The sequence below is a fragment of the Melozone crissalis genome, unplaced genomic scaffold, assembly GCF_028551555.1.
Source record: "Melozone crissalis strain CALT ecotype California unplaced genomic scaffold, PUWL_Pcris_2 ptg000063l_1, whole genome shotgun sequence".
Lineage (NCBI taxonomy): Eukaryota > Metazoa > Chordata > Aves > Passeriformes > Passerellidae > Melozone > Melozone crissalis.
This window is the reverse complement of record NW_026535841.1, coordinates 10,784,038-10,898,951: the sequence shown is the minus strand read 5'-3', so window position 1 is coordinate 10,898,951 and position 114,914 is coordinate 10,784,038. Positions and strand designations below refer to the sequence as shown.

Genomic DNA, 114,914 nt, shown 5'->3' with positions numbered 1-114,914 from the left:
GGGGACACGGAACCCCCACCTCTCCTGGGCTGTGTTCAGCTCCTGCCCACGCTGACAGGATTCAATTTCACGGCGCTTGGATGCAGGGAGTTAATTCCTGATTGCTGCCATGCACGGAGCCTCTCTGCCATTAAATGTGTCCCTTCCAAAAGGGAGATAGAATTGAAATTATTCTTCCTTGGGGTGGCTCAGCAGGGGTGGCAGCCTCTCCCTTGCCCTGCTCACTGTTTGCTGCTGTGGCTGGGCTTGTTCTCCAGCAGTGGCCAAGGCCACCCCCAGCACTGGGACTTCCAAATGGGTTTGGAGTGGGGAAATGAGTCTGTGGAGAGATGAGCCAAGAGTTTGGCATGGCGTGGCACTGCAGGGATGGGTGGAAAACGAAAATGGACTGGATTTGCCAAAGCAGGGCTGCCTTGGCCACCCTCCTCGTCCCTGTTTGGATGGAGAGCAGGAATTGTGTCCCTGTGCTGTGCAGGACCACTGAGGGTGACTCTAAATCCCCTGTCCCCATCAAAATCAGGATCTTACCCCTGCCCAGGATGCACTCCCAGTGCCCATCCCAGCACGAGGCCTGTCAGGAGGAAGGGAGGATGGCCTCCCTGCCTTTCCCCCTCGCTCAGGGCCATCTGTCAGGCTGGGGCTCGTTTTCATCAGGCTGAGCTTTATCCTTATTGAAGTCCCGCTGGCACTCCTGCCTCAGCGCCAGCCAGCCCACACCCTCCCGCCGTGCCGGTGACAAGAGGGTGACAAGAGCGTGCTGAGCTCCCGCCGGGCTCCCGGCAATCCCGGCACAGCCCGGAGCATCCCGAGCATCTGGGGAACATCAACCACCCCACACTCACATCTCTCCTAGGGGGAAAAAACCCTGAATTCAAGACAAGGAGTCAGAGGGGGCTCTGAGCTGAGGCTCTGCTGAGCTCGGTTTAGGCTGACTCTGATCCTGCTGCTCCAAGGGCTTGGAAAAGCTGAGATGCAGATGGCAAAGGGGGATGTGGTGGGGCTGTTCAGTGACCTTGCCAGGCTGGGATCTGCCCAGGAGCAGAAGGGACAGGGCAGGCCCTGCTATGGATCACCATGTGCCCCTGGGTAGCTCCTGGTCTCTGTCAATTCAAAATAATGCAGAATTTATAATGCATATAATGCATAATATGCATTATAAATATATATAACATATACATTATAAATACATAATATATATAATACATTATATGAATTAAAATAAATATATTATGTATATTATTTATCATTTATCTAATGTGATAATTTTTGCATATAATTTACAAAGAAACGATTATATATAAATATTTGGTGAATACATATTATACATTGATACATCTTAAAACTACACTGCACAATAGATTATATAATATATAATGTATTATATATTATATAATACATTATATATTATATATCCTGTGTGATGTATTTTATATGGTAGATACATATTATACATTGATACATCTTAAAATTACATTGTATATTATATAATACAATATATATTATAGATTGTGTATAGATTTATATAGTTTATATCTATAATATGCATTATATATATAATATGTATAATGCATTATATGCATTAGAACTATATTAAATATATTATTTATCATATCTCTAATATATTTTTGCATATATATTATAAAGAAACTTAATATATGGTGAATACATATATATTGATGCATCTTAAAATTACACTATATTATATAGCACGTTATATATTCTGTGTGATGTATTTTTATATGGTAGATACATGTTATACATTGATACATCTTATAATTACATTGTATATTATATAATACAATACATTATATATTATGGATTCTGTGTGATGTGTTTTATTGATGTATTCTATATTTATATAGAAGGCATTATAGATTCTGTGTGATGTATTTTATATGGTAGATACATATTATATATTGACACATCTTAAAATTGCACTTTATATTATATAATGCATTATATATTGTAGATTCTATAATATATAATGCATTATATATTATAGATTATAGTGTGCTGTGTTTTATTGATGTATTCTATATTTATAGAGGAGCTTGCTATGTCATCAAATGACTGATACAGTAGGGGAAAACCACTATAATTATTCTCATTCCATTTTCCACTTTCACTAAGTGTACCTCTGAGCTGTTATAATGGCTATAATTAATTTTTGGTTGTTATTTTGGAGTGCAGACCCACGCAGGCCTTTCCCACCTATATCCAAGAGACCACTTTTACCACACACCCACAGAAGGCCACCCTGGCCATTAAGGAAAATTGCTGCCAAATGAACTTAATACAAATTAGATTTAGCTGGACAGCCAGTGAACATTCCCAGTAATTTGGATTGTGCTAAATAATTTATGAGAGGACTGAGGGCAGGAGATGGGTCCTCATTTGCTCACCCAGATGATGGAGAGGGCTGGGCATCAACCTCCACACGTTGGCCATGGCTTTGGGGGAAAAGTGTTGTTTTTCCCTCAACTCCCAGCCAAGCTGCTCTTTCTGAGTGATGAATTTCTCTGAACCAAAGTCCTGAAAGAACAGCAAGAGCTTAATTACAGTGCAAGGTCTTTGTGCTTGTGTGGCACATTGCAAACCAGCTGGGGAGAGAGCTGCTGCAGCAGGAACCCTCTGCTGGCACCGGGGTACCTGGAGCAGAGGGAGGCCTTTAAAGGGAATAAAACCCACCCAGCAGAAGCAAATCCCGGATCTGAGGCTCATTTGCATTCCAATTGCAGAGCTCTGGGCTGGCACTGACTCCACAACCCACCCAGGCATCACCCACAGCAAAAATCCAAAACTGGGGCAAAGCGGTGCCGCGGAAAATGCTTCTCCTAAGGAATATTCATGGAGCAGCCAGGGCACCGTGGCTGCAGTGCCTTGGGAGAAGGGTCCCTCAGAGCCAGCCCTGACCCCTGAGCTCGTCACGCTGCTGCCACTTCCCGCTGACGTGTCAGAAATAGCTCAAGGTCTCGGGGGCTTCGAGACAAAGGTTTGGTACCTGTCCATTTTAATTACTCTCCAGCAGCACAGCCTTTGTCAGCTGCCATCCTGAAGGATAAAGCCATCCTGCCTTGCCAGAGCTCCCCAGCATCAGTGGGTGGGATTTCACAGGGATTTGGTCTGCTTGGCGCTGTACCAACACTGCCAGGAGAGGTGCCAGGGAGGGCAGAGCAGGGCTTGGTGCTGGGGTGCCCCGGGCAGGCACCGGGAGCAGCACCAGGACGTGGAAGCTCAGCCGAGCACGAGGAGCGTGGGCAGGGATCCAGGGAAACAGGACTCCGTGCTGGAAACCTGAACATGTGCTTTCTGGGAAGTGCCAAGAAAGCAACATTTGGAGGTTAAAGAAATGGCAGAAAACAGACAGATTTTTCCATGCGAAATTCGGAGAAACGCCGACTGCGAGTTTGGCGGAGCCCAAGCTGTGCAGTTTGGGTGATTAATTCATTAATATTTATCATATATACAGGGGGATTCGGGCTCCTCAGATGAAAGGTGTCAGTGACATCGCTAGGATGAGGGGCAGAAAGGGGAGCCATGAGCCCCATTTGCCCCTGTTGGTTATGGGATGGGCTGGAGGTGCAAACCAAGTGTGTGATGGGGGCACACCTGGAGGTCTCCATGTCCTGATCCCTGCTGGAACACACTGAGATGGCAGTGCCCCCTCCCCTGCCCCAGCTCTGCACCCCCCCAATATCTTGGCATTGTGGTTTTGAGCCCAAAACACCCTTCAGATTCAATTATTTATTCCTGTGAAATGTGCTTACAGCTGCAGAAGGATTTCGCTTAATTGAGAGTGCAGCCAGCATTTTAATAAAACTATAAAAGGGTGAAACGTGCATAAACAGAAGAAAAGTGTTTAATCTCGGCACAATCACTTGATGTTCATGAGAGCATTTAGCTTCCAATATAGCAAAGCAAATAATACTGAGATCCCACGAGCAAAGAGATATTTTTATCCTTTTGCACAAGCCCTGGGTTTAAATCTGACATTATAATTGTGAATTATGGTAGTCCATTACCATAGCTACAGGAGGTTCTGACCAGCCAGGGGATCACATTGCTAATGGCTGTCACAGGTTGGCTGTGGTGACAGCGATCCCTTGGGACTGCCATGCCCTGGGTGACACCACAGAGGTGGCATTGCAGCGTGGGCACAGCACGGGTGTGGGGTCAGCGTGGCAAACTTGTGATGAAGCCACTCCTGGCTGTGCTCTAGAGCTGGGACCAGCACCCTGCTGTCACTGGGTATGGGATCAGCACCCTTCTATGCATTGAATATGGGACCAGCACCTTCCTGTCACTGGATATGGGACCAGCACCCTCCTGTGCATTGAATTTGAGATCAGCACCTCCCTGTGCCTTGGATATGGGACCAGCATCTTTCTGTGCATTAAATATGGGATCAGCAGCCTCCTGTGCACTGAATATGGGGTCAGCACTTTCCTGTGCACTGAATATGAGATCAGCATCCTCTCTTCACTGGACATAGGACCAGCATCTTCCTGTGCCTTGGATATGGGACCAGCACCCTCCTGTGCATTCAGTCTGGGACCAGCACCTTCCTGTACATTAAATATGGGACCAGCACCCTGCTGTGCATTAAATATGGGACCAGCACCCTCCTGTACATTAAATATGGGACCAGCACCCTCCTTGGCTTCCTCGAAGGTGCTGGGTGAAGGGCTGAGGCTCTCTGAGCCCCACACTAGCCCCCATATCCTCACACCAGTTACAGCAGGCAGCACATCCTCCATTCAGTCCTGTTAATAGCAGGGAGAAGCTTGTCAGGGCTCTGGGCTTTGGGATTGCACGGAGCCCATTGGATCTGCTCCCACTGCACCACTCAGACACCTCTGCAGAAGCAGCAGGAGCCCCTTCCCACCCCCCTGTGCTGCGCATCCTCCCAGCAGCACCAGGCAGAGGCAGGGAAAAGGAGAGGGAGAACCCCTCCAGTCTGGGATTCAAACTCTGCTCACAGCCTGCTCGCTGAGAAAAGCATTTGTGTGTTGTACCGTAACCAAGGAGACTGGGAACTCGGGGAATGGCCAGTCCCACTTATCAGGAGCTTTTCTTCATCTCTGCTGGCGCACAGGATTGTGCTCGGTTTAATAAAGAGCTCAAAACAGCGTCGCCCTTTGCAGGCAGAGACAATTCCTCACCAAGGCACTGACATCCCAGCTGGCATCTGCCCACAGGGAGAGATGGATGGACAGCTCAGGATTCCAGCAGCTGGAATTCCCTGCACTCCTCCAGGAACCAAACCTCCCTCCCAGCTGCAGGAATTACCAGGAAATTTCCAGGCCAGCTCAGAAATCCATGCAGCCAGCAGCTGGAATTCCCTGCACTCCTCCAGGCACCAAACTTCCATCCCAGCTGCAGGAATTACCAGGAAATTTCCAGGCAGCTGCCAGGAAATTGGCCACTGGATTCCCCTGGGATCTCTCCAGTTTTTGGAGGATGCAGTCTCCCTTTTTATCCCAATTTCCCAGCCACATTTCCCTTCTTTCTTTCCCCATTGGCTGAGGTGCTTGAGAGGTTCAGGGAGAGATGGACAGCTCAGAAATCCATGCAGCCAGCAGCTGGAATTCCCTGCACTCCTCCAGGCACCAAACTTCCATCCCAGCTGCAGGAATTACCAGGAAATTTCCAGGCAGCTGCTGATAGGGAGAGATGGACAGCTCAGAATTCCAGCAGCTGGGATTCCCTGCACTCCTCCAGGCCCCAAACTTCCAGCCCAGCTGCAGGAATTACCAGGAATTTTCCAGGCCCTGCCAAGGAAGGCTCCTCATGCCAGCTGGGGTGATTAATCATTAATATTTATAATAAATACAGGGGGATTTGGGCTCCTCAGATGAAAGGATTTGGGGTGTTTTACCCCACAAAGGGACTCTGCACTCTACCCCAGGGACCTCTGGGCTGTGCCCAGAGATGTGGAGAGGGATCACTGGAAAATCCCAGTGGATGCTGCGCTGTCACCTCTGTGGCCCCCAGCAAGGTGCTGCTCCTTCCATCCATGGGACAGAGCGTTAATTTATTCCTGCCTCTCTCAGAGCCTGCTCCTGGGGAGGAAAGCCATTATTTAAACATTAATTCCTTGTGTGGGCTCTCCTGCAATAAAGCAGGAGTGCGGAGGTGTTGAAGGAATTACGTTTTTATTTAATCACGGAGTAATTACAGGACCAGAGCTCTGTGGAGCAGCTGTGATTGACTTCCCAGCTCAGCCCCAGCTCACAGGAAGGGCCAAATTGTCTGACAGCAAACACACAGGGACCACCTCACCCCTGGCACAGCCACTGCGGTGGTGCCACTGCTCAGTGGGCCACAGAAATGTAAATAGACAAATATAAATATAAACATAAAATTATAAATATAAAGCAATAATATAGAAATAATCACACACAAATATATAAATAAATATAAATGTAAATGTAAACATAAATACAAATATATAGAAATAAATATATAAGTAAATGTATAAATAAAAATAAAATAAAATAAAATAAAATATAAAATAAAAATAAAGCAATAATTATAGCAATAATTATAGAATTAAATACAAATATAAATATAGAATTAAATCTAATTCCAAATTTAAATATAAATATAAATTATAAATGATATTATATTATTGTTATTTATATATTATTTAATATATTATATATATTATATTATATATAAATTTACATTATAAAGTTATAATTTATAAATATTAAATCTAAATCTAAATCTAAATATAAATATAAATATCTGTGCATTTATTTATGGTGTCCTGCAAGAAGAGCCCCAGCTCAGATAGGCTCTCGTTCCAGGGTGCTTTTACACCAGGTAGCTGCAGCCCCATGACCAGAGCAGGTCCCTGGGGATGCTTCCAGACCATTCTCCAAATTCCAGATTTTTCATTTAGCAGAAGGAAAGGAATTGCCCCAAGGGTGACAAGTGTAAGAGCATGGCTTGTGGCAGGACCAGCTTCACTGGGAACAAGAATATGCTGGAAAATGTCTCTTCTTCCCATACCATGGCAATTACTTGAATCTGTCTTAAAAATTTGCCTTAAAAATTCCACCAGTTTTATAAAAAAAGCTGATTTTAAGGCCAGAGTGTTCTGCAGGGTCTGGGAGCACAGGCAGTAAATTCCTCCAGTTGTTTTTTGCTCATGTGAAGCTTTTTCCTTCAGAAAAAACACCCTGACTTAATTTGAAAACTTCAAGAGGCTGAGAAAGCATCACTTCCCCTTGATAATTCGTTCCAGTGGTTAATTACCTCGCTATTAGAAATGTGTCTTTTGTTCTAATTTAAATGCGTCTGGCTCCAGCTTCCAGTTGTTGGCTCTCTTGTGCTTTCCCTGCTGGATTAAAAGGCCCTTTCAGAGCTTGCTGTATCCCAGGAACATTTTTGCAGAGCGGATTCCAGGCACCTCTGGATCCTCCTTGGCCAAACCCCAGGGACCTCACTCCCTCCCTGCCTTTCAGTGCTGTTTTTTTCAGTTCCTCAGAGAATTCTCCCTCTTTTATTCACCATCTCCTGTTTGCCAAACCCCTCTTTAATGAAGCACGTTTCCCAGCCCTGCATGGAATATTCCCCTTGGTCCCACAGGTGCATCAGGACCACGGCAAGGCCCCAAACCTCACCAGGGCTGTGCTGGACCCTCCTCCAGCCTTGGAGGGTGTCAGAGCCCTGGGAATGCCTGTGGAGCTGCCTTTGCTCCTCCAGCCTCTAAATTATTTCCACATTTGATCTTTTCTGGGACGCAGCCTCCCAGTTTGTGAGCGTGGCCTACATTTCCTGTGTCTAGATTGCAGCATTGCCTTGGATTCGATTAAAATGTGTTTTTTTCTTGGATGGCAGCAGATTTACCCAGGAATCCAGATTCCCCTGCTCCCACAGGACACCGTCTCGCCAGCAGTCCCAGAAATCAGGGCTTTTTACCCCAAATTTGTGGCATGGGAAGTGTTTCTTCATCCCAGAGAACCACCCTGGGCATGGAGCCACCAGCTCCTGGGTGCTGCTGCCAGCACTAACAGGTTTAGCATCAGCCCTATGGCTGATTTAAGGATTAAGCTCCTTAGAGGGAGCAGCGCTGGCTTTGTGGGAAGATCAGGGCTCAGGGATCCCCCTTCCCATCCCAGCAGCCTGGGAAGCACTGAGGGAATTCCCTGTGTCACAGACATCTTTTATGAAAAATCCTTTCCTTAGGGTTTTTCCTCCTGAGAAGCTGAGAGGCCTCAGGAACAAAATGTAAACAATGGTTATCTGCTGCTGTGGCATGCAACAGGTGGATCTGTGATTGGTCTCATGTGGTTGTTTCTAATTAATGTCCAATCACAGTCAGCTGGTTCAAACCTTTGTTATCATTCTTTCTTATTCTATTCTTAGCCAGCCTTCTGATGAAATCCTTTCTTCTATTCTTTTAGTACAGTTTTAATGTAATATATATAATTATTCTGAAACATGGAGTCAGATCCTCGTCTCTTCCCTCATCCTAAGACCTCTGTGAACACGGTCACAGCCATGCCACCAGCACATCCTGCCATGTGAGGGACAGGAGGGTGACAGTGCACCCTGCAGGGCTCTGGCTTGGCCACCAGAGCATGGGCAAGGTGGTGCTGCACCACACAGTGCTGCTCCTGGGTTATCCAGCAGCAAATGAGGCTCCTGGGAAGTGCAGGTGGGCGAGCAGAGGTTGCTGGAGGTGCCCTGAAGGTGGATGTCCCAGCACGGGCACAGGAGCAGCCCCATCCCGAGCCGGGCATGCGCCCACGGTGCTGCAGAGCCCAGAGCTGGCACTGGCCCAGCCCTGGCACGGGCCCAGCCCTGCTGGCAGTCACGGGCTGGCTGAGGTGTTCTCAGCAATCAGATGTCACCTCTAACCGTGTCTCCAGCTGGCAGCAGTGGCGTCACAGCTCCGCAGGACAGCTCTCAGTGTCCCAGGGCGGTGACAGCAGCAGTGTCCAGCCCTGGGGACACCTGAGTGCATGGACTAATCAATGGTGGTGGCATCACTCAGCCCTAAGGACCTCATTGTCGCAGACATCTTATTATGAAAAATCCTTTCCTTAGGATTTTTCCTCCTGAGAAGCTGAGAGGCCTCGGGAACAAAATGTAAACAATGGTTGTCTGCTGCTGTGGAATGCAACAGGTGGATCTTTGGATTAGCCCATCTTGGAGGCTTCTAATTAATGGCCAGTCATAGTCAGCTGGCTTGGACAGAGGGTCCAAGCCATAAGCCTTTGTTATCATTCTTTCTGATTCTAAGCTTAGCTAGCCTTCTGATGAAACGTTTTCTTCTATTCTTTTAGTATAGTTTTAATATAATATATATCATAAAATAATAAATCAAACCTTCTGAAACATGGAGTCAGATCCTCATCTCTTCCCTCATTATAAGACCCCTGTGAACACGGTCACACCCCATCCCAGGGGCATTCCTCTCTCCCAGCACAGCTCTGGAGCCACTTCCTTCACCCCCACATTTCTCAGGACTTTGTGTCACCACCTGATGAGCGTCACAGCGCCAGGTCCCTGTCTGGTGGTGGCTTTTTGATCTCTCCACCCGCCTGGGGACCCTGCAGAGAGCTCCCTGGGAGCACTCATGGATCCCCCCTTGCCCCTTCTGCCTGGCCAGGTGACAAGCAGGAAGGGACACCCACGGCAGCAGGAGATGCGGGGGCGTTTCCCAGGCAATGAAAATCCCTGGCAGCTCCTCCGAGCAAAGCTTCAGCTCCCTCCTTCACCAGGCCCAGTGCCTCTGTGCCAGGCACAAAGGGACCTGTGCCCTGCACGGGAGAGTTCATCAATCATCAGTGACTGGCTCAGCTCTCCTCTCACGGATGCTCCGAGGTCTTCCACAGAACCAGCACGAACACATTGAGTAAATAAAGATGTAAATAAAGATAAGGCTCTTACTCACTGCTGCCCACATGAATCATCACCTGTGTTAGGAAAATTAATCTACAAACATCAGAGGTTTATGTCCCAAAAGGAGACAGAGGAGTCCTTTCACTTTATTCCAATAAAGGGAGAGGCCATGGGGCATTCCCCTGGCATCTCTACAATTTTTGGAGCCTCCCTTTTTATCCCAATTTCCCAGCCACATTTCCCTTCTCTCTTTCCCTGTTGGCTGAGGTACTTGAGAGGTTCAGACTCCCCAATACACCTGATACCAAAGACTCCCCTCTAATATATAACCCTCCCTTTTAATTGTTAATTCTTACTGAATTTAGGAGTTTTTCCCTATTGGCTGAGGTACTTGAGAGGTTCAGACTTCCCAATACACCTGATACCAATGATTCCCCTCTAATGTATAACCCTCCTTTTCAATTTTTAATTCTTACAGAATTTAGGAGTTTTTCTTCCCCACTGTTTCTTTCACCTTTCAATGCCTCATTTCATTTCTCAGCAAACCTAAAGTTTAGTTGTAGAAGCAAATGTCTTTTTCCATTCATCAATCAGTGGAATCCTTTCCATTGCTTCTTTTACCTCTCAGTGCTAGTTTTATCTACCAGCAGACCCACAGCTTGTTTGTGTTATAAGTGAATACTCCAATTTAATAATTAAGGGAATTTATTAAATAATCAAAGTATAAATTCAGAAAAAGCCACAAGCAATTCGACTCTGAGCGAGGCGATCAGAGTCAGGGAAACCCAGAATTTGGCCTCTGTGCACCAAAATCCCTGTGGGTCTCCAAATGTCATTTCTAAGGGGTTGTTTTTATACAGTCTTTTGGGTTTCTTTAGCATATCGTAGATTTTTTTCTTTCTTGCTGCCTCATTTCTCAGAACTGGTGAATAATTGCTGTAATCCTGTCAGGTGAAAATTGTCTGGGATGAACTTCTGGCATGGAATATTATCTTATTGATGATGCCTATCAAATGCCTCCTGCTGGAGTCTTGTCAGACAAAAAAATCCCTTGAAATATCCATCTCTGGAGACAGTGTTTGAATCCCCATCCTTATCACTTAGCCTATCACTGCTTGTTGCCTGACCCTGGCTTTAGTACACAAAATGCTGTGGTTTTTAATTTCCTTCAGCAGCAATTATTTTACAACATTTGTAAAGACAAATCCGCCATTCCTCTCAGCTGGATGGGCAGCCAAGGAAAACGCTCCGTTTTCCCAGACCTCTGCAAACTAAAATAAAGCAGTGCTGGCTGTCCCCTTGCCCTTGCTGTGGGCTGTGCTGGCAGCACTGAGCCCAGAGCCCAGCACTGGAGCCTTTGCCAAGCAGCTGCAGCAGAGCAGAGCCTGGGCTGTGCTCTCACAGCCTCCGTTGCTTTCCTGCACCTTCCTCCTCTGCCAAAGCACCCGTGTCACTGTTGTCAGGAAAATTAATCCACAAACAGCAGAGGTTTATGTCCAAAAAGGAGACAGAGGAGTCCTTTGACTTTATTCAAATAATGGGAGAGGCCATGGGGCATTCCCCTGGGATCTCTCCCATTTTTGGAGCCTCCTTTTTATCCCAATTTCCCAGCCGCATTTCCCTTCTCTCTTTCCCCATTTCTGAAGTGCTTGAGAGGTACAGACCTCCCAAAACACCTGATACCAAAGATGCCCCTCTAATGTATAACCTTCCCTTTTAATTTTTATTTTATTCCCTTTTTATTATGGAATTTAGGGGAACAGCGTGTGAGGCAGGGATGGGACAAGAACAGCACCAGCTTGGGACCTGCTGGGTGCACAGAGGATCAGGGGGATCCATATCCCATCGATGCAGCAGCTGCAGCCTACAGAGAGCATGGCAGGGGGCTGGAAGGATGCTCCAGTGTCACAGACATCTTTTATGAAAAATCCTTTCCTTAGGATTTTTTCCCCCTGAGAAGCTGAGAAGCCTCAGGAACAAAATGTAAACATTGGTTATCTGCTGCTGTGGAATGCAACGGGTGGATCTTTGCTCTCATAGAATTGTTTCTAATTAATGGCCAATCACAGTCAGCTGGCTTGGACTCTCTGTCCAAGACAGCTGCCTTTGTTATCATTCTTTCCTATTCTATTCTTAGCCAGCCTTCTGATGAAACCCTTTCTTCTAGTCTTTTAGTATAGTTTTAATGTAGCATATATAATAAAATAATAAATCAAGCCTTCTGAAACATGGAGTCAGATCCTCATCTCTTCCCCAATCCAAGAACCCCTGCGAACACCACCACACTCCAGGACCTGTGGATTGTTACATGGATTCAGGGATCTGCTCCTGGGGTAAAGCACCCACTCCCTGCTGGGGGAACAGAGCCACTGTGCTCAACTTTGGGCTCTGGTGGGACAGCCAGGCAGGTTTTGTAGCTGAAAAATGGATGATTCCCCATCCCAATCATCAAACGGATGATTCCCTATCCCAACCATCAAATGGATGATTCCTCATTCCAACCATCAAACGGATGATTCCCTATCCCAACCATCAAATGGATGATTCCCCATCCCGACCATCAAATGGATGATTCCTCATCCCAACCATCAAATGGATGATTCCCCATCCCGACCATCAAATGGATGATTCCTCATCCCGACCATCAAATGGATGATTCCCCATCCCGACCATCAAAGGGATGATTCCCCATCCTGACCATCAAATGGATGATTCCCCATCACGACCGTCAAATGGATGATTCCCCATCCTGACCATCAAATGGATGATTCTCCATCCCAGGTTGGACAGTCCTGGAGACACCTGCTCCAGTGGAACTGCCCCTCTCCATGGCAGGGACAAGATGGGCTTTGAAGTCCCTTCCAACCCCAACCTTCCAGGATTCCACGACAATGGGAAATCATTCCGTGACAATGGGAACTCATTCCACGACAAAATAGGAACTCCTGTCAGGAGCAGGAGGAGAGGCAGAGCCGGCATCCCCCAGCCTGCTCCCCTGGCAGGGCACACGTGCTGCTGCAGTGATGGATGTTTGCTCTGTACCGACCCAGGAGCCGAAATAAATTGCAGCTATACAATGAAGAGGCACTTTATTGCTCAGGCATTAGGCAAAGCTAATGTAATCCGAACCGATATTGAATACAAATCCTTGGCTGTGACTCACCCTGCTATTACATTGTGTTCTGCAGAGCAGCCTCGTGCCATCAGAGTCAGGCTTTAGGGAAAAATAAGAAAGGAACAGGCTTTTCTCTCTCCCCATGAAAGACAGCTGCAATGACGGCCAAATCACCCAATCATTGCCTTAATTAATAATTATTCGGAGCCTCCTGGGATTGATTGGATCATTATGACACCAAGTGAAGCCTGAAGAAGAACTCCAGGGAGAAGATGGTGCTGATTCCGTGCTCCCTTTGCCTCTCTCACTTGCACAAGGAGCATATCAAAGCTTCAGGAGCTCACAGCGGGGGGAGAAAACCTGCATTTTTCCTGGGATAACTCATTCCTGCAAGCAACACCTGACTTCACAACCATCACCTGCTCTTTCTGCCTGGAGCCCAGCATGAGGCCTTTGTGCTGTGCCAGAGCTGCAGCTGAAGGATGAGGGGAGAGGGGATTTTCATTCCCCCAGCCTTCCTCAATCATCTTCCTCCCTCCCTGAGACCTGCTCAGCACAACCTTTGGTTTCAGGTGCCACGTTGGTGCCTGATGCACAACCAGCAGCCAGGGCTGAGGGTTGCACTGCCAGGGTATCCAGGAATGGCAGATTTGTCTTTACAAACAAGCTGGGGGTCTGCTGGTAGATAAAACCAGCACTGGGAGATAAAAGAAACAATGGGAAGGATTCCACTGATGGATGAATGGAAAAAGATATTTGCTTTTACAAATAAATTTTAGGTTTGCTGAGAAATGAAATGAGGCATTGAAAGGTGAAAGAAACAATGGGGAAGAAAAACCCCTAAATTCTGTAAGAATTAAAATCAAAAGGGAGAGTTGTACATTTGAGGGAAATCTTTGGTATCAGGTATTTTGGGAAATCGGTACTTCTCAAGTTCCTCAGCCAATGGGGAAAGAGAGAAGGGAAAAGTGGTTGGGAAATTGGGATAAAAAGGGAGGCTGCATCCTCCAAAAATCTTAGAGATGCCGGGGAATGCCCATGGCCTCTCCCTTTATTGGAATAAAGTAGAAGGACTCCTCTGTCTCCTTTTTTGACATAAACCTCTGGTGTTTGTGGATTAATTTTCCTAACATTCCCCCCTGGGAATGGGGGTGTTGAGGAGACACTGATGAATCAAGACCCCAAACACTCCTGCAAGGGCTGTGTCTGCCCAGTGCTCTGTGAGCTTCAGAGCCCAGCACAGCCTTGTGCTGAGTTGGGAAATCTCACCACACCTGAGGTCAATACTAATGCAGTCCTTGATCCCACTGCCAGCACTGCAAATCTTCCCTCTGATAGAGCCAGCAGCTTCTCAAACCCTCCTTCTCCCTCTAACTGTTCCCTTCAGGAGCAGACAAACTTGGGTAAACCAAATTTTGTCCCCCTGGGCTGTGTGCCCCAGAGCATCTCAGCATCTTCAGCAGTGCTGAAGGGCAGAGTCCATCCCCACTCAGTGCCTGCATCCCTGATCCCCTGCCAAAACTGCACCCAGGCACCCCTGGGGAGAGCCTGTTCACCTCCACACTGCTGCACAGGGCTCCTTGGAGCGTGCCAAGAAAACAGACACGATCCCTGAAAGAAAAATCAACATCCCTCCCACTCCTGTGCTGGATCATCCCCCTGTTGGATCTCCACGCTGTGGGCACACAGGGATGAACTAACCATGAGTGCTGAGCATGGAAATGGCTCCTCAGGACACTGAGGTGACTTCCCTGGCTGCATTTCTAGCCCTGTGATTTCCTTGGCTGCTTTGGGTCACCCTCACTGGCATGAGAGCAGGATAGGGACCAGCAAGGACCACCCCAACCTCTCCCAGTGCCTCAGGGACCTGCCAGGCTGTGTTTAAGTGGTGAACACACCTTCCCTGGCTTTGGGGAAGAGGGAATGAGCCGTCCCCACGCTGCCAGCAAAGCCCTCAGTGAAGGCAATAAGTCATTGACTCCTCTCTCTCTCTCGCAGAGCATCCCTGGTTAATGAGATCATCCATCAACAGGATTTTTGGAAGCTGTCAGCTTGGTTCAGGCTGAAAGGCTCAGCCATCAGCCACAGCGATCCATCAGGGTCTGAGGCATTGGCAGAGGCACTCAGGGCTTCCTGGAGCAGCCCTGCCCTGTCCCACCAGCAGCCCTGCAGACCCCACAAAGGCCCCTGCTGCCCATGCCATGATGCTCGAGGCTCTCTGGGCACAGAGCACACCCAGGCAGTGGGACGGGCCCTTTCCTGGCTCTGCTGCTGCTGCTGCTGCGGCACAGGGAATGCCATGTGCAGCAGGGCTGGGCTGCTCCCTGCAAAGGTCAGGCTGGCACAGCGCAGTCGCCAGGAAAAGGCTCCCAGCCCTGGGCCAGCCCCCAGCTGGTTGATCTGCCCTCTGACAAACACAGGAAATAAGAGCAGAACCAGGGAGGCACAGGGATGAAAGCAGATGGCAAGACTGGGAGGGAGCAGAAATACCTGGAAGGTTTGAACTTCAGAGAATCGGTCTAATACGCGAATAAGTGAATTTTCCACGGTGCTGTGTGTGGCAGGAGGACAGGCAGGGGCTGCTGCTGAGCGGTTTGTGCACCATGAAATCAATCCCACCCAGCACACACAGGCTGGCTCTGCCAGGAATCCTGCCCAGGTCCCGCTGGCCCACCTCTGCTTGACACCCACAGCTCGCAAATGGAATCGGAGCAGTGATGAGTAAATGGAGATCTTTTTCCTCAGAGTGGTAAAAAAGCTTATGAGAGCGAGGAAAATGCCAGGAATTACAGGGATTTAGGGAGGTGTGGGACAGAGCAGTGTTGAAGCAGGGTGCTCAGAGCTGGAGTCCCCAAATGAGAGGCTGAGCATGCCCTGGACAGAGCAGCCACGTGTTTATTCCCAGTTTGAGCCCCTTGACTCATCCTTTCTGCCCTTCCATCTCCTCTGGGCTCCCCACCAGGATATCCCAGAGATGTGGCTCACCAGGGACTGCCACCCTCCCTCCCCATGTACCAACACAGTGCCACACTCCCATCTTCACTTACCTGCTGCCAGGCTGACCAGCTCTGGCTGTAATTTCATGCTGTTATAAGCAATCACACTTGTAAAGCACAAATCACGGCTGTGTTTCGTGGCACAGAATGTGAAGGAGGCTTTTAAGCACTGGAGAAATCCCAGCTGATGGCTCATCCCTCTATCCCTGTGCTGGCACAGCTTCATCCCAATGCCCGGACATCCTCCTCACCCACAGGTTTCAGAGCAGTCACAGATAATCATTTCTTCCTAATATTTAATCTAAATATACCCTCCTTCAGCTAAAAGCCATTCTCACTTACCCCAGCACTGCAAAAAGCCCTCCTCATCCTCACCCCCCTGCAAGGGCAGCCCTGCTTTTTTAGCAGCTCTCAGTAACAAGCCCCAGGTGGAAGCAAAAACCTGTGTGACCCTGTGATATTTTATGAAAAATACCTTTGCCAGGATTTCTTCTCCTGGGAGGCTGGGAGGCTTCAGCTTCTCCATGTTTTACTCCTGTAGAAAGTGATTTGGAGAATTATTTAGCCAGCATGTGAATTGTGTTTAATTAATGGCCAATCACACCCAGCTGTGTCAGACTCTGAGTCTGTCACGCGTTTTTATTATTCATTATTTTCTAACCTTCTGATGTCTTCTTTCTCTTTCTTTGGTATAGTTTTAGTACATAATTTTTCTTTTAATATAATATATATAACAAAATAATAAATCAGCCTTCTGAGAACTTGGAGCCAATTCTCATCTCTCACCTGAAGACCCTCACAACACCATAACAATTAACGACCACACCTGTGTCCCACACCTGCCCTCAGCTCCCAAACCTCCTCCCTGTGCTCTGTGACAAGGATTTGGTGGCCCAGTGGTGGGGACAGAGCTCCACTGTGAGAGGAATGGCAGATTTATCTTTCCAAACAAGCTGTGGGTCTGCTGGTGGATAAAACCAGCGCTGGGAGATAAAAGAAGCAATGGGAAGGATGCCACTGATTGATGAATGGAAAAAGATATTTGCTTTTACAAATAAACTTTAGGTTTGCTGAGAAATGAAATGAGGCATTGAAAGGTGAAAGAAACAATGGGGAAGAAAAACCCCTAAATTCTGTAAGAATTAAAAATTAAAAAGGAGGGTTATACATTAGAGGGAAATCTCTGGTATCAGGCATACTGGGGAGTCTGTGCCTCTCAAGTACCTCAGCCAATGGGGAAGAAAAATCCCTAAATTGAGTAAGAATTAAGAATTAAAAGGGAGGGTTATACATTAGAGGGGAATCTCTGGTGTCAGGTGTATTGGGGAGTCTGTGCCTCTCAAGTACCTCAGCCAATGGGGAAAGGGAGAAGGGAAATGTGGCCGGGAAATTGGGATAAAAAGGAGGCTGCATCCTCCAAAAATTGGACAGATCCCAGGGGAATGCCCATGGCCTCTCCCTTTATTCAAATAAAGCCAAAAAAAGAACTCCTCTGTCTCCTTTTTGCATATAAACCTCTGGTGTTTGTGGATTATTTTTCCTCACACCTGTGTCCCCGTCCCTGCCTGGGTGCTGGGGGAGGTGGCTGATCCCTGTCGGTGCCTGTCACCGTGTCACACAGCCTGGCACGGACAGCCTGTCAGACAGGCAGGGAACGTGCCGCGTGTGTTTTGGGAGGGAAACCAAACTCCGTATGGCGCTCTCCATCTGGGCTCTGAGGCTGCCTGCAAGGGAGGAAGGACAGCCAAGAGTGCACACCACCGTCCCAGGGGGGCAAAACCTGCCCTTGCTTACCTGTTCCCATGTGCCACCACCCTCACCAGTACCGGGAGGAGGGACTGGGAGCCCTGGAGGTGGCACCGGGTGACACGGGGAGGAAAGGAGGGAGGGTGTGACTGTGATATTTTCTGAAAAATCCCTTTGCCAGGATTTCTTCTGCTGGGAAGCTGAGAAGCTTCAGCTTCTCCATGTTTTGCTCCTCTAGAATGTGATTTGGAGAATTGTTTAGCCAGCATGAGACTTGTTTTTAATTAAAAAATGGCCAATCGCAGCCAGCTGTGTCAGACTCTCTGAGTCATGTTATGAGTTTTTATTATTCCTTCTTGTATAACCTTCTGATGTCTCCTTTCTCTTTGTTTAGAATAGTTTTAGTATTAATATAATATAATATAGCAGTCCTAGTATAATTTATATTTATATATAAATATAAACAAATATAAATATAAAAATAGATTTATTATAATATAATATAATATAATATGATATAATATAATATAATATAATATAATATAATATAATATAATATAATATAGTAGTCCTAGTATAATTTATATTTACATATAAATATAAACAAATATAAATCTAAAATACATTTATAATAACATAGTAATTTATATTATGTTATGTTATGGTATGTTATGTTATATTTTATATTATATTATATTAATTATATTAATTATATTGTATTGTATTATATTATATTATATTATATGATGTTATATTATATTATATTATATTATATTATATTATATTTATTATATTATATACTCTCCCCATTTGTGTCATTTATATCAGCACAGGACAGATCTAAGAGGAAAAGCTTGTTGTAATGAGAGGTGAGAAGCCCTGTGGGCTGTCAGCATGGCTGGCCCTTGGCTGGCTCCTGACACCCCAGAACCCCCCAGATCCAGCTGGGCTTAATCCTCGGCCCTGCCTGAGGGCCTCAGGTCCTCACCTGACCCCGTCCCTCCCCTGCTGCCAGGAGGGATGGGGCTGCCATGAACCCGCAGCTTTTGGCAGCTTTCTGCCCTCCCATTCTCCCACCAAATCCTCCTGCAGGTCCTTCCCTCCTCCAGCACCTCCCCAGCCCTGTGAGTTTTCTCCTCCTGCAGTAACCACTGAAAACCCTGAAGAATTTTCAGCAGGAGACTGTGTATTTTCCACCCCTGCATGCCCTGAGGGCAATTCCTGCTTTCCATCTTATTTACATTTATAAATCCAGACCTGGGTGCAGCCAGGCTCCCCTCTGGCAGGAGATTTATGCCCTGTGCTCAGGTGGCTCCTGCCAGGACTCCTCCCAGCGCTGTTGTGTCCAACAAGCCAACAGCTTGTCCTGGGGCTGTGAGGACCAGGAGGAGCTGCTGGCACTTCCCCTCTCCCATCTGTCTCCAACAGCAGGGGAACAAAGCCTGTGGAGGGTGGGGAAGAGCTGGCAGTGCTCAGGACCCTCTTGAGCTTGGTTAAGTGGTTAAGTCTCGGGTTTTTGGTTCATAATTGCTGCCTGAAATGTGCAGGATGTCTCTGCTTTAGTCTGCACAACTGAAGAACGAGTCTGGACTCTTCACTTTCTGGTCTTGAGGTTGTTTATTAATTCTTATCTATAAAATTTTCTTTCTGCCCAGCTGAGATCTGCTCAGCAGGGCAGCCACAGGCACTTTTTGTGTTGTCCTTTTATACTACAAACTACGTACAACATATTTACACTTAATTCCCAATACCTATCACCCATGTTAGACAGTGCAATTCTACTGTAAACCAATCTCAAAGTGCCAACATCACTGCAGAAAATGGAGAACAAGAAGAAGAAAGGAGGACTAGAGACACCCTGATTCCTCCATCTTGTCCCCATAACCCCAAACCAAAAATCCTAAAATCTACATTTTCACCCTGTGATCATTTTATTATTACACCATTCAAACCTGTGTGGCTTTCACGTCCTCATACAAAGCTGGTAACTTGCTCCAAGGGCCAAAATCAAATTCCCAGGTGTTCTGGGCAGCATGCCAAGGTCTCTGAGCCCCTTGACGAGGTTCTCAGCAACTCTGGACATCCAAAGGGATGTGCTGAGTTCCCACAGTTAAAGTTTGGATTTGAAGATCTCAGTGGTTTCATGTGACTGAAATGCTGTGATTCTCCCCCATGAGCTTTCCGTGCCCTCATCCTCCACCTTCCCTGGGCACCATCCTGCGCTGGCAGGGCTGTGTCACTCAGAGCCAGCCTCTCCCAGGAGAGGGATTATTGATCTGCATCTGGCACCGGGGCCAGAGCCTGCTGAAAGTGTAATTAATTGATCACTAAGTGCTCTGAGATCCCAGATGAAAGAGCCACGTAATTACCAAGTATCATCCAGCGGGCCCTGGGAGGGATTGTGATAAGGGCTCAGGGTTAGCACTGCAGGCAGAATTACCTCGGTGCTTGATGTCACCCTCCAGGGACAGCCCTGTGCCACGTGGAGGGGAATGGAGAGTTGGGCCTGAGAAATAAAACCTCTCAGTGCATTCCCTGGGCCCTGCAGAGAGGCTGGGACAGCTGGAGGGGGGTCAGGAGGGTGAAAAACGCCAGTCGCTCGTTTTTAAAATTTTAAAAGTAAAATAGTAATAAAATGGTTATAAAAATCATAATATAATTAGAGTAATTAGGACAATTCGGATTTAGGACAATATGAGACAATAGAAACAAAGAGTTACAGATGTCTAGGTACCTCTTTCTGGGCAAAATAAGCCTGAAAAAGGACCCACATTAACAGAGGATTAACCCTTAAAAACAATGACCTGTTGCATATTCATACACCTCATACATGATGCATAAATTCCATTCAAAAACAGGATTCTGTCTGGTCAGTGTCAACTTCTTCCTCTGAATCCTCACAGCATCTTCCTGAGCAAGGCAGGAAGAAGTTCATTTCTTCTGATAATGGAGCAATAAATTCTCTTTCTCTGAAAGATTTAGGTGTCCTGTGGCTGCTATCTCACTGCAAGTACCTCATTCCTTTCTTTAAAAAAATATCCCACATACACAGCTTCTTTTTTAACATTCTATAACCTAAAACTATATTTACCACACTACTTAAGAAAATCAATACAGCATAACTTTCTAACATAACACACATAATATTCATTTTAATATTTGTGAAAAGCCAATCATAAAATACACATTTTTCACAGGAGGGTGCAGGGTGGGGTGCTGCTCACCAGAATCAGAGCAAAGAAGAGATCTCTGGCTCCCAAAATCACTGAGGCTGGACAGGAGCACTGGAGCTCTTCATCAGAGAAGATCACCCCATCACCAGGACTGTGAGAGCCTGGGGAACACCTCAGATTCCTGAGGAAGCCACTGGAGCCTAAAAACTGTGCCTCCAGAATTTCTGATTGCTCAAAAATTCAGCTCCGTGTGGGATTCTCTGACAATTCCCAGCCTTATTTCAGATTTTTACGCTCTGCCATAAAAGCGGTTATAGTAAATTATTAGACCTAGACGTGGGCTGCCAGGAGGCTTCTCCCCTATTAAATCCCTCATGATGTTGTGTCCTCCCTGCACTCAGCTGGGCTGTGTGCCCCATGTCCCTCATGGGCACATGGTGGCCTCAGGGACACCAAGAGTCTGGGGACCTGGGGCTGGTGCAGCACCTTTCCCAAGGAGCTTTTATGTGTTAAGTTAGAAAGTTTTGCTGCATTAATTATCTTAAGTAGTGTGTTAAATATAGTTTTGGGTTATAACAGAATGTTAAAATAGAAACTGTGTATGTGGGGCATTTGATCCTCTCCTGGGAATTAAACCCAGTCCTCACTCTGTCATCCCAATGGCCAGCTCAGGGAGAGCGGAGCAGGATCTGCTTCCACTGCCAAACGCAAAACAAAAACCGATCTCCTGAGTGCTGGGGAGAGCTCTACAAATTTCCCTGGTTTATTCCATTAACCCTGTGGCTGCTCAGGGATCCCAGCAGTGCTGACTGCAATAAAGTGACCTCCTTTAACCTGCAGCCTCCTTGCCAGCCCCTCCTGAGCCGCAGCCTGAGCAGCTCTGAGCTCTGGTGCCACCTCCGGGTGACAGGACGGGGACAGGGCCACCTCCCCGGGGCTCACAGAGAGTTCAGCTGCCCTGGGACACGCCCATGTCACTCAGCTGGCACACACACAGCAACTCGGTGCCTCACACACTCATTGTCTGTAGCTGGAAATGTCTCACATGGGGCTGGAATTGGGATGGGATGCGATGGGATGGGAAGGGAACAGTGCTCAGAACCATCCCGGGGTGGTTCCTCTGCCCATGCCAGGTGGGATAGGTGGGCAGAGGACATGTGGCAGCTCTGTGTCCTGTGCCATGGAGAGGCAGCACCTTCCTGAGAGCCACAGGCACTCTTCCCAACATGGAGGAATCCATGGGTTTTCCCACCAAAGGAGTGCTGCACACTCACCAAAACCCCTGCACGGGGACAGGCAGCAGCAGCCACAGCCCTGGGCAGTGAGGTTGGTGATTCCTGCAGTGCATTCCCTAAATCCCATGGCAGTTCGTGCTGCATTTCTCACTGCACATGCTGCAACTCTGCCAGAGCTCCACACTTGTTGTTTGCTGCTCCTCCTCCTCCCCGGCATCAAAAATAAGGTAAAAACTGTTGTAAAATCGTTGATAGATCATTAAGCATGCACTGTTACCAGTGTTATTATTGTAAAAGGGGTTAAAAGGGTAGTTGTAAGAAATAGAGAACTCAACAGACCGTAACACACCTCAGTAAAGTGCGCCACGAGCCAGCCTGGACAGAACTGTAATGGCCAATCAAGGCCTAAAACCTTCATGCAAATGAAGGATTCAAAAAGAAACCAAACCAAAGGGACAAAAAGCAGGATAAAAAGGGGCTTCTGACCTACTGAATTTGTGCTGCTCCATTGGGGCCATTGCTGTTGAGCAGCCCCAACGCTGCTCCATCCTCGAGGGAACGCTCCTGCTCAGGCCCCCTTGCTTTGGGCCTTTATTTTTCTTATAATAAATGCTGAGATCACTTTAGCACCGGGATCCTGCTCTGGTTTTTATCACCAGCCTCCCTCCTGCTGCTCCAATCCTGCCCAGATCCCTGCAGATCCCTTGGCACCGTGTTGGGGTCTCTGCCCACCCTTCCAAAACACTCAGAGGAACACCCTGGGTACAGCCATGGCCTGGAGCCCAGGGATGAGCCCCTCCAGGAAATCCAGGATCCCATGGAGCATCAGGAGCCACGTTAGCCCTGCCCTCCCCACAAATCCCAGAGCACAGCAGCGCTGAGGGAGTGCCCGGGGTTATTGCCGGCCTCTCATCACCCTGACACCGACAGCAGGAAGTTCCAGCAAGCTCCATAACAGCTCTGCACGAGTGAAATGTTGTGCTTTTGTTCGGATCCCTGGGAGTTATTATCCCAGAGCTGCAGGATGGGCAGTGGGGTGATGCTCTGCGTGGGGACCCCACCACGTCCCCATCCCAGGGTAAGGTGTGAGGACCCCAGCCACGCTGTGGGGGCTGTGTTTTAGGGCTTTTCCTCTTTAAACAAGCCCAGAGCCTCCTCCAGAGTCTCCCGGGAGGCGGAGGGACAGGCTGGGGGCGGTTAATGGCTCTCCACCTGCGGGAGCTGCGGAAACGCTCCCAGCAAAGCACGGGCTCTGCTCCAAGCTCTTACAAGCTAATCAATGAAACATCACAGCTTGGGAGCCGGGGCAGAGCAAAGCAGCACAGTATGGATTTTATTTTTTCATGCAAAGAGCTTTAGTACAAATCCCTTTTTTCCCCCCCCACAAAGAGCGCGAGCAGGCTCTGCAGAGAAAGCCAAGCCTGGGGCAGCGGGGAGGACACAGGGGTGGGCTGGGAGGGGGCTGTCACCTCCTCTGTGAGGCACAACTGCAGTTAGTGACATTGTCCTGCTCCTTGTGCCACCCAGTGCATGGATTCTGGTCCCTGAGGGTGCCCAAAGCAGGAGAGGTGCAGGTGTGGCCCTGCTGGCCCAAGGCTTTGCTGGCCAGGCCATCAGGAGGGGCTCTGTGAGGCTGACACTGCCTCTGCAGAGATGTAGGGGAGCAAAGCACCATCCCTGCTCCATCTGCAGGGGCTTTCTGGGATCTGAGCAATGCCATCTGCTTTAGCCACTGCAGAGGGACCGTCCAGTCCCTGGGACCCTCCAACCCCTGTTTCGTGGCACAGAAATGGGTGATTCTGCTTTGGCAGAGTAATTGGCTGTGTGCTGTGATCAGGGCTGTGCTGTGTGGCTGCAGGTCCTTGCTCTGGTAACCAGCCACTGATCCTGGCCTGTGCAGCCTCTCCAGGGATTTGGGGTTTGCCTGCAGGCCCAGGTCTGAGCGGGCTCATTACTAATTCCTCCTTGTGGGGGTGATTCTCCTCGTCTGTCTGTTCCCTGGATCTGTCCATGAGCCAGTGCGTTCCCGCTGAGGAAGCGCTGTGCTGATACTGCATCACAGCGATTCCAGGAGAATGTGCCTGCTGCCACATCCAATCCATCACAGCAACCCACGGCAGCCATGGGATACCTCCCTCCCTCCCTCCCTCAAATGCATCATCCCCTCTCAGATCACAATCAGCTGTTGGACAAAGCCTGCCTTTCACAGTGCCATGGTTACTGGTAACAGACTGGAATCTGTGATTTCCTTCTTTTCCCTTGTTTCCTGTTCCTTTCCCTCCCACCCACTGGTGCTCACCCCCTCTCTCTCCAGTGGCTCCAACAACTCAGGGATTATTCCCAATCAGCATCACCGAGGAATGCTGATTGCATCAGTTCCTCACAGAATGCTTTTATGGTTCCCATGGGGAAATTATTTGAGCCAGACAAATGAAAAATATTTACCTGTGTCTGGTGCTGAGGGCTGCATCCAGCTCAACATGTCCTGCAGACACCCCCAGCCTTCCTGGGCATTCCTGCCTGGCTCAGGGTGCTGAGCACTGGTGCTGAGCCCTCCTGCCTGGATCAGGACACTCTGAAATGCACAGGTGTGAGGGAGAAAGCCAGAGCATCCTCCTGAAGACAATTAATGGATTACAGTGAGAGTGGAGTAATGCAGAGGAAAAGAAATCCCTCTCTCCAGAGGCAGTGGGATAGCAGTAAAATCATGCTGCACTCTGCCTCACTTCATAAAAACTTCTTGTTATTCCTCAAGGAGGAATTGCAAGAGAGGACAGCATCTCTGTGCACTCCTGGATTTACAAATGCTGTTTTATGTATCAGTGTAATCTCTCTTGCAATTTATATGGGATGCAATGAGTAAACACCAGCAGTCCTGGCAGGAATACTGACTCTGGAATGGATGCAGAGAAGGGAGGACAAGGTAGGAAAGCCTCCCCAGAGCAGGTATTTTCCAGCTGAAAGGCAGATTTGTAGAAGGCAGATTTGCAGATCTCTACAGGATTTGTGGGGATGGTCAGGATGGGGGGGACCATGGAGCCACTGGCTGCTCCGTGACTGATGCAAATCCTGCTGGAGCTACAAAAAACTGAAAATCACAGCAGAAAAGTCTTGAAAACTTTTGGGACATCACAGCACAGCAGTGAAACATGGATACAGCAAGCAGAAGAGCACCATTGCCTTGGGAAGGAGCCTGGCAGCCTTGGGCTGGAGTGGCTGCAAGTGCCTGGAGCTGGTGGGAGCCTCTCCAGGCATTGCCACGAGGAGCTTCAGTTAATTAAGCCCTGAATGATGAATTATGCATGGAGCATAAAACAATGTCCTGATTTCTGGCTGGGGAATTAAGGAGCTGTGGGCTCAGGTAGGTGCTCCCAGGCTCCAGTCCTGGTGCACAGGGGGAGATTTTGCTCCATGGGGGGATAAAGGACTGTGCTGGGGTGACCCACACAGGGACATTGAGGGGTGCAGAGGTGACTCTGGGGACACAGCAGCACCCTGGGCAGGCTGTGCCATCCCTCCAGCCCCACAGGGATGCTGCTGTGCATCCCTGCCTTCCCCTCAGAGGGTTTGGGTCCCTCAGCCCCCTCCAAACCCCAGTGGGCAACAGGGAGCCTATTTTCAAGCTGTGCAAAGTCTTCTTCTGTTGACAAGGAACAAGGGCTTCCCTCCTGAGCGGGCGCCCAGCTGTGCCCGCTGGCACTGGCTCAGAGGGGCAGCGTGCCAGCCTGGCCTCAAACCCCCCATTCAGCGCCGTGCTTGGGAGGCAAAGCAGGCAATCAGCCCCATTCCCAAAGCCAAAGGCTGGAGTGGCTCTGCCATCTCAGAGGCACAAAGGCCTTTTCTGCCCTGGGACAATATTGCCACTCAGCAGCAGTGCCCCCAGCCCGGGCACGGCTCCTCAGAGCCGCCTTTCAGCTGCACTACGGGGCACCTCTGCTTCCAAGTCCAAAGCTGAGGTTATTTTTCCACTTCCTGGTGCCATTGAAGCCCCTCTGGGCACAGTGGAGGAGGGGTGAATGCTTCCCAAGGGAGCTGCAGGGAGGAGGCTGCTCCCCTGTGTGGGCAGGGGGCAGGAGGGGCAGCAGCCTGGCACACCCTGTGTCACAGACATCTTCTATGAAAAATCCTTTCCTTAGCATTTTTCCTCCTGAGAAGCTGAGAGGCCTCAGGAACAAAATGTAAACAATGGTTATCTGCTGCTGTGGAATGCAACAGGTGGATCTGTGGTTGGTCTCATGTTGATTGTTTCTAATTAATGGCCAATCACAGTGAGATGGCTGGGACAGAGAGTCCAAGACAGCTGTCTTTGTTATCATTCTTTCTGATTCTATTCTTAGCTAACCTTCTGAAGAAATCAAGCCTCTCTTCTATTCTTTTAGTATAGTTTTAATGTAATATATATCATAAAATAATAAACCAAGCCTTCTGAAACACGGAGTCAGATCCTCATCTCTTCCCTCATCCTAAGACCCCTGTGAACACTGTCACACCCCTGCATGCCCTCTGTGCCCTCATGGGAACCCCAGGAGCAGCTGCACCCTCAAAATAACCCTCAGCGTATTTGGGATGGCTCACACAGAGTCAGGGCTCTGTCCTGGTGGGCTCTGTCCCCAAAGCATCTCTGTCCCCAAAGCATCTCTGTCCCCATCTCCACCCTGGGGCTGCAGGATCTGCCTGTGGGGTCTGTCCCACCCTGCTGCAGGATCCCAAAGCTGGATGTGTGCAGGGTTCCACAGGCTGGTTGGAGCCCCTGGCAGCGCTGTCCCTGCCCTGGGGGCACAGGGGAGCTGTGAGAGGGCAGCAATCGATCGATGGATGGGGCACAACTGCAGAGCAAATGCAGCAGCGCCCGCGGCTGCGGCACCGCAGGCGCGGGAATAAACGAGGGATTGATTTTCTGGGCAGCTCGGATCTCATGGATCTCAGCTGCTGTGACAAGGGGAGTGCAGGCATGGCTGGCACCGTGGGGCTGTCACCTCCCTGTGCTGCCCAGTGCTGGGGCTGGGGGCACCCAAAATGAAAGCAACTCTTTGCCAAAGGGCAAAGCAACTCTGGCTCCAGGGGACAAACCCCAGGCTGGGGACATTGGGAAGGACGGGAAAGGGGGTGGCCTGTGCTCCCTGTGGGACCCCCCCGGTCCCTTTCATCCCTGTGGGACCCCCCTGGTCCCTGTCATCAGCCCCTTCCCAAACCCCAGTGAGCAGCACCAGAAAGGCACCGTCTGCCTTGAACATCTTATCTCCAAGCTGCTCCTGCTAAGTCACATCTGACTTAATTATGGTAATTAAGATTGACATTAATACAAGATTAAAATGTGAAATTAAAATTAGCTGTGAAACTTATCTGAGTTTTTTAGAGCAGTTATTGATTCTCTCCACTGTTAATCAAAGGTCTGAGGTAATGGCCGATGAACACGGTGCTAATTAGAGCAATGCCCATAAAAGTGGCCTCGGGAGATGTTTGTCTTGTTTCTTGGAATGCCTCAGGTTTCTGACCACATCTCTGGCCCTGAGTGGCGCTGGAGGAGCTCAAGAGGCCACGTTTTGCCCACTCCTGTCTGTTCTTTTCCTGCTGTGGAGCTGGGATGTGCATGCAGCCGTGCCCAGCCGTGCCCAGCCATGCCAAGCCATGCCAGGGCTGCAGGAGCTGCTCCAGCTGCAGGGGTTTCAGGGTGGCAGCAGGTCCCTGGTGTTTCAGGGGAGCAGCAGGAGCACAGAGATCCCGGGAGCTCCACACACACCCCGCTGTTCCTCCGGGTGAGATTTCACAGCCCATTAGGCCCCGGCGCCGCTGCGGGAGGGAAATGACTCCAATCACAGCAGCTCTGGGGTGCGCATCCCACCGTGCATCCTGTGCTTCATCCCAGCTTCCCAGCTCCCCTGAGCCCCCAGCAAAGCTGTTGGAGGGACAGGAGGAGCCTGGGCAGCACAATTCCCAGCAGCAGGTCCCTCCTTCCCCAGGTGTGATGCCCTGGATGCCCATGGGGTGCAGCCTCATGGGAGCTGGGCCCACCTGCACCCCCTAAGCCCGGCTGAGCAGCTGAGGCTTGAGCTTCACCGTTCCCTCTCCATCACTAACAACTTTTGCCACTTCGTGGGCATTTCTGCATCACAAATACGGTGTTTGGTCTCTTTTTCCTGCCTGTTTCCATGGCACTGCTGTTATTATCTGGCTATCTTAGGAGTTTACTACAATGCAGATGAGCACAATAAAAATCACTCAAGGAGAACTGCTAAATGAGAGACAACTCTTATCTTTAGCACCGGCAGGTCGGGAGGGAAGCAGAGGGGGAGCAGTGCAGGCTGGGCTCGCTGTGCCACAAGCTTTGTTCGACCAAATTAAACCTCTGAGCAGGCGAGTCCCAGTTGGGCATGAGAGTAGCAGTGTTAAATAACACGCTGCACCTCTCTCTGCTTTCTCTCTCTTTCTTATTTTTGTTCTTCTCGAGCCTGCTGCCCAACTGCTCCCAGCTGGCAGCGGCTGGGAGCGACACCGGGAATGCAAATGACCTGCAGCATCCCCGGGCTGCTGCCTCCGCTTCCAGCGGCAGGAGGGAGCTCAGCAGGACCGGTCCCCGTGTTTGGACAGCTCCTTGCCTCCTCGGTGCGTGCTGCGGCGGCACCGGTGGTGACACCGGAGCGCGATGGTTGTTGCTGAGGTAACGGGATCAGTGTAATTGTTCCCGCGAAGGTAGCAGGGGGACTTCTCAGATGGCAGCATCAACAAAAGCTCTTTAGGGAAGGGGCTGGGCTGCGTCTGTTTGACACTGGTGTTGTGCACTCGTGGCATCGCTCTGGCTCTTTGAGCTGACAGGTCCAGGGAGGACCAGGCGCTCTGCCCGGGAGGTGATTCACAGCAAACATTTCAGGGCAGCACCTGGGATTTCAGAAGAGCCAAGGCTCTGTTTCTGTTCTTCTCAAAGTCGGTGTGATCACACCGTGTGCTCTGCGGGCTCAGCAGGGGCCTGCTGGGAGCCCTGGGCTCACTGCTCCTGCTGGTGGGATGGGCAGGGGGTTCCTGGTGGGATGGGCAGGGGATGCCTGGGAGCCATCCAGACCACGTTTCCCCTCCAGGCAAGGAAGCTGAGGATCTCTAGTGCCAGGTCCCGAGGAGGGACTGCCTGTGTGCTGCTTCCTTTGCCCCAGGACTGAGGGTACCCCAGTGCTCACCCATGGCCAGCCCAGCATTACGGGGAGCCCTAAGCAGCACCCACAAACAGTGGGTTCTCTATGCCCCAGTGAGGTCAGGCAGGTCACAGCTGCAGCTCCCTCCAGCAGCAGGGCCAAAACCCCAGACCATCCCTGATCCCAAGGGAGCCATCAGCACCTCTGCCCTGTTCACAGCCTGCTTTGGGGGAGCTGGAGGAGAGGGAAGGAGGGTGCATCTGGGCTTGAGGAGAGAGTGAGAAGGGCTTGAAGCTCTGAGGGGGGTTTGGATGCTATAGGGGGCTTGGGGACAAGGGGCAGTGAGATGGGACAAGAGCCAGGCTGATGGGGGGCCTGCAGTGGGAGCACTGCCCGGACTGGGGGGACTCCCAGAGGGGGAAGAAGCCGAGGACGACGGAGGACATCGCGGGGCTGCTGCGGGAGCCGTACCGGGGCTGCTCGCTGGGGCCGGGGCGAGCGGGGGGAGCCGCGGGCGGGGCCGGAGCTCTGGGCGCTGCGCGGGGGCCGGAGCGGCCGCCGGCGCCCTCCCCCGCCGCTCGCTCCGCGCTCCCCGCGCTCCCCGCTCCGGTCCGCCCTCCGCCGCGCCCCCGCTCCCTCCGCTCCGCTCGGCTCCGCTCCGCTCCGCCGGCAGCGCCCGCCCCCGCCCGGCCCGGCCCCGCTCGGCTCGGCGCGGCTCGGATCAGATCGCATCGGCTCGGCTCGGAGGCTCCGCCGCGCCCGCCGCAGGATGCCGGGGCCCCGCGGGCTCTGCCTGCTCGCCCTGCTGCTGCTGGGCACCCCCGCTGCCCCGCGGCCAGGTAAGCGGGGCGGAGCGGGGCGGAGCGGGGCTGCGGGGCTCCCCGGGGCCCAACGCCGCCCGGCCCGGGGAGGGGGCACCGCCCGGCGCGGGGGATGCAGCCGGGACCTGGGAGGGGGCGGTGGGAGCGGGGAGGGATGCTGGAAGCCATCCCCGATGGGAGACCCCCCAGCTCCTGCTGCTCCCCGGGCCGGGATGAAACTTCTGGCATTGCGGAGAAGCGCAGCGGCACCGGGAGGGGGCCCGGCGGAGCGCGGGGCTCAGCACCGCGGGGCGGACAGCTCCCGCCGCCGGGAGCGCTCCGGGAGCCGCGTCCGCATCGGGAACCGAGCGCGATCAGGGGGCCGCGGCCTCCCGGGAGCCGCGCCGGACCCTTCCCCTCCCTCCTGCAGGGAGAGCAGCCCCGTGTGTCCCCAGCCCTCCGTGTGTCCCCAGCCCCCCGTGTGTCCCCAGCCCTCTGTGTGTCCCCAACCCCCTGTGTGTCCCCAGCCCTCTGTGTGTCCCCAGCCCTCTGGGTGTCCCCAACCCCCCGTGTCCCTCTAGTCTCCACTCCTATGTCCCCGCTGTGTTCCCGCCCCACCGTCTCGGTCAGGGGGTGTCCGTGGGGGCTGAGTGTTTGCCCAGGGGCTCTCTGTTCGTCCCACGTGTCCCCCGTCCCCATGCAGACCCGCTCCCTCTCCCAGTGCCACGATGCCAGACCTAAGAATGGGCTCCGGGATGCGCTCGCGGGTGACTTGGCAAAGTCACCGCAAACTCGCCTGGGGCTTGGGGACGACTGAAGCGGAGTCTGTGCCCAGCCCCTCGGCACCGCCAGGGTGCCAGGACGAGGCAGCCGCGTCTGGGTGGGGTTCCCAGTGTGGATTGTTCGTGGGAGAAGGGAGAGGTCGGTGTGTGCCGGCGCTGCAGTGAGCTGGGGCCTGAGGCTGCCCTCCGGGGCTGGCAGGGTGTTTGTAGCAAACACGAGCAGCTCCTGGTGTCAGGAGTGCTGTGCGGTGCTGTCTGCCCTCTCCAGTCCCTGCTCTCGTGGTCAGATTGCGTTAAATGACTTTGACTTTTCCGTCTGAAACCCGGCTCTCCAGACAGGGGCTGTGTTACAGAATCCTCCCTTTCTGGGCAGCAGAACAGCGATGGATGTAGAGGGTGGCATTTCTCGCTCACCTGCATGGGTTTGTGCTCTGTGTACGTGCACAAACGTGTGGAGCAATCAGATGTGAAGTCCCTGCTGGTTCTGGCATCCTGTTCCAGCCTGGGGACACACAGGGAGGCACGTTCCTCTGGGGTGTTACACAAACCCAGCTCTGCTCTGGGCTGCTCTGTGTGAGACCAGCAACCATCCTGTGCTCCCTGGGAAGCAAAGCCAGCAAGCACAGGCCCAGCGAGGGCTCTCAGCTCCCTCATGCCTGGTGTGCTGAGCCAGGAGGGCTGCCCCAGTCCCACTGGGAGCACCAGCAGGCAGCCCAGCTCCCGGGAACAGGATTTGGCACAATCTGCCATAAATCTCATGGTGGAAGAACACAGCGTGCTGAACTCCTCTTTCCTTGGCAGAGAGAGGGAGCTGATAAATTGTTGACCCTTTACAAGGTTTGGTGAATTATTGCAGTGAAATCCCAACTCCTGCCTACGCAGCCTGGAGCCCGTGGCGACGTGGTAGCTCTGCCCGTGCCTGGGGGGAGCCTTGTCCATCTGTGTGGAGGGGGACAGACAGCCAAGGGCCCAGAGCAGAGAATCCTGCTGTTCTCCAGCTGGGGAGAAGCAGGATCAGACCCTGCTGAGACAGATTTCTGTGCTCCATCTGCTGCTCTTTCTGTTCGTGCATCCAAGAGAAAAAACCACCTTCACATGACTTGCACCCATCGGGCGCTTGGCTGGTGGCTTTGGGTGCTCTGCACTGGTGAAGCCATTTAGATCACCAGAGAGGAGGTGTGAAAGCCTCTCCTCTGCTCTCAGCATCCGCTCACACCCGCCCACGGGCGCAGAGCAGGCAGCAGAGGCACGTCCCTGCACAGGGACTGGTGCCAGGAGGCTCCGGGCAGCCTGTGCTGGAGCAGCAGCACCCTGAGAACGTGGGCACCAACAGGGGCATCTATTTGTACCCTGGAATGATGCAGGGGGCAAACTGTTTGTACCCTGGAATGATGGAGGGGGCAAACTGTTTGTACCCTGGAATGATGCAGGGGGTTTGTGGGCAGCTGAGTGTACACAGGGCAGCGCTGCCCATGCAGGGCACTGGGGATGGCAGGGGCACGGCTGAACCCCTGGGAGATCCAAGATATAAATATTTTGGTTTCTAAATATATTTGGGGTGTCCAATACAGACTGTGATGAGACCAGCCTGAGGCTGCAGTGCTGGGAGCAGAAATGCAGCTGAGGGTGCTGAACTTGGGCTCCTCCACACCCCCAAAATCTGCACCCTCCCTTCTCAAAGTCTTTGATGCATGGGGACACTCCTGGGGTGGCTGTCACAGCCCAGGAGCAAGGACAGAGATGCCCCTGGCTCTGTGGTGAGCACAGCACCACGGGGGATGTTTCCAGGGGATCAGGTGTGTCCAGCAGGAAGGAAAACCGAACGTGAACTCGGCGAGGGCTGCAACAAGTGCGTGGTGAGCTCTCGCAGCAGCACCCCGGGCAACGAGATAACAGCACAGAGTCAGGCTGCCAGCACAGATAACAGCGATGGGGATTGTCTGATGGAGAGCTATCAAAGGCCATGGCAAATGGCTCCTCTTCCTTCTCTCCTCCTTGGCAGAAAGGACGAGGAGAGCCTGGATCAGGAGTAAATGGAATTAGTCTCTCTCAGCCCTCTGTTTCTCCGGTATTTTTGCCGTTATGAATATACAAAGATGCCATTTCAAGCGCAGCTTTGTGGATGTCACAGTGTCACACACATTTCCTTCTGTACATTTTTAACTTCTCCTTCACTGAGGAATCTGGGAGCAGGATTTAGGGCTGAGGAGCCAGGCTGCGCCGAGTCAGCTGAATGTGCTCCCTTGGCATCCAGAGCGGCAGCAGAGATCTTGGAATAGCAAAGCATGGAAAAAGGGAAGTGTGTGATCCATCCCTGGAAGTCAGGTGGTGCTGGGTTCGGAAGTTAATGGGTAATAAGTGATGGATGAGGCAGAGGAGTGCCAGGGCATCTCTGGAAAGGCAATGTGGGCATCAAAACGGGCTGGTGTGAGTGTGGCCCATCCTGCCAGCAGGCAGAGATGTTCCCTGGGTATTCCAGGTCAGTGCCGAGTGCTGGGGTGCTTTGTTATCCTATTTTGTACAGACAGTTGTTTTTTTTAATGAAATAGGCTTTGTCTGATTAAATAACACACAGCTTTTGATGTAGACTACAAGCAGCCTCAGAAATCTGTGTATTTTCCATCCTCTGTCACTGCGATGAGCGCAGCTGCTTCCAGTGGGCTTTGGGAACAAAAAAAACCCAAACCAGAGTAACCTTCTGTGAGCAATCCAAAAGTTATTTACTTGATGCGATTTTATTTCCTCAAATATTTGAAAGTGGTTACTGAGCAGTAAAATAGGCTCCAAGGAAATCCTGTTACAAAACACAGGCTCTGTTTTAATTAGCATGACGTGAGCGACACGGCTGGAACCGGGGCTGCCACCGAGTGCATCTTTCAGGAGCTTGGAGATGTCTGTAGGAAACACGGCGTGAGCACCGGCTTTCCAATTTTCCAGTCCATCAGGATGGATTTACACTCTTGTCAGGGCTATGAAATTGCTGGATGTGGTGCTGAGAGTTGTGTGTGTCTTTAACCACTTGGCTTGCCAGGGTGCTCTGCGAGGTGGAGATGTGCTTGCCCCTGTCAGGGGAGGAATAAAGGGACAGTGGCACCCCAACAGCATCCAGCCCTTTGGCCTTGTCAGGGATTCAGCAAGATGAGCACAGGATGAGCCATGTTGGGGACTAAAGGCAGCACCTGCCAGGCCCCTTATGGAGGGCACAATGTGGGGCCAAAGCCAACGCTGCCAGCACAAACCAGGGGGCAGAGGCAGAGTGAGGAAGGCTGGTGGGGTGAGAGAAGGTTTGGCATCACTCTGGCTCAGCCTGCTGCCCTTCAGCTGCTGCTCAGAGCTTTTCCATGGCTTTCCAGAGCTCTTCCCAAAAGGAGCTGCTCCACGAGATGGCTTTTCCTGCTGCTGCACGAGTGAGTGCTGCCGGATTGATGGGATGCAGGGAGCAGATCTGGCTGGTGCAGGTGCCTCAGCTGCTGTCCCTGCAGTGGCAGGGAGCTCAGGAGAAGGGCTCTGCAGCAGGAGGTGCTCAGAGGGGGAAGGTGTCCTTCATTCCTGCCAGCTCCTGGCTGTCTGTCTCCTTTCGCAGCTTGTTAACCGACAAGTTGTTAAGGATGTTCTCGCTCTGTCCCACGGGGCCGGCCCCGCTCTATCCACATCCTGCTCCATGCACATCCTGCTCTAGCCACGGATAAAAATACCTGCACAATGCAAAAGGCAGCAGAGAGAGGAGGGAGAGCCTTCCAGAGGAGCAGCCCTGCAGACACCAAGGTCAGTGAAGGAGGAGGAGGAGGAGATGCTGCAGGTGCCCGTGGTGCAGCCCAGGGTGAGGCAGCTGTGCCCCTGCAGCCCACGGGGATCCACAGGGGAGCAGAAATCCACATGCAGTCCATGGAGGAGCCCGTGCTGGAGCAGGATCCTGGCAAGATTTTTGTGTCCATGCAGAGAGGAACCCACACTGGAGCAGGATCCTGGCAGCATTTGTGTGTCCATGAAGAGGAACCCACACTGGAGCAGGATCCTGGCAGGATTTGTGTGTCCATGCACAGAGGAGCCCACACTGGAGCAGGATCCTGGCAGGATTTGTGTGTCCATGCACAGAGGAGCCCAGCTGAAGCAGGATCCTGGCAGGATTTGTGTGTCCATGCAGAGGAACCCACACTGGAGCAGGATCCTGGCAGGATTTGTGTGTCCATGCACAGAGGAACCCACACTGGAGCATGTTTTCTGGCAAAGCTTATGATCCTGTGGAAGAGATTCAGGCTGGAGCATCCTATTCCTGAAGGACTGACCCTATGGAAAGGATCCACACTGGAGAAGCCCTTGGAGGACTGCAGTCTGTGGGAAGGACTCAGGGTGGGAAGTTCATGGACGAATGTCTCTGGTGGGCACTCAGGATCCATCCAGTGCCAACCCAGCCCATCCACAGGGTCAACTGTGCTGCTGGGAAGACAAAAAGGGGAAACAAATGAATCTCTGCTGCTCAGCTCTGTTACATCTTGGATTTCATCTGTAAGGATTTCATCTGTAAGGATTTCATCCGTAAGGATTTCCAGAATCAGAGGAGAGCCATGAGCTGGGTTGCTGGAGGAGCCAACAGGAGTCTGGGACTGAAGGGCAAAGCTGGGAGCAGGGGGTGCTCATCTTCCATCCTAGAGAGGGACGTGCTGTGGGTGCCCAGAACCAAGTGCAAGTGTTGGTTATCTCTGCCTTGATCTACACCCCTGGTCCCTGAGTTTGGGGTGTTCTTGAGCAGTGCATATGACCTGGGTCAGCCCCAGGACCCCCCAGAAACCAGGGGATGTCAGGGAGGATCTGCCAGGAGCTGTACAAGCGGAGGCTGTGGCTGGTGGGGAGCGTTCTCCTGGCATTGTGAAGAAGTCACCACTCCTGTCCTGGTGTCATTGTTGGGTGTCACTGCTGTGAGATAAGGAGGAGCCCTTTGAAGGGTGCTGCAGGGAGGGAGTGTCACACTGCCACAGCTGCACTGAGCTCCAAATTCTGGGCTGGATCCCTGATTCTGCTCCTGGGGAGCGAGCAGGGGCACCTGGATCCAGCTTTCCTGGGTTGGGGACCCTGTGCTGCAGTGCTCTGTCCCATGGTGGCTCAGGGCTGTCCCCACTCAGGGCAGGATGGTGTTCCCAGGGTGCTGAGGAGCTGATTTCCCCTCTCTTCCATCTTTTTGCTTGCTGGAGCTCCCACCAGTGGTGCAGCTGCAGCTGGCCCCGCTCCCAGGGCACGGCCCCGACTCAGACATCTCTTTTATTCCTTTTTCTTCCTTTTCCTTTCTCTGGGAGGAGGCCAAAGCAGCAGCTGACCAGCCCTGAGCACTGCCTGAGCCTGGAGCTCTCCTGATGCACAGAGAGGAGGCTCTGCCTGCATCCTCAGCTCTGCCTCCAGCAGGGACAAGCAAGGATTTGTCCAGAACTTTCTCCCTTTTCCTGGCCCCAGAAACCCATGGACTGCAGTAAATTTCCAACCCCCAGAGGGCCTAGGAGGCTGGGCAGGAGCCTGGCTCTGTGCCTGCTCCATGGGGGTGAGGAGAAGGCACTGGCACCCCAGGACAGATGGCTGCAGCAGGAAGGTGCAAGGAGACTCGATGGAAGCTCAGTGCAAGCTGCTGGCGGTGCAGAAAGGGATGGGATGAGCAGCCTGGCCACTCAGCCCCGGCTCCCAAGGCACCATTCCAAGTGCAAAGCTTCAGTCTAGGAAGGAGATTTGGTGCCAAACGCAAAGGCATCCAAAAAGCTCGAGCACGACAGAAGGGATAGCTGTGGGATGGATCCCAGAGCGGCGTCATCTGCTCGGCAAGGAGGATCCTCGCTCTCGGCCCCGTCTCTGTCTTGCACACCGGGCTGGGATGTGCCAAAATCAACAGCTGAGGGGGCCAGGAGCACCCCAGGGAGGGTGGCAATGCAAGGGGACCACACCAAACGGGGTCACTCAGGGATGTGCTGCATCCCAAGGGTGATGGAAGAGCTGGCACTGCCACAGGGGATGGGGACAGCAGGGAGGAGGCTCAGGAACAACACGGGAGAGTGAGGGAATGTTCTGGAAAGCGGTCATTTTGGGGCAGCCTCAGAGCCAGTCGGAACGGCTGGAAATATTTAAAATTCAAGGGAGAATCTCCATCTGACGTTTTTGGGTGGACTAATGGAGCATGGCAACATTTTGTGGATGAGATGCTTCATCTCGGGCAGAGTGGTGGCTGGGGGACAGTGCTGAGGACATGGCTGCTGATGTCCCCTCTGCCACCCTGCATCTCTTCCATGATGATGGGGCTGCACAGGAACGGGGCTTGCGTCTCCTGATGCTGATTTAAATGCAATTTCATTAAAAAACCAGGCTTTTCCTGACAGTCCTGAACTTCCATTTGCAAAGATACCAAGTTCCCTAAACTGACAGACCACTCTGGCATGAGCCCTGAGAGCTCCCAGTGCTCCCAGTACATCCCTGCCCACTGCAGAAGAAACAGCAAACTCCTTTTTACTTGGCAAAGTCCTCTTGGACACATCCAATGTCATCCTTGGAGAGCTCAGACTATTCCCAGCATTGTCAGGGTTAATCTGTTCTGGTGTAGATTCTGGAGCAAGGCTGCCCAAAGCAGCCACCCAGAGCAAATCCATCCCAAAATCTGGGGCCCCAAGGCAAGGAAAGGCTCCTTTCCAGGGCACACAGCCCCCACCAGACAATGTGTCTCCCTTCACTCCTTATCCATCCCCATTATCCACGCAGCAGTTTTTAAATTGCTGCTGGACACTGTATTTACATAAATATGTGAGCCAATGAGGTCTAAAACCCTGGTGAGCCCTAAATGGAGAATTAGGTTTTTTTCGGAAAGAGGATTTTATCAATTTACTGCGAGTGGAAATCAACGGGAGCAGAATTTACAAACCCATCAGAAAAAGCGAGGTGACAGTTTGGAATTAATCCTCTGCCCCAGGCACAGGATGTACCTCCACAAACATCTCCCAGCATAAATATATTTGAGAAATAGTGGAGGAAAACGTAACTCCCGATGCCTGAGCACGCTGGCGGCGGCGGGAGATGAATGGAGTTAATGTCATCGGGAAGGTGCTGCCGCCTCCTGCTTTATTTTTATCCAAGACTCAGCGCCCAGCCCAGCCTGCGCTGAGATATTGCAGTTTGTCTTTGTGCCAGAATTTCCCCAGAAGAAAACCTCCCCGATAATCGCTCTTCCTCATCTAGTCCTTTTTAGAGACAAAATAAAAAAGAAAAATAATAATTTCATTCAGTTCCTCCGCACCCCTCGCTGCTGGAGAAGTGCTGGGGGAGATGAGTGTCCCCTCCAGGATGGATGTGGCTGGGGGATGGATTTGGGATAAGAACTGCCGCTTTTGGGGCCATTTGGTTGCAGGGATCAGGCACAGAGCAATGCTGCTGGTGCTGTGCTCCTTTCTTGGGGAAACCAAACTCTGGCACCTGCTGGTGCTGCTCCTTCCTTAGGGACCGAGCACAAAGCATGTCCAAACCCAGCACAGCACCCCAAAGGCACAGAAACCCCCAATTCCTGCATCTCCCAGGGGGACGGGGATGCTCTGCTGTCCCCCGAGGGGCTCCGAGCTGCCACGGAGATGAAATCAGCGAGGCAACAACCAGTAAAAGCCAAACTTCTCAAGCTTTCTAATCACAAGTAGAAAGGCTCCTTTTCAGCTTTTGTTTCCAGCTCCCGTGGCTGCCAGCGGCAGAGATGGCTTTGTTGTGGAGATGGCTGTGAAGGACACAGGCTGTGTTCCCGTTTAGGAATGCATTGAGGCTTTCTTGGAATTCATTAGAAAAGGTAGGGAGGGAAGGGTGCAGCAAAGCAAGAGTCCTTGCTGCTCCCCAGGGGAAGAGATTTTTCAGTTTTTCTGCTGCAAAACGTCTTTGGCAAGATCTGAATTTGAAGGTGGTTCTGTTCCTACAGCGGGGCTCATCTGCAGCCAGTGGGGAAAGGAAAGGAGAAGGGTCCCCCTTGCAGTTGTTCTCCAGCATCACCAGGTTCTGGTCCCCCTTGGACCCATCCCTGTATTCTGGGCAGCTCTGCTGTGGCTCAGCATGGAATCACGGAATGGTTTGCGTTGGAAAGGGTCTTAAAACTCATCCAGTCCACCCCCTGCCATGGACTCATCTCATTCCACACCTTCCACTGTCCCATGTTGCTCCAAGCCCTGTCCAACCTGACCTTGGACAGTTCCAGGGATGAGACAGTCACAACTTCTTTTGCCAACCTCTGCCAGGGCTTCACCACCCTCCCAGGGAACAATTCCTTCCCAAAATCCCATCCATCCCTGCCCCCTGGCAGTGGGACACCATTCCCTGTGTCCTGTCACTCCATCCCTTGACCACAGTCCCTCTCCAGCTCTCCTGGAGCCCCTTTGGGCGCTGGAAGGGGCTCTGAGCTCTCCCTGGAGCCTTCTCCTGTCCAGATGAGCACCCCCAGCTCCCCCAGCCTGGCTCCTTGGCAGAGGGGCTCCAGCCCTGCATCCACAGGGTGATTGTGACTCATTGTCCCCCCAAGGGCACAACCTGAATTGAGTCACACATTCACCATCTCCTTCAGTGGCTCAGGTATCCACTCCAGCTTCCATAGGGGAGGGCTGGATTTCTCCACATTTCCACTTCACATGCACCAAGCCAGCCTCAGGAGGAGAATCTTCGTTAAATTATGCAGTGTTACATCTCTGCTCCAAACCAGAAACCCGAGTGAGCAGCAGGGGCAGGAGCTTGCTCAGAGCCACTCACCTCAAACAGGGGGTCGGCTCTGAAAATTCCTTCCTCAGTCCCCCAGCTACAGCCCAGAGCTTTCTCTCGTGGAAAATTCAGGTTTATGTTGGCATCCTGCTGCTCATAGAAAATCAGGTGTTGTGTTTATCCTGAGCCAACAGCCCCAGCCTGGGGCCTCCTGCCTCCATCCAGCTGCTGCTCCAAGCAGGCTCTGCTGCCCCTCAGGGCTCCTGCCCAGCACCCAGAGCAGGATGTGACCATGGTTTGGTTGGTGGCACAGCCCAGGAACCCTCCAGCCCCATCCCTGAGCGCTCAACACTGTGTGTCAAAAAGGCAGTGCTTAAACCCAGATTTATGTCTCAGATGTGCCTGTTTTAATCACACTACACTGCTATCAAAAGGACATTAAAAATTATGATTACCCTCCAGGAGCATAAACAACGGCAGCAGTGACAATCCCCTCGTCCCAGGCGGGTGGCACAGGCGTTTCTGTAATTGGCCAATTCATTACCTGCTGGGGAGAAGAGCCAGGTCCTTCCTCTCACCACATCTCCCCATCACCAGGGTGGGTCAGAAATAAAACCAGGAGGAAATCTGCCCAGCCAGGAGCCACAGGAGAGCAAAGAGCTGCCCACGAGTGCTCTGCAGCAGGTTCAGCCTCTCCCCTGAGGCAGAGCTGGGGGTACCAACCACCCTCCAGGGGTGAGATTTAAGGGCTTTCTCTTAACTCAGCCCAGCTGTGCTTCAGGAACAGCCAGCCCATCCCTGCCATGGCTTTCTGGTGTTGATGTTTAGGGAGTTTTTGGGGGTAGAGGAAGGTGACATTGCCTTGCAAGGGAGATGCCTTTCCATCAGCATCCCTGGAGCTGTTCCCAAGGTGAAGGTGGTGGCAGCAACGCCCCATGGGCACAGGGGAAGGTGACACAGGAGGGACATTCATTACAGAGCAGCTCACCAAGTCCTCTTTGCTTGTTGATGATACCCTTTTAGCCTTCTATTCCTCATTTTTGGGGAATGCAGGGATTTTGGATGCTGCAGTGGGCACAGAGAGGGGTCTGGGTGTCCCAATCATCAGCTGGGCACAGCAGCCCTCAGCAAAGCATTGTCCTCTCTGTCCCCAGCGTTCCTGCACCCCCAGCACAGCCTGTCATTATCCTTTCTGATGGAATTCAGATCAATCAAACAGAATAATGGAGCAGAGGTCAAGGAAGGCTGTTCCTTCCCCAGGGAACAAGGAGCTGCTTTCGTCAGGGAGCCAGCTTAATTGTTCTGAATCTGAGAAATTATGAACGTGCCTGGTAATTGTGTGTCCTCCTGTGCTGGGGAGGGAGGAGAGCTTTGGATGGGAGCATGGAGCAGCAGGGCTAAATCAGCTTTGAATCCCCCCCAGAAAAACCCTGGTTTTAAGGGGTTGATGGTGCCACCCATACTGGACTGGGAGGAAACTCTGCCCTGTGACTGCCCAGCTGGTGCTGAGTGGGAGCACATGGATGGGGAGGGATGAAGGAAGATGAGGAGGGATGGGGAGCAATGAGGAGGGATGCAGGAGGATCAGGAGGAATGCAGGAGGATGAGGAGAGATGGAGGAAGATCAGGAGGGGTGCAAGAGGATGAGGAAGGATGCAGATAGATGTGGAGGGATGGAGGAGGATGAGGAGGGATGGAGGAGGATGTAGAGAGATGCAGATGGATGAGGAGGGATGAAAATGAATGAGGAGGGATGAAGATGGTTGAGAAGGGATGCAGGAGGATGAGGAGGGATGCAGTTGGATGTGGAGGGATGCAGATGGATGAAGAGGGATAAAGGAGGATGAGGAAGGATGCAGGAGGATGAGGAGGGATGGAGGAGGATGAGGAGGGGTGCAGGAGGATGAGGAAGGATGCAGGAGGATGCAGGAGGATGAGGAGGGATGCAGATAGATGTAGAAGATGCAGATGGATGTGGAGGGATGCAGATGGATCTGGAAGGATGCAGGAGGATGTGGAATGATGCAGGAGGATGAGGAGGGACGCAGGAGGATGTAAAGGTGTCTGGAGCAGCAGCCCCAGCACCCAGGACCAAAGCTGCTCCTCACCATGCAGCAGGACCCTGCCTCTCTCCTGACATTCTGGTGGCTAATGAAAACACATTTGCTATCTGTATTAATTAAAATAAAGTGCAGCAGCTCGTCATGAGGCTCTGTGGGAGAAGCTGTACATGGGTTATCATCATCCAGCACAGCATCGTGCAGTGATGGAATTAGTTCTGCCAGGCCATCTTTAAAACACAAATCACTGATGGCTGATACAGCTGACAATTAATTCTATAAAAACCAGAGTCACTGGGAATGAGGGGAGGGCTGGGCAGCACCAGCAGCAGCCCAGGGATGGGCTCAGGGTCTGGGACAGGGAGGGGGCGAAGCCTGTGCCAGCCCCAAAGTGCTGCTCTGCCCCCAGAACAGCTCTGGTTTTAATGACAAATATTTTAAACAGTTAAAAAAATTGAATTTCAGCCATGTTTTGTCTGAAAAAGGGTTTGTTTCTAAAGGAGTGAGCCAGTGCAGGGCACAGCTGAGGGCTGGATGTGCTGGGGGTTGCAGTTCCCACTTGCAGGATGTGCCAGAGGAGCTGCTCTGCTGCCACCCCCTAAAACTGGCCTGACTTGAAAAGGATCCAGCAATGAAACGCAGGATATTGCTAATGAAATGCAGGATATTGCTTTTTTAGAAGGAAAGCCCAAGGAAAGGAGGGGGTGACAGCCTGGATGGGGCTGGGAGCAGCCTGGCCTGTGCAAGGTGCAAGGGGAGGAGCTGGATGGATTTAGGATCCATCCAACCCAAACCATTCTGGATTCTCTCTGATCACCCCTGGCACCACTCCAGGCTGTGGAGGAGCATTTGGGAGCCCGGTGTGCCCCATCCCGGGCAGTTCTGAGCTGTGCCAGGGCCCAGGGATGGGAATGGGGGATGCTGGGCTGTGCCCCAGCTCCTGGCAGCCTCGGTGATCGATGGAGCCCAATAACCGTGATAAGCAGAGCCATCAGTAACCCTGCCTGGCCCTGCCTTCCCCATTGCCGGCAGCAGGGCCCCTCCCCAGCTGTCAGGAGTCATTAGGCACCGGGGCTGCAGCGTTTCAGAGCAGGCAGCAGGGTCCTTTCAAGGGCACCAGGCAGCAGCAGGTCCTGCATGGTTCCTACGTGGCCAAAAAGGGAAAATTGGGAAATGGCTTTGCTGATAAAGGAGCAGAAGGGATTGCAGAAAAAGGGATTCTTGCAGTAATTCCGCAAGAAGAGGTTGATTTGTCAGAGTTCAGCCCAAATTATGACCGAGCAGACCACAAACTAATTAAGATCCTCAATGCTGGGATCACAGAACGTGGATGGCGTGTCATACCAGCAAACCAGGTTGTAGCCTCACCCCTGATCCTTTGGGATCTAGCCCAGAGGGAACATGAAAACGCTGAAAATCTTCTAAAACACCTAAAAAATGTAGTAATAGGAAAGAGAGTGACTGACATCACACAATCAGCAATGAGCAAAGGGGAAATCTGAAGGGAGAAAATGCAAAGAAAATCAAGAAAGAAGATTCCCCCTGCAAGCTGGGACACACCGATCCCAATGCCTGTCCTGACCCCTCTTGGTGCCCAGGAGGGATAAATGGGCCCAGCACAGGGGCTGGGAGGTGCAGGGGGTGAGGCACAGCCTGGGCAATCCCCAGATTGCTCCATTCCCTCATCATGAGCAGCTCCAGCTCTGCTGCCTCTGTGTGACCACAGCAGCTGCATCCCATGGTGGGAACAGCCCAGAAAACTCCGTGTGTGCCCTGTGCCCAATGTCACCTGTGCCACCCTCACCATTCTGAGGCACATCTCCACCTTGGCAAAGTGGCCAGGACCTGATGGGCTTCAAATATTACCTTGAGATGCCCCAGGGCATCTTTTGGGGCACTCAAAAAAAAAAATTAAAATCTTTTTGGGTATCTCTGGACAAGCCCACAGAGGAGAGCAGCCACGGGCAGCAGAGCTGAGGCCACTGGGGACAAGTGACAGCCCCGAGGTGCTGCCAGCCCCTGCTCCTGTCTCAGAGTCTGGACTGGAGCCACGCTGTGATTCCTGTTACATCCTGTGAAAGAAATATAAAGAGCTGCCAAACAGATTTAGCAGAGGCAGCTCAGCTCTCCCTCAGCTGCTGCAGGGGGAATGTGGTGGTGTTCACAGGGGTTTGAGGATGAGGGAAGAGACGAGGATCTGACTCCATGTTTCAGAAGGCTTGATTTATTATTTTATGGTATATATTATATTAAAACTATACTGAAAGAATAGAAGAAAGGATTTCGTCAGAAGGCTGGCTGAGAATAGAAAAGAATGATAACAAAGGTTTGCGGCTCGGTCGCTGTGTGCAAGCCAGCTCACTGTGATTGGCCATTAATTAGAAACAACCACATGAGACCAATCACAGATTCACCTGTTGCATTCCACAGCAGCAGATAACCATTGTTCGCATTTTGCTCCTGAGGCGTCCCAGCTTCTCAGGAGGAAAAATCCTAAGGAAGGGATTTTTCATAAAAGATGTCTGTGACGGGGGGCTCAAGCAGGAGTTGAATCCTGCAGCTGCCCCAGGCAGGGAGAGCTGGGCTGTGATGCTGCTCTGCTCACCTTCACCTCAAATGTCACATTGTCACCTGGAACATCACATTGTCACCTCGTGTTTCCAGTGGAGTGCAAATCCAATCACACCCAGACAGCTGGGACAGCAGGGGAGGTTGGGAATGGTCACATATTCCGTGGATGTGACTGCCTGGGAGTGGGAATGTGTTGTGGCCAGACAGGAACAGTCAGTGATTGGAACAGTGTAACCAGGAACAGTGTAACCAGGCTAAACTTTGTCTCTGCAGATGTTTCAGGGCTGTGTGTCCAGAAAGTGCTTCCCAGTGCCCCCAGGAGCAGGGATTTTGGATGAGCCCACTGCTGCATCCCTGCCAGGGCTCCTGCATCCCTCCTGGGTCCCCTCCATCACCCAGAGGCAGTGCCAGGGCACAGCACCTCTGCCAAGCCCTTGGCATTCACATTCTCTGGAAAATCCCTTTGCTCAGGATTTTTCTCCTGGCAAGCTGAGAAACCTCAGAGAAAAGGGAAACAATTCTTATCTCATTTGCTTCTCCTGTGTTGTGCTGGTGTGAAATGTGTTTGGAGATTGTTTACCCACAGGTTCCATTGGATTCTGGTTTGAGTTGGTTTCACTCTTTGGCCAATTGGGGCCAAGCTGTGTTGGGACTCTGGAGAGAGTCAGGAGTTTTCATTATTATCTTTTTAGCATTCAGTATGTATCCTTTCTGTATTCTTTAGTATATATATTCTTTAGTGTATATATATAGATATATTCTTTATATATATTCTTTAGTATATATAATATATATAATATAATTAATATAATATAATTAATATAATATAATATAATATAATATAATACAATATAATACAATATAATAGTTCTGAGAAGATGGAGTCAGATTCATCATTCCTTCCTCCCTGCCATTGTGATCCCTGCAAATACAACGGCAGAGGACACAGCAGAGCAGAGCCAGCCAGGCAGGACCCCCAGGATTTCCCAGGATTTCCCCTGGCATGGCAGCAGGAGCTGCTCTCCCAGGGCTGACCTGCTCCCAAAGGGTTAATCCCAGCACTCACTTCTCCAGATCTGCTCCGCTGCATCTTAACAGTGATGGGAGATTAATTATTTGAGCTGCAGAGAGCTGACTAGAACGGGGTTTTGTAGCTAAATATACTCTCTCTTTAGGAACCCATTTAATTTTATGCCCTGATGTAGACGGCTGGGCTGGATGATTGGTGAAGAAAGAAGGAGCTTCTCTTCCCCCTCTTCAATTTTGAGCCTGAAAAGCTGCCAAAACACTCGATTTCCTCTCCCCAGGTGGGCCCTGAGCAGTGAACATTCCAGCTGGGGAGCCCAGGAGAGGCACAGGAGGGATTTTCTTCTGCTCCTTCATTCCCCTGGCTGCCCCTGGATCCCTGGAAATGTCCCAGGCCAGGTTGGAAGGAGCTTGGAGCAACCTGGGACAGTGGAAGGTGTCCCTGCCCATGGCAGAGGTGGGACTGGATGATCTTTAAAGTTCTTTCCTAATGAACTTCCAAAAAAATGAATTCCCCCTTGAAGGCAATCTGCTAATTCCTTTCAGCTGGGTCTGTCTGCAGATGTGCCTTTCTTACACTTGGTGTCATAAAAACCTGTGATAAATTCAAATTATCACCTGCATCACAGTTCCTCTCTTCCTAATGGCTTTGCTGCCCTGCTCCCTGCTGGTCAGGAATATCAGGATAATTCCTGCTCCCATGAGCTGGGGACAGAGTGGGACAGAGATGCTGCAAATCTCCTGATTCCTCCATAACTGGAGATCCTATTAAATTCCTCTTCCTCTGCCGCTGCTCCTCCCACATTCCTTCGGGAAGGAGCTGGGCAATTCCCAGCTGAGCTGGGCTCATCCCTGGGGGTTTGGGCCATGCTGGGGGTGATGCTGCAGTGAAATGTCACACAGGGTCTGTGGAGCCAGGGCACCATGGGCAGGTGCCCCTGTCGCAGACATCTTTTATGAAAAATCCTTTCCTTAGGAGTTTTCCTCCTGAGAAGCTGAAAGGCCTCAGGAACAAAATGTAAACAATGGTTATCTGCTGCTGTGGAATGCAACAGGTGCATCTGTGATTGGTCTCATGTTAGTTGTTTCTAATTAATGGCCAATCACAGTCAGTTGGCTTGGACTCTCTGTCTGAGCCACAACCCTTTGTTATTCATTCTTTCTTTTTCTATTCTCAGCCAGCCTTCTGATGAAATCCTTTCTTCTATTCTTTCAGTATAGTTTTAATATAATATATATCATAAAATAATAAATCAAGACTTGTGAAACATGGAGTCAGATCCTCCTCTCTTCCCTCATCCTGTGACCACCGTCACATGCCCCAAAGCCACAGGTGAGGAGGTGGCATGGCCAGAACAGACACCTGGGAGCCAAAGTCTCATTGATTCCAGCTCCATGGAGCAGCAGCGGGGAGGAAAATCCATTTTCCTCCTAGCTCGGAGGGGTGTGTAATTTCCCAGCATTGTCAGGGCTGTGAGGATCGCTGGAGCATTCACAGCTCCTCGGGAGCACCGGCAGAGGGGGGAGAGCTCTGTGAGTTCAATTCCTGAATTCCTTGTGCTGCCCTTGCTCCCCAGCCCAGCCAGCCAGGCACGGGCAGCGTGGGTTCTCCAGTCAGGCACAAACAGGATGGATTTGCCACTGAAGCAGCTTTCCAGGAGGGTTTTGCTGTTGGAATATTGCCCGCAGCTGCAGCCCAAACCCCCTGCTCCCACCTGGACCAGGAGCCTTTTCCCATCTCATCCCAGGGCTGGGACCAAGTGTGGGTGTGGGTGTGTGGTGTCCCCCAGACCCTGTCCCAGCTCTGTGTCCCCTGCCAGCACAGCAGGTCCCTGAGCCCCTCAGGGCAGCTGGAGCTGGTGAAAATCCTCCCTCCCATCCCTGGAAGTGCCCAGGGCCAGGCTGGACAGGGCTTGGAGCAACGCAGTTTATTTCTTGGTGACCCTGCCATGGCACAGGGGGTGGATGAAGTGATGTTTGAGGTAATTTCCAGCTCAAACCACTCCAGAATTTGGTGATTCCATGATTCTCTCCTCTCTGCCCTTCCCAGCAGAGATGGATTTGCTGCTGGGAGCAGGAGCTGGGAGGGCAGCGGGAGCAGAGCCTGGTCCTTCCTGGCCATGGTTCCTCAAGCTGGGCACCACTGCCAGCATCCTCACTCACCCAGTAATGAGGGGTTTCCATGGCAACCTTATTTGAGCATCTCGAGTGACACAGATGTAAATTTTAAAATGAAATATTCAGACCACAGTCCTGTGAGCATAAATAAACCCCTGCACATGGGCAATTTAACAGCATTTTAAAGCAGATCCACAACTCCCCAGGGCCACAGGAGTCTCTGTGGCATTGGGAAATTCATGGGAATAAGAAAGAAAAGCATCCTGACCTCTTTCTGCCCCAGGAATCCCAGCTGCATCCCAGCCTGAGTCCAGAGCAGCAGCAATTCAACGAGGTGCTGGTCACACCTGTCCTGGGCACAAAGGGACAGCCCAGGAGGGACAGCCAGGTGTCCCCTGGGATGGGAGGAAAGCAGCTCCAAACTTTCTTGGCCTCTGCTGCACTGTTTGCCTGAGCAAAATGTGGGCATCTTTTTCCTTCTATTAATTACTCCATGGAACAGTCCAGGTTTTCCAGTTGGAGTCTGGAGGCTCCCAGCATTTCCAGGCTGTCACCTGCACTGGGACAGGCACCTCTCCCTCATCTTCGTGCCAGAGAGGGGAGCAGCTCTCTTTTCTCCCACAACAAGGGGAACATTCAGCAGCAATCCATCCACAGCCCTCCTGTTGAAAACCAGAGCAGGCTCCGGGTACTGAAGTGATTTCAGCATTTATTGTAAGTAAAAGAAAGGCCTAAAGCAAGGGGGCAAAGAAGGAGCATTCCCATTGAGGATGCAGCAGCGTGAGGATTCTTGATTCACAGATTCAGTGGGTCAGAAACCCTTTTTATCCTGTTTTTTGTCCCTTTGGATTGGTTTCTTTTTGGTTCCTTCATTTGCATGAAGGTTTAAAGGTGCTTGATTGGCCCATGACAGTTCTGTCCAGGCTGGCTCGTGGTGCAATTTCCTCAGGTGTGTTATGGTATGTTGAGTTCCCTATTTCTTTTAACTACCTGTTGTGATGTTGATGCTGAGAGGAATAGTGGATTTGTCTTTACAAACAAGCTGGGGGTCTGCTGGTGGATAAAACCAGCACTGGGAGATGAAAGAAACAATGGGAAGGGTTCCACTGACTGATGAATGAAAAAAGATATTTGCTTCTGCAAATAAAGTTTAGGTTTGCTGAGAAATGAAATGAGGCATTGAAAGGTGAAAGAAACAATGGGGAAGAAAAACTCCTAAATTCCATAAGAATTGAAAATTAAAAGGGAGGGTTATACATTAGAGGGAAATCTTTGGTATCAGGTATATGGGAAGTCTGAACCTCTCAAGTACCTCAGAAATGGGGAAAGAGAGAAGGGAAATGTGGCTGGGAAATTGGGATAAAAAGGAGGCTACATCCTCCAAAAACCAAAGAGACCCCAGGGGAATGCCCCATGGCCTCTCCCTTTATTGGAATAAAGCCAAAGGACTCCTCTGTCTCCTTTTTGTACATAAACCTCTGATGTTTGTGGATTAATTTTCCTAACAATGGGTCCCCAGGATGAGTTGAGAGATGAGAATTTGAGTCCAAATTCTCAGAAGGCTGATTTATTATTTTATTATATGATATTATATCTTATTATATTTATTATATCATATCATTGTTAAAACTATACTAAAGAAAGAGAAAGGATAAATCAGAAGGTTGAAGGACAAGAATGATCATAAAAACCCGTGACTGACCAGAGAGTCCAACACAGCTGGACTGGGATTGGCCATTAATTAAAAACAATTCACATGCTGGGTAAACAATTCTCCAAACCACATTCCAAAGCAGCAAAACAGGGAGAAGCTGAAGCTTCCCATCTTCCTAGGAGGAAAAAATCCTGGTGACGGATTATAAATAAATTAAAATACCACAGTGACAGCCACTCTTTTAAGCCCCCTTTTACAATATAGTAACCCAACCAACCGCACATGCCTAACGATCTATCAGCTGTTTCCCAACAGTTTCTAACCTGTTTTTAACGCTCCCGTCCCCGTCTCACCTTTGCTGGGAGAGCAGCCCCGGTCCGGCTGCGCTCGCCGGAGCTCCCACGGGCATGACTCACCCACATCGCATTGCCACGCTTGTATTTGCTTAGAGGGGGAGCTGGCAGGATGCTCTTGAGGAAAATGTGTAGGTTTTTTTTTTCCTTTCCTGTTGGAAAAAGTCGATGCGCTGGAGCTGTAACTGCAGGAAAAGCTGGGATTCGCTGCTTGGAGGGAGAGGCTGCATCCGCCTGCGGGGATGTTTGGGGAATGAAAGATTGTTTCAATTAAGGGTTTTCTGCTCTTCAAGATTCAAGGGCAAAAGCTTTTAAAATCTGAAAGCAAACTGATCACAGCCAGGTGTTTTGATGGACACAGCCTGCTTTGTCTCAGTAGACCCTTCCCACCCAAACCCTGTTTTCCTCTCTAAGGATGAAATGTGTGTTGTACACACTGGGGGTTGGCATAGGAAGAGGTGGGAGAGCAGGAAGTGCCCAGGGTGCCCCTTCTCACCCCCCAGCCCCCCAGTGATGTAAGATTAAACCAGTGTGACCGTGTTCACCGGGGTCTGAGGATGAGGGAAGAGATGAGGATCTGACTCCATGTTTCAGAAGGCTTGATTTATTATTTTGTGATATATATTATATTAAAACCATACTGAAAGAATAGAAGAAAGGATTTCGTCAGAAGGCTAGCTAAGAATAGAAAAAACAAAAATTGTAACAAAGGCTTATGGCTTGGACTGAGAGTCTGAGCCAGCTAACTGTGATTGGCCATTAATTAGAAAAAACCACATGAGACCAATCACAGATCCACCTGTTGCATTCCACAGTAGCAGATAATAATTGTTTACATTTTGTTCCTGAGGCCTTTCAGCTTCTCAGGAGGAAAAAATCCAAAGGGAAGGATTTTTCATAAAAGATGTCTGTGCCACACCAGAACCTGGCCTTGACCTCCCTGATTTATCCAAGATCTGGATGTACTCATTGTGATCCCATTGCTCCGCAGAGGTGCATGGCAGCTCCTGCCAACCCTCCTGCATCAACCATGTGGTAATGGGGAATTCCAGGGGCCTAGCCTGCATGCAGATGGTGCTGGGCAGTGCAGGATAAATCCCAGCTCCCCACAAGGCCTTGGATATGATGCCAGCAGCATCTCTGGCCAGGATTATCCCAGCCCATCACCCCTGAATGCACCTGAGCCCGTCACACAGGCAGAGCTGAACACCACCACTAATAGTGCCTGGATCAGCTTTATTCATTTCTGCTACAATCAGATCCTAAACGCTTCTGGACAGTGATTCCTGAGCCGGAGCAATCCTGCTGCCCTCCCTGGAGCGAGTGGTCAGGGCGATACCATCGGCATTAGTAACAGGAGCTGCGATAGGGCTACTCCTGCTTCGGCTCTTTCAGGAGCACAGCAGCGAAACGAGGCCTTTGTGATAATTCCAGGAGCCTTTTATCAGGCATTTGCAGCTCTCTAATTCCTCCAAACCCCTCTGGCTGAGGTATCTTGGCAATCAGATTCTCCTGGTGCCACTGGAGCAGCAGCCGCGTGTTGGCCACCGGACGTGGGCCTGGCTGTGGGTACTGGGGACACTCTTGCATGGGGATGAAGCTTTGGAGCTGGGGAGAGGATTTTGGGGCTGGGGAGGAGATTTTGGGGCTGGGTAGGAGGATTTGGGGGCTGGGTAGGAGGATTTGGGGGCTGAGTAGGAGGATTTTGGTGCCTCTCTGCTGATGTGTGTTGGTACCCTGCCAACACCCAGTGCGGTGTCTGCGTGAGAGAAGATGCTCCAGGAGCTGCTGCCCTGCCACCCCTCCTGTCCTGCTGTTGGGTCTCTCCTGCTGTTTGCCACAAGTTAAAGCATTAATTCCTTAATCACCTGGTGCCCTGGAGAGCCTGGTGCCACCAGCCCAGCCCTGGGATGGGTCTGTGCCCCTCTGGCAGCTCCCACACGCAGCCCAGGCTCGGCACCGGCGCTTCCTCCTCGGCTAAGTATAAACTGTGGGGGCTGATGGAGACATCCTCCCTCCCCGGAGCCCAGCTTCCTGCAGGGTTTGCACACACCCAGGCACGGCCCAGAATAGGCCTGGAGACCAGCTGTCCTTCCCTGATAAGGTCACTTTTTGCTCCAAACTGTCCCAGCCCTGCCTGGCCCATCCTGCAGGAGCAGCTGCTGTGCCCACGGGCAGGGCACAGAGACCCCCGTGCCACCCTCGGGGGTAGTGAGGGCTGCAGGGTCATCCCCGAGGTTTCCATGTGTGAAAAACACAAATCACTTGGTTTTTGTTAAATTTTAAATGTTTGCTAATAATACAATATTACTAAAAATAAACATTATAACATTATAATAATATTATAATATAATAATAAAGATTATAATATAATAAAAATAAACAATAGTACTACTAATAAAATAATAATAAAATAAAATAATAAAAAAGTTTACTAATAATGAACTGGTTATGAAAATAGCAATTTAATTAGAGTAATAATAATTTGGACAATTTGGATAGGACAATATGAGACAATAAAAACAAAGAGTTATGGACAGTCCGGGTACCTTTTTCTGGGCAAAATAAGCCCGAAAAAGGACCCCTGTTAACAGAGGATTAACCCTTAAAAACAACAGCCTATTGCATATTTATACATCCCATACATGATGCATAAATTCCATTCAAACACAGGATTCTGTCTGGTCAGTGTCAACTTCTTCCTCTTAATCTTAATAACTCTTCATGGCCCAGCAAGGCAGGAAGAAGTTAGTTTCTTCTGATAAGAGAATAATAAATTCTTTCTCTCTGAAAGATTTAGGTGTCCTGTGGCTGCTATCTCAGTGCAAGTCCTTTCTTTAAAAAAAGTATCTTACACAGCATAGTTTTTATTTTAACATTATGTTATAACCTAAAACTATATTTAACATGCTGCTTGAGAAAATTAATACAGCATAACTTTCTAACGTAACACATAGAATATTCTTTTTAATATTGCAAAAAGCCAATCATAAAATACACATTTTTCGTACATGGGTTTGGGGAAGGCTTCCCAGTGCCAAACTGCCCTTGGAGACCCCCTGATCAGGGTACAAGACAAACCCCTTGTGCATCTCAATAGTGGTTATTTCCTATTTCCAGATTAGATCAAGGTCAAACGTGACCATTTCTCTTCCAGCAGCTCTGGATTGATCACTTGTGCAGAGCAGGATGAGTTTTGGCAGCTGGGGAGGGTCCTGTGTGGCCACGATCACCCCATGGGCCTTGGAGGTGGTGGAATGGCTGTTGGAATTCACAACAGTGGAAGGGATCTCACCAAATCCCACCCTGGCCTTGCAAACATGGAAACCCACTGCAGTCCTTCCTTAAGGATGGGAATGTTCAGTTCTGCTTCCCAAAAGGGCTCCAGGCAGGAATCAGGGGGCTGTGGGGGCTGTGGGGCGGCACCGAGCTCCATGGGGAGGGATGTTTGGGGGTGCTGATCAATCAGGAGCTGACATCCACAATCAATTCTCTTTCTGATGATGTGGAATAAGCCCTTATTGATCCCGGACACCCTGTGCCTGCCCCTCCCCTGCTCCAGCCCTCTCCCCTTCCCTGGAATGCGTTTGCTCTTTACAAACTGCGGCGTGTTTAGTGGCTCATTAAGGAGTCGCTTTACAGAGTGTTTTATTTCATGCTTTGTTAAGGACAGAATCGAGTAAATGCATCCTGGCAAAGGATCTAATAAGGAATTAGTCAGCTTTCCGAAAGCATAAAATATGGTTTAAAGGCACAATCCATTAAGAGTTAGGGTTCACATGACAAATAACCCGGGGGATGCAGGGTTGGTGTTTTTGGGAATGTGTTGGCTTTAAGGATTCGGGATCCTTGATTGTCCTACTGTGAGCTGGTGTCCTAGAATGTCCCAGAATGTCCTACCCTGTCCTACCAGCCAGTGAGCCCTCTCTCCTCCCTGTGCTTTCTCCCCTGTCTCAGAGCTTCATCCTCTTCCATCATGGACAAAACCTTTTGCTGCAGAGCCCTAAAATTGTCACCTGGGCCATGGGAGAGCAACCACTAACTGTTCCTCCTGGTCTTGGGGTGGGAGAGGAAGAGAAGAGCCCTGGAGAGCCCTGCAAAACTTCTCAGGGAAGGAGAGCTGCCACTGGCACAGCTTTGGGAACATTCTCCTCCATCAGCCCATGGCAGGGTGCCCATGGAGCTCAGGGTGGGATGGAAAGGGAAGCAGAGACTCCAAGAAAAAACCAGAAGGTGTGGAAGCTCCTGGTGTGGAAGCTTCTGGTGTGGAAGCTTCTGGTCCCTCCCAGAAGTGTGGGGACACTGAGGCACCCAGCCTTCCTGGGGGATGATTATTCAGAGCTGGCCCAAGCTGATGGTTGCAGATGATGTGTGTGAAATGTCTCCTAATGCGCTCAGGGAATGGGTGATGGATTTGCTGAACCACTTGGTAATTAAAGAATTAATGCTTTAACTTGTGGAAAGCTGCAGGAGAGGCCAGGAAGCCCTGGGGAGGTTTGCTGGTGGCTGCAGCAGGGTGAAATGGCTTGTCCCAGAGACAAAGGACCTGCCCAGGCACCAGCAGAGCATCCAAGGACTCTCCTGGACCAATGAGCAGTGTAGGGACTGCCAGAGTTTTGGCAGCTCCATCCTTCAGGCTAATTCAGCTTTCCCCTTTCCCTGTTGCGCTCCTCATCTTTGGTTCTTGCCAGAAACTGCTTCTGTTTTCCAGGAGATGGAGCAAAGTCAGTTTTCAGCGCTGCTCAGTCCCTCTGCACAGGCTGCTTGTGCCCTCCCTCGTTCCCCCTGGGCAGTGGCACCCACAGTGTCCCTGTGTTTCAGGATTCACACACAAAAGCTCCATTTTCCCCCCTCCTTTTCATTCCAGTCCTACCTTAATTAGCAGAATTTGAAACAGAAAGCATCAAGTTAAATGCAACCCAAGAGTTGTGCTTTTGTTTAAAGTTACTGCTGAGGTGATCCCAGGTTTATCTGGAGTCTGCTTGGAAAGGAAACCCTGACTGCTGCTCCAGCCCCCATCCCATGGAGAGCTGGTGCTGTGGTGGCCACACATCCTGGCTGCCACCACAGACATGTCAGAGCAGCTGGAGCTGCTTTAGGGCTCAGTTGTTGCCTGGCCAGCAATGGGGCTGGGGGTTTGCAGACCCCCCTGTGCCCACAGAGGGACAGACACCCTTCATTCCATGGGCTCCAAACCCTCCCAGGGGACATGAGGGGGCTGGAATGATGGTCTTTAAGTAGCGTGCATTAAGTGCTTTCCCTGGCAACTGCTGTTTCCATGGAAAGCATTGACTCTCAGGCGCTCCGAGCTCTTTGCGGCGTCTCACGGAGCTTGCGGTGAATTCCAGCCCATGGATCACAACCCGGTCACCCCACAGCGGGGAATAAACCTGGATTTTTGCAATTACCTCCTGGCCAGAGCGGTGCTGGGTGGCTTTGGCCATTGGCTCTTTCCTGCCCATCCCTGTTCCCATAAATGTTGGGTTGGGTTTGCCCAACACGGCGGTGCCTGGAGGTGGGTGTGTTGTGCTGTGGGGGCCGCTCGTTCCTTCTTTGGGAAGTGGTGGGTGTTCCTGCAGCTTCCCAGGGGGCTGATTTCACACCAGCAGCACACAAAATATCTAATTTCATGCCCAGCTTTGCCCAAGTCCCACTTCTCCCTGTTTCTTGCAGACAGCGGATCGGGGGCAGCGCTGGTGCCGGCCAGTCCGGACCCTCTGTCTGTGGATGAACCCCTGGAGAAGATGGGTGGTGGAGCTGCAGAGCTGGGGCACAGCACTGGTTTGACTGGTGGAGCTGAGGATTTTGGGCATGCTGTGGGTCCAGATCCTGGAGTTGGAGAGCAGGGGCAGGGCACTGCCCTCAACCTCCTGCCAGCCCCGGAGGAGACCACACCACTCCTGCCTATGGCCACCGCTGCCCCCAGACCTGATGCCAAACAAACTTCCCCTGTTAAGAAAAAGCCACCGGCTCTGAAGCAAGTGAACACGGGAAGGAAGCACCCAAGGCTGAAGCCCACCCCGGCAGGACCCCCTGGGACTGCGTCCCCAGCCAGCCCACGGAGCTCCAGGCTCCCCACGGCCGCCCCAGGGCTGCGGGTGCCAGCAGAGGACACTGAGCGGAGCCCCCCCGAGCTGCCCTGGGCGGACCAGGCCACCACCAGCCACCCCACGCTGCAGATCTCCCCTTCCAGCCTGCCCCCAGCCCTCCCTGACAGCATAGGGGATGCTGGAGCGGCTCCCACCGTGGCTCCAGCTGGTGTTATCCCAACCAAGGGCACGGAGAGGGATGCGCACGGCTCTGTGCCGGAGGAGACCCAGGAAACCACCACGTCCACCATTGTCACCACCACTGTCACCACCACAGAGCCCACCCCAGGTGAGCTGAACATGGACATGGGACTGTGGCACAGGTGGGGAACGCAGCACAACTGTGTTTAGGCAGCCCTTCCCAAAATCAGGCCACTGTTTGGGTTTGAGGGGTGCCTAAAATCTTCTGCTCTTCATGCACTTTATGATTGGAGGGATGAAACACTTGTGGCTGGGAGAGATGGGAGAGGGTTTCAGGAAGAGCTTAGAGCTCCTTCCGGTTCCTAAAGGGGCTTCAAGAGAGCTGGAGAGGGAATTTAGACAAGGCATGGAGTGTCAGGAAAGGGGGAATGGCTTCCCACTGCCAGAGGGAAGGGTTAGATGGGATTTTGTGGAGCATTTCTTCCCTACAAGGGTGGTGAGGCCCTGGCAGAGAGCCAGAGAAGCTGTGGCTGCCCCTGGATCCCTGGAAGCATCCCAGGCCAGCCTGGATGGAGCTTGTAGCAATCTGGTCTAGTGGAAGGTGTCCCTGCCCATGGCAGGGGTTGGGCTTTAATGTCCCTTCCAACCCAAACCACTCTGTGATTCTGTAACTCCATGGGATCACTGATGGGGCCGGGATTGCTGGGTTTTGGGGTGTGGGAGTGAAATGCCCTCGGTGTGACCCTGTTTGTGTCCCCTCAGTGCTCTGCAGCATGAGCTTCCACGAGCCTGAGGGCTACATTGACTCCACGGATTATCCCCCCCTGCCCCTGCACGGGTACCTGCAGTGCACCTACAACGTCACTGTCTACACCGGCTATGGCGTCGAGCTCCAGGTGAGCCCTGCCCTGGGTGTCCCCTGCCTTGTGTGTCCCCTGCCCTGGGTGTCCCCTGCCTTGGCTGTCCCCACAGCCAGACCCACTGGTTATTGTGTTTGTTGCCCCCGGATGAAGGAAGGAAGGATAAATCTGACTCCACATTCTCAGAAGGCAAAGTTATTATTTTATGATTCTATTAATTAGTAATTGATTAATAATTAATGTTGATTAATTATATAATAATAATTAATATTAATTAATGATATTAATATATGTATTCTATTAAAAATATCAAACTATACTATACTATACTAAAGAATCCAGAAAGGATATTTACACAATGCTAAAAAGATAATAATGAAAACTCCTGACTCTCTCCAGAGTCTCGACACAGCTTGGCCCCAGTTGGCCAATAAGTTAAAACAATTCACATCAGAAACCCAATGTAACGATCACCTGTTGGATAAATGTTACAGACATATTTTATGAAAAATCTTTTTGTTGGGATCTTTTCTCCTGAGAAGCTGAGATTCTTCAGCTTCCTCATGTTTTGCTGCTTTGGAATGTGATTTGGAGGATTGTTTACCCAGCTTGTGAAATTGTTTTTACTTGATGACCAATGATAATCACCTGTGTCGAGGCTGTGAACAGTCACAAGATTTTATTATCATTCCATTCCATTCTATTCCTTTCAAGCCCTCTGGTGAAATCCTTTCTTCTATTCTTTTAGTATAGTTTTAATATATCATTTTCTTTTAATATAATATATATCATAAAATAGTATGAAACACGGAGTCAAGATTTTTGTCTCTTCCCTCATCCTGGGACCCCTGCAAACACCACTACAGATAAACAATCTCCAACCAAATTCCAAAGCAGCAAAACACAGGAGAAACAAATGAGATAAGAATTGTTTTCCTTTTCCTCTGAGGCTTCTCAGCTTCTCAAGAGAAAAATCCTGGGCAAAGGGATTTTTCCAGAGAATGTGAATACCACAACTGGTCACTGCAGCAAATGATGCTGAGCCTTGGGCACCTCTGCCCTGGGCACCTTCACTTGATAAAATATCCCTTTCTGGGGAAAAAATAGATCTTTTTTCTGAGGCTGTGAAATAAATGAACTCAATGAAGGAGCTGGAACATCCTGAATGTCAGTGATGATCAAACTCTGTAAATGTCACGCAATTAATTTAACCAAGAGGCGCTGGCAGCAGGTTGTTAAAAGGCACTGGGTGGGATGGGGGCACCAGCTCCCTGCCCTCTGCACCCCCCATTGTCAGGGAGGGGTTTGGGTGTCTCTGAAGCTGCAGGATGCCCAGGGGGGCAGCCCAGGTTCCTTCTCTGGCTGGGGCAGGTGCCCAGTGAATGCCCACCCATCGGAGCAGGGGGTCTCACCAAGCTGATGTGAATATTGCACCATCAGCTCCCCCCAAAACGAGCATCCCTCAGCCTGGTGAGGCTGCAAGCAGGACAGGGGCCTCTGCCCACTCCAAACCCTCTCCAGGTGAAACCAGCGCAGCGTCTCCATGCTGCTTGCAATCTTTTCTTCTTGTCATTTCCCCATGTCACCATTTGCATCTAATTTAAGTCCCTGCACTTTGAATTTGTGTAATTAAAGGTGTGCATTAAAAGGAGCTGGAGCTCCAGGGGGCTTGTCCCTGCTGTCCCCATGGTGGGCACAGGCAGGGGCTGGCCCCAAAGCCACAGTGGCTGCCAGCCCTGGTGGTAATGTTGCCCTGGGAGCAGCAGTGGTTCAGATTGAGCCCTGGAGAGTCTGAGCAGCTCAGCCACCTCTCCATGGCAGTGGAAAAGTAACTGGACACAGCAACTGTCTCCTCAGATCCACAGGGTGCTAAAGAGAGGCTGCTCTGCTGTAAATTCGCCTCTGTCCATAATCCATCAGGTGACACCACTCCTGACCTCGCTCTGTTGCGAGCTGAGGTTTTAATGGAGCATAAAATTGGCCTCTCCACCCCCCCCCCCAAGCTTTGCATTTTGCTTTGCCGATGCTTTGGAGCGTTGCAGACAAATTAAATCACAACAGCAGGTCGGGGCTGGTGGAGCATGGCCTCATCTGCAGCTGGCAGTGCCCTGTGCTGCAGGAGGTGAATTCCAAAGGGAAGGCACTGGATAACCCGGGGTGTGGGGTGTGGTGTCCCATCAGAGGGGTCTGGATTGGATTCCCAGCTCCTGTAGCTGCCTCTTACCCTGGGGATCTCATTAAAGGCTCTGCAGGAGCAGAGAGAAGCCCCTGGGACAGGAATGGGACAGCCTGGTGGTGGCAGGAATGCCTGTGGCACTCCAAAACTGCTCCTGCGGGCACTGGGAGCCATGCAGGAGGACACAGGGACACTTCACTTCCTTTGGAGCCAGACCCTCACTCACTGCAGGGAGGGCAAAGCCTGGATGTCAGGCATGATCCTGGGAAAGGCTGGGAGCTGCCCTGGGCTGTGTGAGAGCTCAGGGTCCCTGCTCAGCTCACTGCCCCTCTCTGCACCCCTCTCAGCATTCCAGGGAGAGCTGTGTCCCTACCTGTGCCACGGCAGCCCTGGGAGCTGGGAGCAGCCAGCTCTCCTTGGTGAAATTACATTTATTTTTAAAATTCTTGAATCTTCTTGGCAGGAGATAGAATTTCCCTAAAGAGGTTTGTTTCCCAGTGGGTGAGCGAGGCTGGCAGCCTGACTGGAGGATCCCTGCTGCCTCCCCAAGGCTCTGGAGGAGCTGCTGTGGGCGCAGGCAGTGATTGAAGTCAGAGCCTGTGCTCCCAGCCCCTGGCAGGAGCTCGCACATATGGTCCCTCTCGCAGGGCTGATGCTCCCTGGCACGGGGCCATGGCAGAGTCTGCACTCCCTGCTCACTCCAGGCTCCTCTGGGAATGCCAGCCTGGTGCTGGCACAGGGAATGGCACTTGTGACACCCTGCTCCCCTGGTTCCACCGAGGTGGAACTGAGTGTGGGTGTGTGTGTGACACCCAGCACTGATCCCCAGCTTCCTCCCTTCTGCAGAGCCCTGCCTGCTCCAGCTGCTCCCCCTGTGACACCCAGCACTGATCCCCAGCTTCCTCCCTTCTGCAGAGCCCTGCCTGCTCCAGCTGCTCCCCCTGTGACACCCAGCACTGATCCCCAGCTTCCTCCCTTCTGCAGAGCCCTGCCTGCTCCAGCTGCTCCCCCTGTGACACCCAGCACTGATCCCCAGCTTCCTCCCTTCTGCAGAGCCCTGCCTGCTCCAGCTGCTCCCCCTGTGACACCCAGCACTGATCCCCAGCTTCCTCCCTTCTGCAGGGCTCTGCCTGCTCCAGCTGCTCCCCCGAATCCCCTTCCCAATTTCCCAGAGAGTTTTGGCTCTGTGTCATGTGCGTGGTGCCACCAGCTCTGGAGGGACCCAGCTGGGGAACAGGTTTGGCTTCAAGCAGAACAAAATCTGTTAGAAACACCTTGGAAAAATCTTTGCAGGGATCCAGACCCAGCTGGAGAAGCAAAGCTGTGTCCCGGTGGGAGCTGGGGGAAATTGTTGGCATCGTATGGAGCCCGCTTGGATCCCTGGACTCTAAATAATTCACCCAAATAACACTTAATCAATCCCATTTATTAATAATCAGATCTGAGCCATCCTACCAGCCATAGTGTGCGCTGGCCATGCTGGGTGGGGGGCAGGTTTTTGGGATAATATCTGGAAAAGAAGAAATAACCCAGGGCAGGCTGGAGGTCAGAGTTGCATGTGGCTTGTGCTCCAGAAAATGCTTTTCCCTGCCAGGACCCAGCTGGAAAAATAAGGCAAAATCAGTTCCTTTTGGATTGAAACATGGGCTGGGGTGAACCCAGGCATGCTCTGAACTGGGCTGGGGTGAACCCAGATGCGCTCTGGGCCACCCTGGGGATGTTAATCCACCTTTGCATCCAGGAATGAGCTTTTCCAGGGATTTCCTTCAGGAGCAGGCTCAGGATGCTGAGGCTTGGGGTGGCTCCATGCAGTGCCCTTGGAGCAGGGCACATCCTGGCCCCGTGTGCCAGGAGGAGGTGGGCACGGCGGTGACAGCAGCCACAAATCCCTGCAGTCACAACATCGTCGGGAGCGCTCCCAATCACGGCTGGGCTGGTGCTAAATATAGAGCCCGGGGCCTCACACACTCAGGGAAACAAACGGTCTGATGAGCGTCTTTCTGCTGAAATATGAGCCCATTTATTAAGCTAAATGGACGTGAAATGTAAATGTGAGGTTACTGCTCAGCTATTTCCAAATAATAATTAAAGCCTTTTGGAACTGCTCATTAGATGCACTTGCTGTGTGGCTCCCCGAGCACTCCTCAGTGGGGTGAGGGATCCTGGGGAGGTTTCCTGGTGCACGGGGTGGGTGGTGAGCACCAAAGCCTGAGGAATGCCCTGGTTTTGTGGCAGCACTGTGCTGGTGTGATGATCTGGGTGTGTGTGATGGGTTGGGATGTGACCCTGGGGTCCCCACTCTGTTCCCGCAGGTGAAGAGCGTGAACCTGTCAGATGGGGAGGTGCTGTCCATCCGTGGCGTGGACGGCGATGCCCTGGTGGTCTTGGCCAACCAGACCCTCCTGGTGGAGGGCCAGGTGATCCGCAGCCCCACCAACACCATCTCCGTCTACTTCCGCACCTTCCAGGACGACGTGGTGGGGACCTTCCAGCTCCACTACCAGGGTGGGTAATGGAGGGGGTTTGGGGTCAGTCCCACTTGGCTGCAGGGTCAAACCAGCGGGCTGTGCCCCCACAGACCAGCCACGCTCCTGTTTCACCCTCTGCCCGTGGGTGTTGTGCCCTGGGCAGAGGGTTCAGTGTGCCCTGATGTCCCCAACCCCAGTGCTGGCTGTGCCTCTCACACTCATCTTGCCCCGTTTCTGTCCCCGTGCAGCAGCTCCTCCTGCACACACTCACACTACCAGTCTATTTTTTACCTCGAAGAGCTTTAAAAAATAAATGAGTTCCAGCAAATTATTTTTAAAATAGAAACTGGGTCTGGGCAGGAGCAGTAACAGGTGGGGAAGCGGTGGCAGTGGGGGGTTGGTGGTGCTCTGCCTCTGCTCTGTGTGACACGTGGGCACATCCAGCACGTCCCCACGGGGTGGCTGGGTGCAGCTGAGCCCTGAGCTCCCAATGTGTGCCTGTTCCAGTGTTTATGCTGAGCTGCAACTTCCCACGGAGGCCTGACTTTGGGGATGTGACGGTGATGGATCTGCACTCGGGTGGCATCGCTCACTTCCACTGCCACCTGGGCTACGAGCTGCAGGGCCCCCGCATGCTGACCTGCATCAACGCATCCCGGCCACACTGGAGCAGCCCCGAGCCCATCTGCTCAGGTACTGCACATCCCAGCCCCGTGCTGGGAAACTGGGCCCCACTGAGGGAAACAAGAGCCCCTGTCTTTGTCTCATGAGATGAGTGTGGTCCTGGGAGGTATCAGTGATATTTTTGCCTGATGTCCAGGAGAAATGATGAGGAGGACTCCATCTTATCAGAAGGCTAATTGATTACTTTATTATACTATATTGTATTGCATTGCATCTAAACTGAATCTGCCAAGCACTCAACTGCACTCCCCTGCACAGCATCTCGTGACTGTCAGCCCACAGTCCCAACAAACACATCTGGATCCAACTGGTCAGTGAATCAAAACACTCACACCAGAATCCAATTATCAATTCCCTTCAGGTGAACAATCTTCCACAATGCTTTCCACTTGTGAACAACACAGGAGCAGCAAATGAGATAAGAATTGTTTTTCCTTTCTCTGAGGTTCAGAGAATGTGAAAGCCAGAAATATTCTTGGGAAGAGCTGTGCCTTGCTTTTCTCTGTGAAGAGAAATGTGGTGACAGGGAGGGGGTGAGGGCAGTGCCTCAGGTGGTCAGGGAGCAACAGCAGAATCTGTCCCCTCGTTGGGCAGCAAAGTGAAGGGAAATTAAGATTTTGTATCTGTGTGTGAGTATAAATACGTGCAGACAGAGCAAAGCAGAGCCCAGGCAGGAGGTTTGTGCCCTGGGAGCACAAATGCCACGTGCCATGCTGTGTTGCAGCTCCCTGTGGAGGGACGGTGCACAATGCCACCATCGGCCGCGTGCTGTCCCCCAGCTACAGCGGGAACCAGTCTGGCAGCGTGTACTGCGTCTGGGCCATCGGGGCTCCCCCGGGACAGAAGCTGCACCTGCACTTTGAGAAGCTCCTGCTGACTGAGAAGGACAGGTGAGGCTCCTGGAGCTGTTTCCTCACAACCCTGGGACTGCAGAGAGATCCCAGGGGCCTTCTTCTGCACGGGGTGAGGAGCAGGGCCTGTTGCTGGGCACTAAATAGAAAAATGGAATCATTTGGGTTGGGAAAGCCCTCTGAGATAATTGAGTTCAATTGTCCTCCAGCACTGCCAAGGCCACCACTAAACCATGTCTCCATATTTACACAGCTGTTAAATCCCTCCAGGGATGGGAACTCCACCACTGCCCCTGGCTGCCTGTTTCAATGCTTATCAGCCCTTTTGGGAAGGAAATTTTCCCTGATATCCTTGATATCCAGTCCAAACCTTCTCTGACACAAGCCATTTCCTCTCATCCTATCCCTGTTCCCAGGGAGCAGAGCCTGACCCCTTCAGGCTGTCCCCTTCTGTCAGGGAGCTGTGCAGAGCCCCAAGGTCCCCCCTGAGCCTCCTTTTCTCCAGGCTGAGCCCCTTTCCAGCTGCTCCTGAAGGTCCAGCCCCATCCCCAGCTCTGTTCCCACCCTGGACACACTCCAGCCTCTCCATGGTCAGGTTCTCATGCGGACAGCCTCTTTCAGAGAGAATACCCCAAAATACACCAAAACCTGGGAGCCCCCAGTTTATCCCAGCTGCTCCAGCTTCCCCGCCTCGTGCCTGGGTGGGACTGAGGGGCGCTGTCCCATGGCCCATGCCCCGTGTCCCCGCAGGATGGTGGTGTACAGCGGGGACACCAACCGCTCGGCCGTGCTCTACGACTCGCTGCGCGCTGACAGTGTCCCCTTCGAGGGTGTCATCAGTGACGGCTCCTCCATCCGGATCGACTTCCTCGCCGAGGAGCCTGCGGCCGCCACCGCCTTCAACATCCGCTTCGAAGGTGCTGTGTCCCTGTGCTGGGCCCCAGGGCGGTGCCTGGCTCAGCCAGGATGGGGCAAATCTGGTGGTTTTGGGTCTCCCCGACCCCAGCTGTGGGTTGTGGTGGTGTTCGCAGGGGTTTTAGGATGAGGGAAGAGATGAGAATGTTGACTCCATGTTTCAGAAGGCTGATTTATTGTAATAAATATATATATTTATTTTTATATATTTACATATATATTTTACATATATTATATGTAATATATGATATATAATGTATAGTATATAATATATATTTATTATATATAATAAATAGAAATATATATAAATATATATTTCTATTATATATTTATTATAAATATATTATATATAACATGCATAGTAAATTATATATTATATATTATACTATATAATATATATAATATATATTATATATATTATATATTACAATAAATATTATAAATCAGAAGGGTGATCTATTATTTTATGATATATATTATATTTAAACTATACTAAAAGAATAGAGGAAAGGATTTTATTAGAAGGTTAGCTAAGAATAGAAAAGGAATGATAACAAAGGCTTGTGGCTGACCAAGACAGTCTGGACAGCTGGACTGTGATTGGCCATTAATTAGAAACAACCACATGCGATCAATCACAGATGCACCTGTTGCATTCCACAGCAGTAGATAACCATGGTTTACATTTTGTTCCTGAGGCCTGTGTGGCTCAGAGTGGATAAACTGTTAATCCTAATTGCCTGTAGAACACTCCCTAGAAGAGGCCATCCATGCAGGTGGGGACACAGGGCTCATGTTCTCATGGGGACACCAGCAGAACACATCCCTAGTGCTGAGCCACCATGGGGATGGGGTTTGGTCAGGACTGTGCGGCTCAGAATGGATAAATTGTTAATCCTAATTGCCTGGAAGAGGCCATCCATGCAGGTGGGGACACAGGGCTCAGGTCCACATGGGGACAGCAGCAGGGCCTGGGGAAGCTCAGCGAGAAGGGAGCAGCTCCATGTCCCTACAGCTAACAGGGATCTCTTCCAGCCTTTGAGCGGGGCCACTGCTACGAGCCCTACATCCAGAACGGGAACTTCACCACCTCTGACCCCACCTACAACCTGGGCACCACCGTGGAGTTCACCTGCGACCCTGGGCACTCCCTGGAGCAGGGCCCCGCTGTCATCGAGTGCATCAACATGCGGGACCCCTACTGGAACGACACGGAGCCGCTGTGCCGAGGTCAGGCCTGCCCCTGGGCACTGCCGGCTGTGGGGTGACACCCCTGGGTCCCTGCTGAACCCTGACACCCCTTTGCCCCCACAGCCACGTGTGGAGGGGAGCTGACTGCTGTGGCCGGGGTGATCCTGTCCCCCAACTGGCCGGAGCCCTACACGGAGGGGGAGGATTGCATCTGGAGGATCCATGTGGGCGAGGAGAAAAGGCTCTTCCTGGACATCCAGCTGTGAGTAGCCCAGGGGCTCGGTGTCTGACCCTGCCCCAGATGTGCTCGTCTCATTTTGCTGCAGTGTCCTGCTCTGCTCACCTCCACCATGGAATCACAGAATCCCAGAACAGTTTGGGTGGGAGGGACCTTGAAGCTGATCTCCCATGGGCAGGGACACCTCCCACCATCCAAGGTTCCTCCAAGCCCCTTCCAACCTGGCCTTGAACATTTCCTGTGATGGGGCTGTTGGTGTTCAGAAACACATAATCATGAAAATGATTAATTTGGTGCTTTGTATTAAGAGCTCTGGGAATCAGGGGTATTTTCCACCCAAATCTGACTCTGACTATACATTCGAGATGAGCATGTTTTTATATTTTATCATTACATAACTTTCATGTTAATTATTATACTTATATTGTTCTATTGTATACATAGATTTCAGCCAAGCATAGCCCCCCTTAAATATCCAACATAGTTTCTCATGATTCTTCTTATGATTATATAATAATTATATTTAATTACTAAACAATCATCACATCTAATAATTATATCATTTATCATACTGCTTACGCAGGTGCAGTGATCTGGGAAAACATAAAGCCTAACATTTTCAGAGTCTATCTTTAACATTTTTCAGGGCTCCACTATCAGGGCAGCCACAGCATACCCAGGCAATCTGTGCTAGGGCCTCACCACCCTCACAGGGACATGCCCTGTTCTCCCCCTCAGAGCTTCCATAATCCCCTTTGATGCACTTGGCACCCTGGGCAGGACTCAGTGGTGCTCCCCGAGTTCAAAGCACCATTACATGTTTCATAACAGCAGTGAATTGCTGCTCCAACAGCTCTGGAATTCTCCACAGGGAGCAGTGCCACAGCAGCACGTGGCCATGTGCTTCTGGAGTGACACCCAGCACGTCAGGAGCTGGGTCATCCAGGGTTAGGAGAGCCTGGAGGCATCCATGGGATGGAAACAGCTCAATCTTTGGGCTGAATGTGAAATACAGGCACTAAGGGAGCAGAGCCACTCAGCAAGCCCGGCTGAACATGCTGGGGTCAGAGGGGAACGGGATCCAATGCCAGGCTGAGAGTTCTTGGCATGGTAATGCTGCTGCTGCAGCAGGAGCCTCCTTTGATGCTATTTTGGGTTTTCAAGAGGAGGACGTGTTTCAAGTAGAGGCTTAGAGTCATAAAGATTTTAAAGCTACCCATAAAATCCCAAGTGGGAGCTCCCAGCACACCTCTCCCAGCTCTGTGGGTGCTGGGGCTGAGCAGAACTGCAGGCCAAGTGATTTGAAGTCATCAGGCATAAATGTCACCGAGAAAATCGTGTTTGACAGAAAGCAGAGATTTACTACAAATGTCAGCTTGCCATGGGGATTAGCTGGGCTCCCTCCAAGAGCATTCCTAATAAAACGTTCGGGGATCAGCTCAGGCATCTCCTGTGTGGCTGGGAGCATCCTGATGCTCTCCTCTCCCGGGGAAGGGGAGGAGGTTTGTCCTTGTCCCTGTCCCTCCCATGTCACTGCTCCCAGCCCTGGGGAGCCTCGCTGGGGCAGACAGGGCAGGACGGCGAGGAGGGAAGGGTTGTCACTGCCCACCTTGGGGTGATGTGATCGTTCACCCACTCTGCCACCCCCGGGCACCCAGAGAACCCTCCCGACACCAGAGCTGTGTCCCTTGGCGTGTGCACCCTGCATTGTCCTTGGAGTGGGGGGAAAGCAGCGAGCCCCCCCCCATCCCTTTCTGCTCCAGAGCAGCCGCGTTACCGGGGTGGATGGAGGCTGCAGCCATCCCTGTCCGGTGTCCCCGGCTGTCTCCGCCATCCGCGGGCCGCCACTGCGCTCTGGTGGCCGCGGGGACAAGCGCGGCTCTTGTGGAGCGGCGCTTCCAGGTGCGGGGTCCCGGGAGCCGGAGGGATGGAGGTGACCCGGAGGGAGGTGACCGGGCTGTCCCTTGAGCCCCGCACTGCTGTGTCCTGTCTGGGGCTCCCGGCACACGCTGCTCTCTAACTCTCGGGTTGCTGTTGATGATCGCTGCCCCGAGATGTGCAGGATGTCTCTGCTTCGGCCCGTGCGGCTGAAGAACGAGTCTGGACTCTTCACTTTTCGGTCTTGAGGTTGTTTATTAATTCTTGTCTATAAAATTTTCTTTCTGCCCAGCCGAGATCTGCTCACCAGGGCAGCCACAGGCACTCTGGTCCTTTTATACTGCAAACTACGTACAACATATTTACACTTAATTCCCAATACCTATCATGCATGTTAGACAGTGCACTTCTACTCTAAACCAATCCCAAAGCACCAACATCACTGCAGAAAATGGAGAACAAGAAGAAGAAAGAAAGGCCAGACATGCCCAGATTCCTCCATCTTGTCCCCATAACCCCCATACCAAAAATCCTAAAATCTACATTTTCATCCTGTGATAATTTTATTATTACACTATTCAAACCTGTGTGACTTTCAGGTCCTCATACAAAGCTGGTAACTTGCTCCAGGGGTCAAAATCAAATCCGCAGGTGTTTTGGGCTGTGTGCCAGGGTCTCCAAGCCCCCCGGAGGGGTCCTTGGCAACTCTGGACACCCAGAGGGATGCACTGAGTTCTGACATCTAACCAAACTCTCCTCCCAGCCTGAACATCACCAACAGTGACATCCTCACCATCTACGACGGGGACGAGCTCTCCTCCCGCATCCTGGGGCAGTACGTGGGCAGCAGCGGCCCCCAGAAGCTCTACTCCTCCAGCCCCGACCTCACCATCCAGTTCCACTCGGACCCTGCTGGGCTCATCTTTGGGAAGGGGCAAGGATTCATCATGAACTACATAGGTACGGGGAGCAGGGTGCTGGTGTGAGGATGTGACACATAGCCAACCCTGAATGTCCAGGTGCAGGGGCTGGATGTAGGGAGAGTCACTGTGGCACCAGCACCCCCTCCTCATCCCACCCTGAACCTCCTGCAGGACCCCCAGGCCTCTGTGTCAGTCACTTCTGGGGTGTCCCTGTATGTATCCCCTCCTTCAGGCTGGCAACAAGGTGGGTTTGGTCCCTGTTAGCCCTGGGGGGAAGAAATTGCTGGAAACAGGGATGAAGGATTCCCACAGACACCCTGACAGGCAGGGGTGGTCACTGAAGCCAGACCCTGGGTGGGCTCCTGAGGTGGATGTCCCCATCTCTGTGCTCCAGAGCAGCTCCTGGAGACATCTGTTCCATTGTCCTTCGGGGCAGCTGTGCCTGCCAGGCTGGGCCACAGCAGGGACAAGGGCTGTGAGGGGCATTCCATCCCCATGGCCGCCTCTCCCCCACCCTGCTTCCCATGCCAGGCTCCTCCAGGCACGTTTTCCTTGCACTGCTGACAGCCCTGGCTATGACAAACAGAGCGAGCTGCAATGCAGAGCACCCAGAGGCTGCAGGGCCCTCCTTGGTGCTCTGCAGCACACAGGGCTGGGGAGGGCAGGGCACAACCCCTCACCTGAGCAAACCAGCCTGGGGGAAGCAGGGGACAAACCCTCCGGTGAGCAAACCAGCTGTGCTGTGACCATGGTGCTGGCACCTCTCCTGCACCCACAGCTGGAGCTGAGCCTGGTGCTCTCAGTTTATGCTGACCCCATTTTCACCAGCCCAGCCCTCTCTCTGCCTGTAGGATCAGGGTTGGGGAGGCTGCAAAGAGCCCCTGTCCCCCACAGCTGCCCTTCCCTGTGCCCAGGGGATGCTGGCTGCAGAGCAGCTGTGCCATTTGTGGGGCTGTGGGGAGGGACAGGATCTTGGGAAGAGCTGTGTGTCCAGCTGGGGTGGCTCCGGGGAGGGCTGTGCCAGGGGTCCTGCTCAGCCAGAATCCCTCTTGGCTGCAGAGGTGTCCCGCAACGACTCCTGCTCTGACCTGCCCGAGATCCAGAACGGCTGGAAGACCACGTCACACACAGAGCTGGTGAGAGGGGCCAAGATCACCTACCAGTGTGACCCGGGCTATGACATCGTGGGCAGTGACACCCTCACCTGCCAGTGGGACCTCAGCTGGAGCAGCGACCCCCCCTTCTGTGAAAAGAGTAAGTGTGCCCACAGGAAGGGGCTGCTGTCCCTGTCCCGCACCCTGTGACAGTGCTGGTCCCGCTCTGAGAGGCTCCCAGCTGCAAGGGGTTCCTGCTCCAAGGGGCTCCAAGTTCCGAGGTGCCCCCAGCTCTGAGGTGCTCCCAGCTCCAAGATGCTCCCAGCTCTGAGGAGCTCCCAGCTCTGAGGAGCTCCTGCTCCAAGGGGGGCTCCCAGCTCTGAGGAGCTCCTGCTCCGAGGGGGGCTCCCAGCTCCGAGGGGCTCCCAGCTCCAAGGTTTTCCCATCTCTGAGGTGCTCCCAGCATCAAGGGGCTCCCAGCTCCAAGGGGCTCCAGCTCCAAGGTGCCCCCAGCTCTGAGAGGTCCCACTCCAAGGGGCTCCCCTCAGGCCTGCTCTCTCCCCAGTAATGTACTGCACGGACCCAGGGGAGGTGGAGCACTCCACCCGCCTCATCTCGGACCCGGTGCTGCTGGTGGGCACCACCATCCAGTACACCTGCAACCCTGGCTTCGTGCTGGAGGGCAGCTCCCTGCTCACCTGCTACAGCCGTGAGACCGGCACCCCCATCTGGACCTCGCGGCTCCCGCACTGTGTCTGTAAGTCTGGGTGGTCTGTCCTGCCCCCCCTCAGCCCAGCTCCTCTCTGGGGGCTGTGGGTAGCACTTTCCTGCAGCCAGGGGGTGATGCAGATCCTTTCCTCTGGAAGCAGAGGGAAGTGAGAGCTTGTGTGCTTCCTCACTGCCCCCAGGCTCCTCCTCTCCCTCGGGCTCACCCTGGATGCATTTCATTCCCTTTCAGCTGAGGAGTCGCTGGCCTGTGATAACCCAGGGCCGCCAGAAAATGGGTACCAAATTCTTTACAAGCGCCTCTACCTGCCAGGAGAGTCCCTGACCTTCATGTGCTATGAGGGCTTTGAGCTGATGGGGGAGGTGACCATCAAATGCATCCTGGGCCAGCCATCCCACTGGAGCGGGCCCCTGCCCATCTGCAAAGGTAACAGGGAAGGGGAGGGGGGCAAGGGGACAGCCAACATCTCTGTCCCCAGCCTGGGACAGCCCAGGGACCATGGTCTGTCTGCAGCCCCAGCTGGGATCTGAACTCAGCTGAGAGCTGGAGCTTTTCTGGGTCTGGGCTCTGCTCAGTCCTGGCCCCATGCTTACATCACTGGGAGTTCACAGCATGGTTTGGGATGAAACCGGGCAGGAGATCCCAGGTTTGGGTTTCCCAGCAGGCAACAGCTGCCAGCACCCAGCCAAACCCAGCTACAGACCAGTAACTCTCCATCTCTCTTCCAGTGAACCAAGACAGCTTTGAACACGCTCTGGAAGGTGAGTGATGTGGGTTTCCTGGAGGCACAGCATCCTGGTGGAACCTGGGAGGAGGGGGAGAGGCAGAGAGGGGATCACCCGGTGCCTGCAAATGCCACTACAATAGAACTTGTCCTTTCAGTAGCAGAAGCTGCTGCAGAGACGTCGCTCGAGGGGGGAAACATGGCCCTGGCCATCTTCATCCCGGTGCTGATCATCTCCCTGCTGCTGGGAGGAGCGTACATCTATCTCACCAGGTGGGGCTGCAGGGGCTGGCGCACAGAGCAGGGCCAGCATCGCCCTCCCAGCCACACTGCCCGGGGCGCTGGGAGGAGCTGGGATGGAGGGATGCGGTTCTGGAATCCCCAGTGACCCCGCCTCTCCCCGCAGGTGTCGGTACTACTCCAGCCTCCGCCTGCCCCTCATGTACTCCCACCCCTACAGCCAGATCACGGTAGAAACGGAGTTTGACAACCCGATTTATGAGACAGGGGTGAGTCCTCCCCTGCCTGTCCTCCCTAGGGATGTTGCTGAGGGGCTTGGGTGGCTGGGCAGCCATGGATGAGTCCAGCCAGGCTCTGTGGGAGCAATGGGACGGGACGCACAGGGGGCTGTGGGGTCCTGGCTGCCAGGGCATCACTGGGAACAAAACAACACCCAGGATCTCTCTTGCTGCCTGGGAATGGGGAGACGATCCTGAAATGCAGCTGCTGCCCTCAACTGGCTTTTCCTTGCTTGCAGGAAACACGAGAATACGAGGTTTCGATATAAGGACAGTGGTAAGAGAGTCTCCAGCAGCGAACTTAATGTGCTCTCATAGAACTTCCTCAGTAACTAATCCAGAGACCACGTGGAGTTTGGTTGGACCCCCGGACCTGCTGTTGTCTTTCCTTTTGCCTCTCTATTGAAGATTTTACTGTTTTCTTCACTGTATTTATTCTATTTAAACTGCGATAGGTGTGCTGCCCAGCCCTGGGCACAGGCAGCAGCTGGAGCCGGGGCAGAGCTGGGTCCTGGTGAGGCCAGGGGGGCACCACGGGGGCACTGCTGTGTCCCCTTCCATGTCAGAATGTCCCCTTCCATGGCTGAGCGTCCCTCGGCACTGCCCACACAGACGCAGGGGGATTTTTTGCGGTTCTGATGTTGTTAAAAATTAAAGATGTCTCCATTGCAAGAGCCTGCGGTTGATTGCTGGGAGCTGAGGTAGCGCAGGGTCCCCCCCAGGGTCCCACCTGCAGCTCCTGGGGGGCTCAGGGGGCACTGGCCCAGGGACTGTCCTTGCTACAGGGCTCAGGGACAGCCTGGCACACACGAGGTACGTGCTGCTTTCTTTTCCCACTTCACTTTGGATGTGGAGAGGCAGCCAGCCAGGATCTGGGGTGATGCTCTGTGGAGAAGCACCAACCTATGGAGAGTGCCACCCTGCCACTGGGAGCAATGGAAGTCACCCTGGAAGTCACCCTGGAGCAAAAGCAGAGCTCCCAGCTGGTGCCTCTCTGCTCTGTGCCCGTTGTTCCTCTCCAGCAGCACTTCCCATCACCCTGCCAGGATCACCCCGACCCGGCCGAGGGTGGCTCTGTGCCCCTGGCAGCATCTCAGGGTAAGCAGGATGGGCTGGGCTCCCTGGCTCCTGCTGCAGGAGGGGCCCTGGCGGGCTGTGCTGTGCAGGGGATGAAGGTGGAGCTGTTGGGAAGGAGAGGCAGCTGGGACGTGTGGAGGCTTCAGCACAGGAGCTCTGTGGGGAGCAGAACAGGCAGAAATCACCCTCAGCCCCACCCTCGCCATCACTCCTTCACTGCATCACCCCTGCCAGAGCCACACAGCAGTGGGGACACGGACCCCAAAGGGCCACCGCTGTCCCTGCTGTGTCCCAGCCAGCCCCTGGGGAGGGCAGTGAAGCCACCACCACGTCCTTGGCTGCTGGTGTCCTTCTTTTGTCCTTGTAGAACAATGGCGAGCGCGGGAGGCCGGGGGAGCTCGGGGTGGTTTGGTTGGTGCAGCTCTGCAGTGTACAGCTGGGCTTTAGGGGTTTTCCTTTCAAAACAACGAATGTGTGTTTGTAATTTGTAACGGTTAAAAAGGAAAAAAAAAAAAAAAAAAAAGAGGAAAAAAAAATTGTGCCAAAAAAAATGTACGAAGCATTTCATTTCCCTTCATACATGTCTGTTTTTATAAGAACAATGTGAAAATTGCTGGGATTAAATATTTTTGAACATGATAAAGTAGTTCCGTGGGAAGCTCTAGCATTCAGTATAACCTTGATAACAACTGTTCTGTATTTTTAAATGTCTGAAATCAGTTTGCAGACGCTCTGGCCGCAGGCAGGGCAGGGTGAGGGCTGGGTACACTGCATGCCCTGCTGTGGGATGGTGGCCCAAAGCCACTGGCTTGGCTCTCAGTGCCAGGTCCTGCCCTGGTGCAGCCCCACAGTACCCCCTGCTCCCGTGGGATGGAGGCATCTGAGCCCTGCTGGGACATGAGGTGACCTGGCATGGCCCTGGGGACATCTCCCCTCTCTGGGTCACCCCACAGCATTGCCCCTTGCCATGCCAGGCCAGCCCAGTGACGTCTCACAGAGTGGGTGGGGGGATGGGTGCTGCCCCAAAGCACTGGGACCCCACTGGAGACCCTTGCCCCTGTCACAGAGGAAAGTTGTCACATGCAGAAAGTTTTGGGGAGCCCTGGTAGCCCAACCCTATTGGGCAGGGGGTCTGTGGGGACTCATTCTGCCTGTGCCCTGCTCACCCCTTGGCCGCCCAACAACCTGTGGCTGTCACCTGGCAGCTGCCCCACCTGCCCCTGGTGTGCACAGGGCTGCATCCCACACGGAGCAGGCAGGCACAGCTTGGGAGAATCCCGGGGCTGGGTGGGAAAAGTCCCCCCCTGCTCCCTGGGAGCTGAGCTGCTCCGGTGGGGGAAGAAACGAGCCCCTGCAAGGTTTTCCTCCAGCATCAGGTGTGGGCAGGGCAAGCTCCTGCCCAGGGGAGCCTGAGCACGGCCCTGCCTGCTCAGAGAGCGTGGTGGCAGCACGGTGACTGTCACCTCGCCAAGGAGCAGCGCCACCCCAGCTGGAGCAGCATTCCCTGATGCCAGCAGCCCCAAGTGTCCCTGGCAGCGGGGAGGGAGGGGGATGCTCAGCCCATACCCCGGGGAATGCCCGGCCGAGGAAACCCGGGGGCTCCCATCTGTCCCTGCCCCTCCGCACCCACAACAATGCACCAGCGCTGCCCTCCCCGGGCGTGCTTTTAACCAAGGTTACGCTGTGACATCGATAATGGCTTTGCTCAGCAGCTGCCAGGCTAATGCACAGGGGGCGAGGGAGCCAAGGCTCTGATGCAGAGCATTCCTGGGGGAGGGAGATTGGGTTATTTTTGGACGGAGATTGCAAGAGAATTAAAATGAAGGGAGAAAAAAAAAAAAGCCCTTCATGCTGCCGTTCCTCCTCGGTGACGTAAAGCCAGAGCCAATCTCTGGCCTCAGGCGATGTGCTGCGGATGGAGCTTTGTCTGGGCCCAGCAGCCTCGGCCACAACGGCCTCACCCTCCCTGGGGCAAGGCAGGGGCACAGCGGGGCCGTGTCACGGCAGTCACAGGGCTGAGGGACCCTCGAAGTCAGGGATGGAGCAGCAGGGACCCCTTGATTCCTTGCAAGCTGCATTGGAGGCTGGTGAGGCAACACAGCATCCCTGCCCAGCCCAGATGGGCACAGCATCCCTGCCCTCTCCAGCCCAGGCACAGCATCTGTGTTTAAATCGGGCACAGCATCCCTGCCCTCTCCAGCCCAGGCACAGGATCCCTGCCCAGCCCAGGCACGGCACAGCATCCCTGCCCAAATTGGGCACAGCATCCCTGCCCTCTCCAGATGGGCACAGCATCCCTGCCCAGCCCAAATTTGGTACAGCATCCCTGCTCAGCCCAGGTCAGGCACAGCATCCCTGCTCATTCCATGTCAGGCACAGCATCCCTGCTTAGCCCAGGCACAGCATGCTTGCCAACTCCACCCCAGGCACAGCATCCCTGCCCACTCCAGCCCAGGCACAGCATCCCTGCCCAGCCCAGCAGGCTGGGAAAAGCCCTGGGATGCCCTTGGCACAGCTCTGCCAGTGACACCCTGGCAGGAGCCCAGTCTGTGGGCAGCCTCCTGGCTCCAGTGGTTCCTTCTCCCTTTTCCTGAGCTGTCCTCCTGGGGCAGACACTGCCAGTGTCCTCCCCTCAGCTGTTGCCAAAACTCTGCTTGTGTTCTGCCAGGGCTGGGATTTCCTGGAATGTTCAGGCTGGAGCTGGGGCAGTGCTCCTCAAGGGGCCTTCCGCGTGCTGAGGAATCACAGAATCATGGAATCATTGGCTTGGGTTAGAAAGGACCTTTAAAGGTTATCTTGTTCCAACCCCTTGCTACAGGCAGGGACACCTTCCACCACCTCAGGTTGTTCCAATCCCCATCTAACCTAGCCTTGAACAATTCCAGGGATGGAGCAGCCACAGCTCTCTGGGCAGCCTGTACCAGGGCCTCACCACTCCCAGGGAAGAATTTATTTTCAATATACTATCTAAACCTATTCTCAGTTTCAAGCCAGTCCTTGTCCTGTCACTCCACACCCTCTCCAGCTCTCTTGGAGCCTGCAGGAAAGCCAGGCTGATCTGCAGGGGAGAGATGAGTGCTGGAGCTGGGGACCAGGGGCAGGTCCAGAGGCAGCAGCGAGCTCAGAGGGCAGAGGCAGGGGAGGAAGGAAGGGAGAGCCCAGAGCCGCGGAGCCTGCGAGTGGCAACAGAGGGACGCGCTGTCTGCCAGGAGCAGAGCTGTGCCTGAGCCTGGGGGGTCTGGGAAGGAGCAGGGTGGGAAAAACTCTCATTCCTTTCACCCTGCAGCACGCAACGCTGCCAGGGCCCTGCAGCAGCACACCGGGCTGGGGAATGTGCTGGAGGGGGCATGGGGAAGTAGCAGGAGCAAGCAGGAGGCAGAAAATGTGCCAGGTTGGAAAACAAGGTGCATTTTAGGACTGCCAAGGATGAAGCTGCTCAGAGGAAGCACAAGCACAACTGAGGGGCTGTGCTGGACAGCTCTGCTTCCACTTCCAGAGCCTGAGCAGTGCCAGGGGAGGATGCGTGGGCACCGGATGGCAAAATCTGCAAAACAAGGCAGGGCTTTCCTTGTGCCCTGTGGTGGTGACACGTGTCCCACACGGCTCCACGTGGCACGGCCACAGGGCAGGACAGGGCAGGGCAGCACTACCAGGGGTTTGCCTGGACCTGGGGTCTGCCTGGACCTGGGATCTGCCTGCACTGGGATCTGTCTGCACCTGGGCGATCGAGGAGGAAGGACTGGAGCTCTGGATCCCCTGGGGCCCCCAGAACTGACAGCATTGGCTTAGGAGAACAGGAAATGGGTTGGGGAGGAAGAAGGCAAGCAGGAGGACTCAGGGCAGTTTCTTCACTAGCACTAAAGAGTTGTAAAGGGACGCTCCAAGCTGGGAACAGTCTCCCCCCATCCCTGGTGCCGCAGCACACCCTCACATCCTCGCTGAGGCACTCCCTGGCTGCCTGCACCTCGGGCATTGCCTCGCTGGGAGCTCCTGTCCCCTGCATGCCAGATACATTTATTCTTGGACACAAGCAACCCCTGCAACCCGAGGGCTGCAGCACAACGGGCCGGAATCCCCGGAGCCAGTGCTCCCTGCTCCCTGAATGCGTGTGCTCCCGCATCCCTGGAGCCAGAACCCTGCACCTCCCAACTGCTGCATCCCTAATAGCCCGTGTCCCTGGAGCCAGTCCCCATTCCCTTGGTGGCTGCATCCCTGCGCGCTCCCACCCCTGGGGACCACATCCCCAGACTGCAGCAGCCCCCGGCGCCTGAATCCTGGGAGCCGCTGTCCCTGCGCGTCCCGCTGCACCCCCGGTGCCCCCGCCCCTCCCGCGCCCCCGCATCCCCGCGTCCCGGGGTGCCCGCGGCCGGGATGGGTGCTCCCTCGGGGACCATCTCCGCCTCCTCCCGAGCGCCGCTCCGTGCCCGGGACCCCTCCCGAGTGCCGCAACCCCGCGGCTCCCCCGCCCCTGCGGGCCCCTCCCGGCGGCGCGGGGCGGGAGCGCGGGGCGGGGGCGGGCGCGGCGCGGGGCGGGCGCGGGGGCGGGCGGGCTGTGCGGGGCCGGGGCCGCAGCTGCCGCCCGGCGCGGTCCCGGCGGGGGCGGCGCGGCCCCTCCTGCCCGGGCTGCTGGGAGTTGTGGTCCGCGGCGGGCGGCGGCGGAGCGGCGCGGAGGGAGCGCGGCCCCGCGCGGCCCCGCACGGCCCGGCGCGGGCGGCAGGTCGGTACCGCAGCGCTCCGCAGCGCATCGCGGGGGGGGCCGCGGGGGCGCGGGGCGGCAGCGGGGCCCGCGGAGGGGGCGCGGACGGAATCCCCCCGTTCCCGGCCGGGGCAGGGGCTCGGCGTCGGGCGGGCCGGGTGGCAGCGCGGAGGCAGGTGCCCCCGGGTGATGGGACAGCGGCACGGCCGTGCCATTGCCACGCCGGGTGATGCGGCCACAGCGGTGACACCCGCTGACGCCGCCACGCCGGGTGACACCATCACACTGGGTGACACTTACTCTGGTGGCACCGGCGGGGTGGCACGCTCGGGAGAGGGTGAAGGGAGCGCCCGCTGCTCCCGTTCCGGAGTGGCAGCGGGCATCCCGCCTCATCCCATGGCTCCTGCTCCTCATGCTGCTCCCAGAGGCGACACCAGCCGTGCCCAGCCGAGGACATCCCCGCCACGCGTCCCCGTCACTGCAGGCCCACGGCCCGGGGACCTTGGCTGGGCTGAGCCGAACCCGCTGCCTCCAGGAGATGCCGTGGCCAGCACGGAGTCACCGAGATGCAACTTTGTGCTGCATCGGAGCCTCTGCCTTCCTTATGTAACACGGCTGCTGCTGGCACGGTGCTCGCCTCCACGTCCTGCACAACTTCGGTGCAACGTGGAATTGATCTCCTCTCCCTGGAATGGCTCTGCCATCATCATTAGCTGAGAAGCCTTTTCTGGGATCTCAGGCCGGGGGTGCTGGATGTGACCCGTGTGGGTGCAGGGCTGTGGCTGGGAGGTGACAGCACCTACTGAGTGCCCCGTGCAGCCCCAGCCACAGGGTGTGTGTTGGGAGCAATGCTGATATTTGGGGCCCTGCCCCAGCGCTGGCACAGCCCCTCTGGGGGTGGGTTTGGTCAGATTTGCAGTAGGGTGGCTGTGCTGGAACAGGAGGCAGCTCCTGGGCTGGTCCCACGGATACTGTGCTCAGAGAACCCCAGGGCTCTGCAGCAAGGGGCTCCTGGGCTCTCTGGGGTCAAGCAGGCAGTGTGTGGGCAATGAGGGCTTGGATTTCTTGCTGCTCTGATGGTTCCCCCTGATCTGAGGTGTTGCCTGCATTCCTGGGGCAGCACTGGGGCCGTGTTTGTGCTGTGCCACCCTTGCAGGGTGTGACTCTGACCTGGGGACCCCGAGGCTGTCGGACCCCCCAGCTCTGTTCCCCTTTGTGTTGCCATCAGCTCTGACTGAGCGTGGCTGCTCTGCCTGAGCAGTTCCCTTTGTAGGGCAGGAACCACCCTGAATAAACATCACCCAGGGCTCTGCTCCTTCCCTAACATGCTCCAGTCCTGCAGGTAGCACGGGGGTTATGCTGGCTTCGGGGGACGTCCCTGGCACCAATTATGTGGTTGCACCCCGGGAACGGAGGCCTGGGTGGGAGAAGCGGGAGAGTCTGGAGGGATGCCAGCTGTGGAGATGGAGGAAAGTTATCTTGAGATTCCCGGGAGGCTGTGACATGCCACGTGGACTGCAGATCCTGGGATGGGGCATGCAGGCAGCACGCTACAAGGAAGTAGGGTGGAGGGAGGTTGGGTGTGTGGATGTTCCTCCCTGGGGTGTAGCACTGCCTGAATCCCAGGTCTCCAGCCCTGCAGCAGGGTCAGATCCCATCTGCAGCCTGTCTCCATCACCATTGATAAGGAAATGCACATTGAGAGGCTGCAGGACCTTGGCAGGAAGGGCTGGGGAGGGTTTGGATGGCTTTCCTGGCTCATAAACCCATCCTGCTACTTAGTGAGTGCTCTTACTAGTGAGCTGGTGAAATCAAACAAGCCAACCTGAGCTGCCCCTGCTGCCACCACCCTGACCTGTTGCCATGTGCTGGCCCTGTGGCCATGTGCTGGCTGAGCTCTGGGCTCTCCCACAGCTCAGTCTGGAGAGGGAGAGTCACTTCAGAGACATCAGGTGGATGGGATAAGCTGATGTGCTGCCAGATGGGGCAGCGAAGTGTGTACTCTCTGTGTATATTCACTTAGCAGCCAGATTTCAGACATGATAAGGCAGCAGCTTAGGAGAGAAACTGAAGGACGAGCAGGAGGGGAGATGGTCACTGGGACAGTGGGAGATGGAGTCTGGGTCTGGGCCTTTTATTTGGGTATTTGTGGAAGATGTTGAGAGCACTAGGGTGGTGGGAGATGGAGTCTGGGTCTGGGCCTTTTATTTAGGTATTTGTGGAAGATGCTGTTGAGAGCACTGGGGGATTTACTCAGCATCCTTGGGCCCCTTATCCACCATCCCCTCACTGAGGAGCCAGTCCCAGCTCACAGCTCCAGCTGTATCCTGTGCACTGACCCCAGCAGGGATCCCACAGGACAGCCCTCTCCCTAACACCTCTGGGTTTCTCTCCCCAGAACCTCCCTCCAGAACTGCCTTTCAGCGTGATGGGCCCAAGAACACCAGCGAGGATTCTCCAGCCACGTAGCTGCTGACCCAGGGGTGCTGCCGGGCACCGCTGCCAATGCAGAGCTCAGGGCAGAGCAGGGCAGAGCCACCGCTCCGCTCGCCCATGGCAGCCCCTTCCCGCCGCGCCCCGGCCCGGCTGCATGGTGTGGGTGCCCCTGAGCCCCACGAGCAGTGACCGCCGGGCCCCGCTGCGCGCTCCCAGCACCACCACCATGTCTTTGGAGTGGCTGACGGACTGGAGCTGGTCCCTGGACGGACTCCGGGATTTCATCGCCACGGGCATCCAGTCTTTCCGCGACTGCGACGCCACGGCCCTGGTGGCCGTCGCCTGCCTGCTGGTCCTCTTCGTGTGGTACTGCTACCACGTGGGGCGAGAGCAGCCCCGCGCCTACGCCACGGTGAACGCGCTGATGCAGAGCGCCGAGGCCAACGGGGTGCAGAACGGCTTCGTGTACTGCCAGTCGCCCGAGTGCGTGCGCTGCTCGCACCACGACGGCCTCAACCAGAAACTCTACCACAACCTGCAGGAGTACGCCAAGCGCTACTCCTGGTCCGGCATGGGCAGGATCCACAAGGGCATCCGCGAGCAGGGCCGCTACCTCAACAGCAGGCCCTCCATCCAGAAGCCAGAAGTCTTCTTCCTGCCCGACTTGCCCACCACGCCCTACTTCTCGCGGGACGCTCAAAAGCACGACGTGGAGTTGCTGGAGCGCAACTTCCAGACCATCCTGTGCGAGTTTGAGACCCTGTACAAGGCGTTCTCAAACTGCAGCCTGCCGCAAGGATGGAAAATGAACAGCACGCCCAGCGGGGAGTGGTTCACCTTCTACCTGGTGAACCAGGGCATGTGCGTGCCCAGGAACTGCCGGAGATGCCCACGGACGTACCGCTTGCTCGGGAGCCTCCGCACCTGCATTGGCAACAATGTCTTTGGGAACGCCTGCATCTCTGTGCTGAGCCCGGGCACCGTCATCGCCGAGCACTATGGGCCCACCAACATCCGCATCCGCTGCCACCTCGGTGAGTGTCCAGCGCCGTGGGTCATGTGTCAGGAGGGTGGCAGGGTGCAGGAGTCCCAGAAACGTCTCTGGCACTCTGTGCTCTTGGGGCTCCGACACCTTTGGCCTGAGGAAGGTTTTGGGGGCTTTGGTGGTACTCAGTCTCTGGGTACCTGACATCCCCAGGGTCTCCAGGAGGCTTTCACATCCTCCTCCTACTGACCCAGGGCTGTGGACTCTTTCTGGTGTGTGATATACCAGCTGATTTTTCATAGGGGTCTCTGAACAGTCCCCTCTCTGCAGGCAGGTCCCTCTCCCACGCTGGGATGTCGGGCAGCCTGGGGTGCTGCTCCAGGACTGTGTTCTGCCACTGGCAGCTCCCCTCTCCTGGAATCTCGGGTGCTCTGCACGGGACACGGGTAGATGGGAGCACAGAGATGCTGCTTTGGGGTTTGCAAAGCTGTGAGTGGGGGCAGGGATGTCCTGGGGTGTCCCCTGCGGTGGGTCAGGCACTGGGCTGGTGGCACAGTGCTCCCTGCAGGCACGGGGAGAGCCCACACGGCACAGATGGCTGGGCTGGCACAGCACCGGCCGTGCCGGGGGAGGCACCGCACGGGCCCGGCTGGCAAACACCAACCGCGCCTGTTCAGCCAACAGCTCGGGTAAACACACCCAGGCACTGCTGGCCATTTGTGGGGAATTGTTTTCAGAGCTGATCCCAGGAGCTGCCCTTGCTGGTGCCAGGAGGAAGCTTGTCACTCACCCCTCTCTCTGGGGCACTGGGGGATGTGCTCCCCTCATGAGGGGCTGGGAGAGGTTCCTGGGAGGAGCCAGTGGGCTCAGGTGAGCACACCTGGAACACACACACCCTGGGCAGAGGAATGACATGGATCATTTGATTGTCCTTCCACTGGGACTCAGCACTGGGACAGGGGCACACTGGCACCCCCACCTTGGTGCTGGGAACACAGTTCTTGCTGTGCCCAGGGCATGGACGTGTTTGAGACACAACCTGCCTTTTCAGGCAGCTGGATTGCAAAGCCAGCACAGCCATCAGTGGGGCAAATCACTCCTGAGGATTTACTCCAGGGACAGGCAGCTTCCATGGGCCAGGGCAGCATCCTGAGGGTGTGGGTGGGATGGAAGGGCTGCAGGCTGCTCCCTCCCTGCATCCCCCAGCAGCTCAGCTTCCCTGTTCTAGCATCTCCAGCTGAGGCTGTTGTGCAGGGAAATGGCTTTGGATTTTGCAGCCTTTGAAACAGCAGCTTTGTAGTCCCAGCTTTGCCGGGCAGCTGGGAGTCCCTGCTGCGCTGGCTGGGTTTGGCATTGCTCTTGGATCCGTCCTGCTCATTTGCTGCATCGTTACCGTTCAGGAGCCACGTGAGCCCTGACCCCTTTCTCCACCACGGCCACATCTTCGGGGCAGGATGGCTCTGCAGCAGCTCCAGCGTCCCCAGCACTGCAGGGGTGACAGTCCTGGTGCAGGAGGTGATGGGATCTACCCCTGTCAAACTGCCTTGGTTTGTGCTGGTATTTTAGGAAAGGACTCATTTTATTTCTGTGATTGTCCTTCATGTGGCCCTCACAGAGCTGCTTCCCTGTGAGTGTTTTGTGACTCCCCCAGATTTCTGTCCTTGCAGCCCCATGGGTAACCCTGAGGCAGCACCTTGGGTGGGGACTGAGGGATGGGGCAGGTCCCTGGGGAGCTTGTGGTGGAGCCACAGCAGAGCCCCCATTTTCCAGCCCCAGTGCAATTCCTGCTCTCCCATCCTTGTCTGGGGCAGGGTCATTGCTGCAGGGCTGGAGGAAGGAGCAGGCAGGATTTACCTTTGGTCCTGAAGTTGGAAAATATCCCAGGAGCCTGGCTCCCTGTGCACACCTCGGGGCCATGGGCTCTGGGGACTGGGAAGCTGCTCCAGATATGAAAGTAGTGCCTGCAGTGCTGAGCTTGCTGGGGACAGTGAAAAGGCAGGAGTGAGCAGACAGGGAGTGAGGCAGGGGCTGAGCTACTCCAGGCTTGGGGTTCAGGTCACTCCCTGCAGGGGAGCAGCCCCTCAGTAGCAGCATGGGGCTCCCACAGAGCTCAGTTTGCTCCCTGCTGCCCCACCACAGGGAACTCAGCACGGCCTGACCCTCCCTGTCCTCTCTCTCTGTGCTTGAAGGTCTGAAGACACCCAGCAACTGCGAGCTGGTGGTGGGGGGCGAGCCCCAGTGCTGGGCTGAGGGCCGGTGCCTGCTCTTCGATGACTCCTTCCTGCACACGGCGTTCCACGAAGGTGAGTTCAGTGTGTGAGGCCTCGTGGTGTCCCCTCTGGTGTTGGGGACTAGGGATGAGTCAGGGGGGCACCCATGCCCAGTCCCTTCTGCTGCCCCAGCATGGCTGGGTCCCTATGTCCTGAGGGGCTCAGGGCCCTGGCCTACCCTGGGTGGGAGCAGCCCTGTCCCTGGCATGGCAGGACTCCCCATGAACTCACTCCCTCTGCCTCAGGGTGCTGGGACATCCTGGCACACCCCTGGAGCCCCTCAGCCAGCCCATGGCTCGCTCCCATCCCGACTTGCCCAGGGCCTGCTGATCCTCTGCCCTCATGGCAGCTCGGTTTCCTCCATCACTGAGCTCTGCAGGGCAGCTCTGGCTGTAGTGCCACGGCCTCGGCCTCCTCTTCTTGCCCTCAGAAATCCCTTTTGTCACCCAGGCAGGGAGCAGAGTCCACAAGGCCGAGCCCTGGCCTCCACCCTGCTGAGTGAGCAGCACACACAGCCATGCTCTTCAGTCTGACCAAGGGCATTAGGAACTGCCCAAATCCCTTCCTTGCTCTGTCTGCAGCCCTGCTGCAGCTTGGTGGTGGCAGGCCAGCAGGGGAGCAGCCTCGCTGGATTGCTGGATGGTTCCTCCTCCCTCCTGACAGGGCCTGTTCCGCTCCAGCTCTCCCGGATTACCCAGCATTAGTCGCCCGTGGCATGAAAGCATCAGGCAGAGCTGCTCTACACAGGGGAGCATGCAGAGAGAGTGGGAGAACAAAAGCTGTTGCTTCCACATCAGACCTGCTGTGGGACTGGGAAGCACAGCCCCGTGCAGGGCCGGGAAGGCCGGAATGGTGCAGCAGCCGCTCCCTGCACATATCCAGGATGCAGTTGCACGGAGGCCTTGCCTCAGGAGTCCTCAAATCCCAAAGCAGGCCTGGCTGGGAGGAGCATGCCCCATGTTCCTGAGTTCCCAGTAAGCAGCTGTTTACTGGTGTTGCACTGGAGAGGTGCCTCCCTGCCCTCATTTTGCGTTTCCAGCCCCCCATATTGGAATATTACCAATATAGCTGGATGGAACGTGCCTGGGCTTGTCTGGCCCTTGCTGCTTGGCCAAAAGGTGGCAACTGTGGTGTTTTCACCTCAGAGACACCTTTGGCTAGCTGGATGCTGCAGCTGGGCACTTGAGACAAGTCCAGACGTGCAGGAGCTCAGGTTTACCTCTGGTGGAGAAGCTTTAAGGCGAGGATGAAGGAAAGAAGTAGTTCTGCTGGAGGGTTTCCATTCAGGGCTTTATTTCTGGCCCACAGGCCTCTGAATCCAGCAACTGCTCCAACAGAACTCTTTGAACCGTGTGGTTGCTGTTCCTTTTAACCCCGAGGGGGAGGGAAGAGGCACAAAGGGCCACCAACCAGATAGGGGGGGGGAAGTCTTAAGGGACAAATGACACCCGGATGGCTCAGTGTCCTCCAAGGGTGGAAGGCATCTTTTGAACTCTGCCAGTCACTCGACACCTTTTGGCATGCCAGGACTGACAGACAGCACTCAGCAGGGGTCAGGGTTGGGGAAAGGAGAGGTGATTGACACACCTGGGGAAGGACTGGGGTGTCACAGACATCTTTTATGAAAAATCCTTTCCCTAGGATTTTTTCTCCCGAGAAGCTGAAAGGCCTCAGGAACAAAATGTAAACAATGGTTATCTGCTGCTGTGGAATGCAACAGGTGGATCTGTGATTGGCCCATGTTGGTTGTTTCTAATTAGTGGCCAATCACAGTGAGCTGGCTTGGACAGAGAGTCCGAGCCAACAAACCTTTGTTATCATTCTTTCTTTTTGTATTCCTAGCTAGCCTTCTGATGAAATCCTTTCTTCTATTCTTTTAGTATAGTTTAAAATAATATATATCATAAAATAAATAATAAACCAAGCCTTCTGAAACATGGAGTCAAACCCTCATCTCTTCCCTCATCCTAAGACCCCTGTGAACATGGTCACACTGGGGAAACTGAGGCAAACCATGACATCACACCGCAACACCCCCAGGTGCCCCAGAGGAAGGTCCCCATGTGGTGTTCATGGTGGACCTGTGGCACCCTCCCTGCCCTCACTGTGTGTTTCCACCACTCCAGGTGCCCCAGAGGAAGGTCCTCGCGTGGTGTTCATGGTGGACCTGTGGCACCCTCCCTGCCCTCACTGTGTGTTTCCACCACTCCAGGTGCCCCAGAGGAAGGTCCCCATGTGGTGTTCATGGTGGACCTGTGGCACCCTCCCTGCCCTCACTGTGTGTTTCCACCACTCCAGGTGCCCCAGAGGAAGGTCCCCATGTGGTGTTCATGGTGGACCTGTGGCACCCTCCCTGCCCTCACTGTGTGTTTCCACCACTCCAGGTGCCCCAGAGGAAGGTCCCCATGTGGTGTTCATGGTGGACCTGTGGCACCCTCCCTGCCCTCACTGTGTGTTTCCACCACTCCAGGTGCCCCAGAGGAAGGTCCCCATGTGGTGTTCATGGTGGACCTGTGGCACCCTCCCTGCCCTCACTGTGTGTTTCCACCACTCCAGGTGCCCCAGAGGAAGGTCCTCGCGTGGTGTTCATGGTGGACCTGTGGCACCCCAACGTGGCGGCGGCCGAGCGCCAAGCCCTCGACTTCATCTTCGCGCCGGGACGATGACGGCGCTGCCCGGCCTGGTGGGTTCAGGGCAGCTCTGCCGGGGCCCTCTCCCGGCTCACAGCCTCGGTGCTCCCTCCCGGGGGTGTTGTAAATGGAAACTGTGACGTGTATCCGCGCCCATCCTCTTCCTCCATCGTTGGCTTCAGGGATTCTTTTGCAAGCGCCGGCACCTCGGCCCCGCCGGGGCTCGCTGCCCCCCTTGCTCCATCGTGTTCTGTTGCTAACTGTGTTTTGTGGTGTTCAGAAGTAGAGTAACAAACCCAAGGGTGCTCGTTTGAATGTAATGTAAAAATTTTCCTCGTGGTCATCAAAGGAACAACACACACACACACCATAACAGCCAACCAGCCTGCCCTGCCCGGGATGGACGGACTGATGGACACTGGGGGCTGCCATGGGCACTGTGCTCCCCCCAGGTTGGGTGTGATGGGCTGGGCAGGGCACGGCTCTGCTCACAAAGAACCCTCCTGGGGCTCCTGCTTCCTCCTCCATGTGCCAGCTGGGGCTCCCCAGCCCTCCTGCCCTCAGAAACCCCTTTTGTCACCCAGGCAGGGAGCAGAGTCCATCGCCAGCCCAGCCAGGCAGGAGCCCTGACCTCCACCCTGCTAAGGGAACAGCACGCGCAGTCGTGCTCTTCAGTCTGACCAAGGGTGTTAGCAATTGCCCAATTCCCTTCCTTGCTCTATTTGCAACCCTCAGTTTTCCCAGCTCCCAGCTGGGAGGCCCTGCAGGGGCAGGGATGCTGTTTGGAAACAGAGAATGGGGGTTTTGTCTGTCTGTAGGAAAAAAGGAGGTCACCATTCCTTCTGCTGCTCCATCTTCTCCTTTCCTCAAGCCAGGGCAGGCACACACAGTGGCAGCTCCCATGGACCTGACACCACAGGACAGATTCCCAAGGGGGGGGTTAATTCTACAGCCTGAGCAATGAGGTCCTGCCCACCAAGGGACCACCACGCTTTTCCTGAAGTCCCCTCATCTGTTTTGGGGTCTGGGGGCTGGTTTTAACACCCCCCCAAAGCACAGTGTGTGGTGGATGCTCACAGCTCTGCCTGGGGACCCTTTGCCTCTGTGCCCTGCCCGGGAGGGACCAGCCCTGTCCCCCAACAACTTCTTTACAGACTTTTCAGTGAGTCGATTGCAAGAGGAGGCAGAGATTTCAAATACATCTGAGATATTTTTTACACCCGTCTTGTTACAGACTACCTGAAGTGCATGATTTCTACACGCATTGGCTACCTGGACACAGGCCCTGGGGAAGCAGGCTGGCTCTGTCCAAAGGTTGGTAACATTCATACAGTGGATAAGCAAAGATTATCAATAAACAGTTGTGCTGAAAACAGAATGGGCTTTGCCTGCTGTTATAACAACTCCAGGGTCAAGCAAACACCGAGGGGTTGGGTCCTGCTTATCTGGTGGGGAGAATGGCCTGGAAAGAGCAGGAGCTGCAGGGTGGGAGGGGGCACAGGCCTGTTTGCCAGGCATACAGTGAGAATGGCTAGTGCTCAAAAATACCCAGCCCATGGGAACTCTGTCCTGAGCAGTCACAGCTCCTCAGGCCTGGATTTGGCCAGGTTGGATGGGGCTCTGAGCAGCCTGGTCTAGTGGATGAATCCTTGCCTGTGGCAGGGACTTGCAAATGGATATTTGAGGTCATTTCCAACCCAAACCATCCTGGGATTCTGTGATGTCAGTGGAGCCCAGGGAGCATCTCCCACAGCCTGATGGTGGGGGACACCTGTGGGTTCCAGCCCTGCTGCCTGGCCTAGGGCACCAGAGACTCTCCCCAGCCATCCCCAGGAGCAGCTGCAGGCCCAAAGCTCCACACAGAAGCCATCAGCCTTGCCAGAGGATCCACAAACCATTTCAGGAATTCCTTCCAGCTGCCTGCACTGATTCATCAAAGGCAGCAGCTTCCCAGGAGCATCTCCAGAGCAGAGGGTGCTGCTCAAATTCCACCCAACTGCCTGCAAACCAATGCCTCACGCCCTTAAGCCCAAAGCCAGCTTGGCAGGGCAGGAATTGCTCCCCATGAGCCCCCCTGGCAGCACTCAGACAGGCCCAGCTGATGGAGCAGATTAAAAATGCCCCTTTTTTTAAGCATTCTCTCCAGCACAGCCATCGCCCTGCGGGCTGGGAGCTCTCTGTGTGCTGTTCCCTCCTGACCAGCACAGGGCTGGGTGGGCAGGCAGGGGCTGGCTGGGCAGATTCAGCCCGAGCAGCTGAAGGAAGGAGCAGAGCCAGCCCAGCTGTTCCTGGCTGGCAGACGGCTCAGCAGATTGCAGAGCAGGATCATCCATCCGCTCTGTGCTTGGCTGCTGTGCCAAATCTCCCTCCTGTCCCTCTCAGGCTTCTCCTTCCACTTCTCTGTGTTTCCTGCTAGAGCACACAGCCACTTCCCAAGCAGCCAGGCAGGATCTAAGTGGATCTCCCCAAGGAGAAGAGCAGGCTGGAGCTGCTCCTGGTGCTCCAAGGCTTCCTCTCCTGGGAATTGCAGAGGGAACCCAGATCTGCTGAGGGCGTAGAAGGGACAGGCAGAGCAGCATCTCCCAGAGGAGTCACTTGGCTCAGCTGAGCAGGGATCCCAGAGCACACAACCCTCGTGCCTCTTGCCTTCTCCCACCCTGATATTCTTCCTTGTAATGTTTGCTGTGCTGCCTCCATAACCAGAGCAGTGGAAGTGTGCAGGGAGGTCACCAGGGAAGCAGCACCTTACCTTGTGCCATCTTCCACAGGGGTGGAACTGAAACAGGAGGTCACCAGGGTGGCTCCAGCTCAGGCTTCCCAGGGAGTTTTCACTCCTACGCTGCCAACAGGCTCCTGACAGTCCTTCCATGCCCAGGATGGGAGCAGTGCCACACGACTCTGCTCCTGCTGAAACACCTCGTCAGCTGCCAGGGCTGCCAGCCAGGTGGCATCTGTGCCCAGCCACCCCTGAGCAAGCAGCTGGCTCGTCCTCTGGAGTCCTCTGAAATTCCCAGCAATGTCTGAGGAGCAGCCCTGGGATGACAGAGCAACCTTGGGAACCGTCTGTGCTGGAGTGGGAGCAGAAGCTGTGGCAGTGGTGACCTTCCCATGCCCAGCTCTGATTCAGCACCTCCCCGCGTTCATGTCTCTGCTCACCATCTCTTGGTGACCCCAGTAACACATCTATCCATCAGGAACCTTCCAAGCAGCTGCTCTGCAGGACTGATTGAACCAACAGGCTCTGCCTGTTCCACCCCAGCACTGCAGGAACCACCCCTGGAGGAGGTAAACAGGGAACAGCTCCCACAACCCAGCCCATCACACAGGGAAGCACAAACATGACAACAACGTGACTCTGGCTGCTGGGATGAGCCTTGGAGACTCCTTTATTTCCACAGTCACACTCAGGGGTGTGTCTGCACCAGCAGCAGGGTCCAAACACAGCTATCCATCCCTCAGTGTAAGCAGCCACCACCACAGGTCCCCCTGGCCACCACGGATTGGGGACACTGTCAGAGCAGAAAGGGGACAGCAGCTGAGGGGGTACAAAACCTCTTTGGTCCCATCAGCTAAGAGGCAACTTTGGGGTCTGCAGAGTGTGGGCAAATGGAGCATTAAGAGCAGTGAAATGAGGTCCTACAGCAGGAGGGAGGGAGCACAGGCTGAGGGACACTCCCACCACCATCACCATCACCCAGCCCCTGGGAGGCTGCACATCCACAAGGAGGGCAGGGCTGGGCTGGACCATCACTGACCAGGGAGGTGTGGAGGGACAGGGACATCCCTCCAGAGTCACCTGTGGTGTAAAAACCTCCTGGGAGCACCCAGAGGGGGACTGTGAGCTCTGCAGCTCTTGTTCTGCTCCTGTGTGACAACAGGCAGGCACTGCTAAGCAAGGTAAGGCACAACGTCATGGAAGGATCATTGCCATGGATTAAGGGACAGAAATAAAGCCAAAGTCTGACCAGGGCAAGGGCAGACACAGACAGTGGCTGACTGACATCTCTGAAAGACAGCAGTGCCTGGGGGCTGTGTAACTCAGAGCAAGGTGAGGTTTTACCTCAGATCAAGGCACGTGGGGAGTCCCGGTAAAGTTCATGTAAACCAGAGCCCCAGGACGCTGCGTTCTGTCCTCAGTCTTTGGTAAATGCTGCCAGTGACACCTGCACCAGCCCAAAATGTGCTTCAGGAGAGGGCAAGGAGTGTCTCTTCCTCAGGGCCAGGCAGGCTGGAGACCCCAGAGAGGCAGGGGACGGCCATGTGCCTCTCTGGGCACAAACAGCTGAGACCTTCCTTCCTGGAGATGAACATTCACAAGGCTGAGCCGTTGTCTGAGCAGCTCACAGCAGGTTCACCCCATGCTTCAGCAGCTTCTGCTTGGCCTTGCTGGGCAGGCTGAAGGCGCTGTCATGAGGGTTGGGGACGCCTGAGTTGCGGAGGGGAGCTCCCAGCTGCTGGAAGTAGGTCTCCTGGACAGGATTCCTGCAGGCATACACGGCTGTGGAGGCATTCCTGGAGGGGCAGGGAGAGGCAGGAGTCAGACTGACACCTTTGGGCAAGATTCACAGCTGGGCACTGGGATCCCAGGTTTTGAGAGGGACTTTCAGGTGTCTCAGCATGGGAATATGGAGCTGAACAGGCACCAAACCCCTGAAAGCCACAGGGAACCAGACCCTGGCATCCTTAAAAGGGACAATGAGATAGCACAAAATCATTTAGTTTGGGGAAGACCTCCAAGACCATCAAGTCCAACCTGTGACTGAGTCCAGCTCAGGGCTCTGAACTGGGTGACAAGGTGGGGATTGGTCACAGGTTGGACATGATGCTCTGGGAGAGCTTTTCCAAACTTAATGATTCTGAAATCCCATGTGTGGCCACACTCCAAAGATTCCCCTTGCTGCCAGCCCAAGGCACCACGAGCCTAGAACACTCCTTGTGCCTGACATTCCTCCTCTGCCACTGCTGCTGGCCACAGCCAAATCCCAGCACAGCACCTTGCAGCAGGAACCACTCCTCTCACAGGTGTGATGAAGCTCAGACAAGAGTCAGATTCACTCACCACCAAAGCTGTGATTAAAAACATTAATTAAGACTAAGAATCCCCCCTCCCAGGGTATACCCTGCAGGAGGGCTGGCAGGGAGCAAAGCCAAGGACCCTGGATTCCTCCTCGAAGGAGGAAAGCAGCAACTGCTATGTTTGCTGACACCCTTCTGTGACAACTCTCCATAAAAGAAAGCAGTTTTAGTCATCTTGTTACTCAGGCTGATTCACACATGGAGTTGCTTTTTTCGGGGTAACAGGGAACATGCCAGCTTAGCCAGTCAGTTTAGGATTGGATTTAAGCAGCCAGCAAAGCTCATGCTAAACAAGGAATCCTCCAGCACTGAAGTGTGTGATTCACATTCCCTTGGCAAGCAGTGCTTGAGTTACTGTGTAATTCCCAGGAGCATCTTTATTTCATCATGTTTTGCACAAACAAGCAGGACCAGGTGGGTGGAATCTGTGCACTCCCAGCTCAGCTGAGGAAAGGGGTGTCCACTCCAGCCATGGCCTGGGAAAGGGCTCTGGATGTCAGGAAAAGCTCTGGTTTTTGGGAAGGGCTCTGGCTGGGATAAGACCATCCTTCCTGGTGCATCACAATTGGGTTTGCCATGCACATCACAGAGTGTTTCCAACCCACCAAGCCGTGCAAGAAAACAATATCTAGGTTGCCAATTCTGGGCGCCTCTGGCTCCCTGCCGAGACACAAATTTATTAGGAACAGCTAAATTTAAAACTGTGTCTTAGAACCTTACAGTGCCAGGAACTGGCAATTGTGTGAGTGTTGCATCTTAATCCAAGCCATGGCACCACTCAGCTGTGCCCTCAGCCCACCCTCCTGGTGCCACTGCAGCCTCTCAACACCCAGGAACCCATAATCAAAGGAAATTTAGGGAATAAAGCAACGTGACTGGTCCTGGGATGTGGTAACAAAACCCAGCCAGCCTTGGAAAGGAGTTGTGCCCTTCTGGGGCAGGTGGGTTGTGGGCAGCCCTTACCTGATGATGACTTCTGAGGCCGTGGGGAGCTGGCTGAAGTCGGAGTGGATGAGTGTGGCTGCCCTCAGGAAGTGCCGGTCCAGGGGCCCAGGGGTGTGGGGCAAATTGGCTGCACAACAGGAGAGAGGGGTGTAAAAACCCATTCTGCAGTGTGCCCCTGTTCACTGAGCAGGAAAAGGCTCTGGAGCTCACCATACACAGCTGCAGAATGGGCTGGGGACACCCCCAATCCCAACAGACAAAGCTCCCACAACAGACCTTTGATCTGGCTGAGAAATGTTGTCTGAGGCATGAGGAAAGGCTCCCATAAACCCCATTCTCCTCATTGCTCCCTCCTGCAGGCCCAGAGGATGAAGGCTCACCTGTGAAGACGTTCTGGACACGGTCATAGTGTGTGAAGCTGTAGTTTGTCCTGGCTGAGGCTGAGGAGTCCTTGGGCAGGGTCTCCCTCAGGTGAACCTCGAGGCCATTTAGGGAGGCCAGGCTGCTGTGGTACTGCAGGCAGAGGGAAAAGAAAAGCTCAGAGCCTCACCTGGGCTTCAAGGAAGTTCTGGAAGGAGTTCAGGTGACAGAAGGACCAGACCCTTCCTTGCTCTGCTGTTCAGGCTCCCACCTAAAATGGCTCGGAAATTTTGGCATGGAGGGAACAGACAAGTCACAGAGATCCCAAGGGAGGGAACAGACAGGTCACAGAGATCCCAAGGCAGTGATGGGGCTCTGGGCAACCTGGTCCAGTGGGAGCTGTCCCTGGCATGGCAGGGGTTGGAACAGGATGGGCTTTAAGGTCCTTCCCAACCCAAACCAGTCTGGGATTCTATGATTCAGAAAAGGGCCCTCCAGCCTGACAATCAGCACCTGATGCTACTAATTACAGGAAAATGCAAGGCCCCATTAATTTACCGTCAGCCATGACTCTCCAGGGCTCATTTCCCATGATTTACAGCCCCAGCAAGGGACATTCCTTTGCTTACACCGGGCAGCACAAACACACACAACAAAGCACTGAATGAATGCCAAGCTGCTATTCTGGATGGATTTTCAGTAGTGCAGAGGCCCTGATCATGCTGAGGCTCCCTGGGCACAGGCAGGGCACAGGCAGGGGTCCCCCACCACTCCTGGGAAGATTAACTCCACAATCCTCATCCTGCCAATGAGCTTTTCCCTACTGGGGAGAGGATCAAGCCTTTGTTCAGCAGGACGGCAGTGCCTGGCCTATCCTTGACCCCTGTCATGGCACAGATTTTCCTTTCTGTGCAGTGAAATGAAGGGATAAGACCTAAAGAGCAGCAGGAGGCGAGGCCAAGAGCCTCCCACTCCACAGGGAAAGTCTGGGATGGAATCCACCCTCCCAGAGGTTCACAGCTGTACAAGCAGCATATTTTACCCTTCTTTGGTGCCATTTGGGGGCCTCAAAGCATTCAAAAAACACATTAATAGTAACTAAGCTTTGACATCCCTGAGAGTGGAGGGTCATTTTTAACCTACAGATAAACAAAGGGACAGACAAGCTGAGGTTGTGCCTCAAATCCAGCAGCAGCAGAGCCCAGCTGCTCCTCCTCCAGACAATGGACATGCAGGGCTCCTCTCCTCAGGGATAACACACCTGCACCCACGGGAGGGTGCAGCAGAAGGGCCCAGGCACAGCTGAATTCCAAGGGAATTGAAAACAAGGGAACGTGAGATGGAAGCAGGATGTCTGGGGAAAGAGGAACCTGAATGGAATGAGGGCTTGTCAGTGCCAGGGCAAGACATCAGGGAAGATGAACTGCGCAATCCCTGTGCAGTAGGGATTCCACTCTCCAGCCTGACAATTCCCACCTGCCTGTGTCCCTCCTGCTGTTCCAGACGAGCAGAAAGGGGACAAAGTGCCATGTCTGGTGCAAAGGGCTCTGCCTGCACCTCGGGGCTCAGCTGATCTGGCAGCAATCCCAAGGCAGGCACATCAGCCCTGCTGTGCAGAGCAGACATTCCCCAGCTCCCAGGTGTCCCACAGCTCCGAGGGGAAGGAGCAACCTTGAGGCTCTGCATTAGTCTGAGCTTCCCTCCACCTTCCAGTCTGGCTGGGGAAGGAAATTAGGTTGTTCCTATGGCAACTGGCATATCAAACAGGGCTCTGCAGCTTTGACTCAGCTCCTGGTAGGGAGGCAGAGGCCAGGCAGCAGCTCTGCAGCTGATGCTTCACAGGAAGCACGGGGGGCCAGCACATCCTGTCTCTGCTGGATGGGAGTGGGAGGGAGTCTGGGCACCCAAATCCCACCCCAGGGAGATTTGGGATTGCTCTGGTGTTAACTGAGTGCAGTGCCCACATGGCATCCCTGTCCCCAGCCCCAGGGAGCAGCCTGGAGGCTCCCACAGCCAAGGGAACCCCTCTGGGTCCTGCTGCCAGCCACGTCTGCAGAGCTCCCTAAGGAGAGGCGGTGACACACAGGCTGGGGCTTTAACACACCCAAAAACCACGGAACCCACGGGGATCCCCAGCGAATCCCAGCTCCAGCAGAGGCCCCTGGCAGCCCGCGGGTGTCTGTCACACCCCCACGCTCTGCTCCGAGCCGGCAGTGCCAGACAACAGCAGCAGCACCGGGAGCCGCCTGTGAGACGCGGCTGGCCCCGCTCCGCTCCGACAGCTCCCACGCAGCCTGCCGAGCCTGCCACAGCTCCCAGCAGGTGATGGAGGCACCAGGAGCACGATTCAGCACTGCCTGCTCAGCTGTGAGCCCCGTGCCCCCCAGCAGCGGGGCAGAGCGTTCCCACTCACCACGTCCTGCACGGCGCCGCGGTCGCGGCTCAGCCGCTCCTCAGCCAGCAGCGACAGCACCAAGCCCTGGATGCAGTGAACGTAGAGGCTCAGCTGGGCTGGCTCAGCCCCTGTGCCACCCAGCCTGTCCCTGCTGCCTGGACACGGCCTGTCCCCTGCAGGGGCACTGGGCAGAGCCTCCTGGAGCTCTGGGAGCAGCGGCTGCCTCCTGTTGTGGAGCTGTGCGTGTCCAGCAGGGCCTGGACAGTCCAAGCCCCAGCTGTGGTCACCAGCTGTGCTGTCACTTCCCCCAGACACACGGTCCTGGCTCACAGTCCATGGCTTGTCCTCCTCACTGGATTTTCTCCTGCTCAGCTCCTGGGCAGGAGAAGGAACAGCTGGGCTGTGGCTGACTGAAAGGGAATTTTGGGAAGCACAGTGACCAACGTCAGAATCCACATGGGATTCCCCCTTGTCCTGGCTCTTCTGCTCGCAGGAGTAAGGGCTGGGAAAGGAAAAGCCTTCCAGGTATGGACCTGCAGTCCAACTACATTCAGTCTGGAGTGAGGAAGGGCTTGGGAGCTGCTCTGTATCGCTCTCTGATGGGAAAGATGTTTTCCTGCTGAGCTCTGAGTTTTCACTGCCTGCTTCACTCAGGTTGGCAGCTGAAGAATTCCTTGTGCCGGCTCCCATTCCAGAAAAGTCCATTAGAGGACTTGCAGGGCTGCTTAGCTGCACAGCATCTCCTGGAGCAGATGTTTCTGATGCATCCTCATGGGACTTCTGCACAGAGATTCCATCCAGGGCTTGGTGTTCAGGAGCTCCTGTTGATTCTGGAACTGCCTGGGAGCAGAGAGCACTGTCCTCTCCTTTGGGGCCTGCTGGGGACATGGGTGACCTAGTGGGAGATGATAAGTGAATGAAACACTGAGCAGGATCTGTGTGGAGTTATCCCATGGCTGCTAACCCCACTGGCTCCTGGCACTGATCAATGGCTGATACCTGATCAATGGCTGATCCCTGATCAGTGGCTGATCCACCCCCTGCTACAGAGACCTGGGAAAAGGATGGGCCGAGGTCTGACACAGGTGAAAAGCCTGGGAATCTCACCCTGCAGGCTCCTGGGAATGTCCCTGCCTTGTCCACAAAGCAGTGCTTGAGGGCCAAGAGCTCCCAGCTGGCCTGGGGAAGCAGCTCTGCTCCAGGCTGCTCCCAGCAGGGATTTGGACATGGGAATTCTGCCCAGCCTGAGGGACTCAGGCAGCTCCAAAGGCAGTGACAGAGCCTGAGTTAGCTCCAGGGAGAACAGTGGCAATGGCAACAGGGACACAGTGTGAGCTCCTGCTGTGAATCTTGTCCCTGGGTCAGGCTGGTTTCCTACCTCACCATCCACTCCACGGGGAAGTCCTGGAGAGCAGAGACCTCCTCTGCAGTGAGGAACACGGGCAGCACTCGGACACCTGGCGGCAGCAGAGGCTCTGCAAGAGCAGGGGAGGATTCAACAGACATGGCCCAGCTTAAAGCCACAATCCAAACTGTCACAGATGTATTTTATGAAAAATCCTTTTGACAGGATTTTTCATAAAATATGAATTATGAAATATTTTTCAGAAAATTCTTTTGACAGGATTTTTTTTCCTGAGAAGCTGAGAGACCTCAGAAATGAGATGTAAACAATAATTATCTGCTGCTGTGAAATGCAACAGGTGCATCTGTGATTGGTCTCATGTGAGTTGTTTCTACTTGATGACCAATCAGAGGTCCAGCTGTTTTGGGACTCTGGTCAGTCACAAGATTTTATTATCAATCTTTTCTATTCCTTTCTAGCCTTCTGATGAAATAATTTCTTCTATTCTTTTAGTATAGTTTTAATATAAAATTCTCTTAATTATATATCATAAAATAATAAATCAGCTTTCTGAAACATGGAGTCAAGATTCTCATCTCTTCCCTCGTTCTGGAACCCCTGTGAACCCCACCACACCAAACCTCATGATCCTGCATCCCAACTGAGCTGGGCAGCCAGTTCCCAGCATTTTCCCATCCCTCCATGCCTGACACAGTTAAATTTCCCCTCAGTGTTTCCATCCTGGCAGATCATCCCCACACTGACGCTGAGAGAGAGGGGATGGCTGGAGGTTTGGACTGCAAGCACCAGCCATCTGTTGTCAGGGCCTGGTAGTGGCCAAGTGGCCACATGGGGAGCTGGAATTAAGGCTGGGAATCTGCAGAATCTGGAATCGAACCCAAAAGAGCAAACCCCAGCAGAAGGAGCTGGTTCTGATCACACAGCACAGGCTGGCTGGTGGCAGCAACACCCTCTGGGATATTCTGGAGATACTCCAGCACAGCTTGGGTGTGAATCCCAGAGAGGCAGCCCGTGCTCCCATGCAGGGAAGGCAGCCCAAAGGATGCAGCTGGATGCTCACCAGGCTCCTGCAGCTCCTCAGCTCCAGGCTCACTCTGCAACAAAAGCCAAAAATCAGCTCTGTGCATGGATCAGGGACACCAGGACACCTCTGTCACCCTCCCAGTCCCCTAAGGTTGCAGCAGACCCTACATCACCCTCCCAGCAAACTCTGGGACTCTTCAGTGCTGGGAAGTGTTTTGGTCCTTAGGGAGCTCTCAAAGCCAAGGGGAGCTTCCCAAGAACCAAAATACACCTAAAATTCAGGACAGAGCCCAGATTTATCATCACCACCTGCTCAGGGAACAGAAATTCCCTTCATTCAAGCAGAAGAAAAGCAAAGGTTGCCTTTATATCTGCATACTGATGGCTTTTATAGAACATCTTGATCACATACATAGTAATTTTTGACAAGTTTTAGAGCAAATGAAAACTGCTGTTTGTCAGAGACTCATTTGGTGGATTTCCCAGTAAATACCAAAACTTGTGTAAAAAGCCAGTCAAAACACCACATAAATGAGAACTCATGAATTCAGCAAGTTAAAGGCTGAAAAAAAAAAAAAAGCTAATTCAGAGTGCAGAAATATTGGAACCTTATTAAATCATGAGCAATAAAAGCTTTAAGCATCATCACCAATATTTGTCCTTCCCCATGGTGACACACGCCAGATCTGTGTGACAAGAGCTCCCACAGCACATCCTCACAGGAATCTGCCTGCAGGGAATGTGCTCAGTGCCATACCTGGCCTGGGGACCGGCTGCCCTGCAGAAGGACTTTGGCAGTGAGTGGAGGTGGCAGCTGGGTGCTCACAATCCTGAAAGGACAAAGCAAAGTCAGACAAGCACAGAATGGTGTGGCTTGACAGGGAACTTAGAGATCAACAGCTCAGACAACTCTGATGGCATTTGGTGACAAAATGTCTCGACCAGACAGACCAGAGGCACAGCATGACACACCCTGGTGCAGGACAAGGCTCCCAAGTCCCTCCTCAAGTCAAATGCTCAGGTCCCTTCACTCTCAGGTGCTGCAGTGACTCACTCCAGTGTCCTGCCTGCAGCTATGAGGTCACTCCCTGGCAGATGCTCTCCCTGTGGCACATTTCCAGTGCCTGTAAAAGGTGTCACTGGAACAGCTCATGCCAATGAAAAATGGCACTTGAGCGCTGCTGCCAAGGAATTCTCGGAATTCCCCACCTCCTGTCTTTCAGGGCCACCTTGGAGGCTTTCCTTGAAGTCATTCAGTCATCTTTGATGGAAGGAAGCTGGAATTTCTCATGGAGAATCCTGACTCCTCCCCCTGCGCACCTCCTGTCAGTACAGACAGTGGTGCTGGCCAGCAGGTCAGACAAACCCAGGGACACACGGACACACCTGCACAGAACTGCACACCTGCAGAGGGAACACTGCTGGGAGAGCACAACATCCACTCATCTCCCTTTTCCTGGGTGACTTCTCCCTAAAAAGCCTCAGAAATTCAGTCCCCACACCCTACTGAGTATCAAAAACCAGCAGATTTCTACTAAAACCCAAATCATGAACTCCTTCATGGTGATGAGCACAGATAACCTTGGAGAGACTCCAAGGGCCTGGAGTGGCAGGACAGTGAGGCAATGGACTCAAACTGCCACAGGGCAGGGTTAGATGGGATATTGGGAAAGAATTCCTCCCATGAGGGTGGTGAGTGTCACTACAGGACACGAAAAAACACAAGCGCACGCCGCTGTTCTCAAGGTGAAGGAAAAAAGGGAAGTTCTGACTCCAACATTTATAGTTTTCCAAGAGAGACGGTGGATTGGAGGGTGACAGTGCCACCTCTCCAATGACACTGGTCAAACCAACAGCCCATCAACTTCCTCCTCCTCCATAAAGGAATGCAAAACAATGAGTTATTTACAGAAAGTGTGTGAGAAAGTTCACTGCAAGAATGTCAACATCAGAAGGCTTAGAAAATCTTAAAAAAACAGGGTGACACGGTGAGGCCTTGGCATAGGATGCCCAGAGAAGCTTTGGCTGCCCTTGAATCCCTGGAAGCATCCAAGGCCAGGTTGGACAGGGCTGGAGCAACCTGGGCTAGTGGAAAGTGGGGGTAGAACAGGATGGGATTTAAGATCCCTTCCAATCCAAGCCATTCCATGATCCCACAATTCCACAAATCACTCAGTCTCAGTGACCATGGACAGCCAGGGACTGCCTGGCCTGAAGCTCTTGAACAACCAAGAGCAGCCCTGGATGCACTCCAGGACCCAAGTCCTGGAAAGGGGTGGATTTAACCCTCCAGGTATCAAACACCTGGTTACTTACAAGCCTTTGTAGAGGATGCAGCCTGCCAGGACATGGGGAGAGCGCTGGCACGTCTGCAGGATGAGAGCTGCCTTCAGCAGAAGCAGGGGATCCACCTGGGCAGAGACAACGAGTGAGGCCACAAAATCCTGGGAAAGCAGCAAATAAACAAACACAGTGGCACTGGGGCACTGCAGAGGACAGGCTCTTACCTTGGTTTTGTCCAGATGCCAGAGAGAATTGAAAATCCTGTGGAGGTCACTGGTGTTCTTTTGGATGTGCTCAATGTACCTGTCCCACTCCCTGCTCAGCTCCGCCTGGGAAAACGCCTGTGGGTGACAAACCCCCCACAAATACTGTCACTGCAAAGTGTCTCTACCTTTGGGATGGGAGATGCAATCCACAGGGCCAGGATAAGGTCAGGAAAAGGTGGGAGGTGATACTGAAGGGAAACTCCTTAGGGTGAACATCTGGGGAAGGGTCAGCAGAGCCCCACAGGACCTCAGAGTAATGGTGGGAATGACCTGCCCACTTTTCCAGGTCCCACTTCCTGGATCTGTGACCCTTGGCAGGAGGAAGGGAACACTGGGGCACCAGAGCTGGGACACCATGGGAAGTGTTTCAATTGCCCCAAAAGTCACCGTGTCCCCAGTCCCTCTTTGCCAGGTCCCTCATTATCACGTCTCAGTCTCTTGTTACAGTGTCCCAGTCCCTTGTTACCATGTCCCCAAGCCCTCATTACTATGTCCCAGTCCCTTGTTACTGTGTCCCCATGTCTCCAGTCCCTCACTACAATGTCCCAGTCTCTTGTTATTGTATCCCAGTCCCTCATTACCATGTCCCAGTCTCTCCTTACCATGTCTCCATGCCCCCAATCCCTCATTACCATGTCCCAGTCTCTTGTTACAGTGTCCCCATGTCCTCAGTCCCTTGTTATCATGTCCCAGTCCCTTGTCACCCTGTCCCCAGTCCCTCGTTACCATGTTCCAGTCCCTCATTAACATGTCCCAGTCTCTTTTTACCACGTCCCAGTCCCTGGTTACTGTGTCCCAGTCTCTTGTCACCCTGTCCCCACACCCCCAGTCCCTGGTTACCATGTCCCAGTCTCTCGTTACTGTATCCCAACCCCTCATGACGACATCTTAGTCTCTCCTTACCATGTCCCCCCATCCCCAGTCCCTCGTTACAATGTCCCAGTCCCTCATTACCATGTCCCAGCCCCTTGTCAGCCTGTCTCCACACCCCCAGTCCCTCATTATCATGTTCCAGTCCCTCACTACTGTGTCCCAGTCCCCCTGTTCCCCTGTCCCCAGTCCCCTGTCCCCAGTCCCTGGTTACCATGTCCCAGTCCCTGGTTATTGTGTCCCAGTCCCTTGTCCCCCTGTCCCCACGCCCCCAGTCCCTCGTTATCATGTTCCAGTCCCTGGTTACCGCGTCCCAGTCTCTTGTCCCCCTGTCCCCAGTCCCTGATTACAATGTCCCAGTCCCTGGTTACCAAGTCCCAGTCCCCTGTCCCCCTGTCCCCAGTCCCTTGTCCCCCTGTCCCAGTCCCCGGTTACCGTGTATGCCCCGCGCACGGGGCCGTGGTAGAAGGTGAAGAGGCCGATGAGCTGCTCCAGGAGGCGCCGGCAGCTCACGTCAGGCAGCTCCACAGCACAGCCCAGGACCTGCAGCACACACAGCAGGGCATGCAGGGGGTTGTCAGACAGAACTCGGGCACGACAAGTGAGAACAGCTCTCATCACTTTCACACAAGGACAGGCAGCTCTGTGCAGGCAGACACCCCTCGGAATCACAGTGACAGGAAAAGGAAATGCAAACATACCCACACAAGAGCCCTGGCGCAGACAGGATAAATAAATATCAGAGATGCAGAGCTTCAGACACACTCCCTTCCCACGTTAGATGACCTAACTTGGTGCTTTAATAGCTAAGAACATTTTCCTCAAAATAAGTACTTCAAAACATTCTAATTAACTCATTATTTATATTATGATGATGCTCCATCTAGGTTTTGAGTTGCTGAAACAGAAGCGGCAGTGCCAATTAAATGGGGCTGGCTGGCCTCAGCCCAGTTGCCAGGGGAGGGTTTGGGGCACTTTTGTCACAACTGCCCCACACTGCTCTTTATATATTAAATGTCTGTGGACACTGACAAAGCTCCGGGGATGCTGAGGGCGAGAAGGAAAGACCAATCAGACTATCAAACAGTGACTGTGTCCTTACAAACTGCAGCACATGGAATCCTGTTATCCCCCATCCCTGGAAGTGTCCAGGGCCAGGTTGGACTGGGCTCCCCATGTCCTGGCAGGCTGCATTCTCTACAAAGGCTTGTAAGTAACCAGGTGTTTGTTCCCTGAAGGGTTAAATCCACCCTTTTTCAGGGCTTGGGTCCTGGAGTGCATCCAGGGAGCAGAGCAAGGGCTGCTCTTGGTTGTTCTTCAGGCCAGGCAGTCCCTGGCTGTCTGTGGGTCACTGAGACTGAGTGGTTTGTGGAATTGTGGGATCATGGAATGGCTTGGATTAGAAGGGATCTTAAATCCCATCCTGTTCCACCCCCTGCCATGGGCAGGGACACTTTCCACTAGCCCAGGTTCCTCCAAACCTCATCCAGCCTGGCCTTGGACTGTGTCCTTACAAACTGCAGCATGTGGATCCTGTTATCCCCCATTCCTGGAAGTGTCCAAGGCCAGGTTGGACTGGGATAGTGGAAGGTGTCCCTGCCCAGGGCAGGGGATGGAACTGGATAAGCTTTAATGTCCTTTCCAACCCAAACCAGTCTGGGATTTTGGGATTCTGTTTCCAGCTGGGAACATCATCAGAAATCCCTTTGGGTGTGGGCACAGAAATGAGGTACTTGAAATTTTTCTGCAGGACGCTGAAGTGACTGCCAGGCCTCAGAAAACAGAATTTAAGTTATGAATGAAATGAAATTTGTGCACTGCAAAGACCCTCCCTGGCTCTCCCTGGGTGCAGCCCACACCCTGAATAATAAACCCTCATTGTCTGATGCCATCCTTCAGCTGTTTTCAGTCTGTGACTGCTCTGGAGCTCCTCAACTCACCCACAGAAAGTCTCCATCCACCACCACAGCAAACTTGAGCTTCCTGAGGCGGACCAGGCTGGGAGGGGCCCCGGAGATCTCGGTGAGGCAGCGAACAACCCCGGCCATCTGCCCACACAGCAGCTCCTGCTGCTCTGGGATGGTCTGCCAGGGAGAAAAGGCTTTAACTTCCCATTAAAGCACTCAGAAAAAAAAAAAAAAAACAGTGCTGTTTTTAGGTATAAATAAAAAGCAATTATAATTTCAACTCAATTTGCAGAAAGGTTTGTAAGGAATTGGCAGAGACTACCCAGAGACTGCCCAGGGTAGTTGTGGAGTCACCATCCCTGTAAGAGTTCAGAGAATGTGTGGGTGTGACACTTGGGGACAAGGTTTAGTGTCACTGAGTTCATGGCTGGACTTGGTTTTATTCCAACCTTAACAACTCTGGGATTCTATAAATCAATCGCAGTAGAACAGGCAAATTTCTGGGAGAAAAATAATTGGGTTGCATTTTCCAGGCAGCACAAGGGCCTGGGGCTTATAAAGAGGAACTTTCATCCCTGGTGTGTTTTATTCATGTCACCAGGACAGAGCTGGATTGTGCTGGCCTGTGCTCTGAGAGCCCACCCCTGCTCCACCTGGAGCTAATTGATAATTGGGATTTCTTTAAAAACTTCTTAAAATTTTTGTGACTATTAAATAAGGATTAATCCAAACCACCTGGAAGCCTGACCCCTCCCAATCCAGACTGATCAGCAACCCTTTACAGGTAATAAAGCAGACATTACCTGGGGAGGGTAAAAATAACAGATGCCAGCACTTGTAGGATCCCCTTCCTCCTTCACTTTTGAGCCATCATAAAGGAAAAAGTAATTCCACCTAAAAAAAATTGGCAGAAATGATTGTGTATTTGGAAACTGTTACCCTTCTCCCTCTCCTTTCTGTTTCTACAGAAGAGCAACAAAAAGTTATTGCAAATGGAGAGACACGATTCTTTGCACAATCACATTGAGTTTACACCCAAAAGCAGCACCAACAAGGTCCCTCATTACTAAATTTGACGACTTCTGTGAGTTTAAAATAGGTTCTATAACTCCAACTCTCAGACACCTGGAAGGAGATCTGGAAAAGATTTGTGAGATATTGCACTCTCAGCACAGCAGATAATGATAATTAAGAGAGTACAATAATTATTATAATTATCGAGAATTATTATCCATGTGCATCCCAAACAGCTCCCGGGTGCTGCCTGCACCCAAAAACTCCCAAGAAGCAGGAGACAGCAGGGTCCCTCTGACGATATGATATCATCCTGCTCAGAATTTCTTGAAGGCACATCACATATTCAGAACACTCTCCATCCTGTCCTGTCACTCAGCACTAACTCGGAACAAGTTTCGTGGTGGAGTTTCTCCATAGGACCAGCCCGGGTCTGGAACGAGCTTGGTGCAGGATTTTCCCCGTAGGAACAGCCCGGGTCTGGAACGAGCTTGGTGCGGGATTTTCCCCGTAGGACCAGCCCGGGTCCGGAGCACCGGCTGGCTCAGAGGCGGCACCGAGGAAGCCGCGCCGCTGCCGGGCCGGGAGCGGGAGGCTGGATCCGCTCCCGGACCGCCCCTCCACGGCCCGGGACGGAGCTGCTGAGCCCCGGGAGCCGCCAGACCTCACCGACAACCGGGGACAGAACCAGCGAGGGGCCGGAGGTGCTTCCCGGGGTACGGCGGGCGGGGACGGGGCTCACCATGGCGCGGGACCGGGCGCGGCGGGGCGGGCCATGGCTGCGGCGGCCCGGGGATGCTCGGCGCCGTTCCGGGATGGTCCGGGATCCCCCCGCTCGCTCCCGCCGCCGGTTCCGGGCGCGCCCCCGGTCCCGTGACCGCGCACGTGACCGCGCGCATGGCGGCGCTGGCGGGAGGGCGGCGAGCGGGGCGCGCCCGGCGGCGGCGGGGCAAGAAGGAGGAGGATGATGATGAGGAGGAGGAAGGGGAAGGCGGCCCCGGAATAGAAGCGGTGCTGCGGCGGCTGCGAGAGGCGCGGTGAGTGCCCGGCCCCGCTCCGTGTGTTCTCCCCCCACCGGGCCCCGCTAACGCCGCGCTCTCCCCGCAGGGACGATCTGCTGAGCTCCGGCTTCTGGGCGGCGAGCGCCGGTGAGTGCGGGGAGCGGGGGGTGCGGGACAGTGGGGACAGCGGGGACAGCGAGCCCCGGCCCCGCCGCGCTGACCCCGCCGCCCGCAGGAGCCGTGCGGGCCCCGCTGGGCACGGAGCCCCCCGCCCGCTGCGTGTGCTACGGGCTGGGCCGCTTCGGGCGCTGCCCCATCGCCCGCTACCAGCTCGCCTTCCTGCTGCTGCTGCTGGACGAGCTGAGGGTGAGCACCGGCACCGGGGGGAGCATGGCGGCAGCACCGGGCCGTGCTAACGCTGAGACAGAATAGAAATCCATTTTGATTTAGGTGAAATGTACATCTTTGAGTCTGTGGTTAGAAAGCATAGCTATGTAGCCTGACTGCAAAGCCGAGGCTCAGAGAAACTGCTTCAGTGAAGGACAGAGATAGGGGGGGAGACAGAGGATGATGAAGAAAGACAGACTGCTGTGAGAGCAGGCCAACCTGACCTAGGAATTCTTTCTGATAAAGAAGAACTAGCTGCAAATGTCACGCGAAATTCATAAAAATTAATATGTATGAACCTATTGTGAAATTGTATGCATGTGTATTTTAGAGGGGGATAAAAAGGGACGTGAAGTTCCCAGAAGTACGCATGTCTTTTAAGGAGAGTAATCTCCACGTGCGTCCGGCGCTGTAATAAACATACCGGCTTTACAACTCTCCCAAAGTTGTGGAGTTTTTGGTTATCTCCCCAAAACAACGCCGCTGTCCCCGCAGGTGCCGCCCGCACACTGCGCACTGTTCGACCCGGCCTTCTCAGCGCGGGAGGCGGCGGCGCTGCGAGAGCTGGGGCTGTGCCTGCTCCCCGAGAATGAGGTGAGGACACCCCCGGGTCACACCGTGAGTGCTGGGGCTGTGCCTGCTCCCCGAGAATGAGGTGAGGGCACCCCCGGGGAACAATGCGGGGCCCACGGACGGAGCTCGGCCGTGATGGGCTCGGTGTTCCTGGGCAGGAAGGGAAGCGCGGCATCGAGGGTGTGACCACGCTGTTCTACATGGTGCACTGCGGGAAGGCCCTGTACAACAACCTGCTGTGGAGCAACTGGAGCCCAGCGGCGCTCTCCAAGCTGGTCATCATCGGGAACAGCTTCCGAGGGATCGAGGAGAGGTCTGGGCACAGCCTGGACAGGCTCTAGTGCCTCCCACCCTGCTTTCCTCTTCTCTGTCCCCCTACTTTATTGCCTCTTAACAGAAATTTCCCTGTTTTGTGCATTTTTGCTGCCATAGTTTTCAGTCATGAGCCCTCTCCCCTCTCCTCTGTCCTAGCCCCATGCAGAAAACCTGTCTAAATCCACAGGAATGTGGTGTCTAATGTGGATATCTTCTGTTTTTGTAGATTGCTGTCCAGAATCTTGGAGAGAGATTATTCTTACATAGCAAAGGTGAGGCAACGGTTTAACATTTTTGTTCCATGTTGACAACACACCTTTTAATGAAAAAGGAAATTAATTGTCATTGGAAAGAAGAGAGGGGTTATTTTCAAAACTTTTTTCCTGAACACTATAATATAAAAGCTAATCACTTTAGGATTGTTGAACATCTGCAGAACATCCTACACACAGGGGCTGAGGGTAATGTAACATCATTCTCCTCCTCACTGGCTCAGCTCTGCAGGAAGGGGCTGCTGCATTGTCTGTAACTTTTTCCCCAAATGATCTTTAGGTCTTGAAAGGAGTGGAGGAAGTGGCACTCCCCAGTCACCCACGCTACCTGGACACCTTCAATGACACCTCTGTGCACTGGTTTCCCCTGGATAAACTGCAGGAGCTCTCCCCTGAGGTCTGGGACTTCGTGGAGGAGCCGATGTACCAAGATTGTGAGGACCTGGAGATCATCAGGAAGGGGGAGGAAGCTACTGCCAAGTCCTGACCATCCCTGTGGTGGCAGGGCTGGGATCCACATCTCTTCCCATGGAAGCTTCTGTGCAGCTAAGATGGAGCTCAAGTAGCAACTGTGGCATCAGGCTCTGTCCAAAGTGGCAGCACCTGAATGCTGAGGTGATGGGACATTTTTGTATTTTATTTAATAAAAAAGTAAAGCTGAGCTTTGATTTACGCTCACTGAACTCCGGCAAACTGATTCCACCAAAACCTGCCTTGGGAGCCATTCACACTGCAGTGACTGCTCTGATTCCCTCCCCTTCCGTAATTCAACACCTTTGCATGTCCTACACACATTGCAAAGCATCAGGAAGGGGAAATTATCAGAGGGGTTTGTACTGGGAGGTGTTGGGGTCTGATTCCCAGTGCACACTTGGAAAAAGCTCCCAGCTCTCAGTGCTGCTGAGATCAGCTCTTGATCAGTCCTGAGAACAACCAGGTTGATGCCTCCAGGAAAAAAAGCTTTAGTGTTTCTTCCCTCACCTTGTGCTCTTAACCACTGCAGTCCCATAGCAGAGAGAGTTGAGGCAGGTCCTGGCTGTGTGCAGCAAAGAGGTGCCCACTGTGTGAGGGATGTTGTGGGGACAGCAACTCACTGCCAGCACAAGCTGTGACATCTGTCACAGCTAGAGACTCAGGGGACTCAGCTAGGCCAGCCCTCACTGAGCAGAGAATGCGATCCCTCCTAACCTGCTGGTAAACCTGTCCCAGGTGGCAATTACAAATGTCAGCACTGCTTGTTCTCCCTTAGCCTGGCTTCTCAGGTCGGGAAATCTGGCCCTTCGCCCTCTTACCGCTGCCTGAACAGCTCTTCCAATAAAAGCACCCTGGCATCCAGCTCCAATGTCACTATTTACAAACCTGGAACTTTATTCTAAGGATTACCCAGGGGCTGTTCCTGGGTGGTGACTCAGTCCCCAGCAGGGCCTCACTTGGCCATTTCAATGAGGCTCTGCAGTGAGGTGAGCACTCTGCAGTGAAGAGGGACCCTTTTGCACAGAGGCCTCACTTGGCCATGTCAATGAGGCACTGCAGCGAGGTGGGCACCCAGATCTCCTTTTACACAAAGGCCTCACTTGGCCATGTTTATGAGGCTCTACAGCAAGGTGGGCACCCAGGGTGGTGTCTCCTTGCACAGAGGCCTCACTTGGCCATGTCTATGATGCTCTGCAGCAAGGTGGGCACCCAGATCTTCTCCTTTTGCACAAAGGCCTCACTTGGCCATGTCAATGAGGTTCTGGAGCGAGGCGGGCACCCAGGTGGTCTCCTCTTGCACACAGGCCTCACTTGGCCATGTCAATGAGGCTCTGCAGCGAGGTGGGCACCCAGGTCTTCTCCCCTTGCACGAACACCACGCCCCTGTCGATGTAGATGACGATCCTGCCGAAGGTGTAGAGCTGCTTGCCCTCGTGCCTCTTGCCGATGACGGGCATGAAGACGATGTTGTGCTCCTCGGCCTTGGTCTGGATGAGGTCCTTGAAGTTCATGGGCACGGAGCCGGCGGCGGCGCCGATGCCGCGCTGGGCCATGTTCTCAGCCTCGCGCCGCTCCTGCATGGCCTCGTACTGGAAGTCCTTGCGCCGCTCCGTGTGCGTCAGGTACGCGATGTTCTCCCGCGCGCCCGGCTGCATGTACCCACCTGGGGGAGAGAATGGGGAGAAAACCATCCTGAGCTGCTCCCCTCCATCCAGGACATGAATTGGGAGTGTGGTGGTCAAGTTTGGGCTCAGAAAGGGAGCTCTCAGTTTGGGAAAGAGGGCAGATTTCAGGTGCTGCTCCCTCAGGCACGCCCTTCTCTTTTACACCATGTAACTCCCAACTATCACTTTTAGGTTGTAGGGAGAAGCATGTGGAAGAGAACTGCTGGCTCCCGTCACCTCACCATAAAGAAAAAAAATACCCAATAATGACAGCTTTAGAAGTCAAGCCCTAAAGGATGATGTCTGACTGACAGGGCAAGGCTAGAAGAGGATCAGTTGTTCAGTGGCCCAGGAAGCCACCAAAAATCTGCTTCATTGCAGTCCACAACTATTGAGCAGCACCGCAGAGTTGTTCTTTAAGGACAGAGCAAGGCAGAGCCCACTGACTTTTACTCATGTGAGTTCCTGCCATGCTGCCCCAATCAGCCTCCCAGTGCTGCCAGCCCAGAGCAGCAGAGCCACCCCCACGAGCCACCTACCCACGCTGGAGGACACAGCCCTGTTCATGATGTCAAGGGCTTCGTTGAACTTGTCTTTGATGGAGGGATGTGCCAGCACCTGGTCTGAGAACATGGACTTCCAGCCCAGGTACCACTTGGTGATCTCCTCGTAGTTGGGGCTGTTACTGAGCCAAGAGCAGAGCACCTGCAGAGCAAGGGACAGGTCAAAGGCAGCACAAGGATGTCTGTGCAGGAGAAGACCCACTGCCACAGAATCCCAGAGTCATTTAACATGGAAAAGACTCCACAAGTATTGAGTCCAATGTGTGACCAATCACCCCCTTATCAACTAGCCCAGAGCACTGAGTCCCACATCCAGGCATTCCTTGGACACCTCCAGAGATGGGAACACCACCATCTCCCTGGGAAGCCCCCTCCAGTGCCTGAAGACCCTTTTGATGAGGAAATTCCTCCTGATGTCAAACTTAAATCTCTCCTAGCATAATTTACCACTTGGTTTATTACTGTCAGTAAAAGGAGGAACTGTTGCAATGACTACTGAGCTGTGAGTGGGAACCAGCCCAGCTCAGCACCAGGGTAGCAATTCCTGGACAGGAATCACTAAAACACTCCCCAGTTAATCAAACCTCTTTCCTCAGCCCTCAGTGTCTCACCTGCAGCCATTTTGGGAAGAAGTGTTTCTCCAGCAGCCCAACGAGGCTGGAGACAGAAATCATCCCCTCCCAGTCGATCACCCAGTAAAAAGCATCCATGTGCTGCTGGTGAGGGTTGATGATGAGCTCATTCAGACACATTCCTGGGAAAGGAGAGGAGAGTTAGAAAAGAGCCTCACTCAGTTTTATCAGTGCCCTGACCTCTTTTACCACCAATGCACAGAACCTGAGCAGCACCTTTTTGTTATCCTAAAGGACAGTGGGGATCTTTGGCTGATCCTGCCACAAAATGGTGCATTTCTACTTCCAGTGATTACAATTTGCAGCCAGAACTGAGAAATGAAAATCACTTGAATATTTTTTAACCTTTGAGCCTCTTTGCATCACAAATCTCTTGGTGAAACTTTAGAACAGACCAAGGAATTCAAGAGTAACAGAGAAACATCTTCCAGGCTGGTCCTACCTGACAGCTCTCAGATATTCCTACCAGCTGGAGATGGATGATTTATAAAAAAATAAGACAGAAAACCTAGAGAATAACCGGAGTAATTCCTTGTATTTTTCTAATCTTTCTGCTTCTGCACAGGACTGGTAGCAGAAAATCAGAGGCAAGCTTGGTCTAACCTCACTAACAACAATCTCTGATGTAACACTGGCAGCCACATATTAGCAAGGTGGAAGGTGCCACTGCCAGCACTGTCTATTGTCTCACCGAGTTTAGGCACGATGTTCTTGACCATGAAAGCCTCCCAGGAGCCAGGAGTGAACACATCCTTCCAGGGCTGGAGGATGAGCTTGGCAGAGGAGTCGCTGGGGTGCCACTTCTGCAGGGCGTTGGCCAGCTTGTTGCGGATGGGCGAGTACAGCGGCTCCAGGCGCGCCTGCATCAGCGGCAGCCAGGGGTGGATCCACGAGTGGATGGGCACCGTGTCTGTCAGAGGGTTCCAGCTCTCCACCTTGGGGCACAACAGCAAAGATTAACTCAATCCAGCCACCAGCAGCAAGTTTTTATGAAGCATAAAGAGCTCTGATGCAACCCCAACTCCTCAATCCATCGGCAGAGGCTGCACACTGGTGTTTGGGAGTTCCAGCTGGAATTCAAACACTGGTTCAGAGCGTGCCTTTGCTCTTCCCTGCCCTCTTCTCTCACCTCCTTCTGCAGCTTGGGGAAGATGAGCTGATCCAGAATGTTATCCAGAATCCACACAGGGACAACGTTCACCCAGCTATCCAAGAAATCCACCATGGATCCACAGTTCCTCGGCTGCCACCGCGCCACGATGTTCCTGACATATGGCATCCAGATCTCCCACATCAGTCTGCCAAGAAACCCCAAATAAATCAAAGTGAAGCTCAAAGCTACAGCCTGGGCGTAAATAAAATAAATGGGAGCAGTTAGTTAAAGATGCTTATTTTCTATAGCTGCAAACTGGATTTTAACAGGCCCAGCAAGGGAATCCTTAGGAAAATTTCCCTTGTGCCTGCTCTTTTCCATCCCTGAGGAAGCAGCACAGGAAGATGCTGCACAAAGTACAAATCATTTGTTCTTTACCTGTGGAAAGCATCTGTTGACAGGTCCTGCCCACTGTGGGATAACAGCTGATCGTTTTCCAGAAGGCTCTTCCACTTGGCTATGATCTCTGTGCCGTATGTACAGTCCTGGGAATGACAGGGCACAAACGGTCTGTATTCCTTCCCATTAATTCCAGCTGGGATCTGCACAGAGCAGGCTGAGGGTGTGCTCAGCACAGCCAGCCTTCTCACCTCCTCTCAGGGCAAGCCAGGAGCTTGCAGTCTTAATTCCAGAATCCCACAATCATTAAAGTTGGAAAAGAACTCCCAAACCACTGAGCCCAACCTGTGCCCCTCCCCACCTTGTCACCAGCGCAGAGCAGTGAGTGCCACATCTGTCATTTCTTAAATGACTTTTAGTAAAGTCCTGCCAGAGGAAAATCCCACCTTACAGTATTAACACACCTGCAGGAAGAGGACAGTCTGAACTTTTCCAGGTGTACAGAGAGATCCACACTCTATCCCAGCCTAAATGGCACTGAGAACAGACTGTGCATCTCTGATACCTGACAGACAAACCTCTCCTGCTTCTGCTAAAAAACAACAGCTAGAGATTTGTTTTTCACCAAATTTTTCATCCCAACACTCATAAAAGAGATTGGTTTTAACCTTACAAACTCCTAAATTTTTACCCAGCAAATGTCTGAGAGCGGGGACAGTACAGTTTGATTTTGTCTCTTATCTTTTTCTCCAGACTGATCAGGAATTTAGAATCCCAGAACCCCAGATTGGTTTGGATTTGAAGGGACCTTAAACCTCATCTCATTCCACTCCCTTCCATGGGCATGGTCACCTCCCACTAAACCACATTTGGGACAAGGTAGCAAAGATGACTGGAGCCATCAAGTGAAAACTGCAGATAACTCAAACACACCTTGAGGGGATCCCAGTTCTTGAAGTATTCCTTCATGAGAGGATAAACTATGGCCACTGCCAGGTCCACCCTGTCTGACATCCTGTACTCCTCGTAGTACTTGTCCTGCAGGGTCTCAAAGATCTTTGCACACTCATCCAAGGTCAGAGGGTTCTCACAGCCCGGCTGCATCCGCCTCTCACACTCCTCCACCATGTCCAGCACCTTGCTGAGGTTGCTGATGGCCTTCTCCTCGTGGGACAGCACCTCAGCCATCTTCTGGATCTCGTGGCTGAGGTTGACCACCATGTCCCTCTCGTACTGCAGCTGCCGGTCGCTCTGGATGATCTCCTGCTCCGTGATGTCGATGAGCAGCTGCAGGTTGTGCTCCAGCTCGGGCAGGGCAAAGCCTTGGGGCTTGGAGTCCTTGCCCAGGGGCTGCTGGGGGCTGTCATCAGGGATGTTGTGCTTGTGGCTGATCTGGCTGTAGCTGTAATAAACCTTCTGCTCCCGGCCCGTCATGTCGATCACCTGCCAGCACACGGAACAAATTCTCTAACAAAAAACTCTCAGCTTCAAAAAATGAGAAAATCCCTGACTCCAAATTGAAACCTGGAGATTTTCAAGGACCTTAATTACTCCAGGAGGCTGCTAACATACACTGTATGAGAACAAGAGGATTGCCTCCACAATGGCCTTCTCCAGACACAAGGAGCCAGAACAAATAAGAGCCAATCTGGAATCAGAGCCAGAAGAATCTCCTCACCTCATCCCAGTTTCACTGAATGATTCTACAAGCAGTGATCTTGCCATTGGTTACTGCACTTAAAACTTCCATAATTTTATAAAGATATTTTAATATCAGATTCATATTATTGAGTTCCCTTACTGTCCCTTTGAGGTAGAAAATGGTTCAAACAATCCCAAAAAGGACAACTGTGCTTTCAGAAGAGGGTGAGTGTTGATTATGACAAATGTGAAACAATTAAACTTAAATTGCAATAAATCCCCTACACACACTGTGATTTAATCTAATTTGTCACCACATCCAGGTGACACAGAGCTGTTATATGGTTCAGGGATGAGCTCCATGAGGCTGCACAGGCAGTTCCTAGGACTGGCTTTACTGAGGTTACCACCGCCTAAAATGTGCTGGTGACACCAAAGGGCCCAAACTGTTCCTCAGGGGTCACATCTTGGCTTATCAACCTCACCTTGACCTGAGACAGCTCCTTCTGAGGGGCTGCAAGCTGCTTGCTGATCCTGCCCTTGGCTTTCAGCTCTTCCACTGTTTTGTAGCTGTACTTGGGCTTTTTCTTGCCTCCGTTTGGGTCCTTCCGCCACTGGCTGAGCTCCTTCTGAAACTCCTGGAGAAAAACAGCAGAGTTGTGGTGGCTGCTCTTTGTCACATCCCAAATCTGCCTCTTTTTACAGGAAAATAACCATCAGATCAATGAGGAATTTGTACAGGAAATAAACGGGAAGTGGAAAAGCTCCTGCCAAGCCAGCTTGGATGCTGTGGGCCAGTGACCCACCCTATGGATTAAACGAACAGGATGTTCCTGGTCTTTTATTTAAACAAAAGACAAAGACTATTTATGTGGGGGACTCCTCAAAAGAGGGATTCTAGCAAAGCTACTGAAATACAACAAAGAACATTAGAGTGACAAGGAAGATCTGCCTAAATGATATCAACATGCTCTGTGTTTGGATTCTTATCTACAATGAGTCCAAACAGTTTTCTCTGACACAACAAATTAAGAAAACTGCGTTGTGTACACACAGCACAGCAGGGAAACAGCAAGAACCCCAGAAATACCTCCTCAGCTTCCTCTTCTGAGTCCACCACAGGGAAGTCCTGCAAGGACTGCGTGGTCCTCTCGGAGCCGTAAGCGCCCACAGCACCTTTGCCTTTCCTCTGCTTGGCCTCGATGGGGTTGATGATTCCTGGCAGGATGGGAATGGGGTCAGCAGGAGCAGTTTGTGTGCTGGGAGAGCACTGAACAGCCAGGCTTTCCCTGTGAGTTACCAGATCAGCACCAACACCCTCCCTGGCACTTCTTTAAGGAATCCAACCTCTCCCCCAAACCCCCAGTTAATAATAAAAACCAGCAAACACACTGACAGTACCTTGAGCATTCTTCCCCAGACCCCTTCCAGGGACATATCCCATCTTCTGGAGAAGCTTCTGCCCAATTCCTTTAGTGTGTCTCTCCCAGCTGCCAAAATCCACAAAGGACTTGGAGCCTCCTACGAAGCCTTTCTGGCTGGGCTTGAAATTTCCACCCTGTCAAAAACAAACACAGGCTTCAAATAACCAAAGTGTGCAAAACTCCCGTCAGAAGGTTCTTCCCAAACTGTCCAGCTAACTGTGACCTTGCTTGTGCATCCATGAAGCACCTGTGGAGATCCCTGAAATTCCTCAGATGGGAAAGGAAAATCCTGGAAAAACTCTGGCTGACAACCTGACAGTTCTCAGGGTCCACCACCAGATTTAGCTGAAGCTGATTCCTGATTCTTTCAGGCTTTAATTGAAAATAAGAGTTTGAGTTTTAATCTATAACATGCCTGGATTTGTCTGTTCTGTGAAAGCAGAAAAATAAAGTCTCTGAAAGGCAGGAAACCACAGGAATTCTCTCCTTTAAACCTCCATTGACCAAAGGGAATATTGAGAAAAATGAAAGGACTGATTCCTAAGGACACACAGTTATTATATAAATGTACAGTTGTACCAATGATTTATTATCCTGATTTTTGTTTTATCAATGATACAAAATCCAGAGTAAACACTTCCCTTACTGACACATTTGGGTCTCTGGTTTAATTATTCCTCCGTTTTTTTGTGCTCTATTACAGCCTCACTGCCCTCGACCACAGCCTGAATTTCATAAACACAAACCAGAGAACAGTAAATTTCCTGGAGAACTCACTGTCTTTAACTTCTTGGGCACAAACTCCTTGGGAATCTCCTCCTGCTTCACAGGCTTCTCATCATCATCCGAGTCCTCATCCGAGAGCTCCTCGGCCGCCGCCTTCCTCAGCCCAGCGCTCACAAAGCTCACGGGGGCCGAGTAATCCCTGGAGCTGCAAAACGAGAGGGAATCCTGCTCATTCCTGCAGGAGCCTGGGGGCTGCCGTGCCTTACACCCCCCAAAAATGCGATATTAAAGGCTGTCGAGCTGTTTAACCCTGCTTTTGCCAGGCAATCGCCATCCTCCCTCCAGCGCTGCAGGGAGTGAGCTCAGGGAAAATCTCTACAGGTGAAGGGGTCCCGAGGGCAGCCCGGGTGGGTGTTCACAGTCTGGAAAGGCCCAGGGAACGGGGGGAAGCTCCAGGGAACAAGGGGAAGCTCCAAGGAACGGGGGGAAGCTCCAGGGAATGATGGAGCTCCAAGGAACGGGGAAGATCCAGGGAACGGGGGGAATCTCCAAGGAACGGGGGGAAGCTCCAGGGAATGATGGAGCTCCAAGGAACGGGGAAGATCCAGGGAACGGGGGGAATCTCCAAGGAACGAGGAGAAGCTCCAGGGAATAGGGAGGATTCAGGCAACGAGGGGAAGCTCCAGGGAACGGGGGAGCTCCAGGGGTCCCTGAGCGGGCCGGGGGTCCCAGCCCGGCCGTACCGCTTCCCTCCGAAGCTGGGCCGCTCCTCGTCCGAGTCGCGCTCGGCCCACACGCCGTAGGTCGCCTCCTCCTTGGTCTGGCGGTGTCGCTGCCGGTGCGGGTTGAATTCGTTCTGCAGGTCCCAGTCCGACACCTCGAAGCTCTCCATCTCCACGCCATCGTCTCCGTCCGCGCCGTACAGGTGCGACATCGACATGGTGGCAACGCCACGATGCCCCGGCCCGCTCAGGGACCCCAAACCCCCTCAGGAACTACTGACTCGGGACCCCAAACCTCCTCAGGAATTCCCGACCTGGGACCCTCGGCCCCGCTCACGAACCCCAGCACCGGCCCCGGCCGCGCCGCCACAGCGGATGCGCCCCATTCACTTCCGCAGCGCGCAAGCCCCGCCCCAAACCATAGAGTCGCCAGTAGCGGAGCGCCCGCGCCGGTAGCGCCGCCTTGTGGCCCGGCGGTGTACAGGAGGCGGAGCCCGCGCGATTAATAATTAAAATATTAAATATCAAATCAACACTTTAATGGTGTCCGACACCGTTGATGGGGGGGGAGGGGGGCATATATTAACTCGGCAATAGCCTCTGCAGGGTAGGGGATGGGGTAGGGGGGAGGGCACACGCACCACAAAGGCTCT

General features: G+C 53.3%; 5 protein-coding genes across 7 annotated transcripts; 3 read left to right on the top strand and 2 right to left on the bottom strand.

Moving 5' to 3' along the window:
* The first annotated feature begins 29,994 nt into the window (after positions 1-29,994).
* Positions 29,995-72,474, top strand: SEZ6L (seizure related 6 homolog like). Of its 2 annotated transcripts, none has more exons than XM_054288741.1 (17): positions 29,995-30,086; positions 54,973-55,677; positions 56,292-56,425; positions 60,878-61,070; positions 61,541-61,726; positions 62,442-62,607; positions 63,319-63,485; positions 64,519-64,713; positions 64,798-64,936; positions 67,554-67,750; positions 68,773-68,967; positions 69,373-69,564; positions 69,766-69,960; positions 70,263-70,295; positions 70,420-70,531; positions 70,665-70,767; positions 71,016-72,474. In XM_054288741.1, exons 1-17 carry the CDS (start codon positions 30,017-30,019, stop codon positions 71,043-71,045), a joined length of 3,012 nt encoding a protein of 1,003 aa, XP_054144716.1. In that variant the 5' UTR covers positions 29,995-30,016; the 3' UTR covers positions 71,046-72,474. The 2 variants fall into 2 exon arrangements, with proteins under 2 accessions (XP_054144716.1, XP_054144715.1); XM_054288740.1 differs by having other exon boundaries at positions 70,417-70,531; positions 71,016-72,473.
* A 4,039-nt stretch (positions 72,475-76,513) lies between these two features.
* On the top strand, positions 76,514-86,233 carry ASPHD2 (aspartate beta-hydroxylase domain containing 2). The gene is made up of 4 exons (XM_054288734.1): positions 76,514-76,570; positions 78,948-80,019; positions 82,160-82,273; positions 84,797-86,233. The coding sequence occupies exons 2-4, from the start codon at positions 79,140-79,142 to the stop codon at positions 84,904-84,906; spliced, it is 1,104 nt and encodes a 367-aa protein (XP_054144709.1). The 5' UTR covers positions 76,514-76,570; positions 78,948-79,139; the 3' UTR covers positions 84,907-86,233.
* Positions 86,234-89,210: 2,977 nt separating this feature from the next.
* HPS4 (HPS4 biogenesis of lysosomal organelles complex 3 subunit 2) lies at positions 89,211-103,152 on the bottom strand. The gene is made up of 13 exons (XM_054288844.1): positions 103,118-103,152; positions 102,165-102,255; positions 101,395-101,538; positions 99,890-99,997; positions 98,543-98,659; positions 98,352-98,446; positions 96,793-96,865; positions 96,073-96,106; positions 95,025-95,121; positions 93,665-94,541; positions 91,272-91,404; positions 90,910-91,018; positions 89,211-89,382 (listed from the first exon to the last, which is right to left on the bottom strand). Exons 1-13 carry the CDS (start codon positions 103,150-103,152, stop codon positions 89,211-89,213), a joined length of 2,085 nt encoding a protein of 694 aa, XP_054144819.1.
* Positions 103,153-103,272: 120 nt separating this feature from the next.
* On the top strand, positions 103,273-106,638 carry SRRD (SRR1 domain containing). Of its 2 annotated transcripts, none has more exons than XM_054288845.1 (8): positions 103,273-103,412; positions 103,483-103,523; positions 103,612-103,742; positions 104,259-104,357; positions 104,495-104,649; positions 104,878-104,923; positions 105,204-106,383; positions 106,461-106,638. In XM_054288845.1, the coding sequence occupies exons 1-7, from the start codon at positions 103,273-103,275 to the stop codon at positions 105,408-105,410; spliced, it is 819 nt and encodes a 272-aa protein (XP_054144820.1). In that variant the 3' UTR covers positions 105,411-106,383; positions 106,461-106,638. The 2 variants fall into 2 exon arrangements, with proteins under 2 accessions (XP_054144820.1, XP_054144821.1); XM_054288846.1 differs by having other exon boundaries at positions 106,599-106,617.
* TFIP11 (tuftelin interacting protein 11) lies at positions 106,639-114,543 on the bottom strand. The gene is made up of 12 exons (XM_054288843.1): positions 114,283-114,543; positions 113,591-113,744; positions 112,791-112,947; positions 112,480-112,607; positions 111,875-112,027; positions 110,682-111,191; positions 109,788-109,894; positions 109,386-109,554; positions 108,948-109,191; positions 108,236-108,378; positions 107,601-107,766; positions 106,639-107,060 (listed from the first exon to the last, which is right to left on the bottom strand). Exons 1-12 carry the CDS (start codon positions 114,477-114,479, stop codon positions 106,705-106,707), a joined length of 2,484 nt encoding a protein of 827 aa, XP_054144818.1. The 5' UTR covers positions 114,480-114,543; the 3' UTR covers positions 106,639-106,704.
* Positions 114,544-114,914: the final 371 nt, after the last annotated feature.

Coding starts and splice junctions, on each gene's coding strand:
- SEZ6L (XM_054288740.1), top strand. CDS start 30,017: ATGCCGGGGCCCCGCGGGCTCTGCCTGCTCGCCCTGCTGCTGCTGGGC. Junction 70,296..70,416: donor CTTTGAACACGCTCTGGAAG/GTGAGTGATGTG, acceptor TTGTCCTTTCAG/TAGCAGAAGCTGCTGCAGAG. Junction 70,532..70,664: donor GCGTACATCTATCTCACCAG/GTGGGGCTGCAG, acceptor CTCTCCCCGCAG/GTGTCGGTACTACTCCAGCC.
- ASPHD2 (XM_054288734.1), top strand. CDS start 79,140: ATGGTGTGGGTGCCCCTGAGCCCCACGAGCAGTGACCGCCGGGCCCCG. Junction 80,020..82,159: donor CCGCATCCGCTGCCACCTCG/GTGAGTGTCCAG, acceptor CTGTGCTTGAAG/GTCTGAAGACACCCAGCAAC. Junction 82,274..84,796: donor GCACACGGCGTTCCACGAAG/GTGAGTTCAGTG, acceptor CCACCACTCCAG/GTGCCCCAGAGGAAGGTCCT.
- HPS4 (XM_054288844.1), bottom strand. CDS start 103,152: ATGGCCCGCCCCGCCGCGCCCGGTCCCGCGCCATG. Junction 99,998..101,394: donor TGGATGGAGACTTTCTGTGG/GTGAGTTGAGGA, acceptor TGTGTGCTGCAG/GTCCTGGGCTGTGCTGTGGA. Junction 95,122..96,072: donor TGAGGAGCTGCAGGAGCCTG/GTGAGCATCCAG, acceptor CTGCTCTTGCAG/AGCCTCTGCTGCCGCCAGGT.
- SRRD (XM_054288845.1), top strand. CDS start 103,273: ATGGCGGCGCTGGCGGGAGGGCGGCGAGCGGGGCGCGCCCGGCGGCGG. Junction 103,413..103,482: donor CGGCGGCTGCGAGAGGCGCG/GTGAGTGCCCGG, acceptor CTCTCCCCGCAG/GGACGATCTGCTGAGCTCCG. Junction 104,650..104,877: donor TTCCGAGGGATCGAGGAGAG/GTCTGGGCACAG, acceptor CTGTTTTTGTAG/ATTGCTGTCCAGAATCTTGG.
- TFIP11 (XM_054288843.1), bottom strand. CDS start 114,479: ATGTCGATGTCGCACCTGTACGGCGCGGACGGAGACGATGGCGTGGAG. Junction 112,948..113,590: donor TGCCCAAGAAGTTAAAGACA/GTGAGTTCTCCA, acceptor TGTTTTTGACAG/GGTGGAAATTTCAAGCCCAG. Junction 107,767..108,235: donor TCTTCCCAAAATGGCTGCAG/GTGAGACACTGA, acceptor CTTGCTCTGCAG/GTGCTCTGCTCTTGGCTCAG.